The sequence below is a fragment of the Panthera pardus genome, unplaced genomic scaffold (assembly GCF_024362965.1).
Source record: "Panthera pardus isolate Hobbes unplaced genomic scaffold, ASM2436296v1 HiC_scaffold_3, whole genome shotgun sequence".
Taxonomy (NCBI): Eukaryota; Metazoa; Chordata; class Mammalia; order Carnivora; family Felidae; genus Panthera; species Panthera pardus.
In genome coordinates, this window is record NW_026526876.1 from 23,997,459 (window position 1) to 24,118,514 (window position 121,056).

The window sequence follows — 121,056 nt, forward strand, 5'->3', positions numbered from 1 at the left end:
ACTCAAAGTTCATCTCCTGGCCCACTGGCTTGGTGGCACGAAGGGCCATCTTCATCTTCAGAACACATCTGAGTAGACGCTGGTGTCTTCACACATCTATCACCGGGTGTGCTGAGAAAGACGTGCGACTCAGAACGGAACAATCTGTGTTTCCAGGATCGTAATTCCCAAATGATTATTTTTGGTATCGTGGCCAAACCACATAACATAAAACTCATCACCTTAGCCATGTTTAAGTGTGTAGTTCAGTAGTGTTAAGTCTATTTGCATTATTGTGAAACAGATCTCCAGAACTTCTTCATCTTGCAGAACTAAAACTTCATCCCCATCAAACAAGAGCAGCCCATTTTCCCCTTCCCCCAGGCCCTGCTAATCATCATCCTCCTTTCTGTTTCTATTAATTTATTGCTACTTTTGATACCTGATATAAGGACAATCATGTAGCATTTAGTTTTTCGTGACTGGCTTATTTCCCTTAGAGTAATGCCCTCAAAATTCATCCATGTTGTAACATGTGACAGGATGTCCTTCCTTTTAAAGGCTGGATAATATTCCACTGTATGTATATATCCCCCACGGTGTGTATTCCTTCTTCTGTTTGATGGACATTTGGGTTACTTCCACGTCTTGGCTATTATGGATAGTGTTGCTATGAACATGTGTGGGCAGATCTCTCTTAGAGACCCCTGCTTTCATTCTTTTCGATGTACACCCTGACATGGGTCCTGAGTTATATTTTGCTTCTTGTTTTCTTCTAGCAGGTGAAGCCTCACGTTAAATGATTGGAAATCGTTTCCCCTCCCACCTTCATGCATAGATATTGCTGAATTAGGCATACACTTTTATTTTGATTTTCTAAGACTTCGAAAAGCGTATTCTGGATGATAATTAGCATTTGTTCCTTTCTTTTTTTAAAAAACATTCACCAGTTTAAAGTGCCTTTTTTACATTTGCAGAATTACGTGTTATTCTGGATTGGGCTGCCAGAAGGTTCCATGTTCTTATTTTGGGTGGTGTGCAGTATGTCCCCTTACATCTCCATGAGCAGTGTCAGTGATTACAAAGTAAGAAAGGGGGTGGGGGGAACTGCGGGGACTTCAGAAATTGTGTTTTAAATGGTGTGTGTTCAAAATGTTTCCCTGTGAGGAAAACATATAAACATGCATTTAATTTAGATAGTATAGTTAAGCATTATTTCTATCAAGTCAGAAAGTTTAGTTCCAAAACACAAAGTATCTTTTACTTCAAAATTTCAGGAAAAATGCAATAATTTTACAGGGACTCAAATTAATTTAAACTTTCAAAGGGGATTATTATACGACTTTCGACTGCGTTATTTCCCAAGGAAAAGGAAGAAATCGTTGATATTCACGCTGAGGACCAGATTGAAGACTTACGTCCCCTTTCTACTGTGATAGACACAGATATCTCTTTGAGACCCTGCTTTCAATTCTTTTTGGTGTAGACCCTGAAGTGGGCCCTGAATTATATTTGACTTTATATTTTACAAAGATAAAATTTGTGGTTGTATTTGTATTTGTTCCTGTCTGTGATCCAAAGCAAAACAGTTAAATCAGATTTAGCCAATGGGCCAGATGAACTTTGAATCACCATCCCTATTCTGAGCCTGGAACTCCCAGAACATACTTGGGTAATGGGTATTGTCCTTCAGGTCACAGAACAATATCTCTCTTGAAGGAGGCCTATGCCTTGATCATTATGAGATCTGCTTTTCTATTCATTAGGCATGTGTTAAAGTGGGAATCTAACCTATAAAATAAAACATGTTTTTACAATGGCCGCCATTATGGAATTGGCTCTTTAGACCTCGGGTTCTAAACAGTATGTGCATAATTAAATTATTAGAAGATCTACAATAACTTGATTACATTTATCTTTAAAATCTCCCCCAGTGTGTTTGTTTTGGATTTGGATTTCAACTGAATCTGTGTATCTCCTGTTTTCTCATCAGAGGAGAATTAAGTCCCAGCTATGGATCTCTGGCCTCTACCCTTCTGCCTACTGGTGTGGGCAGGCACTGGTGGATATTAGCCTCTTCGTTTTTCTTCTCCTTTCAATGTATTTAATTTTCTACATCGCAAACATAACGAGCGTTTATATCACGAGTCGAATTGTGTTTGCTCTGGTAAGTGACACACCATATAGACAATATCTTATAAATTATAATGCTTGATATTTTCTATAAGGAAGACATACACATTTTCATTTTGTCATCAACTAAAACCAAAAAAAAAAAAAATTCAAAGTGCATGTGCAATAAGACATTTTAAAAGATTTGTAATTTCATTTTTCCCTCGGTTAATACTTCAGGGTTTGACCCTGATACTGTTTGTATTATCTTCAGGCTGTGATTACGCTTGGTTATGCAGCTTCGCTGGTCTTCTTGACGTATGTGATATCGTTTATTTTTCGCAAGAGGAGAAAAAATAGTGGCCTTTGGTCATTTTGCTTCTTTATCGTAAGTACACGTACAAACCTATTGATAGAGAGACTGTTATTTTTTAAACTTTCACTGTCACGTTAGATATGGTCACCTTTGCCTTGAGAAATGGGAAAAAAGTAATACCTTTCGATTACACTGTAGAAAGGAGAGGAAATGTTACATGTTTCTGAGTCAGTGACCTTCCTGAAGAAGTCACGTACAACCCTTTGACTAGCGTTTCTGGAGAACCTTACAGAAGACCGGAAGTGCAAGGTGCTACTATTGAGTTTATGGGTTCTTCAGAATACAGGGCTTCCTGGTGACATTAGAACAAAAAATGGCTTTGTACCATTTGTCAGCAGAAATGGACTGTACTGTCAAATGTCACAGTCCATTTCTATGGGCTTCAAGAAGGTATCCTTGAACCTCAGACGCTAATAATTTCCAAGATTGGAGATGTTTTTGTACCTACGCCAGAGAACTTATTGGTCAGTATGAATGAAAGATTACTGAATGCCCAAGATTGCTGAAAACGTGGACAGAATTTTGTCAGCCAAGTTCTAGGATTTCGAAGGGTATCATTTCTTTTTTTTTCTTTCTTTTTTTTTTTTTTTTATTTTTGACAGAGAGAGAGACAGAGCATGAGCGGGGGAGGGGCAGAGAGAGAGGGAGACACAGAATCTGAAACGGGCTCCGGGCTCTGAGCTGTCGGCACAGAGCCCGACGCGGGGCTCGAACTCACAGACCGAGAGATCACGACCTGAGCCGAAGTTGGACGCGCAGCCGCCTGAGCCACCCAGGTGCCCCCAAAGGGTATCAGTTCAACAGAATATGAAGGCTTTCCAGACTCGATACACCAGAATCTGCCAGAACAATAGCTCTCACTGCTTGGCTTAGGGAGCAGGGAAGATATAAATAATGAAAGTCTCGTGAAGGCAAATTTCCTTCAAAACATGGTAGAAGGCAAAATAGATTCCGCATTGTCATATAAATTCTTTTGCATAATTTTTCAGCTGTAAGTGAATAAATGAACGAATGAAGAAATTTGACTCTGCTCTTTCTAAGCAAAGTCATGCTAATGCAAATCACCTGTCCTATTAGGATTGTGGAATAACATGATGGTTAAGACATTCACACTGTGATATGAACCAACTAGTAAATAAAGGGCTACAGCAGATAATTGAACACGCAGCTCTAAAACAGTTTTTCAAATAGAAATATATTTACATATGATTGGGTGGCTTTTTCCTTTGCTGCCAACTATTTTTGAATTATTACAGAGTAAAATTAGATGAGGCAGTATTGCAGAGTCAAAGTAAATTTTGGAAAATAAGGATTTCTTTATCCAAGATGTAAAAAATATATATATACTCAAGTATTCCAGTATAATACAGGTTTATACTTTCTGATTATTTTCCCTTTTCCTTCCTCATCTGTATCTATTTCAGTGTGTTGGTCTCTAACATTTTATTTTTCTATCAGTGAAAAGAAGCTACATACTTATGGAATATTGGAACATCAGATTTTAAAAAAAAATTCATTATCTGGTATCATTCGCCTCATTTTATAGAGGAGGAAAAATGAGTCGCTTGTTTCCAGGTCACACACAAACTATTGGAGACTCAAGAATAAAATTGACGCCTCCAACCTCACACACATCATTACACATGTCACAAGGTATGAGGTAGCAGCAAGGTTGACAATATTTAAAGTCTGTTCTGATCAGCATCTTGATTTGGGCGTAACTCTTTGATTTGCCATGTACCGTCCATCTTCGCACAGACCTCAAGCTGTTTTGCAATACCTTTGTGCCTGGTACAAAGAACTTATCATTTTATTTGAAATATGTGTTGAGGCAACGTGTATTGCGAGAACCGATCTTGCACGACGCAGTTAGTATCCATTTAAACCACGCCAGGTCATTCATTATCACTCACAGATCATATATAGAAATGTATCGGACGATGGGCAGTGCAGCTGTCCTTTTGTGATCTTGGGTATATTTGCAAAGACAGTGTAGGCGAGGCCTCTCCATCACTGAGTGAAGCCACAGTCAGCTGTCAGTTTGTTTCTGGAGTCCAGTGGATTCTCATAGCCCACAGGGTGTGGTACCTCATGGGTATCTTAGGTCCCTGTCTAATAAGGAAGCACCTGTCAGCCCATGATGGTGCCCATGATGTCAGCCCAAGAAGGGAGGTAACCTCTCTTCTTTGCACACTGAGTCTTAGCTTATTGGTTGTAAAATGAGAAAATGTTTTTGAAATTTTGCCATCTAAAATGCTTATTGTGCTCTTACTGAACCCTTGATTACAACTTCTTTAGTTGTATTCCCAATTGTTTTTTATGTGTAGATTATCCATTCCCCCCAAACTCTAAATTCACTGAGTAGCCATTCAACATTCCCTTATGTAACCCACTAAACAGTATAGTTTTCTGACATAAAGACTTAGGCATCACACACACATAGGGTTTTGAAGTCCGACTTTGTCACTGACTGACTGTGTGGTCTTGGGGATGTTAGTTATGGTCTCCAAACCCTGGATTTCCCATACAAGGAAGGGATAGCAAGAATGACCACATTATGGTGTTGTGAGCATTAAAACAAACAACGCATGCCAAGTTCTTAATGCCTGGGGTTTGTGTGATATTCAGCGAATTTAATAGCTACAACTTTTACTATTTTTATGATAATTCTCACACTAATAAGATCCAGAAAAGGTTCAATATCGTGCTCAATACACACTGTGGACTAATAAACTGATCCTTAAAACAGAACAATGAAAAATCATCTTTATCCCTCATCCCACATTTACCAGGATTTTGAAAGCAAATAAGTCCATTGTAATCAAAATGCAGAGTCTCAAAATCAATCAGTGTAATCAAAATGCAGATAAAATTATCTGTTTGGAATGGGGCGTAAATGGAGCAGGAATGACATTGAGAAAGCATTAGTCTAGGTAGGAGGCAGTATGGACTTTTTAAAATAACTACCCACAGGGGGCCCTGGGTGGCTCAGTCGGTTAAGCATCAGACTTCAGCTCAGGTCGTGATCTCAAGACTCGTGAGTTTGCGCCCCGCGTCGGGCTCTGTGCTGACAGCTCGGAGCCTGGAGCCTGCTTCGGATTTGTGTCTTCCTCTCTCTCTGCCCCTCCCCCACTCACACTCTGTCTCTCTCTCCTTCAAAAATAAATACAACATTACAAAAACTTTTTTAAAGAAAAAAATAAAACAAAGTAACTACCCATATAGCTTCTCATCTTATGCAGGTTTTTATACATTCACAATATTGTTACCTTAGCTGTAAAAGGGTGATTTCTCTCTTTATCTTGTCTTAGACTGCACTTAATGCACTCTCAGGAAGTCTTTGCCTTAATCTCCAGGTTTTTATGTAAAATGTTTCTGTTGGGGAGCTCACAGTCACGTTCATTCTCATTAACTAAAACCCCTCCCTTCCCTTCTCCATCTGAAAGTGGTAAATCTGTATGTGGGGAAATTCTGATATAGATGATAACATTTACATTTTAAATATTTTCCCCAATATCAATGGACCGTCTATGTCTGACATGCAATATGTCTTCACTTGCCTTGTAGACTTCAACCATCATGTTTGACACCCTTATAATGAACCACTTCAACTTACCTGTCTTGATTTCCAGCATGATATTAATTCCCTCATCCACCATGGGTGAATTTCTAGCTTTTTTGGCAGAGGTAAGAAATATTAACCGTTAATAGGTCATTAATTTTGAATATGCAGCCTATTCAAGTGCTTTGCCCCAATTCCGTAAAGACAGAATGCAGGCTAGTGGTTTCCTGGGGTTGGGTTGGGTTGGGTTGGGAACGGGGTTTGATAGCAAATGCATATGAAGTATCTCTTTGGGGTGATGAAAATGTTACTAAGGTGAATTGTGGTGATGCTCTCCCAACTCTGTAAATTTACTGAAAATCCTTGAATTGTATACTTAAAATGGGTGAATTTCCTGGCATGAAAAGTTAACCTCAATAAAGTTTTGCCATATGCACTTTGCAAAACATAAGCATTGTCAAATGCTATTCAAATCTAATGCCAGACTGAAAACCGTTGCCTAGTTTAATAGGTATTCATTATCCATTGTGAGGATAAAACCATATACAGGGTCATTTATTCATTCGAAAATACACATTAACCAGTGGTCTGTGTTGGACCCTGTGCTGGTCTTTGGGAAACAGTATTCTGTGTCAGGTACTGTGCGGGTCATTGGGGACACCTGATGAGCAAGATAGCACAATTCATCCTTTCACCATTCACTTGGTGAAACAACTCAGTGCAAAAGGCTTGAAAGTTCCAAAAGAGAAGGGCAAAGTGCCAAGGGCAGGATACAAAGCACAGCTGACATGATCTAGAGAGTCAGATGATTCTTCCGGGGGAAGCAATGCTTCCACAGGATCCTGAAGAATGAGTCAGAATTAATTAGCAGGAGAAGGGGGCAGAAGGTAAGCATGTTCTGTGGAGGGAGGCAAAGGCACTGAAACAGGAAAGACCAGGAGGCATTAAAGAAAGTGGGATTCAAATGGAAAGAAGTGAATGAGGAGATAGATGTGCTGGGTAGCTCAGCCAGTAAGATGCTCTTTAGGGCCCCACATCATCCTGGATGATACTTCAAAGAAAGTAGGGAAAGCTGCCCTAACCCCTCATGTTCTTGGGGCCCCTGGGAAGCCCTCTGTCTGCATAAGCACTTTTCCATTGATTGAGGAACACCTAGAATTCTCAATTGGAAATCCCTTCCTTTGCTTAAAGCAATCCCCTAAAACATAAGCAGACCTGCCGAGTGAACCACACTAACTTATATCTGTCGTACGTTATTTAGGAGGAATGAGCTACTTTCTGAACGTACTGACTGATGATGGAAGAATAGCATGATGTGGCTAACTATTATGGTGGGAAAGTCACCATCAGGGTAGGAAGGGGCCCAGAAAAGGCTCTTGAGGGGCATTTGGGACAGATATTGTCAATCCCTATTATTTTTCACAAGGATCCTCTCTCTGTGATGCCTTCAGTAGACCTGAAGCAAATGTTAAAACAAAAGATTAAACAACAACAACAACAAAAGATTGGAAAAGAGAACAGACACAGGTCACCTGTTCACTGGGAGACAGCATTGAGTAGCAGTCCCCTCTCTTCCCTGCAGTGGAATATTTGTCACCAGTGCACACAGAGGACTCAAGCTTGATGCTTGCATTGAAAATATGCAATTTGTGGAATTTCATTTTATTGATTGGTTGGTTGGTTGATTTTTTGGAATTTCATTATTTAAATGCAAATCATAAAGCTGATGAATTTCCACTTAGCTCTTTTTCTTTTTGTCTTTGCAGAGAGCCCAGGCGTACCATTCAGACAATCAGGACCACCATTTTGATCTGAGTGGAGTTGATCTTCTAGTATGCCTAATAGTAAGAAGGCCTTTCTACCTCTTTACCTATTTTTTTTTTTTATAGTTACCATTTACTACAATATTTGGTTTTATCTGATGGGTACCAGCTTTGAAAGCCCTTTTGATACAGTCTCAGAATAAGATAATTCAGATATGAATCCAAATCATGAGTTAGTTTTTATATGCCTGAGCGGACTGGGTAAATCCAGAATTTAATAGAAAATTAACTTTTCATGTTTATTTATCCTTTTTATGCCACCTCCAAGTTTGAGAGAGCTTGTAAGAAACACAGGTTCAATGTAACTTAAGTCCTTTGAATTAGAGATAAAAAGGGCAACGTTGAATAATAAAAATGAAAGGGAAAGATGATTTTGTTGGTATGCTTGGGCTGAAGAAAGCTACTGTCTCTGGATACAACGTGTCATTACTTTTCCAGACATAGAAGCAAAACTGGACAGAAGTCCCTGCCCCTGTAGAGTTTATATTCTGGTTGAAGGAGCCAGATAATAAACTAAAATAAATAGTATATATTGTGTCCGATGGGTAGTCAGGAAAGGCCTGATTGAGAACTAAAGATTGGAGGTGGGGCAAGAAAGCAGGCTGTAGGGAGAGCTTGGGGAAGAGCATTCCTGTAATAGGGGCACGAGGGACCCTGGCTTGTCCCAGGGTAAGCAAGGAGGCCAGTGTGATTGTGGCAGAGTGACCAAGGAGAGAAGGGTACAAGAGAAGATCTCAGAGGTCACGGGGTAAAGTGCAAAGAGGACAGAAAGAGCTGACACAGAGCATTCTGGGTCACTCTAAGGACTACCTTTTCTTTGAGTAACTGAGGACTCATTGGAGGGTTTTAAGCAAAGCAATATGATTAGACTTATGTTTTAGTTTATTTTATTGTTTTCAAGTTTATTTGTTTTGAGAGAGACAGAGACAGTGTGAGTGGGAGAGGGGCAGAGAGCGAGGAAGAGAGAGAAAATCCCAAGCAGGCTCTGTGCTGCTAATGCAAAGTGCGATGCGGGGCTCGAACCCATAAACCTATGAGATCATGACCTGAGCTACAATCAAGAGGCAGATGCTTAACCGACTGAGCCACCCAGGCACCCTGTGTTTTTTTGTTTTTAAGTTTATTTATAGACTTATGTTGTAAAAGAGTAGTTCTAGTTATTGTGTTGAGCATAGATGTTGGGGGCAAGGGGAGGAGAAGGAGAAGGGGACCGGGGAGCAAGGTGTTGTAATATCACAATAAGAAATCATGGCGGCCTGGACCCTGGAGGGGAGCAGCACAGGCAGGAGTGAGAAGCAGTTGGGTTCCGGGTGATTTTGAAGGTAGGGCAGATAAACTCAGCTGACAGCCAGGATGTGGGTTGTGAGCAGAAAGGAGGCACAGAGCTGGATGGTCACCGGACAGCCGGCTTTCTCCCCGGACTTGTAAGAACGATTCGCCTGTATTTTACCTGAAGACAAAGGCCACCAATTTAATTCAGACCCTTAAATAATGTTTGTGAACTTATGCCAACGTGTAACCGCTGTTCTTTGCTCCTAGCCCTACTTTCAGACGCTGATACTGGTGTTTCTCCTGAGATGCATGGAAGCGAAATGGGGAAAGAAAATAACGCGAAGGGATCCTGTTTTCAGGTTGGGAGAAAACTTAATTTCGAACTTAGTATCACATTTGAACCTTCCTACGTAGCGGCTGCGCTACTGACCTGTTGGCGTGGGTTTATATTGACAACGTATGCAGCAGGCTGATTTTCACGATGGTTGCTGGATTGCTGACTTAACTGCCTGGAAACAGGACTCTCCGTCACTCATCGGCGGAGGGAAGTTTTCAGTTCCTCCGGAATTTAACGAGTACTCAGATATGCCAGTCTCTCCTCTCAGGTGATCACGTGTCCTTGAACAGAGGAGGTGGGATGGAGTTGGTTGAGGAATGTAGCCCAGAGTGTTTCATAACAGGGACCTTCTAGAAGAGCTCTAGGAAGGGCGGACAGTAAAAGATGCTGAAGCAAATGTCAGGTGTCCTTAAGTTGGGCTCAGAGTCAACAGAGAAGACGTAGGTGACCTGATTTTGAAAGCAGCAGCAGTTATTTGCCAGCACATTCGAACGGGTCAGAGATTCTAACTGGAAGACGGGCAACAACATGGAGGGCATGAAGGGAGCAATTCTGGCCACGGGGATGGGAGCTCTTGGGGAAAGCGGAAGCAGTGTATTCACAGGGCCATGATCATCATCACCAGTTTACTGAAAGAAAGGACAATGGCACGATCACAGAGCTCCCGACTGAAGGATATCATTCATAACGAAGAAACCTCTGTCCTACATTTCGTTTTGTCCACAGAATTTCCCCCCAAAGTAGAGGTGCTCAACCCAATCCAGAAGAACCTGGTGACGAGGATGAAGATGTGAAAGCAGAAAGAATAAGAACGGCAACTGCCCTGGCCACTTCACTCTCAGAGGAGGTAGAAAAGCAAGTGACAAAGTGGATGTTAACGGCCCTATATTCAAGAGTTATCGAGAATAGAGGGCGATATGCTGGTTTTCATTGTGAAAGTTTGGAGTTCAGTGCCTTTTTAAAAAAAAAAAAAAATTTTTTTTTAAACGTTTATTTATTTTTGAGACAGAGAGAAACAGAGCATGATTTAAAAAAAAAAAAAATTTTTTTTTAAACGTTTATTTATTTTTGAGACAGAGAGAAACAGAGCATGAGCAGGGGAGGGTCAGAGAGAGAGGGAGACACAGAATCTGAAACAGGCTCCAGGCTCTGAGCTGTCAGCACAGAGCCCGACGCGGGGCTCGAACTCACAGACCGTGAGATCCTGACCTGAGCTGAAGTCGGCCGCTTAACCGACTGAGCCACCCAGGTGCCCCAGAGTTCAGTGCCTTTTCATAATTCTTAAATATGCAAGCGCTTCTTTGGGGTGTCCTCAAGGTGAAAGGAGAACATGGAATATAATGGTTTTATTCCACTGTAAAAAAAATTTTTTTAATGTTTATTTTTGAGCGAGAAAGAGACAGAACGCGAGTGGGGGAGGGGCACAGAGAGAGAGGGAGACAAGAATCAGAAGCAGGCTCCAGGCTCTGAGCTGTCAGCACAGAGTGCGACGCAGGGCTCGAACCCAGGAACCAGGAGATCATGACCTGAGCCAAAGTGGGACCCTCAACTGACTTAGCCGCCCAGGAGCCCCAGTTCTATTCCCCTTTTGAGAAAAATGGGCTTTGATAGGTAGAGCTATCATTTCAAAACTAAACATTTCCCAAGTTGGGGAATTTAGGTGAGATTCGTTTTAAAATGCTGAATAGGGATTAAGATTTAAAGGGTTACTCTTTTATCTGCTAGACAGATGTTATGACGTGCCTGTGAGCTTGGGCACTTCTGGGAAGGCAATGAGCCAGTTTCCACGAAGCTATCTGTGTTAATTTTAGAAGCAAGAAATATTATTGACATCAACGAATGCACATTACATTTGAAACAAGTGGTATTGATTTGATTACTGTCAATCTGAAATATACTTTGTTTTATGACATAGAGTAAGAAAGAGTCCAGCAGTGAGAACATAGGAACATAACATCTCTGAAGCTTAAGAGGAAAATCACACTGTCCTCTATTCCAGAAACCTGTCATAATTGCTAGCTGTCTCCACAAAGAGTATGCAGGGCAGAAGAAAAGTTGCTTCTCAAAGAGAAAGAAGAAAATAGCAGCAAGAAATATCTCCTTCTGTGTTAAAAAAGGTTTGGCAGAATCACTTAAGCTTATTCACCATTATTTTAAAAGTACCCCACTGAACATCTATGTTATAGGCACCATTGTACTTGCTGAAGCATTCATTCATTCATTCATTCATTCAACATATATTTTTTAAGCATGCCAGGGACTACTTTGGGTGCTGGAATATAATCATGAAAGAAATAGGCAAGTCCCTATCCTCATAGATTTTGCACCCTAAGAGAGGATCAAAAACAAAACTAACTTATCAAGAAAAGTGTCAGCACAAAAGCAATTTCTTTCATATATATATATATTTTAATGTTTATTTTGAGGGGGGAGGAAGGGGCAGAGAGAGAGGGAGATACAGAATCTGAAGCAGGCACCAGGCTCCAAGCTGTCATCCCAGAGCCCAACGCTGGGCTTGACCTCACGAACCATGAAGTCATGACCTGAGCCAAAGTCTGCCGCTTAACCGACCGAGCCACCCAGGCGCCCCAGCACATAGCAAGCAATTTCTATGTGGAGCATTCAGATACGTGAAATGGCACGAGCAGCTTGGGGCTACATTCACTTAGGGTTAGGGAAGACCTTTCTAGAGCAGTAACGTTTAAGCCAAGACCTGGGTGATAAGAAGGTGTCAGTTATGCGAGCAGGAAGAGGTAAGAGCACCCAGGGAGAGAGAACATCACGGGCAGGGACTCAGACCTGGGGTTGCCTTTGGAGTGGTCGAGGCACGGAGAGACTAGTGATGCAGCCGCAGACGGGAGAGAGGAAGTCCCAGTCGGGAGCAGGGCCAGACTAGGTGCCACTCTGCGAAATACAGCCACGGGTTGAGATTTTTATACCAAATTAGTAGAATGCCACCAGAGAGGTTTTAGCCAGCTTTTGGTTAGCACTTAAGCGTCGCAAAAAAATCGCACGTTGGCTATTATTGGCTTGTAAATATGGGTGCCAGACAAGTTAAGGGGCTCTTATATCAGTTCAGATGAAAGACAATGGTGGCTTGGATGCAGGTGGGGGAATTCGGGATGGACAAAAATGTCCCTGCCTTTCCAAGTTTAGGGATCACTCAACCATGGACTCAGAACATCTGGTGCCTACTACCGAAAAGCACCTGGCACATTTTTCCCTGAAAAAAGTAATCTGGAAGACAAAAGACTTATTGACATCAAACCCACAAGCTTTTCACTATTATTTCATATAATTATAGGAGTTAAAGGACATGGTTTGGTGACATGAATTGCATGTATGTGATCAATTTCAAAATAGTGCCGTGCGTGGAGTTTGTGATGACTCACTTCCCAGATTGATAATCAGTGGTTCTCTTTCAGGTGAGATTTTGGGATTGCTAGGACCTAACGGTGCCGGTAAAAGTTCATCTATTAGAATGATTTCTGGGATCGCAAAGCCCACAGCTGGAGAGGTAGTAAAGAATGGAAGAATGATTTTTTATTCCCAAACTATAAATTTCGTGATAAATGCAGGCTGTATCTTCGTGAGACTCTACTTTTAGCAGCTTCGATGATTTTCTAGAAGAAATGTATGAACCGATGTCTATTGTATTCATTTTTTTAGCTTTTTAATTTTTGTCTATTTATTTATCTTTTTAATTAAGCCCTTTTTTATTGAAGCGCAGTTAACAGTGTTAAATTAGTTTCAGGTATACAATATAATGATTTCAGTATCTCTATCATTTGCAACAGCGTGGTTGGGCGTAGAGGGTATACTGTGAAATGAGTGAAATAAGTCAGACAGAGAAAGACAAAGGCTTTATGATTTCAATCTGATAATAGTCTGTCGATGCTCAAAAACTTGCGGTATTTTTTAGCTTTGTGTCGGTGTCTTGGGGAATCGTGAGATGAGAGAAAAGGCTGCATGTGGGTCTAAAACCGGTTTACTTTCTCAGGTGGAGCTGAGAGGCTGGGGTCATCAGGGAGACAGCATTGTGGGCTTCCTGGGGTACTGTCCTCAGGAGAACGTGCTGTGGCCCTGCCTGACAGTGAGGGAACATCTGGAGGTGTTCACTGCCATCAAAGGGCTGAGGAAAGGGGACGCCACTGGTGCCATCTCACGGTAAAATGAGGTCGTCTGGTTCCTTTCGGTCCCCAGGCAGGGAGGGAGGCTGTACCACTGATGCTGAATTCACTAATAAAGAATGGAGAGGAGAAGCGACGCCTCCCCCTTTTCAGAGAGTGTCAGTGGTAGGGCAGGGTTGGAGGGCGGGAGCTGTTTCCCGCATCCCTGATTGAGGGATCTTTAAAAAACACAAAAATGCATATAATGATGGACGGTGTTAAATGAATGAATGATCACGAATAAGCATCCGTTTCAGTTCCAAGTTCGAAATTCTGGTTACCCTCCAGGACTTTTTACGAGATGAAAAGCCTTCCATGTTCCAAAACGAACTGTTCTTCTCTCCGATCGTTCGAGTTTCAGAAGAACAGTGCCAGGCTTCCCTCCAAAAGCTATTACTTTTCTGTGGGATCACATTTTCCAAACATCCTCTTTTGCGCTGATATTCTCATCCTTTTCCCATCAGGCTGGTGGATACTTTCACCCTGCGCGAACAGCTAAATGTGCCGGTGCAGAAATTGACGGCAGGAGCCACTCGAAAGGTATGTGTGATGTGTGATGTTCCTCTGAGGGCCGGTATGATGGAAGCAGCGAAATGAGGTGCCTCTCTGCTTTTCAGTTGTGTTTCGTGCTGAGCATCCTGGGAAATTCACCTATCCTGCTTCTGGATGAACCATCGACGGGCATGGATCCAGGAGGGCAGCAGCAAATGTGGTGAGCATTATCATAACCCTCAGAGCCAGGAGTATAACCTTTATGCAAAAGTTGTGTTTTTAAACTGATCTCGGGACACCAAATCCACTCATTTCTAATCTAGTGGAGATAATCCGTATAATTGGGAAAATAAATATTTAACACATAGATTCTCTGATGTATCATCTTCATGTGGTATTCACATTAAAAAAAGAAAAAAACCCTTGGGGCGCCTGGGTGGCTCAGTCGGTGAAGCGTCTGACTTCGGCTCAGGTCATGATCTGGTGGTTTGTGAGCTCGAGTCCCACGTCGGGCTCTGTGCTGACTGCTCAGAGCCCGGAGACTGCTTTGGATTCTTGTCTCCCTCTCTCTCTGCCCCTCCCCTGCTCATACTCTGTCTCTCTGTGTCTCTCAAAAATAAATAAATGTTAAAAAATACTTAACCAGAATACCGTTGGCATACCTAAAAACATTAAATATTAATATCAAAGCGTTAAAAATATTAAACACTTCGTATTATCAGAAACCTAATCGATATTCACATTTCTGCTTTTTTAATTAGAAACTTGGCTGATAAAAACGATTCCTAAACTGTATTTTCTTTCTACAATTCTCCCTCCATTTCTCTCTTTTTTTCTACCCTTTTTTTAATGATAATTTTTTGATGTGCTTCAGGCAGATGATCCAGGCAGCCATTAAAAACACAGAGAAGGGGGCCCTACTGACCACCCATTACCTGGCTGAAGCAGAGGCCATTTGTGACCGCGTCGCCATCATGGTGTCTGGAAGGCTGAGGTGGGTGTGTTTCTGGAGTCTGTGCTTGACCCTCAGAACAAGATTCCCCACAGGAAGGGCGAAATCGCTGTGAGCGCCTAGAGTTCTTTCCTTCAGTTCGCTCAGGGATGCCCCTTTCCCTCCATCTGAAATTTAAAAATAACGTAAGAGTGGCTCAGTCAGTTGAGAGTCTGACTTCAGCTCAGGTCATGATCTCACCGTTCGTGGGTTCGAGCTCCGTATTGGGCTCTGCGCTGACGGCTGGGAGCCTGCTTGGGATTCTCTCTACCACTCTCTCTGCCCCTCTCTCTCAAAAATAAATATTAAAAAAAAAAAAGGAATAATGTAAGAAATTTAAGGAGTAACATTTTTTCCAACATGTTTTCCTTCTTGCCCATAGGTGCATCGGCTCCATCCAACACCTGAAAAACAAACTTGGCAAGGATTACGTTCTAGAACTGAAAGTGAAGGAATCGTCCCAAGTGACTTGGGTGCAAGCTGAGATTCTGAAGCTCTTCCCACAGGCTGCACAGCAAGAAAGGTGAAGGAGCTTCTGACTATGGAAAAACCTGTTGGCATTACCCACTCAAGTCGTTTCTTTTCTGCTCTGTGAGAACTTCAGGATGATTTGACTTCATAATAATAGTTAGGGACCTCAAAAACCGATTTACAGACTCCTCCAGATTGTAAGAGGTTGGAGAGCCACCCAGGAAGCTGTGTCCCCTAGGAAGGCTTGAGGACACCTTGCATGAGCCTCCTCAGCCATCCAGGGCTGGCCCCAACCCAGAACAGGACTTGGAAAAATTGGGGGAAAGGAACTTCTCCTGCATGGAACCCACACGGGACCACGGTTGGCCCCATGCGCCTTCCACAGACCTCCCTGAAAATATTTAAAAGATGTAAATATTTACAGTTTAAAAGATGTAACGTATTTAGGGTGAATTCCCCTCTAGGAAACAAACAGCAGTCGAGATCATCAAACATTCTCCCTCTAATGAGTTTTCATGCCTCAAAATGGAGAACAGAAAGGCGCGTGTGTGGACCTGTACGTCCGCGTGTGTTTGTGTATGCCTGCCGGTTGGTGGGGGATGATGCGAGGAGGCGGGACAAGAACTGAATTTGGAACTCCTTGGAGAGAGGAGCACACCAAAGAAGCAGGGATAGCAACTGCTATTTCCATTTTAGCCCAACATGAATATAACGGAACTCTCTAAGGCTGTGCCAGGGCAAGTAACCCAGTCCTGTTTTCCAGCCTCTTGGAAAGAGTTGGAACCAGTTCCTCTTGGAACCAGTTGGTGTTACAACTCCAAGAAGCGATTTTGATCTAGGTGGGATGGCCATGGGTGGCAAGGCTGGAAGAGGAAGGGCTGGGCTGAAAGGGGCCGGGCCTGGAGGTGTGAGCAGCTCTAGGGCCAGCTGGGGGCATCAGACAGCCATTTGAGGATGAGCTGAGACTAGACACGAAGTCATGCAGCTGGAAGTAGCAAGTGGAAACAAGACGCCACGAATCCAAATCCATTCCGGCTCTTCCTGTCCTCAGAGCTCAGGGAAGTTTATAGTTAAAGCCTTTTGAACTTTCCCTAGTCGGTCCCTCTCTCTGAACCTCACATCCCCCTTCCCTTAGATTTCTAGTGACAAAGATGAAATATTAAGTTAATTAATTAAAACCTAATTAAAAATTTTTTTAATGTTTATTTATTTGTGAGAGACAGAGACAGAGCAGGAGCAGGGAAGGAGCAGTGAGAGAGGGAGACACAGAATCCGAAGCAGGCTCCAGGCTCTGAGCTGTCAGCACAGAGCCCGACGCGGGGCTTGAACTCACGAACGGCAAGATCGTGACCTGAGCCCAAGTCGGCGCTTAACCGACAGAGCCACCCAGGCGCCCCTAATTGCAACCTAATTTAAACTAAGCAAAGGGATCAGTTCAGATGCCCATGTTCAACAACAATAACAGAAAGGTTTACATACACTGAGCATACATGCAGATAAGCTGCATTATTTCTAGGAGAATTCGCTCCAACAGCCAGCCACCAAAGACCTTTTAAGGATTTTCCATCGGTCATGTTATTTGTTCTATACATAAGCCATACGTTAACTGGCATTATTTTTATTTTCTTCAGAGGAAACTGATGTCAATATCAGTATTTATTTTGATGGTCATCTTCTCCCCTTGAAACTCAACGTCAAATATGACATTTTTCGTATTCCCAGGTGTTCGTCCTTCTTGGCCTATAAGATACCTTTGGCGGATGTGTACCCTCTATCTCAGACCTTTCACAAATTAGAGGCAGGTAAGAGGTATCCTTGTAAAATAAAATTTTGGAAGAATCTGTTCAGACTTAGGTAATAATTTCGTGGTAGTTAATTGTGTAATATGTGTAATATATTTTTCTTTTGTTTAAGTTTATTTTGAGAGAGAGAGAGAGAGCGCGCGCGAGCATGAGCAGGGGGGGGGCAGAAAGAGGGGGAGAGAGAGAATCCCAAGCAGGCTCTGCACTGTCAGGCTGGAGCCTGACACAAGCCTCCCATCCCACCCACCATAAGATCATGTGACCTGAGCGGAAAACCTTGCCCCCATCCATCAGGAGGCCTGCCTCTGTGCCTGTGTGTTCTGCCTTCCTGTCACAGTGAATGAACCGTCCGTGTCTCTTGCTCAGTTTGTCCCCTGCATTGTGCATGGCTCCTCTTGCCACTGGAAATTCTCTGTTCTTCCTCTTCATTGGCTTTCAGCAGACTGTCATGGAGTAATTTCTCACACAGCACAGTGGTGAAAACCCCCAACTCCTGTGCCAGCCCCTCTACCTTGGTAAAGCCACTGGATCTCTGCAGGTCTAAGATGACCCATCTCTAAATGAGGGGTAAGGGAGCCCGGGAGGCTCAGTCGGTTGAGCGTGGGGCTTCAGCTCAGGCCACAATCTCCCGGTGCATGAGTTCGAAACCCCCATCGGGTTCTCAGCTGTCAGCGCCCAGAGCCTGCTTCAGATCCTCTGTCTCCCTCAGTCTGCCCCTCCCCTGCTCTCTCTCTCTCTCTCTCTTTCTAAAAAAAATAAATAAACATTTAAAAAATTAGAAATGAGAGGTAATATCAGTGCCCACCTGGCAGGGTCATTGGGAAGATTAAATGAGTTCGTTTGTCAAGTGCCTAGACCTGTACCTGGCCCATCGCGTTTGAGAGAATACGAATCCCAGGTTTATTCCCTCCGCTCTGGACACCCTGACTTCCCAGTACTTCCTAAATGCTACCAGACTTGCACACTCCTGCCTCAGGACTTTGCACTTGCTGATTCTGCTTCGTGAAATTCTGTTTCCTAACTACCCACCTTGCTTTCTCACTTCTTTCAAGTTTCTGCTCAGTTCTTACCTGGTAACTATGGCCAGCCCCAGCCATCCTGTAAAAAAAAGAGTGCTTGGCACTTCCTGTTTCCTTTACCTGATTTATTTTTTCTCCCTAGTAGTAGTCATCATTTATTATATATTTAAGTCCCTATTTATTTAAGGCCCATACTCCTGCCCTTAGAGCGCAGGGGTTTTGTTTTCGCCCCTCCTTTGCCTATGGTACCAAGGGTGGCTCACACACAGAAGATTCTCACTGGGTGAGTAGTGAACTGTGAACGCTTGAATATGTAAATTCGATGACCAGTCTCACGAGGATTTCCCGGTGGGGATGCCCAGCATAGAGCTTGGTACAGCAGATAAACTGGCTGAAGACAGTGACACAGAAGTATTGGGTCCTTTCAAAGTGGAAGGGATGGGACTGAAATTTTCCTTCTGTGTAAGAATGTACCAATCAATTATGTAGTTCCTCAAGGAATTTATATGTCTCCCAAGACATATATACTAAGTAATAAACCACATCAAAATGTAATATGAGAAAACTCTACTATCAAGATTCATTTAATTTGCATTTGTAAAAATTTATTTATTGTCAAGTTAGCTAACATACAGTGTAGTCTTGGCTTCAGGAGTAGATTCCCGTGATTCATCGCTTACGTACAACACCCAGGGCTCATCCCAACAAGTGCCCTCCTCGATGCCCATCTCCCTTTTCCCCATCCCTCTAATCCCCCACCCCCATAACCCTCAGTTTGTTCTCTGTATTTAAGAGTCTTAATTTGCATTTATATTAACACTATGACTTTTCGTGATTCCATTCTTTCACCAAGCGTTTTTTTTTCAGCTTTATGTTCTATTTATTTTAATTGTGTGTATTTTTATTTTGTATGCCTTTGAAAAAATTCTTAGTAATAAATTGTAAGCATCTGCTATTCGTCTTTTTTTTTACCCCCCCCCCCCCAGTGAAACATAAATTTAACCTGGAAGAATACAGCCTCTCCCAGTGCACATTGGAAAAGGTGGGTCAGCTTTGATGGTTTTGTATCATTCCTGTAAATTTCACACGCTAGTACCATTTATATTTCTTATTAATTTGGAAGACAATAAACAACTTGATATTCTTTTTCCTTCTGCTATGTCTCCTTTTTAGGTATTTTTAGAACTTTCTAAGGAACAGGAGCTGGGGAATTTTGAAGAAGAAATTGATACAACCATGAGATGGGAACTCCTCTCTCCTTCAGACGACTCTTAAAAGCTCAAACCTATTAATCCTTTGTGTCATATAAGCTTATGTTATATGTTATAATTGGCAGTATGTATAATTTTAAAAATCATTAACATCAATATCAGGTATGTTTTGTATGTTTAGTTAATAAATGAATAAATTTCAAGATCATTCTTCCTCTTAAATTTAGGAATGATAGAAAATCTGGGATAAAGCCAATACAAAGTATTGATAAAGTTACTTAAAGACCAGGTACCAGGTATTGTGAAAATATGATCACAAATTTGGAATTTTTTTGAAGTATAACTTCAAACATGGCATATAACATTGAAATATGACATTTACTAAAAAATTCCCTTGCTGAAATATGTGCTACACGCCCATTTGGAATGCACGAGGTTTATGGGTTTGCTGTAAAACACAAGTAAAACCCAAGAGTCTTCCTCTGAAAACTTTTCAGAAATTGTTTTGAAATTCACAGAGTGAGGAGTCCCTTGGACTCACAAATGAACAAGCACGTACATCGGAGAAGCAGTTCAAACATACTTTTTGAAAATAGGGGCATCACAGCATTTGTTCAGATTTTAAAATTTTTGAGTATGTTATTTTGTGATTATGGGAGGTGTTGATTTATCACCAGCTCATTAGCAGTTTTCTGTGTACAGTTGATCCTTGAACAACATGGGGATTAGGGATGCCAAACCCCTATGTAGTCAAAAATCTGCATATAACTTTTGACTCCCCTAAAACTTAACCACTAATAACCTACTGTTGACTGGAAGCCTTCCCAATACCAGAAACACATATTTTGTATGTCATGTTTTATATGCTGTGTTCTTGCAATAAGTAAGCTAGAGAAAAGACAATGTTATAAGAAAATCATAAGGAAAAAATACATATTCTGTACTGTATGATAAAAAATCCATATGTAAGTAAGCCTGCACAGTTAAAACCCATGCAGTTCAAGGGCCAACTGTATTTTCTGCTATTTTAAACTCACTTCCCTCTTACATATGTATATGTACATGTGTTTCTATCTGTATACACACATACATGTATCATTTTTATTACTAAATTTTAAAAAATATGTGTGTGCTTTACACGTAATTTTATTTTTTTTCCTTAAGCAATAGTTATTTCATTTTGAATATCACCAGAAAATTTTTTGGGTACCAAGCAGTATTCTTGATGTCCTTTTTTTTTTTTTTTTTGGTGATATGTTATATAACTTAAAACAAATTGTGATACTCATTGAAGAACATTTGCATAATGGAGAAAAATATAGAAATGGAATAAAATTGAATAAAAGAATCACCACACTTTCTCCACACCAAAAAAAAAAAAAAAAAAAAAATCAACTTCTTTCTTTAGTGAACTCTTTTACAGGGGTGGAATCATTATAGTATACATAACTTCTTAATTAAACATATACGCATATTTGCTGATAAAACATTGGAATTGTTTTAATTTACTTTTAAACTTATGGTGGAGTTCTAGCTTTCTATGTTTGCATTTTATTTTGTGTTAATTATTTGCATTCTTTGTTCATTTACTTTTGTACTTTAATCTTTTTCATATCCATTTTGTAAACTTTCATACAATTAAATATTTATCTGCATATATTACATACATCAAAATTATATCTGGAACATTATATTTCTAAATCCATGATAAATGATCGTACTGTTTATTCAGGATCCTTCGCACCCTGTAAAGACAAATTCATATCATAATGACAGTTGCATTTAAATTCTTTCTAAAACTCAGGCAATAAATTCTCCTGTCTTGCTCAGATGTACAAGACCACAACATACATAACCATTCACGTAATGAATGATATGATGAAATCTTTGCTTCTATTCATTATAAGTTATAAATGTTCTTAAGTGTTGTAGAAATACGTTTACAAAGTACTGAATAACCAATATCAGATGATGTATGAATATTTTAAAAGATTAAACTGGACATGATTTGCTAAAACCATCATAATATGCTTGTTTTTGAAAACTTGGGTTTTTATTAGGAATATGTTCAAAAGCAGATACATGGGTATGAAAATGGAAGGAGATCAGAATAAAACAAAAGGGATTTTTTACAAATTTTTTTAAAAACTTTTTAAACATTTATTTATTTTTGAGAGGCAGAGAGAGGCAAAGCATGAGCAGGGGAGGAGGAGAGAGAGAGAGAGAGATAGAATCTGAAGCAGGCTCCAGGCTCCGAGCTGATTGTTAGCACAGAGCCCGACACGGGGCTCGAACTCACAAACTGCAAGACCATGACCTGAGCTGAAGTCGGACGCTCAACCGACTGAGCCACCCAGGCTCCCCTAAAAGGAACTTTTTTTTAAAAGGAAAAATAGTTGTATCATCTCGAACTCTATTGTAGACAGGTCTTGTGCTGGTTTTGTTCTTTATTTTCCTACTATACCCTTTCCAGGGGAGGCTGACCGCTGCGGACTGTATCACCAATTCCCGCTTTCATGGTTGGCTTCCAATTGGGTCTGACCAATCCAATAGGAAAGAGCAACAATAGATGCAAAGGTGGAAAAGGAGAGAGATCAGAGGATCTCTTCCCTCTTGCCCTCGTTTTCATTCCAGATGTCAAGCAGTAGATGTATCCTTCCATGCCCATAGCTTTTGCCCTCTGCCAGTTACATGCACCTGCTTCTGACCCCTTTAATACTATTGACCCCAGGAACGTCCTATTCTCACCTAATCTTCACTCAGCCTCCAACAATTCATCAAATTACCATTTAAGGTGTTTGTTCCTACCAGTTCTTGGCTAATCTTCACTCAGCCTCCAACAATTCACCAAATTACCATTTAAGGTGCTTGTTCCTACCAGTTCTGGGCTCTACTGGCTTCTGCTTCAGGTAAGCTGATCTTGGCTACAATTCTCTATATTTACTTGCAAAAAAAAATAAGAATAAGTTTACATATAGAATGTCTCGGCTCCCAGTTCCTTCTAACATTTGGCCTTGGACCCCAGTTCCTGACACAGAGCTCCTAAGACCCTTGGAATTTCTTGGATGATAGAAGTATCTTTTGTTCCAATAAGATAACTCTGGTGGGCTGTAAGATCAGCACTGGTCACCAGAAAGACCAAACCGTGATTAGAAGCTTGGTATTTTCAGCCCTACCCCTATTCTCCAGAGGTGGGAGAAGGGTTAGAAATTGACTTAATAGTCAATCACACCTATCTGATGAAGCCTCCATAAAAATCCCAAAAATATAGGATTCAGGGAGCTTCCAAGCTGGTGAACACATCAATGTGCTGGGAAGGTGGTGGGTGCATCCTAGTTCCTGGGTGACTGAGGCTTCTGAGCTTGGAACCCTTCCAGAAGTTACCCCATGTATCTCTTCATCTGGTTATTCATCTGAATCCTTCATCATACAATTTATTATATAATCAACCAGTAAACATAAGTAAGTGTTCCCCTGAGGTCTTTTATTTAAAAAAATTTTTTTACACATACTTATTTTTGAGAAACAGAGTGAGACAAAGCGTGAGCGGGGGAGGGGCAGAGAGAAAAGGAGACCCAGAATCTGAAGCAGGCTCCAGGTTCCAAGCTGTCAGCACAGAGCCTGATGTGGGTCTCGAACCCACAAACTGTGAGATCATGACCTGAACCGAAGTCGGATGCTGAACCGACTGAGCCACCCAGGCACGCCCCCCCCCCCCCCACTGGAGGTCTTTGAACTGTGTTAGCTTGTCAAACCCAAGGATGGGGTCATGGGAACCCCATTTAGAGCTGGAAGGCCAGAATCAGAGAAGGCTACATGGGACTCGGGGAAGTCTTGTGAGACAGGGCTGTTAACTCATGGGATCTGACACTACAGACAGATCGTGTCAGCACTAAATCAAATTGTAGGACCCCCAGCTGCTGTTGGAGAATTGGTCAGTACGGGGGGAAAAATCCCCACACATTTGGTGGCAAGAAGTGAAGTATGAAAGCAAAAGAAAACACGAAAAAAACAAACAAACCTGCTTTTCCCAGACATTTGGTATCAGTGAAATGGAATTTGCTAGAACAGCTCTGCCACATATGGAAACATGGTTTGGAAAGGGAAAGAAAGAAGGGCAGGGATGAGGAACCCTGGTCCCTGAATGGCTACCTAGGCACTTGTGGTATAAAACTGTAACGGCTCTTTGATCAGTTACTAAGGGTAAAAGTTACCAGTGGAATTAGAGATGAGAGTAGACCCAAGGAAATGCAAAATAACGAGCATGCTAAATACGCAACCTCTTGGTTATCATTATCTGTAACAGCTAAAATGAGAGAGAGTTCTGAGTTGGAACTTGATGCTGGACCAAGTTCAAATTTGGATCAGCCTGAGCTTTGGCCACTAGCCTCAAAGCTGCCCACAGAGGGGGAAATTATGCCAGGAAACTACCTCTAAGCCCTCTGATCACCAAAAAGGTAGTCAGTGTGGTGGAGAGCAAAACCAGAAAACTACTAAAGCCGGGGGATATGGTGTGGAGGAGATGTCTCATTTCGTGGATCAAATTATCATCTTCCTGAGGAACGTTTCCTAAACTGGACTGCAGGGATAACTAATTTGGGGGCTATGTCTTTGGTTTCGAATGGTGCAGAGTGGAGGAGCATGTTTGGTTTGATACAGGACCTGTAGTCCACCATTGAACAACCCCGGATGGTTATATGTGATTCAGACACGCGGAAGGTTATTCCTGAGGAATCGATTCCTAGGAGACTGGATAAAAGCCACCATGAGGTGTGCTTACCTGAGACGGAGGGCTGCCCGATTCCCCCTCCAATTGCCAAGTGGAACACTTCAGATGAAGCGGCGAATGTGCTTTGTGGGCAAGCCACGTGGGATTGGCTTTATGGTGACTAGGATATTCACCCACTAAATATGCCCGTTACCAGGTTATGGTAAATGCTGTGATTAAGGGTGCCCCTTGTCACATGGGCATCCCATGTGACACTACTCTTGCAAAATCAAATGGTCTCAGAAGTTTTATCAGTTTTGCTCTCTCAGCTGCCCCATTTGGATCTTACCGATACCAAGGTCACCAAAGGAATTACAAAAGAAATGGGAGAGACAGAAAGGAGAATCAAGGGACTCCACCCAGCAGTGTGGACGTCTTAGATGGTTATTGAAAAGGGGGATGAATGTGGTGGACATAGTGTTGAAACAAAGACGTTGATGCAGCATTATGGAAGCTTGTGTGGACCAGTGAGACTCCCCATGGGTCCCCAACATTAGAAGGCCCCCAGACAAGTTCTCTCCATTTACCCCACTTGGAAGGAATTCAAAAGCCAGGCGGCAAAGATTATGTGAGAAACGCCACCCAGAATCGCCTGGGGTATTGGGTCAGCAGATTAATCCAAGTAAATATTGGAGAGGCCAGAGTCTTCTGGCCAAGTCTGGTGGGGACCCAAGGCCACCCACACATGTATGGATAAAATGGCCAGGGAGCTGAAGGGGAGGAGAAGAAACCTTTTCTGGGACTCCTTAACACAGGAGCCAATGCATTGTGATTTGAAATCTCTGGGTAATGCCTTCACAGCAGCTTAATTTAGATCAGGAAGATACAGAAATTAAAAGGTGGATGGGATTAAGGTGAAAGTTTAGAGGAAAATTGGGATTTTTGAGCAAACTTTTTGTGAGGTGGCTGGTTCCCCTCTACTTGAATGTATCACTGGGGTGGCTATTACGTCCAACTAGCAATTACTTCCCCTACCTAATATTGTAAACAGAAGGCATGACAGTCCCCCTTGGGCACAGTAAATGGAAACCACTAGAATTTCTCGGGCCCACACAGGTGGTTAATTTAAAACAATGCAGAATACCTGGTGGGCAAAGGGATTACCTCTTTAATTAATGACATGTTAGCAGCTGGAGCACAGGTATCAATGAATTCTCTGTATAATAGCCCTGTGTGGCCTGTGGAAAAGTCTTTATAGCTCATGGAGACCAACAGTGGACCACTGAGGCTTAAATAAAGATGTACTGTCCAATACATCGGCAGTTCCAGACATGGCTTCAACCACCCACAAAACACAACAGGTATCCCGGGATTTTTTTTTTTTCCAAATGTTTTCTTCTCTAGCTCAGTCTTGGAAGACAGCCAACCATAGTTCATTTTCCCATGGGAAGGATCCCAGTTCACGTTTACTGTGTCATCACGGGTCATCTGAACTCAGCAGCTCACTGCCATGACTTGGTCGGAAGGGATTCGGACCTGATACAGGTCTCCAGGGTAAAAATACACCGTCTTGGTGATGTGATAGTATTGGAAACTGAAGAGAAGCCTTGGGACTGATTCGAATGCAATGGTGACACACAGACGCAACCAAAACTGGTTAATCAATCCAGCGAAGGTCCAAGGACCTGCCCTGATTATAAAATTCTTAGGAATAACCTGGGCAGGAGCCCCATGGAATGCTCAACAAGTGACTGTTTCTTCCCACTCTTAGGACCAAACAAGAAGCCCAGTGTTTGGTGCTTTATTTGGATTTGGGGGAATGCGTATTTCACATCTAAGAATATTGCCAGCTCCTTGAATGAAAGCCATATTTGCGCGGGGACCTAAATACAAGCATGACATATCTGAATTGTAAAAAGTGGTAGGTCTCTCCTAGGATTCCAGATCTCAAGGCTGTGGTTTGCCCTGAAGCCTCAATCTCCGATGGGTCCAGGAAACATCACTGATTTTCAGTTTGTTTGGCTTTTTCTTATTGTTAGAAGCCAGATGACTTCAAAAGTGTTTGACCTGTCAGAGGTAAAGAAACTTAATTTTAAATCTTAGCAGTTTAAATCTTAAAATTTAAATTTGAAGACCCACCTCAGGCTAGTGGCTGCCATATTGGATAATGTGTTTTTAAAATTAGTCCGGATTTCTGGCCTCATCCTAAATGATAAGATTTCAAGGGAACTGAGTTCTGATCATCCCTCTCTCTTCTTCCATATAATTGCTGCCTCATATTTTAGTCCCTGTTGTGACTAACATGTCCCTCCCACCCCAAACACGAGTTAATCTTTGTCGTCATTACTTTGCACAATCATATTTATTTAGTTTATCAATATAATTATTAGTTTTCAACATCCAACTACTCCCTTGTGTGTTCAGTCTTTTTCTCCTTGAGGGGTGTTTATTAGTTCCTTCAGAGATATGTATAAAAGAGAAATCTCAGGGGCGCCTGGGGGGCTCAGTCGGTTAAGCATCTGACCAGCTCAGGTCATGATCTTGTGGTTCACGAGTTCAAGCCCCACCTTTGGCTCTGTGCTGACAGCTCAGAGACTGGAGCCTGCTTTGGATTCTGTGTCTCTTTCTCTCTCTGGCCCTCCCCCACTCACCCTCTGTCTCTCTCTCTCTCTCTCAAAAATAAGTATTAAAAAAAAATAAAAATAAAACAAATTAAAATTTAAAAAAACCACAATCTCAGATTTTGTTTAAAGATATGACGTTTTATCCTTACACGTGAATTATATTTTAGCTGGCTTTTTCAATCAGCCTTTGCTAAACCACCTAAAATTTAACTGGCTTAAAATAACAATCTTATTTTAGCTCTGTTTTCCTGTCTCATTTCTGGCATCCGGGTGTTTATTTTCGTTTGAATTTGATCTCTATTCTTGTTATATTTTATTCATGCATTTTAAGTCTTTGTTGAGGGAACAAACACATCAGCATCACCCAACTATTGGTAGAAATCTTGTGATGGTCTTTTAAAATTATACCATGTGCTATATTGATGCAAATGATCAATTAAAAGGTAGCTGGTCCAACATTTCCTCCAGCTTTTTAAGTGTTACACTAAGCAAACCAGGAAACTTGCAAAAGTACTCCAGGGGCCGGTTTAGAAGAGTAACAATTGTGCGTTGTAAATACTTTTAGGTAACAGAACAGATTTTTGGTTGAAGTTCTTACCGACTATTTTTTACAAAAAGGCTGAGCACCTGACCTTCTTACATAATAGTAAATAACTTCTGGATATTTGGATGTAATCACATATCTAAATCTATATACATGAAAGACTTGTAGCCAAAAATGTTGTGGTTTGAGGCTTGGATCTTTCTAATCTGTAAGAGAGAAGGAGACCAGATTCCCCCGGCTCCATTCAGGCATTCTGCACTGAGACTGGCATCCACCATTACTAACACACCCCCTTTTCACATCCTCCCCTGAGATACTCCCCCACTGTCGACAAAGTCAAGGAGAAAATCAATGGCAATATTGCTCAGTTCTTTCAAACCAAATGAGCTGTGTGCAGCTCTGAGTGATGTACTTATAATTGATGATTATGTCCAAAAACCCCCGGATGTAACAGGCTTATGTAAAATAAAACAAAAGAGGTGGGCGGGGGGGGGGGGGGAAGAAACCTGTGTAGACCCAACGACTTTATAAATTCAAAATTGGTGAATATAAATAAAAACAGGAAGTCGTATTTAATTATACAGTAAGCAAATTACCTTTTGTGAAAAGAATGACATCGCAAAAATGTTACAAAATTCAACACTTTTTGTATTGCTATTTTTGTCACTGAGACACTAGCACGGTCGCTCGTGTCCTGAGTTTGAATAACTCATCTTGTTCAGTAACGAAGTTTTTTCTTTCTTGCTCATGTTAAGCATCTTCAAGTCTTTAGGTAATTCATGACTTAGTCAGTTTCAGTAGCCATCGATAACCTTTATCGATCCACCAATGATTTTAGTCATTGGTAAACAACTTTCGAAAATACGCTATTTGGGGCCGTCAGTTCAGAGGCAAACTTCACAGGCTTTCCTTCTGTTTTAAGGAGTCCTACCAACCTCTGCAGAGCTCTCAGCATGACTTGAAAATTGCTAACATGCCTAAGGAAGACGTCTTCCATTCTTTTGACAGTGATGTCAAAACTCCTAACACCATCCTCAGTGGCCAAGCACATCTGTCAGTCTGTTCTTAGAATTCGCTTTCCACTTCGCAGAAAAAAAACCTCAAGTCTGAGTCTCATCGGGTTCTGACCCAGGCTCTCCTTTTCTACCTCCCACCAAGAAAAAGCAATGCTCCCTCTGTTACTTGATTTCTCCTGGATTTTTAGCATTTCCATTTTTCCTTTCCCCTCCAAAATACCATCTTTTAAAGATACCTACTCTTGGCCCAGACAATTCATTTTGGCTACCCCCCAACCAATGGCCTTTCTTTCATAACCAGGCTTCTAGAAAGAATCCCTGAGAGTTTCGTTTTGTTTTTGCTTCCCTATCTCACATCAATATTCTACATCTGAAACTCAAAATATATGTATTGAGCAACTTTCATGTTTTAGGCTCTCTGATATGAACCATGGTGAGGATTCCACAGTACCCCTAAGATTTTTACAGTCTATGGTGGGAGAGAGATGAGTATAATTAAAGTACTAAGAGGTACATATTACCAAGCCCTGGGAACATCTGAGAAGGGCATCTATCTTTTTTTTTTTTTTTTTAATTTTTTTTTTTAACATTTATTTATTTTTGAGACAGAGAGAGACAGAGCATGAACGGGGGAGGGGCAGAGAGAGAGGGAGACACAGAATCAGAAGCAGGCTCCAGGCTCTGAGCCATCAGCCCAGAGCCCGACGCGGGGCTCGAACTCACGGACGGTGAGATCGTGACCTGAGCTGAAGTCGGACGCTTAACCGACTGAGCCACCCAGGCGCCCCAGAAGGGCATCTATCTAATCCACATGTAGGACGGTCAGAAAGGTTCCTCCAGGAGGAGGCCAGACCCAAGACCTGAAGGACAAGTAAGAATTAGACAGATAATTATCAATTATTACTTATAATTGTCAGGCCTTATAATTAACTTTATAAGGTTATTATGGGAAGATCAGTTGAGAGGAGGAGTTAATTCCAGGAGAGCAAATAAAGGTAAATGAGAATACAGTGCATGAATTCATTAAAAAAAAAAAAAAAAAAAAAAATCACGTATGGGGCACCTGCGTGGCTCTGTCGGTTAAGCGTCCGACTTCACTCTGGTCGTGATCTCGCAGTTTGTGAGTTTGAGCCCCACATCAGGCTCTGCACTAACTTCTCAGAGCCTCAAGCCTGCTTCAGATTCTGAGTCTCTCTCTCTCTCTGCCCCTCCCCTGCTTGCACTCTGTGTCTCTCTCTCTCAAAAAATAAATAACCATGTAAAAAAATTTTTTTCAAAGATCATGTCTAAATTATGACTGGAGTTGGAGTGAGGGTTAAGGCACAGGCAGGCTGGAGAGAGGAGCACTGACCGATGATAAAAGCCTTGTGTATTTTTGCGAAGAAGCCAGTGAAGGCATGGATGGGAGTGACATAATAAAAATTGTATGTTGGAGTGATGTACGTGGTATGAAAATGGATGACTTTCCAGTTTTAAGACAGTAGATGGGCCAAAGATAAGACAAAGACAATAGATCTCAAATACCCAACAAACTTCCAGAAAAAAAAAAAAAAAAGAATGGAAAGGCTAAAAGGGAAGCAGTATTGGGCCAAAATATTAGCTGAAAATTTCCCAGAACGTAAACAAAACAAAAACACAAGTTCTTTGATTACAAGTGACCACAGAGTGCCACGTAGGACCAAGAACCAAAACCAAAACCTACACCTAAGCACATCTGCATGAAACTTCATATACTTCTGACTAAAGAGAGAATCCTAACATATCCTAGTAGGAACAACAAAATAAATGAATGAGCATCAGAGTTCTAGAAGCATTCTTTTTTTTACATGTTTATTTTCTTTTATTGAGAGAGAGGGAGAGAGAATCCCAAGCAGGTTCCGCACTGTCAGTGCGGATCCTGACGTGGGGCTCCCCGCCACGAACCGTGAGATCGTGGCCTGAGCCGAAACCAAGAGACAGACGTTTAGCCAACTGAGCTACCCAGGCGCCCCCACAGTTATATAAGCATTCTTATCAGCAAAACTAGATGTGAGAAGGCAATAACATGGTTTTGTGTTGGTTTGGGTTTTTTTGCATTTTTAATTTTATTTATTTATTTATTTTATATTTTTATTTTTTGGTTTCAGGAGTAGAACTCCGTGATTCATCACTTACATACAACACCCAGGGCTCAGCACAACAAGTGCCCTCCTTAACACCTTAGCCCACCTCCCACTCACCTCCCTCCATCAACCCATAGTTCTCTATCAAGAGTCTCTTACAGTTTGGTTCTTTCTCTTCTCTTACCGCCCACCTTCCCAAATGTTCATCTGTTTTGTTTCTTAAGTACTACATATGAATGAAATCGTATGGTATTTGTCTTTCTCTGATTGACTTATTTTGCTTAGTACAATACATTCTAGCTCCGTCCACATCATTTCAAATGACAAGATTTCATTCTTTTTTGATGGCATTCTTTTTGATGTGTGTGTGTGTATGTATATATGCATATAATGGAACGTATATACGTATATTTACACACACACCACATATGTATATAAACACACCACATCTTCTTTATACACTCACCAGTGGATGGACATCTGGGCCCTCTCCATAGTTTGGCTATTGTTGATAATGTTGCTACAAAAATTGGGGTGCACGTACCCCTTCAAATCTATATTTTGTGTCCTTTGGATAAATAGTGAAATTACTGGAACATAGGGTAGTTCTATTTTTAATTTTTTGAGGAACTTTCATACTGTTCTCCAGAGTGGCTGTACAAGTTTGCATTTCCACCAACAGTTCAAGGTTCCTTTTTCTCCACATCCTCTCCAACATCTGTTGTTTCTTGTGTTGTTACTTTGAGCCATTCTGACAGGGGTGAGGTGGTTTTTTCATCGTGGGTTTGATTTATATTTCCCTAATGAGGAGTGATGTTGAGTATCTTTGCATATGTCTGTTAGCCATCTGGATAACTTCTTTGGAAAAGTGTCTATTCATGTCTTCTGCTCATTTCTTAACTGGGTTGTATGGGTTTTGGGTGTTGGGTTTGATAAGTTCTTTATAGATGTTGGACACTAACCCTTTGTCAGATATGTCCTTTGCAAATATCTTCTCCCATTATGTAGGCTGTCTTTTCATTTTGTTGATTGTTTCCTTCGCAGTGCAGAAGCTTTTTATCTTGATGAAGTCCCAGTAGTTCATATTTGCTTTCATTTCCCTTGCCTTCATCATTGTGTGTAGTAAGAAGTTGTCCCGGCCAAGGTCAAAGAGGTTGCCGCTTGTGTTCTCCTCTAGGATTTTGATGGTTTCTTGTCTCACCTTCAGGTGTTTCATCCATTTTGAATTTATCTTTGTGTATGGTGTAAGAAAGTGGTCCAATCTCATTGCATGCCGCTCTCCAGTTTTCCCAACACCATTTATTGAAGAGCCTATCTTTTTTCCATCGGATATTCTTTCCTGCTTTGTCAAAGGGGAGTTGACAAACTTGTATTCTGTTCCATTGATCTATGTGTCTGGTTTTGTGCTAGCATCATACAGTCTTGATGACTACAGCTCTGTAATACAGCTTGAAATCTGGAATAGTGATGTCTCCAGTTTTGTGTTTCTTTTTCAGAATTGCTTTGGCTATTTGGGGTCTTTTGTGATTCCATGTGAATTTTAGGGTTGTTTGTCCAAACTCGCCAAAAATGCTAGTTTGATAGGATGGCATTGAATGTGTAGTTTGCTTTGGGTAAAATAGATATTCTAACATGTTTATTCTTTCAATCCATGAGCGTGGAATGCTTTTCCCTTTTTGTGTCCTCTTAAATTTCTTTCATAAGTGTTCTATAGTTTTCAGAGCATAGGTCTTTTACTTCTTTAGTTAGGTTTATTCCTAGGGATCTTACTGGTTTTGGTGCAATTGCAAATGAGATCGATTCCTTGATTTCTTTTTCTGTGGCTTCATTATTGGTGTATCGACATTGTATTGGTTGTACAGATTTCTGCACATTGATTTTTATACCCTGTGACTTTGCTGAATTAGCAATTTTTTGGTGGAATCTTTCAGATTTTCTACATAGAGTATGATGTCCACTGCAAATAGTGGAAGTTTGACTTCTTCCTTGATGATTTGGATGCCTTTTACTTCTTTTTGTTGTCTGATTGCTGAGGCTAAGACTTCCAGTACTATGTTAAATATAAATAGTGAGCGTGGACATCCTTCTCTTGTTCCTGACCATAGGGGAAACGCTCTCCGTTTTTTCACATTGAGGATATTAGCTGTGGCTTTTCCATATATGTCCTTTATGATGTTGAGGAATGTTCCATCTATCCCTACTTTGTTGAGGGTTTTTATCAAGAATGGATGTTGGGGCTCCTGGGTGGCTCAGTCGGTTAAGCATCTGACTTTGGCTCAGGGCATGATCTTATGGTTCGTGGGGCTCTGTGCTGAGAGCTCAGAGTCTGGATCCTGCTTCAGATACTGTGTCTCCCTCTCTCTCTGCCCCTCCCCCCACTTGTGTTCTATCTCTCTCTCAAAAATAAACATTAAACATTTTTTATACAAATATATTTTTAAATTTTTTTAATGTTTATTTGTTTTTGAGAGAGAGAATGCAAGTGGGGGAGGGGTAGAAAGAGAGGGAGACACAGAATCTGAAGCAGGTTCCAGGCTCTGAGCTGTCAGCACAGAGCCCGCCATGGAGCTTGAACTCACAAGCCATGAGATCATGACCTGAGCCAAAGTCGGACGCTTAACCGACTAAGACACCCAGGTACCCCTATAAAAAGAATAGATGTTGTATTTTTTTTTTTTTTTTGTCAAATGCTTTTTCTGCATCTCCAGGATCCTATGGTTCTTATCCTTTCTTTTTTAATGTGGTGTATCACACTGATTGATTCGTGGACATTGAACCAGGCTTGCAGCCCAGGAATAAATCCCACTTGATCATGGTGAGTAATTCTTTTAATGTGTTGTTGAATTTGATTTGCTAATATCTTGTTGCGAATTTTTGCGTCCATGCTCATCAGGTATATTGACCTGTAATTCTCCTTTTTAGTGGGGTCTGTGTCTGGTTTTGGAGTCAAGGTAATGCTGGATTCATAGAATCAGTTTGGAAGTTTTCCTTCTATTTCTATTTTTTGGGACAGTTTGAGAAGAATAGGTATTAACTCTTCTCTAAAAGTCTGGTAGAGGATGAGCACTGGGTGTTGTATGGAAACCATTTTGACAATAAATTTCATATATTGAAAAAATAAATAAATAAATAAATAAATAAATAAATAATAAAAGTCTGGTAGAATTCCCCTGGGAAGCCATTTGGCTCGGGACTCTTGTTTGTTGGGAGATTTTTTTTTTACTTTATTTATTTATTTTGAGAGAGAAAGAGGGAGTGCTCACACAAGTGGGGGAGAGGCAGAGAGAGAGGGAGAGAACGAGAATCCCAAGCAAGCTCTGTGCTGTCAGTGCAGAGTCTAACACAGGGCTTGATTCCCAAAACTGTGGGATCATGACCTAAGCCAAAATCAAGAGTTGGATGTTTAACCAACTGAGCCATCTAGGCACCCCTGTTGGGAAATTTTTGATTACTGATTGAATTTCTTTGCTGGTTATGGGTATGGTCAAATTTCCTATTTCTTCCTGTTTCGGTTTTGGTAGTTTGTGAGTTTCTGGGCCTTTGTCCATTTCTTCTAGACTTCCCAGTTTGTTGGCATATAATTTTTCATAGTATTCTCTTATAATTGTTTTACTGTGGTGTTGGTTGTGATCCCTCCTCTTTCGTTCATGATTTCATCTATTTGGGTCCTTTCTCTTTTCTTTTTAATAAGTCTGGCTAGGGGTTTATCAATTTTGTTAATTCTTTCAAAGAACCAAGTCTTAGTTTTGTTGATCTATTCTACTGGGGTTTTAGTTGGTTTCCATATCATTTATTTCTACTGTCATCTTTATTATTTCCCCACTTCTGATGGCTTTACACTTTATTTGCTGTTTATTTTCTAGCTCCTTTAGGTGTAAGGCTAGGTTGTGTATTTGGGAATTTTCTTGCTTCTTGAGATAGGCCTGAATTGCAATATTCTCCCCTCTTAGGACTGCCTTTGCTGTATCCCAAAGGTTTTAGACTGTCGTGTTTTCATTTTCATTTGTTTCCATGTATTTTTTAAAATTTCTTCTTTAACTTATTGTTAACCCATTCATTCCTTAGTAGGATGTTCCTTAACCTCCATGTATTTGAAGGTTTTCCAAATTTCTTTCTTGTGGATGACTTCAAGTTTCATAGTGTTGTGATCTGAAAATGTGCATGTATGATCTCGATCTTTTTGTACTTGTTGAAGGCTGATTTGTGACCCAGCATGTGATCTATTCTGGAGAACGTTCCATGTGCACTTGAACAGAATATATATTCTGGTGCTTTAGGATGAAATGTTCTGAATATATCTGTTAAGTCCATCTGGTTCATTGTGTCATTCAAAGCCATTGTTTCCTTGTTGATTTTCTGCTTAGATGGTCTGTCCATTGTTGTAAGTGGGGTGTTAAAGTACCTTACTATTATTGTATTATTATTAATGAGCTTCTTTACATTTGTTATTATTGATTTATATATTTGGGTGCTCCACATTGGGGGCCTATATATTTATAATTGTTAGATCTTCTTGATGGATAGACCACTTGATTATGTTATAATGCCCTTCTTCATCTCTTGTTACAGTCTTTGGTTTAAAATCTAGTTTGTCTTGGGGCACCTGGGTGGCTCAGTTGGTTAAGCTTCTGACTTTGGCTTAGGTAATGATCTCACAGTTCATGAGTTCGAGCCCCACATGGGGTTCAGTGCTGACAGCTCAGAGCCTGGAGCCTTCTTTGGCTTCTGTGTCTCCCACTCATACTCTGTCTTTCTCTCTCTCAAAAATAAATAAACATTAAAAAAATAAATAAATAAAATAAAATCTACTTTGTCTGATATACATATGGCTACTGCAGCTTTCTTTTGATGTCCATTGGCATGATAGATGGTTCTCCATCCCCTCACTTTCAATCTGCAGGTGACTTTATGTCTAAAATGAGTCCCTTGTAGGCAGCATATAGATAAATCTTGTTTTTATATCCATTCTGATACCCTATGTCTTTTGACTGGAACATTTAGTCCATTTATATTCAGAGTAATTATTGGTAGATATGAATTTACTGCCATTGTGTTACCTGTAGAGTTGGTGATTCTGGTGATGCTTTCTGGTCCTTTTTAGTCTTTGTTGCTTTTGTTCTTTTTTTGTCTTCTCCACTCAAAGAGCCCCCCTTAAAATTTCTTGTAGGGCTGGTTTAGTGGTCATGAACTCCTTTAGTTTTTGTTTCTCTGGGAAACTCTATCTCTCCTTCTATTTTGAATGACAGCCTTGATGGATAGAGTATTTCCTATTCAGCACGTTGAATATATCCTGCCACTCCTTTCTGGCCTGCCAAGTTTCTATGGACAGATTGGGTGCAAACCTAATCTGTCTTCCCTTGTAGGTTAAGGACTTTTTTCCCTTGCTGCCTTCAGAATTCATTCCTTGTTTGTGTATTTTGTGAATTTGACTGATATGTCTTGGCAATGGCCAGCTTTTGTTGAACTTAATGGGAGTTCTCTGTGTTTCTTAGATTTTGATGTCTGTGTCCTTCCCCAGATCAGGGAAATTTTCAGCTATAATTTGTTCACATAAATCTTCTGCCCTATTTTCTCTGTCTTCATCTTCTGGGACTCCTATGATATGAATGTTATTATGTTTTAATAAATCGCTGAGTTCCCTAAGCCTGCCTTCATGATCCCTGAACTTTGTTTTCCTCTTCTTTTCAGCTTCTTTATTTTCCATAATTTTATCCTCTATATTTAGCTGACTCGCCCCTCTGCCTCATCCGTCCTTATGTTTATGGCCTCCATTTGTGTTTGCCTTTCGGTTACAGCATTTTCAATTTTGGCCTGACTTTTAGTTCTTTTATCTCTGCAGGAAAGGATTCTCTGGTGACTTCTATGCTTTTTTCAAGTTCAGCTAGTATCCTTATAATCATTGTTTTAAATTCTAGTTCAGACATTTACTTTTATCTGTGTTGATTAAATCCCTGGCCATTATTTCTTCCTGTTCTTTCTTTGGAGATGAATTCCTCCAGCTTATCATTTTAGAGGAAGAAAACAGCAACAACAACAATGAAAATAATGATAATAATCATAATAGAATGAAATAAAAATTTAAAAATTTAAAAAAATCAAATAAAAGAAGCGAGATCCTGGGTGTGTTTTGGTCTGCTTGTTAACAGAAGCTTGATAACAAAAAGAGAGAGAGAGAAAGAGAGAGAGAAAAGAAAAAGAGTGGGAAAAGTTTTTAAAGAATAAGAAATAATAAATGATAAAATAAAATTTTAAAAAATTAAAAAAGTTTTGCTCTTTCTGTGTCCAAGAAACAAAAGAAAAGAAAAACAACAATAAAAACAAAAGCAACAACAAAAACGAACAAAAACAAAACAAAAAAACAAATAAAGCTAGATCCAGTTTCTCCTAGAACTGAAAGTTTGCAGCACTCTATGATCAGTAGACTAAGTGCATGGAAGGGATTTGCTGGTCTTCTGGGGAAGGGGCCTGCTGCTCTAATTCTCAGGTGGACTTGCCTTAGTGGAGGTGAGCTTGGAGGGCACAGGGGTGTAGGGCTTGGTACAGTGGCTCCATTCTCCACTTGATGGTGGAATTTAGCTCACCAGGGTCAATCAGTGTTGGTGGGCAACTGGTGAAAATGACTTCACCCCACTCTCCAGAGCAGGAAGTTTGCGCCCTCATGCGTACATGATCAGTCACCCCTTCTATGTCCCCTGTTTCTGTCTCTCTCTGTTTGTGTCTGAGCTGTCTGTCTAACAAGCAGCATCTCCCTCCAGAGTTTCATCACAGGCATGGTTATGTTTCAGTACACCCCATTTGAGAAACCCCTGCAGCTCAGACCCGTAGTGATCTTCTGGGGGAGGGTGTCATCATGCTGTGGCCGGCTTCTCCCAGGAAATGGTCATGCCACCATGCAGTGGCAGCAGCTCAGAGTTTATGGTAAATCACAACACACAGCCAGAGCCAGAGTTTGCTGCCCTCAGCTGGAGTCTTTGTGTGGGTAGGGTGGCTTGATGGTTGGGGCCTGCTGGGTCTTTGGCTCACAGAGAGGCCATATGACCTCTACCGGGGTGTGCTTTCTTTCACAAGCTGGATGAGCTACTCTGTCTCCCCTCTTTATTTCTCCTCCCTGCGAAAATGGCTCCCTCCCCTCTGTGGCATCCCGTCTCTTCTCTCTCCAATTGACCTCTCCACACCATGTCCCTGCCGCCTTCTCTCCCTCAAATTATGCAGATTGTTCCATTAATCCTCAGATAGATTTCCTAGGTGTTCAAAACGGTTTGATGTTGGTCTAGCTGAGTTCGAGAGACGAGACAGGCCCAGGGTCCCCTTACTACTCTGCCATCTGAACTCCTCCTCGTAACATCTTATTTTTAAAATAAATGATTTAAGACATTTTCAGTCTTAGTCAAAAACAAAGGCATAAGCAAACAAACAAACAAAAATCCAGAATGGCAGAGCAACAGAAATACAGGCAGAAAAAACGAATGAACTTATTAGTCAATTTACAAATGGCCAGAGATTGTATTAAAATATGCTTGACGTCACAAGTAACCTAAGAGATGTACGGTAAGTCATTAAGGTGGTATTATTTTTTTTATCAATCAGATTAGTAATTTTTAAAAATGACTATAATTTCCAGGGTAAGATGTGTGAAATAGACAGAGGGGATTAAGAGTACATTTACCTTGATGAGCACTGAGTAATATACAGAATCGTCACATCACCATATTGTACACCTGAAACTAATATAACACTGTATGCTAATTATACTTGAATAAAAAAATACCCATAAGTTCCAGTTTTGCCAAGGCTCTGGAGAGTATAATAGCTAGCATTTTACTGAGTGCTCACTCAACGCTAGATGCTGTACAAAATACTTTACGTGTGTTGTTTCCTTTAATCCCTACTCTACCCCCAAATTCTAAAGTTTCAAATCCTAAAAGACTCTTTTGCATAGTAGCGTACTCTCTGTCTCTTACAGGTGAGTCACTTGCTCGGCATTGCACAGCTGGTAAGGAGTAGAGCTCAGGTTTCAAGGTCAGATATGCTGGCAGACTTATTATCCATATGGGGTGGAGCATAGGCACAGAAATAGCAGGTCGTCGGGGGGAAGACAGTTAGAGACTTAGGTTGATTTTTTTCCCTTGCCAGAGTAAGGTAGGTTCACGTATGTTTGTCAGCATTTAAGGGTGATCACTAGTAGAATAAAAGACTAGAAACTTCTTACCTGGGGCTTTCCACATGAGACGAGAAAAGGACAAGTGGAACCTAAGAAAGGGAACAGAGCACAAACGTGATCAGTGTAGACATGGGGAAACAGGAAAACCACAGGAAAGCTTAATTTGGAGACTGCATAGTGAGATGACTGGATAAAATGACTTGGTTATCCCAGGGATTTACATCTCTCACAGAAAGTAGAAGATTCGCAGACCAGTGAAAAGAAAAATAAAATTCTACTGCTCCAAGAGACATCCTGTAGACAGATAAGAGAATTAGGAAAAAATATATCTGAGAAATGCAAATGGAAGTAATCATCGAGGGCAGGAATATATCACACAAAGGATGTTTCAAGGCAAAGAAGAGAGAGCACAAAACAGAACCAAGTTTGTTTCTTATATTTAAAAAAAGACAGAAAGTTTTGGAGAGTATTTGCCAAAACTCAAATACAGCCATGCAGCTGGGTCCAAGGAAGGACAAAAAACAACAGCAAAGTCCCTGGGAATCAAGCAGATGTTCTCAGCTTCTCTCTCTCTCCGTCTCTCTCTCTTTCTGGATGCTGGGTGGCTCCACTCTTCATTCTTTGCAAATCGGGGTGTTTTTTTTCTTGCTTTTGCACACAGTGTTGAGGGCTATTATACACAAGTCCATGGCGCTATAATCAGCCAGGAAAGAATTCAAATAGAATGCTTTACACCACGTGAAATCTATAAAGTTTCTGGCACTGGAGAATATTGTTGCCAAATATACAAAGCAAAAGGCAAGGCGAGTTGTAAAATGTGTGCATCTAAGGTGAGAATCATTTTTTTTAATATAATTTATCGTCAAATTGATTTCCATACAACACCCAGTGCTCATCCCAACAGGTGCCCTCCTCCATGCCCCTCACCCACTTTCCCCTCGCCCCCATCCCCCATCAACCCTCAGTTTGTTCTCACTATTTAAGAGTCTTTTATGGTGGGGTGCCCGGGTGGCTTAGTTGGTTGAGTGTCTGACTTCGGCTCAGGTCACGATCTCATGGTTTATGAGTTCGAGCCCCGGGTCGGGCTGTGTGCTGACAACTCAGAGCCTGGAGCCTGTTTCGGATTCTGTGTGTGTGTCTCTCTCTCTGCCCCTCCCCCACTCACACTCTGTCTCTCTCTCAAAAATGAATAAACGTTAGAAAAAATTTTTTTTAAAAAAGAGTCTCTTATGGTTTGCCTCCTTCCCTCTCTGTAACATTTCCCCCCCCTCCCCCTCCCCCATGGTCTTCTGTTAAGTTTCTCAGGATCCACACATGAGTGAAAACATATGGTATCTGTCTTTCTCTGCCTGACTTCTTTCACTTAGCCTAACACTCTCCAGTTCCATCCACGTTGCTACAAATGGCCAGATTTCAGATAAAGAAGATGTGGTTTATGTACACAATGGAATACTACTTGACAATGAGATTCATTGAATGAACACACACACACACACACACACACACACACACACACACAAATGAGACATCAGAGCACTTGTTATTTAAGCCACAGACTGGAGATGGTCCGAGCTTTTACCCAGGATCTGCTACTCGCCAACTGTGTGCATTTGGGTACATTATTTAAACTCTCTGGCCTTCATTTTTCTCATCTGTAAAATAGCACCTACCTGAGGAGACTATTATGTGATTGTGTTCATATTTAAGTGTGCCCTGCGTATTGTAGGTGCCATAGGTGGCTGCTTAGTAATTACCTTTTGCATAAAATCGGTGCCATTCCATCTTCCAAATGCCAATGGCATGATTTGGTTTTAATCGCCGGCTGATCCTAAAGCTTATTTAGAAGAGTAAAGACGTAGGGTTAATCAAGAACATGTTGAAAAGAAGATTAATGAGGGTGCTGTTGCTCTGTTATAGAGGTAGAGAGATTACGACGTGGCCACATTAAAGGAAGAAACCAAGATTCTAAAGGAAAAAAATAGTGTCTGAAGGACAGTGGGAGGTACGGGCTCCCACTTATGGAATGAATAAGTCACAGGGATGAGAGGGACAGTATAGGGAATAAAGTCAATGGTATTATAAGAGCGTTGTACGGACAGATGCAGCTACATTGTGATGACCACAGCATAACAGATAGACTTATTGAATCGCTATGTTGTGCACTGGAAACCAATGCAACATTGTGTGTGAACTATACTTCAACTAAAAAAGGGGAAGGAAGGAAGGAAGAAAGGGAGGGAGGGAGGGAAGAAGGAAGAAAGAGAGGAAGAAAGAAAGAGAGGAAGAAAGAGAGTCCAGAAGCCAACAAGTTTTTTCTTAGAAAAAAGTTACTTGAGAAACATTTCCTAGGGGTGCCTGGGTGGCACAGTTGGTTAAATGTTCAACTCTCGGTCTCAGCTCAGGTCACGATCTCACAGTTGGTGAGTTCGAGCCCCACATCGAGCTCGGCGCTGACAGTGCGGAACCCGCTTGGGATTCTCTCTCTCCCTCTCTCTCTGCGCCTCCCCTGCTTGTGCGTGCTTTCTCTCTCTCTGTCTCAAAATAAATAAATAAACTTAAAAAAGAAAGAAATGCATTTCCTAAATGATACTGTCTGTTTACAAAATGCTGGTGAGGTTATTGAAAGTGATAATTTTGCATCTTCTACAGAAGACAGCAGGCTTGCAGAAACACTCAGCAAGTTTTTTTTTTTTTTACTTCCATAGTCTCATGCATTAATGAGTTCGATCTGCGTCTATTTGGCTGGCTGAACAACCTCTGGACCCACAATTAGCAAAAGAGTACACATGATTGCATAAACATTAAGGCATGGGAAGTAGGTGAGGAAGATTTCATGTGATTATCGTGGACAATGGGACGCAGACGAGCCCATTCAGTTTAAGAACTGCGCGCACAGCACATTGTTTCTCCTTCAGTTGTGTATTCAGAAAGCAATCACAGTGCAGAAGCACCCAACGGACTTAAGGACTGCAAGCAGACAGAGTGTGGTCCTTTTTCACTTTTCTTCTTCAGCCAAAAATAGACTCCGTGCGTTACAAGGAGTTTCGGAATTGCCTTGTCTTCAACCTAAATGAAACGCTCAAAAAAGATAGAATGGCGCCTCTTACCTGTTAAAAATGTTTCTTGAAAACTATGGAGGGGAGCCTGGGCGGCTCTGTGGGTTAAGTGTCCGACTTCAGCTCAGGTCACGATCTCACGTTTGGTGAGTTCAAGCCCCGCACCGGGCTCCCTGCTGTCAGCACAGAGCCTGCTTGGGATCCTCTGTCCCCTTCTCTCTCTGCCCCTCCCCAACTCGTTCTCTTTTTCTCTCTCTCTCCCCCCCCCCCTCAAAAATAAATAAGCATTAGAAGAAAAGAAAAATATGGAAAACAGGACATACTAAAAGCCAGCAGGTGGTTACAGAGAAAGGGGTTTGTTTGCTGGGACTTACAGAAATAGCAAGCTTGTAGATCATGAGAATTGCAGGTGTTTTTATAGGATGTGCTCAAAGGATTTTCCTATTTTGCCCTCCCAGGAAGATGCTGTAGATGGCTGGCACGCAGCTGGGATGCAGATAAAAGTTCATTGTTTTACCCTGAAAAAATTACATCGCTTCACAGCCATCTTTCCGTATCTCGGTTTTAAGAGCTAAATTTCAGTGGAAGATTTTGAGTTGCTTTCTGACCGGATTGTATACTTACAGCTATCATTTTTTAAAACCTTTTCTTTTTCAACCTCTCCCGGCTCTGCTTTTCTCCGAACTGTCTCTTTACTTGCGTTTCTTTAAAAAGACTGTGCTGGGGGCCAGCTCTCCCATTAGGGCTTTGTATGAAAAAGCTAATTGAGAAAGACTAGATTCTCTTTGGTCTGATAGTTCCTAATGTTTTGATATGTCCAGCCAGCCATCTGCAACTACAAACTCCCTGCTGAGGAGCTGGCTGGGAGACAAAGAAATGGAAAACTGCGGAGAAGTCACCATGTGATGTGAGCAGAGAGTTTTTGGCAGGCTGGCTGAATTAAGACCATAATCCTTTTCGGAAATCATTCTAAAACGGAACTATTCACAATAAACATGAAATTAAAAGCATGATGTAGTAGTGACCCAAAAGGAATGTGAATTCTTCTCCAGGACATGCAGAGACATGTGGATGAACCGTTTCTAGATTCTTGCCCCAGCTTTCCTGAGAGTAAGTTAATCTCTAAAATTGTGATTGTTTTGCATATAAAACTATAACTTACGACTTCGAATAGGGAATGCCAAACATTTGGATGAAAACTATTCAAGGCAGTAAGTTATTTGTTGTTTTGATTTTCCCCCAATCAGCTGAGTGTTTTCTATTGTATGGCTAAATAACCCGTTGGGGAACTAAGTGGTTTTGTTTTTTTTTTTCATTTTTACCCTATGACTAAAGCATGTTTGGACAAATAGCATATATTATCTAAAAGGTATTAGACGGATTGAAAGGAATCACTTTCTGTCATTTCTTTGCAAATATGGGCTGCTTCCCAAGTTATTAGAATTACTTACTCTTTTTTGTTTGTTTTCAGTTTTACTGCCAGAGGATTTGTAAACATGGAGGGGGGGGGGACACACGATTTTCTGAGTGAGTTTTTAATTGTTTTATTGCCAGAGGATTTATAAGCATGGGGGGGAGCACATGATTTTCTGAGTGGGTTTTGAATTGTTTTAGCTGGCTGCGGATTTTCAAGAAAACTTAGGGCAACATTTTCATTGACCTTGTTTATATACTACATCTATAGGAGTCTTGATCTAATTTGTTGTGCAATGTACTTATTTTCTGAATATGAGGAATTCTTTCTGGCAGGAGGTGACTGGCTTTTTACAGAGCCACATTATTATTTCTAGATCACACAACTTCCGATTCGGAGCAATGTAAGCTAGTTAGATGTTTCGTGCTACTGTGGTGAATAGTAATTTTTTCCCCCCTGACATTTACATCAGGATGTGTAGTGGGAAAAAAAAAATCAGTCTTAACAGTCCGAAGGGAATACCCACAATCATGACAATTAGGTCATGTTAATTTCTTGTATTCATCAATATTTTCTAGCACATGCATTGCTAAAGAAAGAAAGAAAAGTAGGCATGTAGGCGATGTATTTAACCCTCTCAGATACCATGGCTTACCGAGGTACTGGTCTCTTAATTGGTGACATCGTAGTGTCATTTCAGTTGGGATCTCCAGGCCGTCACAGCCTGCTCTGGTGGTGCTATCTATGGTCAAGAACTCATCCACATAGCTTCTGGATTCCTTTGATAATTTTTGGACAGTTTTTGAACATAAATTCACGCCCTCATTTGTTCCACAAACAACTCTTTGTGTCCTAAAGCCCTCGCCTCTGTCTTGTTCTCGGTTTTCACGCTCTCAGACTCCCTTTTGTGCTCCGTGTATTAATTTTCATTGCTGCTGTAACAGAGGACCATGAACTTTGTGGTGGGAAACAAAACAGATTTATCATCTTACAGTTTGAGAGGTGAGAAGTGTGATGTGAGTCTCACCGGATGAAAATCAAGCTGCTGGCAGGGGGGCCTTCCATTCTGCAGAGCTATTCTGTTTTCTTGCCTCCTACGGCTTCCAGAGGCTGCCGTATTCCTCAGCTCATGCCCACCTTCCTCCATCTTCAAAGCCAGCAACAGGTTGAGTCCTTTTAATATCACCTCATCTGACGGCCTTTTTTACCTCCCTTTTCCACTTTTCAGGACGCTTGTGATTACTTGGGTCCACCCAGATCATCCAGGATCATCTCTCTGATTTTAAGTCAGTTGATTAGCAACCTCACTCCCATCCATTACCTTAATTCTCCTTTGCGGTATAATGTAATATATTCACAAGTTCCAGGATTAGAAGGGAACCATTATTCTGCCTACCACGTTCCTCTTCAATTATTCCGTGACTTTCAGACTGAAAGAGCAGATTCACAATACTCTTTACAATACACAATGATTAGGTTTTATCTCTGGCAATGCCTCCCGAGGCTGCCTTGAATAAGTGATCTTCCCATTTGAGTTACCTCCTAAATACCAGTAGGGACCAGAATATTTGTGTCTTTGCTCTCACCCCATGGATAAGATCAGCATTAGGCCATGAATCTAGTAGCCAGAAACAACCTCATTACTCATATGATGGAAGAGACAATACAACTCTATGGTTTCCATCCCTTTTCAATATAGAGCCAAAGGAAAGGAGAACACGACCACCCCGAAAAGCCAGATCTTATTGGCCAATCAACCTTGTGCTCTAAGCTTTGTGCCAAGGCTCAAGCCACTACCCTTGGACCATTTCCTGGACCAACTCCCACTCCTAGAATGTTGGGTTCTATTAAGTAAGGTTATGCTTCATGGTTTCTTTATGAACTAAGATAATTCATGAGCATTCATGCTTTACAAGTCTCAGAGAAATTTTGTTATTCTTCCTGATGGGAAAATAATGAGATAGACCTCTTGTAATTCAATTATGTAACTCATTCTGGTAGATATACTAGTAATTCTTGGGCTCCACTAAGACGACCATACAGTTACATCATACTACCACTACCACACTGAGTGTTATATCTAGAATCTGCTGCCTTCACTAGGTTTGAAAGAGATCATTTAATGGCTGTTGAGCAGATATGTCCTGAATTATTGTTATATAGGTTCTATGTATATGAAGTCCTCTGCAAACAATTCTATAGAGTTGCTGATAACTTGGCCTACCTATTGGAAACCAACAGCCTGGCTGACTGGTAGACCTGTGCGTAAGCCTGAAGGCTAGTCCTCTCTCCCTGTGAGCCTAAGCCCTTGTGCGGATTACCCCCAAGGCCAAGGTTGAGCCCATAAATAGGAGGAAATGGAGGACTTCCACTGACAACAGCAGAGTGCCTACATGGGTGCCTACAAATAGGTGTATGTTGCCTCTGATAATATACTATTAGAATGAGCTTCCAACTCAAGGAACTCCAACTACAAATTTATCTGATTCATGTGTCCATTGTCTGCTCACCCCTTATCCCTATTTCAACCTCCCACCTATCCACTTGTACGCATGGGGAAGTAAGAGAACATCATGAATCTGAAAATTATTTTAGGTGCTTCTTTTCTACTGGCAATAAAATGGGTCCCACCACATTGCAAGAATCAACTTTGTCTGTAATGACACCATACACACCCCTTTACCAAACAGACCTTACCACGATAACTATAACTTTCTGTCCATACCTTTCCACCAAGGAGCACTTTCACACCACCGGGTTCAACTCTGACAAGGTCTCAGAAATCTAGACAGCATGAGAAGGCACAGAACTTCAAACATTCTCTCTACTGTTCAGGACCTTTTTTACCTCTTTCACTTTTTTTTTTTTTTTTTTCCTGAGAAAATCCAATGTGACTGTAGGGTGAAGAAAAATTGGTTAGGCTATTTTTATTCTTCGCATTTTAGACTCTTTTAGATTCTACTTTTTGCATCCCACATGTACATCATCTAAGGTTTGATTTTTTCCTCCTCATCTCTGCAAATACCCTTTACCGTGGACACACCTTGTCTCCCCACCCACACTCAGATTGTTTTTCTTGACAATTCAGTTCGTCAAAGTCTTCTTGAGTCTGTTGGTTTTTGTTCATGCCATGGGACTGTGGTTCTCATTTTGTTTGGGTTATTGTTGTTTCTATCACTGGTGTAAAGATATTCCACATTCTTCTGTATCCCGGCTGTGGACTTGAAGAAAACAACAATACTGTATTCGTGCAGATTCTCATCACCTTCCTTGACTTCCCACGAGGTGAAACCAGCTGCCATGCTTCTGCCATGGCTTTTCACCCTACGGGTCATTTCAAGGGAAAGAATACTGTGTGGGTTTCAGGGATCTCTTAATAATTTAGATTCAGTTAACTTTGTCAATTAATTTTTGATTAATAAGCACATTATGGTACTCCTTTGTGTATATTTCTTAATTTGAAGCAAAATTTAATAATTTGGTGGGGGAGTATCTGTGGTTTGGGGTTAAATCATTCTAGTTTTATTGCAAATAAATATTTCATCAGTGTTCTTTGTTTTTGTCCCTTTGGGTAGATTTTTCAAAGGAAAGAGAGCAAATCATTTTCTCACTTCCACTTGGAACATATCAGGCTGGTTTCTGTTCCATTATACATTGTTGACTCATTCCTTCCTGAATGACCACACCTCTATGCTGTCAACTTGATTCCAACTTTCCCCTCTATCCTTTAATTTTAAAAAATCATTATTTTTTGATATTTTCTGTCATTGTATTTGGTACTTGGAGAGCTTTTTTGGGAAATACACATCTTTCCACTACCTTGAAAAATTAATTTCCATTGGACTTTTCACAATGTTATTTTCTTCAATGTATTTTTCTTGCAACTGTGTTTTCTTCTTTTTGGGTATCTCTTTACCAAATACTTTACTTTGGATCCTTTGTTTGTTTGTTTGTTTGTTTCTACTTCATGTAGTTTTATCTCTCTCATTGTTTCTAAGTGAGTTTTAATTTTCTTTGAAAAATTTTTCTCTGTATCATAGGAGATTTTATATTCTTTACTGACTTCGATGGGAATTTTAAGTAGGATTATTGGCTTTTCATTTCTTCTTACCTTTCTCCTTGAATTTAACTATAGTTCATTACATGGAAGATTTAAAACCTTGTCTTCTGTTTATTGTAATAAAGCTGTCTTTTTAAAAAAATCGTATATTTTCTCTGCCTTTTGCAGAGATTACTCTGAGAGTAATCGATCTTTCCTTATGTTCCAGCATTTGGGGGTTCCTGATAATTACTACACAGAGCAAAACCCATGGATAAGTAGTCTGAGTGGATCCCTCCTAGAGCTCCTTACCACCTGTCTGGTGAAATGTGGGAAATTCCCTAGATGAATTTCTTTAAAAAAAAAATTTTTTTAATGTTTATTTATTTTTGAGAGAGACAGAGAAAGACAGAGCACAAGTGGGGGAGGGGTAGAGAGAGGGGAGACACAGAATCTGAAGCAGGCTCCAGGCTCTGAGTCATCAGCACAGAGTCCCACGCAGGGCTTGAACTCTCCAACTGCGAGATCATGACCTGAGCCGAAGTTGGACGCTTAACGGACTGAGCCACCAAGCGACCCCCTAGATGAATTTTGACAACAGCATGGCACACTGGTTAAGAGTGAGGTCTCCAGAAGTTGGTTTTCCGGAATAAAGCTCTGATTCTGCTGTCCATCATTCGCTGTGTTTGGCCACTCAGCCTCCGAGTGCCTCATTTCCCTCATCTTTAATATGGGGAGACTAATAGGATCTGCGTCAAAGGTTTATCATGGGGATTAAAATAATTGACACGCTAATTAGCTTCAACTTCCCCTTGTATGTTTTTAGCTTTCTGGCTCCCTTTTCTATACCTGCAGTTGAGAACAGCTGTTACAATGGTTTTTTTGGTTTGATTGCACAACGTTTCCTATAGCAGACCTTCACACTTACTTACTTTACTTTCTTATTTCAAAATAAACAGGGCAGAATGAGCAAGAGGCACATAAGCGTGGGTCAGCAAACGTGCGCCCTTCTCTGCAAGAACTTTCTTAAAAAATGGAGGATGAAAAGAGAGACCTTGTTGGTATGCTTCAGCATCTTCTCATGTTTCAAAGAGGAAACTGGGAGTTTTCTGGGTGGTACACACTTTATCTTCATTATTTAATGTTTCATACACACACACACACACACACATATGTGTGTGTGTGTGTGTGTGTGTGTGTGTGTGTGTGTATATATATATATATATATATACTTTTTAACTGTGTGTGCACTTTTTAACTGTGTGTGTGTGTGTGTGTGTGTGTATATATATATATATATATATATATATATATATATATATATATATATACTTTTAACTACCAGGCTGGATTTCTTTGTTCAAATTCTGGACTTTGCTATTACTTTAACTGAGAGTCCTTTAAATATATTATTAGTGGATTTCCTACTGGAGGCATTCTTTAAATAACTGATGTTCAGAAGCTTCCTGAAAAATAAAGCCACATCCATACATTGCAGAGATCATACTTCTTAACATCTGAACTCATTTGAAACTCATGAAGGAATAGGTATAAAAGCTCAGGGTCAAAGTCAAAGAAAGAGGTAAATTTAATCCAAAATTAATGCAACAAATAATCCACAATTTAAAAAACCCAACAACTCAAAGGAGACATTGTAGCACTTCCTACACAAGTGCGCTTTGGACACAGACAACATCAACTGCAAAGAAATAATGGGTATATAAAGAAACAGGACAAGAAAGTGGCATTTGGAACTTTTGCTCTATTAAGAGAGTATTTTCTTCCAGTGAGAATGATCAGATGGGCTTTGTATAGAAAATTAAGTAAACTGAGAAAAACATAATAAAAAAATTAAATCACCCATTAAATATCCATAGTTCGAGGGTTAATCTATTAACATTTGATTTTATGAACATTGTGTGTGTGTGTGTGTGTGTGTATGTGTGTGTGTGTGTGTGTTGTTTCAACAAGTATGTATTGAAAGCTTAGATTGGCAGTAAATAAAGCATACAAAAATCCCCGCGTGGAGTAAAGATTACATAAGTCTAAATATAAAAGTTGGATTCTACTTTATACAGGTGTTTTACTTCCAACCTTTTAACTGTTTTTCACATAAGCATTGTGTCTATCAATTGATCCATCTAGACAGATGCATTTGGTGTAGGTATAGACAACACATATACTAAAAGAAGATCAGGGGTGCCTGGGTAGCTCAGTCGGTTAAGCATCCGACTCCTGGTTCCAGCGCAGGTCATGATCTTGTGGTTTCGGGAGTTCAAACCCTACATTGGGCTCTGCGATGGCAGCACGGAGCCTGCTTGGGATTCTGTCTCCCTCTCTCTCTACCCCTCCCCGACTCGTGCTGTCTCTGTCTCTCTCAAAATGGATGGGTACACTTAAGGAATTTTTTAAAATAAGATCAGATGGTAAGATATATACCTCTTTTAATGCCCATGTGTTGAGAATTGAAAGGAAATAGTGAAGTGTGCTCTTAATGCCAGACTGCAAATGCATTCTGCTGCGTTTCCCATTTCGGAATGTTGTCACAAAGACAAAGGTTTTTAACATTCTTTTTATGAACGGTTTTTTAGGACTATCTTCTTCCACATGCAGGGTGGCAGCAGATAAAAATATGACCTTCCTCCTGTTGATGGAAGCTGGTAACCTATTTCATAACATATGACACTTCTTTATCATTGACGCTCGGGTTTCAACATGACCATAAGCCCTTAGGCCATTCATGAAGCAATCCAACCTCTAACACTCACATGAAAGTGTGATTAAATGTAGATTCTCAGTGATAATTGGGACCCGATGCCATAACTCTGCCTTGATGCATGGATGCGCATATTTCAAAATATGCAGAGTAAAAGACAAAAGAAAATTGAGACACTTGGAAACTGGGAGAGAAAACTGGTCAAAGCTACACAGAAAATTAAGTGTTTTAAGTTGTTCGTGGATGACTTATCTGTGGTTGAACAGCTATTGATTTGCTTTATTTTTCTCTCATTGCTGTGTAGGAATGGTTTTTCTCATTTCTTCTAGTATTGTTTGCATACCGACTTTCCTCCAATTTACATCAAGTTAATGACTTTCCTCAATTGCCCGCAATGGATCTGGGACGTGTAGATCATTTTAACGATTCTAATTATGTGATTGCGTTCGCACCCGAATCCAAAACAACCCAGGAGATCATGAACAAAGTGGCTTCGGCCCCATTCATGAAAGGTATGTTCTTCTGCAGTTCTTTGCCAAACACACCCCTTTATGTTGGGATTAACTTTTATCCTCATTAGAGTCCGTATCAAAACGAGACAGTCCAGTATTATTCAAATGTATATTAGTGAGAAGATTCTGGAAATGTGGGACAGCACATGGTTTTTAAATCTCTTCAAATACATAAAAAATATATATATTCCGAAGCCGTTATATATGGAAAGTGAGATATACCAAATAAGTACTTATGGAATAGTCTCTTTCTCTCACCTCCGTGTCCTGGTAGCCCAGGAGTCCCAGCTCTGGCAGAAAGGAGATGCAGAGGTCTTGGACGGGATATTTACAGGGTGAAGAATATTGTCACCCCAGATAGAAGCCTACGAGGAAGAAAAGGTTCTGTCAGAAAGGCTCAGTAGTCAACTGGAAGAGACTCCCCCCGGTCAAACCCAGCATTCTGAGCTCCAACGGGAATAAAAAATGCAATGATTTCAATCACATCCAATGTATACATGAAATCCAGGCTTTCGTAACATATTAAAAGGAAAAAATGTTGCTTTGGGAGGATGGTACGAAATCAGCTCCTATTATGAAAATCTGCGTATAAAGGGAAAATACCAGCGTTTATCCTATATGAAGTGTATTATTGGATAATCAAACAGATGATGGAAAGTACTGTTCCATAAACATTTTCCACTAGTAAAAAACATATGATGGGAATATAATATCACCATTTTGAAAGGGCCATTGAATCATTGGATCTAGGCACTGAGCGCCCATGGCTGCTAATATCTCAAATAAACAACAACAACAACAACAACAACAACAAAACCAACCAGATATTCAGAAATCATGACACTCTGAAGAAAGAATACACACCACTTATAGTCTTGATGAAAGTATTGGACCTGAGTCTGATAAGCTTCTGGAATGCAGCTGCCAGATTGCAGGAAATCACGTGATTTAAGTGGCCTGGGTTTGGTCAGTAACAGTCATTAATTTACATTATATCTTTGGAATAAACAAATTATCTTGAGAAAACATTCTCCAAATTTAATAACTTTACACTCTCTTTGGAAGTTTGGCCACAGGGACACCATTGTCAAACGAAATTATATATTGTAATTATAGCATGTATTTCCACTTTGGATAAATCTGTGTATATGTGAGCGGTGGTGCTACTGTTCCAAATTCATTGTGTTTTAAGCCATTGTTTTAAAAGTGTTTTTGCAGGGAAAGTGTGATCTATTTGCGATCAAAGTGATTGCCACATACCTCCGGTTTTATCTAGATTTTAGACCCCCACCCCCAGTACGACTGTCTTATTTAGGACCAGCACAGCCTTTAGTGAATAAAGAATTTTCACCTAAAATAACTTAAGCATAACTGAATATGGAATGCTGTCTTTGGACCACGTAGAAATCTTCTTACTTATTAGCTATCTCCTTCTTTCATATGACTCTTTCTTTCATATGACAGGAAGAACAATCATGGGGTGGCCGGATGAGAACAGCATGGAAGAATTGGACTTAAACTACTCAATAGATGCAGTGAGAGTCATCTTCAATGATACCTTCTCATACCATTTAAAATTTTTCTGGGGAAGTAGAATCCCCAAGATAAAGGAACACAGAGACCATTCAGGTAACTTTCCTGCTAGAAATTTTTTGTTGTTGTTATTACGTCATTAGTCACTAGAGGTCGCATGTGATAGCTGAACTCTGTGCCCAGCATGTACTTTTCATTTCTGAACATAAATGAGATTCATTCTTCCCATTATTATTGTTAAAGCTTATTTATTTATTTTGAGAGAGAGATCATGTGGGAAGGGTAGAGAGAGAAGGAGAGAGAGCGAGAGAGAGAGAGAGAGAAAGAGAGAATCCTAAGCAGGCTCCACACTATCAGTACGAACTACAAACCGTGAGATCATGACCTGATCCAAAATCAAGAGTTGGCTGCTTCACCGACTGAGCTGCTGAGGCGCCCCAAGATTCATCCTTTTTTAAAAAATTTTTTAACGTTTATTTATTTGTGAGAGAAGAGAAACAGAGCATGAGTGGGGGAGGGGCAGAGAAGGAGGAAGTCACAGAATCCCAAGCAGGCTCCAGGCTCTGAGTCGTCAACACAGAGCCCAACACGGAGCTCAAACCCACGAACTGTGAGATCATGACCTGAGCCCTAGTTGGACGCTTAACCCACTGAGCCACTGAGACACCCCAAGTTTCATTCTTATTAAATAAAGCCTATGTTTCTAGGTATGTTGTTTTATTAAGAAATTGTATTTGCTATTATTATTCCTATGTTACTGCTAAATATAACCTGAAAGAGAGATTCTTGTTCAGTGAATACCAAATGTTTTAAAAAAAAAAAAAAAAAGTCAGCACTTTCTTAGCACAAGCAAACAGAAGAGCAAAACTCAACAAAACATTCTTGGCTAATTGAGAGAATGACATTGTAAATGGTGGTGTTCTTCTTTCACCAAAGCTCACTGTCAAGTAACAGAAGGAAAAACCACATGTGAAGGTTCAATGTTCTGGGAGAAAGGCTTTGTAGCTTTTCAGGCCGCCATTAACGCTGCTATCATTGAAGTGAGTATTAAGTTAAAGTAGGCTCATCGTGCTGTAAGTTAACTTTTGATGCATGGTGCTGTAATGGGTTGTCCTATCTTATCATTGAATTTATCCACTTAATTTATTTGGCACAATGCACTCAACAGCTGCTGTATTTAAGCCATGACACTAAGCCCTGAGGATCAGGAAATAAGTACAATACAGGCACTTTTCTCCAGGGATGCTGGGTAGTGAGGGGATAGAAATATGGATATGGAGTCGTCATAAGAGATTAGGTTCTATCAATTGTGGAATTATAAATGCTGTGCAAGGCAAACAACGAAGCAGGAGATACTCTGATGAGAAATGTCAGCGGAGATGACTAACAGAGGTGACATTTCAGTGGTGACTTTGAGCAAAAATAGAATTGTGTCCCTTAAAGATGGTAAATAGACATGCTCTAAGGAGTCAGGACAAAACTTGGAGAGATCCAGGAACTACAAGGGGCCAGATCACGAATGAGCATGGATATTTAAACGTGGAATGCACACAGTTTCTTATAACTGAGAGACAACGTGCAAGGTTATAATTAGCTCGATGATAACAATTTGTTCACTGATACCTTCCCTTAGATCACAACAAATCACTCAGTGATGGGAGAGCTGATGTCAATTACTGGCATAAATATGAAGATACTGCCTTTTGTTGCCCAAGCAGGAATTGCGACTGATTTTTTCATATTCTTCTGCATTATTTCTTTTTCTGCCTTCATTTACTATGTATCAGTCAATGTTACACAAGAAAGGCAATACATTAAGTCATTGATGACAATGATGGGCCTTCGAGAGTCAGCATTCTGGTAAGTTACATGGTAAGTTAAGTGCAATCTATCACGCAACCTAAATAAACACAGCAAGCTAGCCAATTGGACTCCCTATACAGTATCCTATTTAAACTTGATTCTTCCAGAAAGCAGTGCATTATAAATGAATGGAATAGATTCAAGCAAGTTTGGTAAATGAAACTTTTCCTACTTCTTTGAATTAAAGAAAGCCTGATTCCATAGATGTCTGCTGATACCCGGGTCACTATGCAATAGAAATGATGGCTCTCAGTCCCTAGTTGCCATACGTGAGTGAACCCAAATGTGTAAGAACTTGAGGTTTCTAATGTGTGAACCTAGATGTGTAAGAACTTGAGGTTTCTAATGTTTGATGAAATATACATTTCAGAGGTCTCGTTAGATGGGATGGTTGATATCACCCCTGCGTTGAATGAACCAACACTGATGACACTGAATGAACAAGCCCATTAAGCTCTTTAAGCACAGAGATTTCTGAGTGGAGGAAGTTAGAACTGAGGCCTGGGTGGCAGGAAATCACGGGTCTTCTCCTTCTGAGCGTTACCACCCTGAGCAAGCTACTTAATCTCTTTAAACCTCAGTGTTCTTTTCTGTGAAATATTGGTCGTAGCATCTATTTCCGTTGGCTGTGAGGATTACAGAAGGGAATGTATTTGAAGTGCTTTGCATTGAGCTTAACAAAAAGTCAACTGAATATTAGGTGGCACTTGATAGAAATTTGGGAAGGATCACAGTCTGAGAGGGCAGTAGATGTAAGTGAAGAAACCAAGGAGTGAATCCCCAGTGAACAACAACAAATTTTTAACGAGTTTCGCCAAGGGGTGTATTTGAGATACAGAATAGTAAAAGCATGAGTTCTGGACTGAAAAAAGTCATGGTTTGAATTTGCTTTTTTTGCACACTGATGTTATTCTCAATAGTAAACAAGATTTGTAGAATATACAGAATAGATCTAGACATATGCCGTGTAGTCTTTAAAAGAATGTCAGGCACTATTCAGTTGAGTAAGAAAATCCCGCATATTTTTTCTTTTTTTTTTTAATTTCAATTTTAGTTAACATACAATATGCAATATTGTATGTGCAATATGAGTTTCAGGAGTGGAATTTAGTGATTCATCACTTACATGTAACCCCCAGGGCTCATCCAACAAGTGCCCTACTTAATGCCCATCTCCCATCTAGCCCATCCCCCACCCACCTCCCTCTGTCAACCCTTAGTTTGTTCTCTATTGTTAAGAGTCTCTTGTGGTTTGTTTCCTTCCCTCTTTTCCCCTCTTTCCCATATGTTCATCTGTTTTGTGTCTTATATTCCACACATGAGTGAAATCATATGGTATTTGTCTTTCTCTGACTGACTTATTTTGCTTAGCATAATACATTCTAGCTCTATCCACATCATTGCAAATGGAAAGATTTCTTTTTTTTATTTAAATTCAAGTTAGTTAACATATAGTATAGCATTGCTTTCCAGAGTAGAATTCAGTGATTCATCCCTTACACGTAACACCCAGGGCTCATCCCAACAAGTGCCCTCCTCAATGCCCATCACCCATTTTGCCCATCCCCCGACCCAACACCCCTCCAGCAACCCTCAGTTTGTTCTCTGTATTTACAAGTCCGTTATGATTCGCCTCCCTCTCTCCTTTTATCTTATTTTATGTTTCCTTACCTTCCCCTATGTTCATCTGTTTTGTTTCTCAAAGTCTACATATGGGTAAAATCATATGATATTTGTCTTCCTCTGACTGACTTATGTCGCTTCGCATAATACACTCTAGTTCCATCCATGTTGTTGCAAATGGCAAAATTTCATTCTTTTTGACCACTGAGTAATATTCCTATATATGTATATTCATATATATATATACATATATATATATGTATGTATATATACATATATATATATACACACACACACACACCACATCTTCTTTATCCATTCATCAGTCGATGGACATTTGGGCTCTTTCCGTAATTTGGCTATTGTTGATAATGCTTTTACAAGTACATGCCCCTTCAAATCAGCATTTTTGTATCCTTTGGATAAATAGCGAGTAGTGCAATTGCTGGGTTGTGGATTAGTTCTATTTTCAATTTTTTGAGGAACTCCCGTACTGTGTGGCAGAGTGCATTCCCACCAACGGTGCAGAAGTGTTCCCCTTTCTCCAGATCCTCACCAAAACCCGTTGTTTCTTGTGTTGTTAATTTTAGCCACTCTGATCAGTGTCAGGTGGTATCTCATCGTGGTGTTGACTTGTACCTCCCTGGGGATGAGTGATGTTGAGCGTCTTTTCATGTATCTGTTCTCTGGAAAAGTGTCTATTCATGTCTTTTGCCCATTTCTTAACTGAAGACCCCACGTTTTAATGCTGCCAATTGATACCAATTCTATTTATTTATTTCCTCCAGAAATGTTTAAGTGAGTACAAAAGTGGAGAAAATGGATTGCTGGTTGGGTCTAGAATGGGAGTTTTGTCTGGTGTCTCTCTTTTTGTACGAAAATTGTGTAACTCAATACTGAAGGAAACTTTGCTCACTGTGTTTTTAAAAGAATAGAAGGGGCACTTGGGAGGCTCAGTAGGTTAAGCGTCCAACTCTTGGTTTCAGCTCAGGTCATGATCTCACAGCTTCATGGGTTTAAGTCCCACATCAGACTCTATGCTGGTGGCACAGAGCCTGCTTGGGGTTCTCTCAGTCTCCCTCTGCCCCTCCCCTACTCACTCTGTCTCTGTCTCTCTCAAAATTATAAACAAACCTAAAAAAAAGAATAGGGGCACCTGGGTGGCTCAGTTGGTTAAGCATACGACTTTGGCTTGGGTCATGATCTTGTGGTCTGTGAGTTCAAGCCCCATGTCGGGCTCTGTGCTGACAGCTCAGACCTTGGAGCCTGCTTCAGATTCTATGTCTCCCTCTCTCTCTCTCTCTCTCTGCCCCTCCCCCACTCATGCTCTGTCTCTCTCTTTCAAAAATAAATACACATTAAAAAATTTAAAAAAAATAGAAATCTACAGTCAGAGAAAAGCAAACAATATGCTAAAAAGAAGAGAGAAACCAAATAAATCCAATTAGGAAGGGGGTAAAAAAAAATCAGGACTTTTCCCCCATAGGAAAAGGCTGTGACGTTGATAGCAAGAAAAATGTATTTTCATATCCATCTATGTTTCTGCATCTATCTATGTCCTATGCGTGTGTGACTATCTGTATCTATATCTAGTCATCGATATCAAGGGTTAACAAACCATGGCCCCTTAATGTACCATCTGCAAGCTAGGAATGGCTTCTACGAAAATGCCTTAAAAAATCAAAAGAACAAAAATATTTTATGGTACACAAAAGTTTATATGAAATTCAGATGTCAGTGTCTACACATTGTCTGCACGTTGTCCGTGCTGTTTCGGTCCTGCAAAAGCAGACCTGAGTAGCTCTAAGAGACCGTATGGTCTGAAAAGCCTAAGAGATTTACTACCTGGCTCTTCAGGGGAAAAGTTTGCTGAAACCTGCTTCATCACCTGCTTTTTTGTCCACGGGGTTTACATTTTACTGAAAGAGGAAGTCCAGAATCTATACATCATCATGGCGGTCTTCCCAGAAAACGTCTCCCAATTAACCTCATTATATCATCCAGTCCGTCTCTTTCTTCTTTTGCAATTAGCTACCCATTTTACCTGTTTACTTGTTCATTGTCTACCTTCCCCGGTCGCCTATGACCTTTGGGAACAGAGAAGTTTTCTACTGTACTAGCTGTTGTATTCCCTTAACTCTTGATTTACGGTAAGCTTCCCAAATCATCTGCAGAGTACGTGAATGAATAAAGTGACAAAGTAGCAGCCCTCTGAACTGATGCTAAGTTTCTGTGCTAGGCTCTGCTGGGGGTTGATGTATGGTGGTTTCATCTTCATTGTGGCCACTTTGATGGCTCTTATTGTAACATCCGCCCAAGTCGTCGTCCAGACTGGCTTCGTGGTGATCTTCACTCTCTTTCTCCTCTATGGCCTGTCTTTGGTGAGTTGGTGAATTTAATATCTCTCTCTCTCTCTCTCTCTCTCTCTCTCTCTCTCTCTCTCTCCTCTCCTTCTCTTTGAGAGAGTCATTTCCCTCTGATTCTGATCACACTTGTTTCTGTTCACGGTATTTGAATCTTTGCATGGGACAGTGTCGGGGCGGTGGGGGAAGGCGGGGAGGAGGAATGGATATCACATACTTTTGTATTATGAATTTTTTTTATTATGCTGGTGATGATTCTCAGAGAATTACATACTACCTGAACTTTTTCTCTCCTCTCAGATAACTTTAGCTTTCCTGATGAGCGTGTTGATAAAGAAACCTTTCCTTACGGGTTTGGTTGTCTTTCTCCTCACTGTCTTTTGGGGGAGTCTGGGATTCACTGCATTGTACAGAGATCTTCCTGCATTTTTGGAATGGACCTTATGTCTTCTTAGCCCTTTCGCTTTCACTGTTGGGATGGCCCAGGTAAGAGTTAATGTAGCTATTTCATTTTTTTTTGTTTTTTACAAACATTAAAATAATTCTCTCTGAGGAATTCATGCTGCGTGTTCTAAGCATCAAAATTTCCATCCACTTCCAGATACATCTAAGAAATGGGACAGGTTTTATTTTTCTCTCTCAGCATAAGTGGCTTGGTTTTAAGTCGCTAAATATAGACTGATCCTGTATTATGGATGTGGTCCAGCTTGTACTTTTCATGGGCTGTCCCAGTGGACATTTAACTGACTTAATGCTCAGGAAACATGACCTTTAATATTATCGCAAGTATTTGACAACAGGAATTCAGTAGAAATAAATTTTTCTTTCTAATTGGCCTGATGTATACGAAACTGAACCTCTTCTCAGCAAATCTGATTCCAGGTGTGACGTCATAACCGTAAAATGCTACGTGTATCTCACGATAATAAGAAAAACTTTCTTCTGTCTTCTGCCCAACTACTGAAGTGCTTTTCGCTCCTCCGTGTTTCTATTTTCAGACGGTGTCCCCTGCCTAGAACGCCTCCTTTGTCCACATCCTACACCTGAAGGAATTCTATAGGCAGCCAGCCTCTCCTTTGAGTTTTTACTTCTCAGAGGACTTGCCTACTTCTGCCCATGGATCTCTAAGCCTTTAGTACCTCCTTCCACTGACTTCCCAAATTGCTTTTTAGTTAGATGGTTTCATTGCTATGTCTTCCAATAGATTAGAGCTCTGTAAAGACAGGAAATATGTTTATCTTTTCAATCCCAGTGTTTAGCAGAAACAAGACAAAAATAACTCTTAATACTCTATTTCCCCTTTTAAAATTCAATGGGTGTATCTTTTTTCCAGCTTATACATTTGGACTATGACGTGAATTCTAACGTCCATCTGGATTCTTCAGACAACCCGTACCTAATAATAGCGACTCTATTCATGCTGCTTTTTGATGCTCTTCTCTATTTGGCCTTGACGTTGTATTTTGACAAAATTTTGCCCAGTAAGTAGTAACATAATTGTAATTCAATGCAATTTCACTCAGTGCGTTTCTTTAAAATATCTCTCTACCACATGTCGGATAGCAATTATCCAGCATCGTTTTCAAAATTTCTAAAATGAGCCCAGAGGTATTCCGCGCTTTGTTTAGAGAATTGCTTTCTAAGATCTTGTTCTACCACAACACTTCAGATTGTTTTTGTCTAAAAAGAGAGATTCGTGGGATGCCTGGGTGGCTCAGTCGGTTAAGCCTCCGACTCCTGATTTCAGCTCAGGTCATGATCTCATAGTTTGCGAGATCGATCTCTATGTGGGGCTCTGTGCTCAGCATGGAGCCTGTTTAAAGTTACCTCAATTTTCTCTCTCCCCCTGCGCCTCTGCCCTACTCATGCGCTCGCTCGCTCTCTCTCTCAAATAAAAATAAAATAAAAAGAGACGCTTATAAGAAATTAAGGATAATTATCCTCTTAGTGCTTGTATCAGAGCAAGATGGAAAAGCTAGTGCTTGCTAGTGGGTTTAAGGGTGTCTAAATGCTTCCCAAAGCAGCTGCCTTGATAAGCTGTCCCACGGCAACTCATCCTTAAAGCGGTGACTGATCCGATATGCAATTGCCTCCTGTTCGCGCAGGTGAATACGGACATCGACGTTCTCCTTGGTTTTTCCTGAAATCCTCTTTTTGGTTTCTACACCAGCGGGCTGATCATGTGGCCCTTGAGAACGAAACAGATTCAGACTCTTCACCTAATGACTCGTTTGAGCCAGTGTCTCCAGAATTCCATGGAAAAGAAGCCATCAGGTAATAAACACATTACGTGAAAGTGCACATGGGAAACAGGTCAGGGAACAGAGACCTAGGAGGAAAAACACAGATGTGACGGATTTTCCCAGGGGCCTCTTTGGGTCCACCACGCATGCATCCAGGCTGCTGTACTTACAAAAGGCCACACTCATTGTCAGAAGCAACGTTGTCACCATTTGCACTTACTGCTATCTTATGCAGAACGACAAATATCAGTGAATAAATAACCTTCATGTTTCCATTTGTCTCTTTTTGCTTTTTTTTTTTCTCTTCGTTGCGCTGTTCTCTCTCTTTCTGTGCTTCCTCGCTTTATAACAGACACTGTCATCGTGTCCCTTGTTATGCTTATCTCCTTTTTCTCTGACACACTTGGTGTCTCCCCTCCTTGCTTCCTGATTAATAAGATGAAAAGGAAGAGGCAGATGATGCAGAAAAGGGGAGTCAGGCATCCAGAGACATGGGAAGAAAACCCAAGTTAGGGTATCACAGCATGAACGTCCTCCCTTCTGAGATGATGTCCGTGTTTTATTCAATGCTGCTTGCTGTATTTCCAAACAACTAGAAATCCCTCAATTCCCCGGGTCTCTGCTCAAAATTTGTTCACCGTGCCATTTGCTGTTGTCTCCTCAGTAAATCCTTTCCGGCCACCTGGGCCTGTGTGAGGGAAAGAGCCCCCAGATTTTCTCACAGCCCCAAAGACTTGATTTCTCAATCCTCTATCTACTTCTACAACGTCCTTAAGACATTCTCTTCTTTTTTCCAGAATAAGAAATCTTAAAAAAGAATATAGAAAAGGAAACCACGAAAAAGTAGAGGCCTTGAAAGGTAATACACTAACCTCATATTTGACAAGGCTGTTTGATCTGGTGACCACGCCTCACTGTTGCATTGTCTTCGTGGGGGTCCCAAATACCACTACTCTCCTCCATTTGAACACATCATGTTTCCTTCCAAGCAAGTTAAAAACCGTATAGCAATTTTAGGGGCACCTGGGTGGCTCGGTCAGTGAAGCGTCCGACTTCAGCTCAGGTCACGATCTCGCGGTTTGTGAGTTCGAGCCCCGTGTCGGGCTCTGTGCTGACAGCTCAGAGCCTGGAGCCTGCTTCGGATTCTGTGTCTCCCCCTCTCTTTCTGCCCCTCCCCTGCTTGTACCCTGTCTCTGTCTCTCCAAAATAAGTCAATAAACGTTTAAAAAAATATATAACAGTTTTAGAAAGTCAAGGTGTGCCATAGATACCTTAGGGGTTTGAAAGATGTATGACTATGTCATGATACGCTTTACTTTCACCTCATCCCCTCCCTAGCCCTAGTATATGATCTTTATTTTTTTTTTCAATTTTTTAAACATTTATTTATTTTTGAGAGAGACAGAGTATGAGCAGGGGAGGGGCAGAAAGAGGGAGACAGAGGATCTGAAGTAAGCTCTGCACTATAAGCACAGAGCCTGATGTGGGGCTTGAACCCATGACCATGAGATCACGACCTGAGTCGAAGTCAAGAGTCAGCCGCTTAACTGACTGAGCCACCCAGGTGCCCCAGGAGATGCCATTTTAAAGGGAAGAATTTGGGGATGAATTTTATTTTGAATACTGCTAGCCAAATATGCACATGCTATAAGAAATTATAAAAATTTTGGAGAATGTAAGGTTAATATGTAGCTCTGAGTGGGATTTTTTTTTTTGTAATAATGCCAGGTCTGGTATTTGACATATACGAAGGCCAGATCACTGCCCTCCTTGGTCACAGTGGAGCCGGGAAAACGACCCTGTTGAATATGCTCAGTGGACTGTCGGCCCCAACGTCAGGTGAGACACAATTATGGGCAAGAACGTGGGCAAACGAATGAACGGTGCATTTCATTAGCTAATGCGTTTTGCTGGTTCATTTCAATAGTTCGTAAATGAGTTTCAATAGTTCGTAAAAGAGAAAAGGAAAGTCTTTGTGGTGTAAATATTTCAAGATAAATAGCTTTATATTTACTAATTGGCATTCCGACTGGCTCAAGTGAATTTTGAGCGTTACATTTTTAGTCAACAGTGTAGTCCTTATAGGGAAATGTGCATATAAGACTCTAGTGAGGGGCGCCTGGGTGCCTCCGTCAGTTAAGCATCCGACTCTTGATTTCGGCTCAGGTCATGATCCCAGAGCCATGACATGGAGCCCCATGATGTCATCAGGCTCTGTGCTGAGCGTGGAGACTGCTTCAGATTCTTTCTCCCTCCGCCCCCGCCCCCCAAAAATAAATAGAAGATTCTAGAGATTGTTTTCCACTTGTTTTTCACTTTAAAACATCTTAAATGAACGTGTTGTCCTGATGCTAACTGTCAAGTGTTATCCTCACGCTAACCGTCAACCTTTCTACTTCTAGGTTCAGTCACCATCTATAATCACAGCCTTTCGGAAATGGCGGACTCGGAAACCATCAGCAAGCTCACTGGAGTCTGTCCACAAACCAACGTACAATTTGGCTTCCTCACCGTGAGAGAAAATCTCAGGCTTTTTGCCAAAATAAAAGGGATTCAACCACATGAAGTGGAACAAGAGGTAGAGGGACATATTCGATGTCACACAGCCATGAACACGAAATTGTTTATCTAGAAAACTCTAGATGTATACGTGTTATTCCTACACAGTTCATCATCTAAATGGCAAAAGGCCCTTAGCGACGAACAGCAAAACGATAGTGGTGTTTTTTTGTTTTGGTTTTTTGGGTTTTTTGCTGCTGTTTTGTTTTAATTTTTATTTATTTTTGAGAGAGAGAGAGAGAACACGAGCAGGGGTCAGGGAGAGAGAGAGGGAGACACAGAATCCAAAGCAGGCTCCAGGCTCTGAACTGTCCGCCCTGAGCCTGACGTGGGGCTCGGGCTCAGAACCGCGAGATCATGATCTGAGCTGAAGTCAGACACTTAACCAACTGAGCCACCCAGGCACCCCAATAGCGTTTCAAAACAAACATGTTGGGTTTTAAACTAAACATCCTTTTTTTCTTTCCTTCTTTCTTTTTCTCTTTCTTTCTTTCTTTCATTCTTTCCTTCTTTCCTTCTTTCTTTCCTTCTATCTTTCTCTTTCTTTTCTTTCTTTCTTTCCTTCCTTTCTTCCTTCCTTCCTCCTTTCCTTCCTTCTTTCTTTCCTTCTTTCTTTCCTTCCTTCCTTCCTTCTTTTTCTCTTTCTTTCTTTCTTTCTTTCTTTCTTTCTTTCTCTTTCCTTCTTTCTTTTTTTCTTCTTTCTTTCTTTCTTTCTTTTTCTTTCCTTCTTTCTTTTTTTCTTCTTTCTTTCTTTCTTTCCTTCCTTCTTTTTCTTCTTTCTTTCTTTCCTTCTTTCTCTTTCTTTTTTCTTTCCTTCTTTTTTTCTTCTTTCTTTCTTTCTTTTTCTTTCTTTCTTTCTTTCTTTCTTTCTTTCTTTCTTTCTTTCCTTCCTTCTTTTTCTTCTTTCTTTCCTTCTTTCTCTTTCTTTCTTTTTTCTTCTTTCTTTCTTTCCTTCCTTCTTTTTCTTCTTTCTTTCCTTCTTTCTTTCATTCTTTTGTTTCTTCCTTCCTTCTTACTCTTCTTTCTTTCTTTCTTTCTTTCTCTCTCATTAGGTACAACAAGTTTTAAGGGACTTGGAGATGGAAAATATTCAAGACATTCTTGCTCAAAATTTAAGTGGTGGACAAAAAAGGAAACTAACTTTTGGGATTGCCATTTTAGGAAACCCTCAGGTAAGTGGGGCCAAAACTACTGGTGAATGAGATTGAGGAGTCTGGAACTATTGTATTCAATTGGACTGAATTTGCAAATGATAAATGCAAGAGAACTGTTCAAATGGAAAATTACGGACTAAGGTATTTCTCCCAAATACATTTACACGTCTATTCTTTTTTTAAAAATGTTGCCTGAAAGGGGAAAATGATTTACATTTCTCTATGGTGCAGGTTTTACTATTGGACGAGCCAACTGCCGGATCAGATCCTTTGTCAAGGCACCGCGTATGGAACCTTCTAAAAGAGAGGAAATCTGATAGAGTCATTCTCTTCAGTACCCAGTTTATGGATGAGGCTGACATCCTGGCTGGTAATTCTTTTTTTTTTTTTTTTTTAGATTCCCCATATAAGTGAGATCATATGGTATTTTTCTTTTTCTGTCTCTGACTTATTTCACTTAGCCTAATGCCCTCAAGTTCCATTCATGTCATTTCATGGTGGTTCTTGGTTTTCTTTCATGTATCTTAGTGGGAAATTAGGGAGGATGTGCACGGTATGTGTAGATAAATTCCAACACAACTGCCTTGCGTGTGACTGTCATGAACCAAGACAGGAGACTTGCTGTCACCCTTCTGAGCATCTACATCTCCATGCACCTTGTCCCATAGATGGATTCTGATCCTGTTGCAAAATAACTCATCGGTTGTAAATATATAGCATGCTCTTAAAAATATCTTCTGTTTTATTCAGTAGGAATGTCAGGTGGCTTGAAACAGAGCCTCTCATCGTGTGATAACTTTTCTAGAGAGATTAGAGAATAAACTAATGTATCATTTTAGTTACTGGAGGATAAAGAAACTGGCTTACCTATGACTAGAATTAGAATGCAAGTATCTGAGTGGATCGTGCTCCTAAAATACACTATCTATTGATGGATCTGTTCTTTGATAAACAATGAGAGAATTACCTTGTAATGCAATTTCTTGTTTTTATTTTCTGCTTAGACAGGAAGGTATTTATATCCAACGGGAGGCTGAAGTGTGCAGGCTCTTCCCTGTTCCTGAAGAAAAAATGGGGCATCGGCTACCATTTAAGGTACAGCCTGTGTTGCTGGGGACATGTTGGAACATGTCGGGGGCAGGAGATCTCAGTATCGGTAGGTTAGAAAAGGCTACAAAATTATGAAGACCATTTCAAGAGAGCTGTGTTAGAATGACCCCACAACTGACCGTTCTTAGCAAGAATGAAGCAACAGGTAGGATCGTAGACACGGATATAAGGATGAGTGAGCTAAGTTTAAACAAAATTTTTGGAAAGTGTTTTCACAACATATCACTCGCAAAGAGAAATTTAGTGACATTCCAGGCCTTCCTGATCATTTTCCAATGCTTACTTTTGTTCGCTGTGACAATCTCAGTAGTCTCCTCTCTGTTCTCCTTGACTTCATCTTCCCCCTCATTCATTTCTATCTCCTTCTCTTCCTGATAATAATTAGTATGCTTATTTAGTAATGTCTATCACTTGGCTGTATTCTGCATTCTTGCTGAGATAACTTATGTATGAAATAGTCATATAATCATATTTAATCCCTCAGATAACTGTAAGAAGATGGCATTATTAGCCTCTGACATGTCAGAGAGTTTTGATAATCTGCCCAGTCTCACATCATTTATAAGTGGCAGAATCTTTGGACCAAGATTCTAGGTGTGGCGTGAATCTCTTCCTATACTTCCCACTAAAAATACTAATATTTCTTAAAGCATAATTTAAATCACTTCATCCTCAGTGGTTAGATGTGGTTAAATTCCCTCCATTATTTAGTCTGAGTGTTTAACCTGTTCAAATCTACTATTCCATCATGATTGCTTAGTATGATCCAACGGAATCAGTACTTTCCAACTAAAATGAACCACTTGTGGGGCACCTGGATGGCTCAGTCAGTTAAGTGTCCAACTCTTGATCTCAGCTCAAGTCTTGATCTCGAGGTTGTGAGTTTAAGCCCCGCATTGGGCTCCGTGCTGGGCATGAAGCCTACTTAAAAAAATAAAATAAAATAAAATGAATCACTCGCTGTTTTCTAAGTATGTTCCATAGTTTTGTTGTCTTCTCTCCGCTTAAAGTGGGATGTCTGTTTGACATGTCCTCCTGCGACCCATTTTAACCAAGTTCACATCTTATCCATTCTTTTATTTATTTACTTAGAGAGAGAGAGCGCACTTACAGGAGGAGCGGAGTGAGGGAGAGACAGAATCCCAAGCAGGCTCTGCACTGTAAGGAGCCCGATGCAGGGCCTGAACTCATGAACTACGAGATCGTGACCTAAGCCCAAATGGAGTTGGATGCTTAACCGAGTGAGCCACCCAGGTGCCCCCCAATCTTGAAGGTCTTTTCTGAATATTTTCTCCTTAATAAGTATTCTCTTTTCTGGAGCTCTGAAAACACTATTTTGAATTGTCGCCTTAGACAATTTACTTAACTTCTTTGATCCTCAGTAATTTCATTGACGTAATAGTGGTAATAATACCCACATTGCAATTAAGACTAAAAATATTGAATGAATGAATACCTGACAAGGTGCCAAGTGCTTAACTGACTTAGCTCAACTTCCCTCACTCACTTCTTCTATAATTTGGTGCTTTATATTACTGTTATGTTCCTAACTCCTCTAGGGAATGTACTGTATTCTTTCTGTTTGGGATCCTGGATAGCATATCACATAAGGGCCTTGTAAACACAGAATAGTTTTAATTAAAATGGGTTTTTCAGGTTTATGTCATCAAAGTCAACTGTGATGCCCTCACCATTCGATAGCCTCAGGAAATTTCAATGGGTGTGACTAAAAATGGTGTTTCTAAAATCCAATGATGGGGCGCCTGGGTGGCTTAGTCCCATAAGCATCTGACTTCAGCTTGGGTCATGATCTCAAGGTTCATGGGTTCGAGCCCCATGTCGGGTTCTGTGCTGACAGCTCAGAGCCTGGAGCCTGCTTCGGATTCTGTGTCTCTCTCTGGCCCTCCCTCGCTCGCACTGTTTCTCTCTCTCTCTCTCTCTCTCAAAAATAAATAAAACATTAAAAAAATTTTAATATGTAAAATCCAATGATTCATGAAGAGCTTTATATGTTCTCACCACAAAGGCAGATCACCTTTGACTTGAGTAAGTTTTGGACCCAAAAAAAAAAAATATTAGATAACATATATTGAGGGTTTACTTGGTGCAAGGTTTGGTATGATCACACGCATGCTTTATTTTATTCTGTCTTTCGAGATTCTTTGAGAACTGACTATTGGAAAACTGCATGGAATTTTGATGGAAATTTGGAAACTTGATGCTGGAAGACATTAAGCCTGAGTTCTGGAATGTATATCAGTGGGACATAGGACCATGTTCTTAATGACCGTACCACACCACCTCTGTCTTTGTTTTCACCATGTTCGTGGTTTTTGCAAAACCCTTTTATTGCAAAGGGAAAATTCAAAACTGAGCTTGTGGGTAGATGGAGACCAAATCGGGCATTTCTTCCACTTCACCCCAGCCTACATCTAGCTGATATATCTCTTGCCTCCAAATAATAACCCTTGAGTTATTATCCCTACACCAGTGCCTCTAGATTATACAGTTTGGACTATATCATTGTGGACTCTATCTGGACTACATATTTTTAAGTCTTGCTTATTCCATGATCCTAGATACATGTACATTTGTGTCTCATAAATATTAAGGAAGTGGCAAACACGCTACAGTTGTTTGTAGAGATGGTGGTGGATAAAAAATGGCTTTAACACACTCTTTTTAAATGTCAGTTTGCACCTGAATGAAATGTGCGATCCGGACAGGATAACATCACTTGTTAAGCAGCACATCCCTGAGGCCAAATTAACAGCACAAAGTGAAGAAAAGCTTGTATATATTTTGCCCTTGGAAAGGACAAACAAATTTCCAGGTAACAGAACGGAGACACCGCGGGATGGTTTTCAATGATGTTACTAACAATAACAGCGGCATTCAGAATGATGGCTGACATCTTTATGCTTGCTAAGTGCATGGAACTGTGCATTAATCATTTAATATCCCCCAAAGTCCCAGCTAGTATTAGCCCCTGATATCCCCAGATCACTTATTAGTAAACTGAGCCCAAAGATACTCAATATGCTTCAAGTGGAAGTATGTGCAGTTAAGGGGGGCAGGAGAACATCAAGGTAAAATTAAGAATATTCAGGACATTTGTTTCAGGAATGAATGAGAGAGTGTGGTCTGGACAAGGAGAGGTCTGTGAAAAGAGGGCAGAGTACTGAACGGGGCCTAAGGGAATAGCATGCCAAATGCAGATAGATGGTTTTATGATCAACATCGTGACATAATGTTATAATCTCGGTAAATGAATAGTAATGATGATCCACCAGTGTGTTGCCAAACATTCTAAATTCACCACTTTGCTGCAAGTACAAAAGCCCGGAAGCTCATTGCTGTTCCCACTTTTCTACCTGGTCTCCCAATATGCTTTCATTTGCCAAGAATTTTGAGGTAGATTGCATTTCTTTAAGTGTAACCATAAATATGTGTGTACTTGGACTTCAAGGAATTTGCCAACTTTTAATGGAAGATACTGGCTCCATTGCTACCTGCTTGAATCAATACGCCTGCATCAATAATCATGGCTAATATAGAAATATAGCATCAGACAGTGGAGTGCAGTGGTTGAAAGCTGGAATTCCAGAGCCAGACTGGGGAGATTCAAATCGCAGCAAGGCTGTTCCTAGCTCTGTTATCCTGGACAGGTTATATCACTCTTCTGTACCTCAGTTTCCTTACTTGTAAAAAGGGGATAATGATGGTATGAGCTTTATAGTTCCTCAATTATGAGGATTAAATGATTAATACACTTAAATTGATTATTAAAATATTAAATATAAACACAGACCTGGAAAAACACCTGACATGGAACGTATGGTAGTTCACAGCATCTAAGACAGCTTCAGCTATAGGAGGTGCTGCCAAGAAAGACACGGAAGGAAACAATGCTGCCACAGATGACCATAGGGGAAGGGAAGGAAAAATAAGATGAAAACAGAGAAGGAGGCAAACCATAAGAGACTCTTAAATACAGAGAACAGACTGAGGGTTGATGGCGGTAGGGGGTAGAGGGATAGGGTATACGGGAGATGGGCATTGAGGAGGACACTTGTTGGGATGAGCAGTTGGTGTTATATACGTAAGTGATGAATCATGGGAATCCAGTCCTGAAGCCAAGACTACACTGTTTGTTAGTTAACCTGAGAATAAATTTAAATCAATCAATCAATCAATCAATCAATAAAATGACACACCAGCATTTCCTGATGCATGCTCATTCCAAATATGTTGAGAAAAGATGAAATGTATTTATCTTAGAATCAGTGAAGTAACTGTACTCTTGGACACATACACCACGTCTTGGATACATGTATGCTTGTGAAAACAGAAATCTTTATGAAACCCACGAACCCAAGCATTCCATGATTACGTTTTAAATGCATTTCAAAGGAGGGGTGCACAATTTAGAAAAAGGCTGAAAAAGAACCAACCCTTAGAACTCATTGGAAATCATGACTACATCTGTATTTTTTATTTATCTAACACAGCGTTGAGATAGAAACCTTTCATTTCTCCCAATATTTGAATTATCTTTCATTCTACTTCCAACCTTCCTGAACTACCCAAAAATTATTCCCAGTATCTTTAAAAAAAAAAAAAAGTAACCTTCAAAATCCCTAAAAAGACCTACCTTCTTTGAGAACTCTGTGTAATCTTCATATCATGGTCAGATGCTGGAAAAGAGAGAGAGAGAGAGTGAATGCAAAGTTATATACATTGTTTTCCCTTTAATTTATATATATTTTTAAACTAAGGATGGATGCATAGCACCTAATTATTTCTATAAACATTAGTTCTTTTGCATGTGTTATTAAACTGCCTACCAGTTATTCCTAACAGCATTCTTCTCTCAGCTTTGGGGATAATATTCCTGAATTAATGGGGTTTTAAGATTGAACATTTCCTGCCTTAGTTCAGGCTGTTGTAACACATACCATAGACTGGGTGGCTTACAAACAACAGACACTTATTTTTCAGAGCTCTGTAGGCTGGGAGGTGTCAGATTTGGGTTCCAGTACAGTTGGGTTCAATGAGATACCTCTTGGGGGTTGCAAAGTACTGACTTCACCTTGTATTCCCACATGGCAGGGAGCAGGGAGGGGAAGCCAGCTTTCTTGTGACTCTTTCAAAGGCACTAATCTCATTTATGATTATACACCTCCTAATACCATCACACTGGAGGGTAGGGTTTCAACATATGGATCTGTGGGAGGGACACAAGCATTCAGTCCATTTATTAAACTCCCCATAATCAAACAGAATTAATTTTTTAAAAAAGAGAGTAAACAAAACATAAGATTTTTTTAAAGAACACTGCATATGTAGTTTTCTAATGAAACACAGATGTTTACAATTTTATACTCAAGACTCAGAAACACATTGTAGTTTAGGTTATTTTAGAAATAAGAGAATGTCTGTACCATAGCTTTGTTTCTTATGAATGCTGTTGGCCTATCACACGTTTTCTATTGTTGAAAAATACAGCTATTACCAATCTCATTTCACATTATGTTCTTTTGATGTATTTTTGTGCTTACTTTTAGATCTTTACAGGGATCTTGATAGATGCTCTAATCAGGGCATTGAGGATTATGGTGTTTCCATGACAACGTTGAATGAGGTATTCTTGAAATTAGAAGGGAAATCAGCTATTGGTGAATCAGGTAAAAAAGCAAAACAAAAAGAAGCTTTCATTTTGTCTTTCTGTAGACTACCCTATCTTGAAAATACACTTTGAATGATGAGGTTGTATGCTTTTGGAGCTGCTCTGATTCAGTCTGGTCTTGGGTAAACTTAAAGCAGAGAAGAGAGGTATCTCTTCTGTCTCCTTCTTCTCTCAGTGCTGGCCCCCATTCTTGAGTTCCTGATTTTTGTACCACATGTCTTACTAAGGGTATAGCAAGGCACAAGACTAGATCCTCATGGAGCAGACAATAACTATGTAATATAAGTGCCCCAGAGAAAAGAAAATTAGAATTGAATGTTGACAGTTACTTTTCTCGTATCAATTCGAGGATATTATTCCAACGTCTTCAGCTTCCATCGTTGCTGTTGAAAGGTTTGCTGTCAGAATAATTGTCATTCCTTGGAAAGTCGTCTCTACTTAATCTAAGGCAATTCCTTATTTCTGGTTTATGTGTCATCCTACTTGGCGTACTCTTTACTAGCTTCTTTTATTTTTTTTCATTTTCTATGTTTTAATTGATTGAGCGGGTTTTTAAAATTACCTCTTTCTCGGGGACCCTTGGGGGGGGCTCAGTCGGTGAAGCCTCAGACTCTTGATTTCAGCTCAGGTCACGATCTCATGGTTATGAGATCAAGCCCTGCGTGGGGTCCAGGCTGACAGCATGGAGCCTGCTTGGGATTCTCTCTCTCTCCCTCTCTCTCTGCCCCTCCTCTCCTCCCACATGCATGCTCTCTCTCTCTCTCAAAAATAAATAAACTTAAAAAAACAAAAATCAGGACGCCTGGGTGGCTCAGTCAGTTAAACATCTGACTTTAGACTTCAGCTCAGGTCATGATCTCACGGTTCATGTGTTCGAGCTCTGCTATGAGCTCAGAACCCACTTGGGATTCTCTGTCTCCCTCTCTCTCTGCCCCCTACTCTCTCTCTGTCAAAATAAATAAATAAACTTAAAAAAACACCTCTTTTTCCCTTTTATCCACTTTTGAAGTTATATACTTATGGTTATACTTAACTTTTAATAGACATATATTGTTGCTTTCTAAAAGTCTAGAGTAGATCAGTTGCTCTAGGCTTGTCTTCCAAAAGAGGTCACTTCGGTTTTTAATTTTCAATCATGACTACTAAAAAAAGTATTGTCTCTACCAATTTCGTATTTTTGGGGCTGGGGGGGCGGTGCCTGGAGAGGGTTCTATATATACCAGGTTTCCCACCTCAGTCAGAAATACTAAATAGCTTATCTTTTTGCAATGAGTAGATTTTTCCAGGCTAAATATGGATTTCTTTTCATTGATTTCCTTAGAATGAACAAAGTCCTTTAAAGCTGTAGACACAAAGCTTTTTTAAAAGAAAATACAAGGGGTGCCTGGGTAGCTCATTTGGTTAAGCATCCGACTTCAGCTTAGGTCATGATCTCACTGTTCGTGAGTTTGAGCCCCATGTCCGGCTTTGTGCTGACAGCTCAGAGCCTGGAGCCTGCTGTGGATTCTGTGTCTCCCTCTCTCTCTGTTCCTCCCCCACTCCCATTCTGTCTCTCCCTCAAAAATAAATAAAGATTACAAAAAGAAATTTTTTTTTAAATAAAATACAAGATTTCTTTTATTATGTCATTAGTTTTCCTTCTTGTATTATACCTTATTTATTTACTTACTTATTTTGCTTTGTTTCCTTTAATAGTTGCTCTAGGGGTGCCTGGGTGTCTCAGTCCATTAAGCGTCGGGCTTTGGCTCAGGGTACGATCTCGCAGTTCGTGAGTTCAAGCCCCACGTTAGGCTCTGTGCTGATAGTTCAGAGCCTGGAGACTGCTTCGGATTCTGTGTCCCCCCCCTCTCTCTCTCTGCCCCTCCTTTACTCACACTCTGTGTCTCTTTCTCTCTCTCTCTCTCTCTCTCTCTCTCAAAAGTAAATAAACATTTTAAAAAAAATTTTTTTAAGTTGCTCTAGAAATGGCATGAATTAGGTTATTCACATCTTTGCCCAAGATTTCTACTCTGACACCATTTGGTGAAAAGATACGGTCATAGAGACACATAAGTAAAGCGCATCTAAGCTGACGCAGCATAAATTCCTGATTTTGTGTTTTATAGATACTGGAATTTGGGGAGAGTTACAAGGTCCTAGGACGAAAGACACCGGGAGCCTTGTTGAGCTAGAGCAAGCGTTGTCCTCCTTTAACGAGACAAAGAAATTAATCAGTGGCGTGGCTCTCTGGAGGCAGCAGCTCTGTGCCATAGCAAAAGTTCGCCTCCTGAAGTTAAAGAGTGAAAAAAAAACTCTGTTGACCATGTGAGTACCTGAGGGTTTCAGATATGTTTGGTCCGTGCTCTGAGCCCTTGCTTACGGTCTTTCGCAACACAGAAAGCAATTTCTAATTGCTTTGGTGGGTATGTAATTAAACCAGGTTAACCGATTGGGGGGTTTCTGTTAATTTCACACAGAACCTGCTCTCCCCAAAGGGTTGAAATAGTGTTTCAGAAGCGTGGCAGTTAGCACGTAGGTCCCATCCTCCAGACTTGCCTCTTGACCCAAGGAGCCCTGTGCCAGCCTGTGTCTTCGCCCCAGCTTCATGCTGCTGTCTGGAACCCGCTTGATTTTCCTATAGCTTCGGGCTCTTTGCTGAGTAATAGGTCCTTGCAAAAACCCTACTCTCCAGGCGGGACTCATTCAGAGAAAAAAACATTTGTTAGCACCTCTGCCTAACACGCTATGTTTGCATATCTGCCACACTTATCAAAATAAATCAGGCGTGAGATTTGGGTCTGGGGGGGTGATTAGACGTACACTAAAAACCACGCTACAAGATTAGGCAATATCGGCAAGCAGAGTGTTCAGTATGAGAAAGATGATGCTCCAATATGAGCATCGGAAAAGAACAATTTTCTACGGGGGAGAAATTGAATTTGGTGTAGGAGAACGTAACGGTTAGTTAAGGGAAGAAAGAAGGATGGAAATTCAGGCAGAGGGGGCAGTACTGAGTCTGGAGCCACCTGAAAGGTCAAAAGGTCGATTGGTATCGAGTTAAGTGAATTACAACATAAAGTACACAGAAAAGTAAAAATAACTTTGATGCTATATTACATACAGCTGAAGAGCTGGGCTTTGTGAATAATGAGGAAATACTGACATTTTAGTTTTTATTTGGAAAGGTGATTGACATCATTAGCACAGATTGCCAGGAAACCTAATTGGGCAACAGCACAAAATGGTTTGGAAATAGAAGACTCTGGAGACAAGAAAAACAGTCATTGAGGACAATATTGAAAGAGGTCAGGAAGGAGATAATTAAGGTCCAGACTCGAAAGGGGGAAGAGAAAATGTTTCTAGGCATGTAACAATGACGATACGATAGACATTTTCTTGTTTCTTTTTTTTTTACGATAGACATTTTCAACCATTCAGAAAAGGGACTTTACCAGAGACAAATGAACAGAAAATGATTGGTCCTTGGAACTTGGGTTTATGAGAAAATGTTGTAATTGGGAACAGGAGGGGGAAAAAGTTCAGAGTGTAGTGATACGTCTGGGCGTTGGTGATTTGCCAGCAACGGTGGTCCAGAAAAAGGGAGAAATGCAAGAGGGAAACAGAGGCAAGAAGTGGGAACTGGAGAGAGATTTAAGAGTCCTACTCAGCCAGGGGCGCCTGGGTGACTCAGTCACTTGAATGACAAACTTTGGCTCAGGTTGTGATCTCATGGTTCTTGAGTTCGAGCTCCCATGGAACTCTTCGCCATCAACGAGCCCACTTCAGATCCTCTGTCCCCCTCTCTCTGCCCCTCCTCCTCTTGAGGTCTCTCTCAAAAATAAATAAGAGTCCTACTCAGCCAACATCATGAGCTTGAATGACATTTCCAAAAGCGGGGGAGGCTGGGGGGAGGCATTTAGAGAGAGAGAAAGACCAAGCATAAATATGTAGAAGCCATTTCATTTTAGAAAGAAGAAACGGGGAGGAGGTGGGAAGCATGATTCATTTGTTTGGTTAGTGTCTATAATGTATTTCTATTATAATACCCATTATCTACTCAAACTGAAAAGTCTACAAAGGTCGCTATAGGTGAATTTTTTTCTTCTGCGTTCTCCTCCATGTAGATTGTTGCTTTTTGGCATCAGCTTTTGCCCTCAGCTTTTGGAACATCTATTCTATGAGTTATATCAAAAGAGTTATTCTTGGGGACTGGCTCCTAATATGTACTTCCTCTCCCCGGGACAACCACCGCAAGTTCCTCTGACCCCCCTACTGGTCATCAATAAAACAGGTAAACATGGGGCTCAAATGTAACTTTTCCGCGTCGCTCCTGTTGAAGGATTCCCCGGGCAGCATAAACCATGAGGGGAAAAATAAAGTCTTGTATGTTTTAGAAAACACATATGAGGCCAAACAAGAAATTAATTTAAAAAGTGAAAAACTCAAGATTGGGGAGTTTCTTTTAGAAACACGTTTTGCGAGGTTACTTAAATCCTAAAGTGTATCACATCAAGCAACAAAAAGGGTGGTTGGTAGGTCACTGACTGATCTCTGAAGTCTTTCCATAACATTTTTTAAGTGTTATGCATTCTTGGGGTCTGGGGGAAAAAATCTGTTCTAAATTTCTAAGAACACAGAAGATCTTTAAGGATTATGATGTTAATTTTGAGTAGTATTTCTACATGAACAGAAATTATATGTCAATAGCTAGACTCTAGGTAAAGTAATCTTGTCATACTTTCAATATGAGAATGGATTTGGGTATCACAACATCAATTCTGCCTTTCTAAGGAAATCCTTAGATGGTCGTCATGGTATGCTTTGGGTGACATCATTTAGTTTAGTCTTGTTTTGTTTTGTTCTTTTTTTTAAATATTACTTGACCATTGTTTGACTTCACTTTGGCTTCTTTTGATTTTTACCTTCATGGTAGGGTCGAGCATTGATAACTTCGTACATTCACTGAGGCAACAGAACATAGCTTTGGAAGTGGATGCCTTTGGAACTAGAAATGGCCCAAACGAGCCATCATACAATGGTGCTATCACTGTGTCAGGTGACGACAAGGTATGTTGGGCTCTGATCTCACCAAAGATGGGGGATGAATGCCATTTGAATAACACCTAACAACTGACATACAAGGCCAATTTAACACAAACAGGTGGGATATCTCTTATTTTTAGAGGAGAAGCTGTACTATAAATATTTACACAGCAACATATAATGAAATGCTATTTGATTTCATTCTTTATTAAATTGTATGCACTATTATTAATAATGAGTTTAAATCTTACCTACTGTGCTCCATTCGAATCACTAATTTAAATTGTATTCTCAATTGGATTTCAACTCAAATGTCATTTTGATGAATCCTCTAATAATAAATCTGATTAATATCTATTATGAACTTCAGTTTTGTTACCAAAAAAAAATCAGTGCTCAATTTTTTACAGTAGGCTTTTGTATATTTTTATGGGAAAAAATCTCAAGTCTTACCTGCTGAACTCTACACAAATGGGTCAAATCTTCAGATAAGTATTTATGCTCAACTATCTGATATTAAAAAAAAAATGCCTTAGTTTCCTGCAACTTGTGGTTCATGAATCAGCATCAGCGGATCACTTAAGAGCTGGTTAGAAATGCATACTCTGAGACCCCATTCCACACCTACTGGATATCTGCACGTTAATAAAATCTGCAGGGGATTAGTATGCTCATTAAAGTTTGAGAAGGACCGCCTTATTTGGCAATATTTAAGAGTGGTGTATTTCATATAAAAGTTGAACTTTCTATGGGGCGCCTGGGTGGCTCAGTCCGTTAAGCGTCCGACTTCAGCTCAGGTCATGATCTCACCGTTTGTGAGTTGAAGCCCCACATTGGGCTCTGTGCTGACAGCTCAGAGCCTGGAACCTGCTTCGGATTCTGCGTCTCCCTCTCTCTCTGTCCCTCCCCTGCTTGTGCTCTCTCTCTCTTTCTCTCTCTCTCTCAAAACTAAATAACCATTAAAAAAATTTTTTTTTAGTTGAAATTTCTGGCTACTCTTGAAAAAACCCTTCATGTGCTAATTCTGGCAGTCTGCATTTGGAATTGCGAAACAGTTGCCCAGTTTAGACTTGGACTTCATTCGTCTGTTACTCTTTCTCCACACGACTTCACTTATGTGTATTATCTGCCTAGACCCCATGGGAGTTTGGGGAGAGATCCTTGTAGTAAACAAATGAAAAAAGACGAAAAGACAATGTTATATGTATAAATCACGGCACGTAAGTCTCACAAAGCCTGACCATTGGCAACTTGTCAGAGTTAATTTTCAGAAATAATTTCCATGCCAATAATAAAGTTAAAAATTACCTTCAGGGCACCTGGCTGGCTCAGTCGGTTAAGTGTCAGACTTTGGTTCAGGTCATGATCTCAGAGTCCACGAATGTGAGCCCCGCATAAGGCTCTCTGCTGTCAATACAAAGCCTGCTTCGGATCCTTTGTCCCCCTCTCTCTCTGTCTGCCCCTCTCCCATTCACTCTCCCTGTCTGTCTCAAAATAAATAACAAATAAACTTAAAAACATATTTAGTAGAAATTACCTCCGATCAAACTAGTCCTTAGTACGTCTTAATCAAGTTAGTTACCAGTGTGCTCAGAAAAACAATTTTTAAAAAATGGCATTCTTAATATCAATAAACATTGCTTTAAGTAATTAGATAAGATGCACGTCACATAATTTATTTATGATTGCAAAACTGCATGCCCAAATAATAATTTACTTATTTTTTTTGCCAGAGTTTTAAAAAATGTGTGTATATTTTTGAGAGAGAGAGAGAGTGTGTGCATACAAGTGGGGGAGGGGCAGAGAGAGGGGAACAGAGGACCCAAAGCGGACCCCCCTCCCCCCGCACTGATAGCAGAGAACCCGATGTTGGGCTCGAACTCATGAACTGAGAGATCATGACCCGAGCTGAAGTTGGATGCTCAACTGACTGAGCGACCCAGGCGCCCCTCGTATATTCTTTTTATCTGGGGGAGAAGTAATTATGTTATGTATATGTATACATATGTCCTATGTTTTTTTTAAAGATAGATACAGATACAGATGTAACTTTTTTTTTTACCTTATGTTTTCCCCCAGTTTTATTAAGATATGCTTGATATACAGCACTGTATCAGTTTAAGGTATACAACATAATGGCTTGACTGACATACTCGGTGAAATGATTTTAAAACGTCATTTTAAAAGAGATTTTACATGCGACGTTCCCACCGCAGGATCCGTAGTTGTGAAAACCTACGCTTTCATAACGATAGCCGCCTGCCTTCTACCTCCAAGTATTCACCCGTTCGTAATTTATAAAATGAATGTGTCGCATTTGGAAAGAAAGCCTAATGTCACGTTAAAGACACGCTGTTCTGTGGACTTTTATGGTGACGTTGCTAAAAATCACCAGAGGGATTTTGTGTTGTGAGAGTTGAGGCATCAACAGCCACCTGGCTGATGCCGTGGCCAGTAGAGAGCAAAGATGTCCCTCGTGGTATATCAGGAATTAATCAGATAATATGAGGAATGGTGACGTTAATCACTTCCGGTGCCTTGGCTTTCTCGTGTTGTCAATACGTCAAATGATTTTCTACCATATCCCTTCGCTAAATTTTGTGTTTGCTTCCTGAGGACTTAGAATGCATGTTTGTTATATCGTAGGGTCACAGATTCTCGATAGCATGTAACACCAAAAGGCTGAACTGCTTTCCTGTCCTCATGGATATCATCAGCAATGGGCTGCTTGGGATCTTTAATTCTTCGGAGCGCATTCAGACCGACAGAAGTACTTATTTTGAAGTAAGTATAATATTATCTCATTTACCTTGAGCCCTAAGAAGTTTTCAAGAAGACCCTTGAATATGCTGACATAATATGTTTGTTTGTTTGTCTGTTTTTATAATGTTTATTTATTGATTTTCAGAGGGAGAGAGAGAGAGAGAAAGAGAGAGAGAGAGAGAGAGAGAGAACCCCAAGCAGGCTCTCAGCTGTCAGCACAGGGAACGCAATCTCACAATCTGAGATCATGACATGAGCCAAAATCAGAGTCAGATGCTTAACCAACTGAGCCACCCACGTGCCCCAATATCATGTTAATTTTTGTGAATTTGTCCTTGAATATGTGTATGTTTTAATTTTTTTTTTTTTTTTTTAGTGTTTTAGTTATTCTTGAGAGAGAGAGAGAGAGCGCACACACATGCACAAGCAGGGGAGGGCAGAGAGAGAGGGAGACACAGAATCTGAAGCAGGCTCCAGGCTCCGAACTGTCAGCACAGAGCCCGATGCGGGGCTCGAACTGACGAACCGTGAGACCATGACCTGAGCCAAAGTCGGACGCTTAACCGACTGAGCCACCCAGGCACCCTGAATGCATGTATGTTTTAAATACGTATAGTTTACGTTTCTGCGTTCATGCATACACACACATATATGCAGACACACACTATCTAGCAATGATTATGTAACATTGCAACCTGAATTGGGTGGCTTAGAGTCAATGGAACAGCAGAAAATATAATTAATTGGGAGAAGGAAATGACGGCCTCTCCTCTTAGATCTGTCACCACCTGTCACATCTGTGGTAATGGGACTTCATTGAAACAGCCAGTCTTAAAGGCCAGACTCTGTGGACTTTGTAACAACTCGACTTCCATAGGCTTTGGGTCAGCAATCCACAGAAAAATACAGATAAAAATTTCATCACAAGTTTTCTTGAGAAGTGAATAAGGCAATGCAAGCAGCAGGTTCAGTTGACCGAGTTATTGTAAAGACCAATAATAAGCACATAAACATAGAAAACCACAGGCACTCAGTAAATTGTGCTTATTAACACAACTACTCTTAATATTATTTTTCTGGGGAGTGCACCAAGTTTCCATTAAAGAACGTTCAGCTTTGACTAGATCAGAGGCCGGGCTGAATTAAAACTAGAAGCAGTTCTTGTGTAAAATCTAATCTCCTGGGGGGCGCCTGGTGGCTCAGTCAGTTAAGCGTCCAGCTCTTGATTTCAGCTCAGGTCAGGATCTCACAGTTGGTGAGTTCGAGCCCCACGTCAGGCTCTGCACCGTCACCATGGGAATTCTCTCTCTCCCTCTCTCTTTGCTTCCCCCCTGCTTGTGCATGCTCTCTCTCTCTCTCAAAATAAATAAATAAACTTATAAAGAATAAATAAAAATTAAAAAAATAAAATATAATTTTCCAGGTCTGCTGACATCCTGAGTCAGAATCTCCACAGTGGGGGGGGTGGTGTGCGGATCTAATACCCCGCCATGTTGAATCTCCCTTCACCTTCTTGATATGATACCTTGGGAATACTCTGTAGTTTCCTGGTCGCTCTTTGTTAGTAAGAATGATTCCAGTGCTGTCCAAAGCTTCAATGTCCTTTCCAATTCAAACACCATGGGGTCACTTTGTTGACCTAATGGATGTGGACTGGCGTGGGTGAGCTGCGGTGGACTTTGGCCTTTATTTTCTCCTTTTATTGTTTAACATCTTGGAGTAGAAAGGAGAGAGTTGATCTTGCTCTGGACACCCTGCCCCCCCCCCCCCTTTCTGCTCCCTTCTGAGTAAAATGTTGCTGGCGCTGGAAGCCACGAGGAAGGATGGAGAGATTAAGACAGAAAGAAATGGTGCCGTGGAGACATCGCTTCCTTCTCTAGCTGCATCTGCCACTGGTAGCTTCTACATATGTTGTCACCACAGCCTTGGTGACCTGTGTGATTGTCTCCGGTAGTGCTTGGCTTTGACCCCCGTCCCTTCTGTAGATGAAGATGTGCTCGATGTTGCCGAGCAGAATTTCCCTTCAGCCGCTGCCGAGATGTCCTCACTGCCAAGCTCTCTCCAGTTTCCCTTGTTCATTGTTTGATGTGCCCATCATGCAGGTAGTTTAACAACTTCCACCTCTGCTGTAACCTGTGCCTCTTCAGAAAGAGCTCTGAGGACTGTTGAGTGCCTCTTGCACGCTGTTGGAAAGCTATAGAGATTTGGGGTGTGATGAGGGCTGCCCCACGTTCCTCATAAGCACTTTACGGCATCGTTTTCTCCAACCACATCACAAGAGTCTTTCCTCCTGAAATCTCTTGAGAAGAAACAACTGTCTCCCTGTTCACAGGATGTCATAGACTTTGGGTCTAGAATTTCTTGTCTTGCTAGACAAGAAAGCGGGATGCAGGATTAAAATATGAGAGCTGGCTAATGTCCAGGAGAAGACAAGAGCCCCGATTAAGGGGCCTTGCTCCATTTTTATTAGGATCATGCTTACAAACATGGTGATGGACGGGCACAAAGAGACAATAAATCTGTGAACACTAACTGGTGGGTGTGAGGGAAAGGGGGTTTGGAAGATACACGGTGTTAGGCGTTTGGGTCAATACAAAACAAAATCCTGCCGCCGGGCAGATGGTTGTTAACAGCAGACAGGAGGCACCATGTCTGTTTATCTTAGCCAGCCTAGGGGATAAGACAGATAAAGCAGGTAACCTCAGGGTCAACAAGGTACCTTTCTTTTGCTAATTAGCTCTGGGCAGCTTCACCAGGCAGAGCCAATAGCCCTATTTACCTGTTTACCCGATTTGGTCCTTTCTTCCAGTGAAAGCAGCTTTCTGCTATGGTACTAAATTGCGGGGTGTATCCGTCCAGAATCCCTAATCTTCTTTACCTCATATACCCTTGCATTGGGGTCTTTGCCCCGCCTTCTCGATACCTATTTACTTAATCTTGTTTACCCAAACTTGGGTGTGAGCATCCTGTGGCTTTGTAATTCTTTATGCCTTGTGAACCCATCCACGTGGGGCTCAGAGAATTCCTAAACTTATTCCCCACAACAGGAGGCTCCAGGTTAACCTCAGATACTTAGAACATTTACCGTGTGATTTACATGTATTATCATATTTCAATGTCCTAATAAGACTTTTAAGATGGACAGTATTATCATTATTATATTACACATCTAAGGAAACTGCCACATAAAGAAGTGATGATATGTTTCCTTGGCTATTATGTTTGAAGAGGCTAGTGAATAATCTGGATAGGCAAGAGGAGAGCACTCCCAAGAATGAACAGATAACCCGCCCTGAGTTCCTGCCTTTACAAAGATGCCTTAACTACAAAGTATTTGCTACCCACCAGCCCAGCTGACCTCGAGTTCATGGTTGATAAATTCTCTTTGGGCATCCCCTGCTGATTTCCCCACCCAGCTTCTGGCATTCTCCTACAGTTCTGCAAGCCCATCCCCCTTGGATCTAAAGCACAGAGCTCGACGTTCCCGAGTGTTCTTAACCAGCCACTCCTGCATGTCCTCAACTGACCAAGTGACCCAGTGACGTCCGGTGTCCCTGGGGGTCCCTCCAGGCTGAGCCCCTACCAAACTCTGACTTTGGTGGGGTATGATCTCACATGGACATAGCATGTCGTTTACAAACCAAGTTGTGAGGAAGGAGGCTGGCTGTTTAGACTAATTGCGATTTTTCCATTCCCAAAGATCTCCCAGATCTGGAAAATCTACAAGGGTGACCACAGGGAAAGATATGAAATGGGTCCTTGGTGTCTTCTCTACCGTGTCCGGGGCTGAATCTCTGCATAAGCATCTTGAGCAGTTTTTATGTGCTCAGAAGGGCACTGAGGTTTAGGAGGGGCTAAGAGGAGAGGGAAGTAACACATGATACCTGACCTCAGATGACGTGCTGTGTAGTGAGACAACCAATCCCATATTAAACTAAGGCTTCTAGCAAAGCGCAAGGCCCTCCTTACCCTGCGTAGGATTTTTAATTGTTTAAATTCACTGCCCGTATGTAGAGGTGTGCTGGCCATTCTTCTCCCAGCCCCACCACCTATTTCCTCAAGAAATCTATATCTGCCAGGTCCCTGAAGGCATATGAACTTGCCACTTCCACACCTCGTTGCGCTAAAGGAACGATTCTTTGCAAATGTTGGACTGAACTGATTTGGCCCCAGTTGCTGAGCATAGCGAGATAGCTCTTCCACTGAAAGCACACCCACTCTGATGTCTATTAAAACATCGGCTAAATGTTGCCATCATGATGAGGTCAGAGGCACAGAGGCTTTGTGCCTGCCTCACGAGTTATTAACTGTGGGACCTTAGCCAACGGGTACAACTCCGTGGAGTTTGCTTCTTCCCCAGTTAAGCAGGATACATGTTCAAAATGCCCAGGTTCCTGCACCACGGGATTGAAAGAGTGTGGGTGAGAAGTTGCAAATGGGACCTTGGGAAGTGCTCTGGGGGGTTCGACCAGTTCACTTATTTGAATGGTTTAGTTAAGTACAGATGAACCATACATCCAGCCGCCATTAGCTCATGTGTTCTGCACGATTTCAGGAGCACGTGTCTTATGACCACGAGTACCTGAGTAACGCCTTCTTCTGGATCCCTGTCGCCGCCTGCTTTACTCCTTACATTGCAATGAGCAGCATCAGCGACTATAAAGTAAGAAGAGTTAACAAAGTCCTTATGTGTTCCTGTTACTCACAGACCCCTTCTCCACTATGATCGTTCCATTTACACGGAGGTGGTGAGCCCAGTTTGCGTGCTTGCAACAATGAATCGCCAGGCATTTTAAGAAAAGGTTGACAAGGGGCGCCTGGGTGGCTCAGTCGGTTAAGGGTCCGACTTCGGCTCAGGTCACGATCTCGCGGTCCGTGAGTCCGAGCCCCGCATCAGGCTCTGTGCTGACAGCTCAGAGCCCGGAGCCTGTTTCAGATTCTGTGTCTCCCTCTCTCTGGCCCCCTCCCTGTTCATGCTCTGTCTCTCCCTGTCTCAAAAATAAATAAAACGTTAAAAAAAAAATTAGAAAAAAAAAAAAAGAAAAGGTTGACAAATATGAAGCAAAGGTTACTTCTCTTAAACAAATTTGGGACCTCAGGAAGCTTGGGAGGTACCATCAGCTAACAGGGAACGGCAGCCTTCATCTGGTTCATCACTGAGGTTGTTATGGATGACCACAACCTTCTGACATCATCACAATGCCCCACTCAGGGATGGTTTTCACTTTCAGAAACTTCACCAAGTTACTCAAAGTCCTAACCAACTCAGCACAGCACTTTGCCTTATTGTTGGAAAAGATGGCCCCTTTAAAGGTTCATTCGAGCTTCCTTCCGTTGGAACATACTTGTACTAAACATTTTTTTTTTTAAGATATTCATCTAAAATTCAAATTTAATTGGCAGTCCCATGGTATTGATACGGCTTTCTCCTTAACCTCCACAGCCGGCCAATGGCGATGTCACGGAATTTGCTTCTGAAATATGTTTAGAATCTTTCCACATTCCCCCACCCTCTCCTTCAACACCCTAGTCAGAGCCACTAACATCTCTCTCCTGAACGAGCACATCAGCCTCCCGCTGTTCACTGTGTGTGGATCCTCGTTAGTCTTCGTATCCACTCTCCACACCGTGTGACAGAGCAATTAGTTAAAAACACACATCTGGCCACATTGATTACCTGCCTAAGTCCCCTCTGTAGTTTCTTGCCAAACCGAAGGCTAAGAATGAAACCCTTGCTGCCTAGCTTGAAAAGCCACGCATGGTCTGGACCCGGATGTCTCTCTCCATTTTGAGATGACATCACTGTCACCCTGATGACTATGTCTAGCCTGCTGGCTTCTCTCCAGTTTCCTGAGAGCATCACCTCTACCCACGCAAGTCTTCTCTCCTATTCTCTCTGCCTGCCATGCTCCCTACCAGTCACCTGTATCACTCCCACTCACTGCTTAGATCCTAACTCGGGTCCTTCTCAAGAGAACCCTCTCTGACAGATACACTAATTACAATTCACCTCCCTTCTTTTTTAAAAAAATTTTTGAATGCTTATTTATTTTTTAGAGAGATGGAACGTGAGTGGGAGAGGGGCAGAGAGAGGGGGAGACACAGAATCCAAAGCAGGCTCCGGGCTCTGAGCTGTCATCACAGAGCCCAATGCGGGGCTCAAACTCTCGAACTGTGAAATCATGACCTGAACCGAAGTCAGACACTTAGCCAACTGAGCCCCCCAGGTGCCCCCAATTCATCTCCCTCCTAAAGGCTCTCATGTGATCCTTATCTTAACTCTTTTAATTTTACTTCTTAAATTTTATTTTATTTTATTTTATTTTATTTTATTTATTTGAGAGAGAGCGGGAGAGGGACAGGGAAAGAGAGAGAGAGAGAGAAAGATTGAAATTCCAAAGCAGGTTCTGTGCCCAGTGCAGAACCCAATGCAAGGCTCCATCCCATGAACCTGGGATCATGACCTGAGTCGAAATCAAGAGTCAAACGCTCAACCGACTGAGCCACTCAGGCAACCCACTTCTTAAATTTTAATGTGAACAATTTTGATTATGTAGCTTTTGCTACATTTATTTGCATGTTGCTTTTATCTACCTTCCTCACTGCAACTCAAACTCCCCAAGAACCCCATGACCAACACAAAGTCAGGCACATGGTGTGCTCAGTAAACAAACACATCAACGAACAGAAAACGTCCAGCTCTCTAACACGCCCTCACTATTATTCTCTCTCCTGCTTTTTTTCTGGGTACATTCCCCTTTCCGGAATATTTGTCTCCATTCCAACTGTTTTCCTAACGAATGTCTTTACATAGACTCAATGTTAGATTTAAAATTTTTTATTACTTTTGTGCTTCACTGTTAGGAACATTCAAGTAACATTTTAAGCCTTGTGTTAAGACAGTCACTGCAACAATGTAGCTTATAGTGGGTCACAATATCAAAATCAACTTCCTCGTTTTCCTATGTAATAGCGAACGATGTGGTTTACTTCAAGGCAATAAATCAAGACCATTTTTATGTTATTAATTTTAGCAGACGTCTTCTTATGCCAACCTAAAGAGCGTGTAATGAAATTGACTTGTTAGAAGAGCATTCCTTGGACCTAAAATAAAATGCCAATTATAAATGGACTGTTCACATCCAGCATAAATTTTAAGAGTCTTACGGGAAATTGCAAGCCTACATCTTTTGAATCTGTGTACAATTTGTGTTCTCGCAAAAGGAAGGGTAGGGGCGCCTGGGTGGCGCAGTCGGTTAAGCGTCCGACTTCAGCCAGGTCACGATCTCGCGGTCCGTGAGTTCGAGCCCCGCGTCAGGCTCTGGGCTGATGGCTCGGAGCCTGGAGCCTGTTTCCGATTCTGTGTCTCCCTCTCTCTCTGCCCCTCCCCCGTTCATGCTCTGTCTCTCTCTGTCCCAAAAATAAATAAAAAACGTTGAAAAAATAAAATAAAATAAATAAATAAAATTAAAAAAAAAAAAAAAAAAAGGAAGGGTAGCATTGCAAAGAAAAGAACAGGAATTTTCTCACTGAGGCAATGCCCAGTCATGTGGTGGTGGAGCATGAGCTGGTTATGTGAGTGCATTTCTCTCTTGGACGGTGACGTCACCATACGGTCCGGAGCACCACTGATCCCCCTGACAGAGGAGTATGGCAAGTGACCGTGTCAGTTACTAAATCGGTGTGATATACGAAAGGGACACGGGACAAAAGTGAATGATTTTGTGACCACGTATTTGCAATTTCTCAACTGTTCAGCAGTTTTGATGATGCCTCCTTTCCTTTACCAGAGCAAAGCTCACTCCCAGCTCCGGATTTCAGGCCTCTACCCTTCTGCTTACTGGTTTGGCCAGGCACTGGTGGATATTTCGCTCTACTTCTTAATCCTCCTTCTCATGCAAATAATGGATTACGTGTTCAGCCCAGATGAGATTATATTTGTAATTCAAAACCTGTTAGTTCAGGTAAGTGGTAAAAGTTATGAGATACTTTTATTAGACTGCATTTCATGAATGCCGTAACATGATTAATCTTAAACTAAAGAAATTCACGTTACCTTTCCTATAGCATGGTTTGGAAAGGTGAGGCTTAAGGCTGACTACTTTCCTGGAGAGTAGTTATGTTATCCAACCTTAACATTTCTGTTTTCAGATCTTGTGTAGTATTGGATATGTCTCTTCCCTGGTTTTCTTGACATACGTGATTTCATTCATTTTTCGCAATGGGAGGAAAAATAGTGGCGTCTGGTCATTTTTCTTCTTAATTGTAAGTACGCATTCAGTACACATCATTTTATTTTTAAATCATTTTTAAATAATTTTAAGAATATATGTCTTAAAGGCAAAATCAACAGGGCGGGGGGAGGGGGGGAGAATATCAAACTAAAAAAGCTCCTGCACAGAAAACCAAACAATCAACAAAATGATAGGGCAATGTATGGAATGGGGGAAATATTTACAAGCCATAGATCTAGTAAGGGGTTAATATCCGAGCTATGTAAGGAACCTAAATAACTCAATAGCAAAGTAAGCATCACCGTCATCATCCGATTTTAAAATGGGTAAGGGACATAGACATTTTTCTAAAGAACGCATCCAAATAGCTAACAGGTACGTGAAAATAAGCTTAATGTGACTAATCATCAGGGAAATGCAAGTCAAAACCACACTGAGCCATCACCTCCCACCTGTTAAAAAGGCTATCATCAAAAAGAGAAAAGATAAGAAATGCTGGCAAGGATATGGAGAAAAGAGAATCCTTTACACTGTTACTGGGAATGTAAATTGGTGCAGCCACCGTGGAAAACAGTATGGAGTTTCCTCAGAAATTAAAAAAAAATACAAGTACTATATGATCCAGCAATTCTGCTTCTGGGTATTTATTCGAAAGAAATGAAATCACTATCTCTTAGAGATACGTGCACCCCATGTGTATTGTAGCATTATTCACAATAGCCGAGACGTGGAAACAACCTAATTATCCACTGACAGACGAATAGCTACAGAAAATGTCGTATATACATACCATGGAATATTATTCAGCCATAATAATCCTGCTACTTGCAGGATTAACCTTGGGGAGATTAGGCTAAGTGAAATAAGTCAGACAGGAAGAGACAAATAGTGTATGATTTCACATATATCTGGAACCTAAAAAACCAACCTCATAGAAAAAGAGAAATGAATGATGGTTACCAGGGGCTGTGGGTGAGGGAAATAGGGAGATATTGGTCAAAGGGTACAAATTTCGTTATCAGATGAGTAAGTTCTGGGGATCTGATTTACAGCATGATGATTATAGTTAACAAGGCTGTACCATTTACTTGGAAGTTGCTAAGAGAGTAGCTCTTAAATCTGCTCATTGTCACAACAAAATGGTAACTGTGTGAAGTTCGGGATGTGGTAACCAACCTTATTTTGGTAATCATTTCACAATATATATGTGTGTCAAATCATCCCATTGTACATCTTAAACTTACACAATGTTATATGTCAATAATATCTCAATAAAGCTGGTGGAAGAGAGATGAACCATTTAAGGATGAAATTAATCCAACCAAGAAATAAGCTAAAATAAAGAATTTAAGAAAATAAGAAATGCTATAAAAGCACTGGTCGGGACCACTGAATTCTGTTAAACATCCATGAAGATTGCATAGCTTTGGGAATCATGGTTATAACATATTTATATTTTCTTTTTTTTTTCTTTTTCTTTTTTTAATTATTTTTTTTAACGTTTATTTAGAGACAGAGAGAGACAGAGCATGAACGGGGGGAGGGGCAGAGAGAGAGGGAGACACAGAATCGGAAGCAGGCTCCAGGCTCTGAGCCATCAGCCCAGAGCCCGACGCGGGGCTCAAACTCACGGACCGCGAGATCGTGACCTGAGCTGAAGTCGGACGCTTAACCGACTGAGCCACCCAGGCGCCCCAAACATATTTATATTTTAAAAATCCACAAAGTGTAATAGTTCCTTTTATAAAGCGAGCATAACTTTAACAACAAATCCTAAGAAAGAGCAAAAAAAAAAAAAAAAAAAAAATCAAATTAGCCTGGAGAATCAAGGACAGTTCCCTAAACAAAAACATGACAAAGAAAACCCAGAAGGAATTTAAAAGAAGAGGAAAAGCAGGCCAGTGATTTATTTCAGATTGTGATGATGGTTCAGTATGAGCAGCTATCAAACCAGCAGAGGAAAACAGCATGAATTAAGAAAACACCATACAATTCCTTTAAAAATGCCCAGTAAAAAGTATAAACACTGGAAGGACAAATTACTAAAAACCAAACTAAAAACAAAAAACATAGTAAGCTTATACAGCTGTTTGCTTAATATCAGCAATAAAACAAAGACACCTGCAGGAATCAATTGTAGCACCCTGTGTCAGTGAGGAGGCATAAAATACACACGGATTCATGGTTTATAAGAAAATAGAGTGTCGCCATCGTTTTGAAAAATTATCTGTTAGTAACTGTTGAAAATTCGAATTCACATAAATGTTAACCTGCATTTACACTTCTCAGAATCTCAGAATGTTTCCTTGAAGACGGTGAGTGTCGATCTACAAGGGTTTGTGTAGACCATCATTTACACGGGCAGAGACATGGAAACAACATACTTTCTGAAGGCAAAACCGTGGAATCCTTGCACATCCAGTCAAGGAAATACTGTGCAGCTATGAAGGTGAAATAGCTGGTGTGCCTAAACCCAGACAGGTGTCTATGACCTGCTGTGAAATGGAAAAAAAATCCAGAGTAATGTGTAAGAAATAGCCCTTTTGTCAGAATCCGAATTTCAGCAAGGATTCCAGCTGATTTGTGCACGCGCTGAATTTGAGAAGCCCTGTTGTGTCTTACAAATGTCAGTCACTCCAATACAGAATCGTGACACAATCTCGTGTCACAAAGAAAAAAAGAAAGCAAACATGGTGGCAGTATGGCCTTAGGAGGCAAAAGTTGAAAACGGGAACCTTTGTGAGATGAATTCTCACTCTCTCGGAAAACATCCTAGAATTCAGATTCTTTCACGTTAGTGAAATTAGGCTGCACTTTATTTTTTAGATCACCATCTTCTCAATAGTTGCTACGGACCTAAATGAATATGGATTTCTAGGGCTATTTCTCTGCACCATATTAATACCACCTTTCACACTGATTGGCTCTCTATTCATTTTCTCCGAGGTAAGTAATTTCACACCTGCCATAGGGTCATGAAATGTGTGGCCATTGGAGATAGCTTAGAATATTGTAAAAATGTAGGTGGAGTCCTTATCTGTACCATATTTGAAGCCTCTGTCTTTGGAGAGATCATTCTCTTATAGGCAAGGGTCATGTTAGTCAATAAGGAAGTTCTGCCTTGGTTCATGAAGGTCAAAGGCAACTCCACAGTAGTGGAATGTTATAATTCTCATGATAACCCTCTCTCCTGGGAACAAATGACCCTAGTGGGAGGCTAATGAGATGTGCTTTTTCTGTTCATTTTAGACATATTAGGTTTAAGGTTGCTAATAGGCATGCAGTGGGAAATATGTAGCCGGTAGGATGTTGGAGTCTGAAATTCAGCATGTGGTTACTGAGATTCATTAGCATATAAGTGATATCTAAAGCCATGGGGCCAGATTATATAACCTCCTGAGTCAGTATAAAAACTGGGCCAAGGGTTTGGCCTTGAACTCCAAAATTTAAAGATTGGGAAGAGGAAGAGTCAGCAAGTCAGGTTGAGAAGGAGCCCATGAGGTAGGAGAAAAAAATGGGGGACCGTTGTGTGCCAGAATCTCTTCTCAGAAACCCTCCTTAAACACTAAAAGCATCCGTACACTGGGTTGTGTGCCAGATGGCAATAAAGAATGTTTCAGGAAGGAGGGAGTGATTCAGCCATTAACACAGAGGTCTTAAAAGTTGACAACCGAGAAGAGACCGCTGGATTTGACTACATGGAAGCCATTGGTGATATTTACAAGATAGAACTCAACGGAGGTTGAACACAAAACCCAACAAGAGGAAGCTTAGTCGATAATGTGAAATGAGGAAGGGGTACAGGGCCTAGAGACAGCGACTTCTGGTTTTGCTGAAAAGAATAACAGGGAGATGGAAAATAGTTGAATGAGGAGAATAGTAAGCAATCATTTCAGAAAGTAGTCAGTAGCACTGACAGGAAGTACTAAAAGAGTCCTTGCCCTACTTTTCAAGTGAAGTCAGCAAAGTTGATGCCTTTGTTGTTGTTGGTTTGTTGTTGTTGTTTTATCACAGCCTCCTCCTCGGATGCAGTTCAGGGCAGGTGGCATTGGATTCAGTCAGGGTTAGTGTTTTGCCGCGTGAGTCCGACAAAGAAAAGGATAAAGGAGCAGCAGTTCTGTATAAGGAGGAATTGTAACAACAGACCAGGGAATGACGCAGTTAAGGAAATTAGGAGGTTTGTGGACAGTGAGAAAGGGGTTGGGTCGGTGGGTTGGAGGGTCACCAACTCCAAATCACGGAATAAGGCTAGTAGAGCAAGGAAGCTGAAAAAATAAAACATGATAGACAGGGCAAAGATTAGGGGGTCTGAAGTTGATTTGGGATGTGGTCCAGTTATTGAAAGTGGGTGACCAAGGCACGTGGGAGAGCAAGATCATCTGAAAGAACGCCAGGGTCCTGGCAAACTGTTCAATGAGAAAAAAAAAAGTCATCTTTTCTAGACGGTGGATGGCGGTGACGGTGGATGGCGGTGGTAGAGATTCACTATCTTAGCTTAACATTTTCAGAAAAAGGTCCTGGGAAACACAGCTCAAGAAACAAAATTGGCTCTTTACTCTTTATTTACTAAAGATTTGGGGGATGTTTCAAAATGTATTGTGACTCTCATGAAAATCATGCACTTAAGTATTATGCCTGTGTATTATGTATGCACATAAAATTGTTGTGTATTGTAAATCTAATGACAACCATGGAAAACTCCAGGCGAATAGCTTTTGTCTTTAGCATGAGGGGTTGTCAGGACTATTCTCAGAGCCGGTGGAGCAAGGGACAGAGCAACATAATGGTTCCAGGGCCGTTGGACAAGAAGAGACAGAAGGAAAGCAGATGTAGAGAGCAAGGCAGGTGAAATTAGGGGAGAGGGTTTGTCTTAAGATGAATCCTGCCCATGGCTTTGATGGGTCAGGACAAATCCTGCTGACGCAGTGTATAGAAGCGTCTGAGCTTAGAGCCAAGCACAGGATAACAGGACACTGAGTGACCTTGAAACCAAGGAAGACACATTACGCAGAAATTGACTTTTACCTGATGCACAAGAGAAAACTCTGGCAAGGTCATTTAATGGACATTCGTTTATCTTAGATGAGATGAGATTCAAGAACAGATAGAGGTTCATCTAAACATGCCTTGCCTCATTTTGCAGATTTCTCCCGACTCCACGGATTATTTAGGAGCTTCAGAACATCAGATTGGATTTCTGGCCCTGCTAATAGTAAGAATACATTTCCATTTAAATGTTTTTGCATGAGAGGGACACATTTGGATGCTTAGCATTGAGTTAAAAAGTTTGATATTGGCCCTTAAAAGTCCAGCATTTTAGGCGTCTGAAACAACACCACACACACACACACACACACACACACACACACACGCATGCACGCACACGTGGGCTTTAAAATCTGGACCATATGTGTGTAAAAATCATCTGACACTGAGTATGAAGTCCAAGTTCGCGATGGCACGAATAGCCTAGTACCAACTTACTACTATCTGGTCTGTTGTGGTTTCTCTGAAAAGTAGTGAAGTTAGCTCTGAGAGTTTCATTGGGCATTAGATTCTCTTTCAAACTTGTGAAAATGTTATCAGACCTACCTTTGTACATATGCTCAAACTCCTTAAACAAATTCCAGCGCTGAAATTGTTGTTTTTATGGCGATTTCTAATACTAATTGTCTTTTTCTCCCCTTAGCCTTACCTTCACTTTTGCATTTTTGTTTTTGTTCTCCGGTGTCTGGAAATGAAGTTCAGGAAGAAATTAATGAGAAAAGATCCTGTGTTCAGGTTGAGAAAATTCAAAGAAAATTTCATGTTTTATTTTAATACTCATTGCGGAAAACATTTTAATATGCCTAAGTTGATTACGTAAAAATTACTGCACGGGATTGTTTTCTAGGAATTGTGTACTATACAAAATTATTATAATTCATGCTATTTTAATGAGCTTGCTACAGTGAGAGAAGCCACATTAGCACACATAAGACGCCAAAAAATTAAGGAATACCGTAATTTCACTTACATACTAGAAGAAAGTTATATATGAGAGGTCAAATCTCGAAAATAATGGCTAAGTGTAGCCAATCCAGGAAGATAGAATAGTCTGAGCAAAAGAACAAAAGTTGATATAAACACCACCTTCCTATAGATTTGAGAAGGCAGCTGGAAAGAACTTTACATTTGTGTCAAATGATAATAGAAAATTAAGTTGAAGCTAAATTTTGGAGGGTTTTGGAATAGAGAAGCATAGAGGAGATTTTGCAGATTGCATAACGGGAAACCGAGACCGGTGTGGTTTGGAAACTTCGCCTAACTTACAAAATATGCATCAAGTTCAAGTGCGAAGTAGGTGTTAGGGCAGGAGTATGACAAGATGACAGCCATGATTTAGGAAATCTGTTTACAGCAGTAATTTGTAACAGTATGAAGGAGGGAGCTGAGAATCCACAGTCCTCAGTGGTGGGGATGATGAAGCAAAGAATTGAATTGAATTGAATTGAATTGAATTGAATTGAATTGGTAACAATCAGGAATGGGGGATTCTGACCTATTCCTACGAAAAGACAGTGCTCACTTACTGGTGATTCTGTGCCCTGGATTTTCTGGGATGCATCCCTGATTCCAACTGTTTTAATCCACAGTTCTTGCAAGGTCTTCAGAATTCCATCCATGTCAAAATTACAGTTGCTAGGTGCCTTTTTCGTGCAAATGGTGGCCCCAAATCTTTTGCCAGAGAGTATGTACTATTTTATTATTTTTTAAAAAAGCCACAACTGACGAGGAAAATTAAACCTAGGCAGAAAGCAAGGATGATGTAAGAGTAGCCTCAGTTGCCTCATTGATGGAAACCAGGCTGTTTGCAAGGCAGACAGTAGAGAGCAGAAAAATGGAGCCTGCGTTGTACTCAGAGTTCATCTATTCAAATGGTCGAGCAGTCTGCAGAATGTTCACTATTTTTGCGACAAGCTTTTCAACTGGAAACCTGTTATTAACAGACTGTTTTGGTTTTAGAATTTCTCCAAGAGGCAGCGATATTTGTCCAAACCCTGAAGAACCCGAAGGGGAGGATAAAGATGTTCAGGTGGAAAGGATGAGAACCACAAATGCAGTGACGGTTGCCGATGTCGAAGAGGTCGAGCCACTACACATCTTCATCCAAGAAAGGGGGCTACTTCCCCATCTCAGTCTTTTGAGAAACACTTTGAGGTTCTTTCATCGTCACCCACGTAGCTCAATACTTGACATCAGTGACTAAGCAGTGCCCACAACGATGAGAGAACAAGGGAAATACACACACGTGCTCGTGGACACAGATTTGTTAATTTAGTTTTCAGGGTCGCAGTTTGGGGAAGCGAAGCTAAACATTACAAAACCTAAGTCAGACTTTGTGAGTTTTGTGAGCTGAGTAAAGCTTGCTGCAAGACGAGACGGTGTATCCGGGGCGTATGTGTGTTTGTGTGCATGTGTGTACGTGTGTGTGTGTCTTAACAGCCCTGTTGGGTGGGTGGATGTGTCTATTCCTATTTCCAGAGGAAGGGCGAGGACAGATCATGCGATACGGTGCAAATGTTATCTCCTACAGGGCGACAGCCTGGGAGGGCTCACTTGAAAATGGCAGTTTCTGGGGAAAGGACCTGTCTGAGTCATGACTCTGCACAGGGAAAAATGTGGCTGGAGGGAGTGTGGAACACTCCCTCATTTCAAGGTGAGAAGAAAGGCCCGTTGTTACTTGACTGTCTCTGCAGAAACCGGTCATCATTGCGAGCTGTCTGCGGAAGGAGTATGCGGGCAAGAAGAGGAACTGTTTTGCCAAGAGGAAGAAAAAAGTGGCCATAAGAAATGTCTCCTTCTGTGTTAAAAAAGGTTGGAGAAAGCAGTTTCAACTGTTTGCAGAGCTAGCTTGATCTCTGGAGATGAGTTCTTTGGGAGGGAATAATAGTTCCTGAATATGGGGCCCTCTGTTGATGATTCTACAAAGCAGCCAGCTCGTCAGCAGGCACAGGCACATCCATCCTGCTTAGAAGCCTCAGTGATGATATAACAGTGGGTTTTTTTTTCTTTGCCTAAGAAGACAGCTATGTCTGTTCTATTAAAACAGGCAAATAGACAAAAAAGCGTAACAGCGGGAGAAACAAACAAAAAACAATAAAACTCCAAAAAACAAAAACAAAAAGAGGCAGTCTTTCTATTAAGAAGGCTGGGGTAGCTTTTAAAGTAATATCATTTATTTCATCCAGGGATTGTGGACAGGAGGGAACTCACGGGGGCCCAGCAGTACATTGTGCATTCAAGCAAACAACACATTTTGGACAAGGGCCCCTTAAATGCAACAGACTCTGGGATCAAAATTTGTTTCAATTCCAGCTCGGCATCTTATTGGCTCTACGACCATGGGCAGCTTACATATCCCTCCTGAGTTTCTTTGCCATAAAAGGAAGCCAATAACAAAGCTAGGTGTGTGTGGGAGGGAAGAGGGGGATAGGTGAGATACTATATTCGTGCACTTGACACAGAGCTTGACACATCGTGAGCCCTCCAGTGGTATTTGTCTTTGTTTGTGCTGTAATTATTTGAAGCAATAACTCTGAGCCCACCTGTCTCTTTCAGGTGAAGTCATAGGGTTCTTAGGACACAATGGAGCTGGTAAAAGTACAACTATTAAGATGATAACTGGAGACACAAATCCAACCTCAGGGCAGGTCAGTAAACACACAGAAATCTGGTCATTAACGCCGCCTAAAACAAGCATTAACTAATGAACACCGATGACAATCTTAAAAACACGTAAAGGATCCTTTCTTATTAATCCATTGATTGATGCCTTGAATGAAGAGAACTAAGTAAAAATTTCTCTCCTTAATTCCAAAAATAGTTAGGTGCTGAACAAGGGCTACATAGTATCTCTAATATCCTTTTTATCGAATGAAAGATAGCGACACTAAAAGGAAATGTTTGGGTAAGTAAAGCTGAACACTAGCTTTATTCGTGGTCAAATGATTTGGGGTGTTTTGGTTTTGGTTTTGGTTTTGGTTTTGGTTTTGGTTTTGGTTTTTTTTTTTACTTGTGTATCCTGAGGACTTGTTGAATTGAATTGCCAAGATCCAGGGCCCAGGGAGCAATCATGAAGAGAGGTTGTGCAGTGGTGTGGTTTGCCACAGAGGTTTCCAAGTTGTCTTTCCATTTCTACGCTTGCCTCACACGGCCGCCGAAGCAGTCCTGAAAAGATGCAGATGAGATCATGTCTCTATCCTACTTAGCATCCTTCAGGTAGATTTGACCCCAAATCTTGGGGCGCCTGGGTGGCTCAGTCGGTGGAACGTCCGACTCTTGATTTCGTCTCAGGTCATGATCCCAGAGTTGTGGGATCGAGCCCTCCATGCTGAGCGTGGAGCCTGCTTGGGATTCTCTCTCCCTCTTCCCCTCTCCTGCTCTCTCCCCGCTTCTCAAAAAATTAAATGTAAATAAATAAATAAATAGGAAGATCCAAAATCTTTACTATGACCAAAAAAGGCCCTGCAAGATCTGGGCTCAGCTCACCCCTTACTCAGATTGGCCTTTGGTCACCTTCCCTCTCTAGGATCTTTGGGTTTATGTTTCCATTGGCAAAGAGTGCTCTTCCTTCGGCTTTGCATAGACTTGGTTACCTCCTTCTTGCGACCTTAAAATTCACCTCCCCAAAAGGACTTTCCCCGACTACACTCGTAGCTACGATGGATCTTCGCTTTTTATTCTTTATCACATTTATTGCCTTGAAAGCAGCAAGCGGGGGCTAGAATTCATCCCCATATGTGCTGACGTGCTTTTATTTCCCATTTCTCTCTCTAGATTGAAAGTTCTGTGAGCCCACATTAACTAGTTGTCTCCTCTTTTGTACTGGGGAGAGAGAATATAGCATCAAGGTCAAGGGCTTGGATTCTGAAGGCAGATCCCAGCTTTAACCCCCGGTTTACCTTGTGTGACCTTCTGCCCAGGTTTTTAAATCGATGCACACATTAGTTTTCTCCTATGTGAAACAGGGATGATAAAACTAATATCTGAGTCAAATACAGTTTTTCTAAGGGTAAAGTGATTCAAAACACATAAGATGCTCAGATTCTGGCACCTAGTAAGCCCTGGTACACACGACCTGTTAATGCGATCATATGGCACAGTGACTAGCTCATAAAAATAAAAAAGTGCTATGTATCGGTATTTATGGGTTCCTGTGGGCCAGACTAGTGCCCAGGACTTTTCGTTTATTACCTTAGTACAGGATTTCTCAAGCCTGGCACTGGTAACGTTTTGGACTAGACGATTTTTATTGTGAGGGACTGTCCTCTGCCTTGTAGGATATCGAGCAGCCTCCCCAACCTGTATGCACTCGATCCCAGCAGCACCCAAGTGTAACAACCAAAAACAGCTGCAGACATTACCAGATGTCCTCTGGAAGGAGGATTGCCCCTAATTGAGGATCACTGCCTTATTTTACGACAAACTTGTGAAACAGATCCTATAATTATAGCTAATTTGACATTGGGGAAATAGAATCCTCGATGAGTATCAAATCCTTTGAATGTTTGGATCAGTGAAGGAAGTCAAGCAACGGACAACCAAGTAAGCGACCCTGAACCCAATCAAGGTAATGGACTTGGTAATAAAGTCTAAACTACAGTAGAGGGATACGACAATGGGGGATATCTTCCTTTTGATTTCTGGCGTTATTACCATCTTTTTCCTAGAGCTAAGTGATCCCTTATTTACTTTTGCCCTCTTGGCTGCCATGGGTGTGAGAGAAGGGCATCCCTGAAATATGCCCTCACGTGCACATACACAGGTATACACAATTTTGGACTGAATGTGAGAATGAACTTTCTGTGCAGGTGGTGTTGAAAGGGAGTGGTGAAGGAGCCTCCCTCGGGTTCCTGGGGTACTGTCCTCAGGAGAACGTGCTCTGGCCCAACCTGTCAGTGAGGGAACACCTGGAGGTGTTTGCCGCCATCAGAGGGCTGAAGAAGGGGGACGCCACTGTCATCATCACACGGTACATGGGGGAAGACACGCCCGTTCACTCCTGGAGGGATGTGGTAGGAATGACGTTGACCCAGAATTAAGGAAGGATTAAGATTCAGATCCGAACTGATGACTCCATTCTTGTGGGAGAAGACTTTGTCACCAAGAAGCCAGTCCAGTGTTGTCTTCTCACACATTAAGCTGGAGAGAAAATTTTCATATTATTCTCCTTTTAAAATATAATTTATTGTCAAGTTGGTTTCCATACAACACCCGGTGCTCATCCCAACAAGCGCCCTCCTCCATGCCCATCACCCACTTTCCCCTCTCCCCCAGCCCCCATCAATCCTCAGTTTGTTCTCTGTATTTAAGAGTCTCTTATGGTTTGCCTCATATTATTCTTAATATGGAAAGAAGTCATTGAAAATATGTATTTGACCGCCAAGAAAGGTTCATGAAGTATCCTAGGTAGTTTCGATTTTATGATCACTCAGAATACTTTTTTTTTAAAAAAACTTTTTTTAAGTTTATTTATTTATTTTGAGAGAGAGAGAGAGAGAGAAAGAGAGAGAGCATGAGCAGAGGAGGGGCAGAGAAAGAGGGAGAAAGACTCCCAAGCAGTCTCCATGCTGTCAGCACAGAGCCTGATGTGGGACTCGATCTCACAGCCGTGAGATCATGACCTGAGCTGAAACCGAGAGTCAGATGTTTAACCGACTGCACCACCCAGGCGCCCTGATCACTCAGAATACTCTTTTTTAAATGTCTCTTAATATAGTGGTTGCTCTGATTTGCCTATTCGTCTACGTATATTCCCCATCGTGTGGCGGTAATATGGATTGACTTGCTCCTCTTCCTTCAGGTTGGCGGATGTGCTCAAGCTTCGGGACCAGCTGAAGCTGCCCGTGAGGACCTTATCCGAGGGAATAAAGAGGAAGGTAAGAGGGGGGGCTCAGCGTTCCTCTGCACACCCCACATGTCGGCCCCAGACACGCTGTTCCTCTCGTTCCAGCTGTGCTTTGCGCTGAGCATCCTGGGAAACCCATCCGTGGTGCTTCTGGACGAGCCGTCCACGGGGATGGACCCCGAGGGGCAGCAGCACATGTGGTGAGGAGGTGTCATGAGTAACCCTAAGTGAATTTATTAATCCTATAACAACTGACCTTCACAATCGTTGTTTATAAGGTGAAAGACACCGCATTATCAGATAATGCAATACTAAAGGGGGAAGGATCTAATGTCTTATCACAGCCAGTTTTTATTCAGGAGAAAAAGATCATTCTAACACCTTAATACTCAGTGAATTTCATTTTCCTGGTAGGTCTTCTGGGTATGCGTGGCCCTTTTTATACTCAACCAAACCCACCTATTATTATTCAGGCTTGATTTCTGCAGCATCACCTGATACACAGTTCTTATGGAGGAAAAAAAAAAAAATCCCAAGTCCTTAGGAATATTCTAAGATCATTCAGCCCCAGCCATGCTCTGAATGATATACTCTACCCAATAGTTTGGTTATTTACACGACTGTTGTCCCTCCGAAACTCCTTGCTAATCTGAATTCACTAGTTGCTTCGTGGGTGCCAATGGAGGTGCGTTTACAAGTCTTTTCGTCTTGCCCTGAGCGTTTCCACTAGGTAACGTGCCCCTTGACCTAACTTTAGGCAGGTGATCCGGGCCACCTTTAGGAACACGGAGAGAGGCGCCCTCCTGACCACGCATTACATGGCAGAAGCTGAGGCCGTGTGTGACCGCGTGGCCATCATGGTGTCTGGAAGGCTGAGGTGGGTGGCCGGCCACACCCACACTTGGTCTCCAGTGGGACCTGAGCAAAGCACATTTCCCTGCACCGGGTTATCCCCATACAGGGGCGGGAGTGGCTGCCTGCTCCCCCTCTGCATGGCTCTGGCCTCCCGAGGCTGAAATTCACCGGCAATAGATTCACCTTCTTCTCCTGCGTGACTTTGTCTTCCTCCAACCTCCAGATGTATTGGTTCCATACAACATCTGAAAAGCAAATTTGGCAAAGATTATCTGCTAGAGATGAAGGTGAAGACGCCCACCCAAGTGAAGCCCCTCCACTGTGAAATTCTGAGGCTTTTCCCCCAGGCTGCTCGGCAGGAAAGGTAAACATAGGTGTTAGTTTGTTTCATCGTTTTGTTTTTCCATTCTCTATTTCTATATGTTGTGTTTTTTTATTATGGCGAAGAGAAACAAAAGCTTTACTTGAGCTTTTATTTATTTATTTATTTTTAACTCTATGGTCATTGCGAGTACTTTAATTATTAGAGAAAGGTCCAATTCCAAAGGATACCCCAGCAAAGAAATAAGAGAACAATGTGCTGATTTGGAAGCTGACTGTTGTAAGGGAATTCACATATGTTCCTGGTGGTTCTGTCACGTGCCGGGTCCCAATGCACGCGAGGACCTAGGTCATCGTGATCCTTTCTAGAGGGTAAAACCATCCCCATTAAATGCATTAGTGTACAAAGCCCATGCCCAGTACTAGACATCAGTCAAAGCTCGGTGAGTGGTGGCTCTTAGCATTTTTGTTATTATCAGTAATGGCATTTGAGGCTCAGGTAGGTGAGATAATGCCAAATCCTAACGGTGGAGCCTGGAGGTGAACGAAGTCCTTTTTACTTAAATGTGGATTCTCTTCTCATGAAGAGGGATGATACGTAATCCTGCTCCTTCCCTTCTTGAGGTGTAGATGCTGCCGGTTTCCTCCTTTCTGTCTCCCAATCCCCCCCAAGAGGAAAAGGGACCCTTATTGTAAGAGCCGCCTCATGCTTCTGCTTTAGTAAAGTGACTTCTTGTTGATTAAAGAGCAGCCACATGATGGCTGCGTCCACCTGCAGATGCACACAAAATTGGGGATGACATTGTTGCTGCCTTTTCCACATGCGTTCGTCCATGGTTATCTTCTTGAAACCTGAATCTCAACCTCACTCTCTCTTTCTCACAGGTACTCCTCACTGATGGTCTATAGGTTGCCTGTTGAGGATGTGCGACCCTTATCACAGGCTTTCTTCAAATTGGAGATAGGTAAGAGTGACTATTGAGAGATAGGACTCGGGAAAACAGAGAAATTCAAATCTCGTGTAAGACCAGCATAGAGTTACACGGACATGAAATCATACTGTCATACCATAAATAAAGGATTAAGACTTTTCATCCAGTGGTTCTCACCCACGAGTGATCTGGTAATGTCTGTGGATATCTTTGGCTGTCACAACCGGGGGTGGAGTTGAAGGGTGTGACTGGTAGGTCACCCCCAGGTCAAGGCCAGGGCTGATGTTAAACATCCTGTAATGCACACAGGTCAGCCCCTCCCATTGCAAAGAGTGATCGCACTGAGATACCATTAGTGCCAAGGTTGAGAAATCCCCTCCTAATTGAATGAGGCTCTAGAGGGAAGAGATCGTTGGCATCTGGGGCTGGAGTGTCCACAAATTCTTACAAAAAAATAAAAACAAACAATATATGATTGCTTTTGTCTGTAGGTACTCTTAAACAGCACTGGATGTTGATAAGGAGGTTCCTCTCTGTTGATATGGGCTAAGCCATAATTCTTTTCTAGACTCTTGGATGGTGATCTTTATATACTGTTTTGATCTACCATGGGCTCGGTATTTGCCTATCATGCCAGTGTACGAAATCTGATAAAAAGCTGAACGCCCTCCCCTTCTTCTTGATCTGTGCTTTCTTGTCCCCTGACCATCATTAGAAGCCCCAGGATTCTAGTTCTTAGAGAAATGTTTCTCCTTGACACAAGGTTAGGATTGCCCCAGATAGCTTTTCTCTTCACTTTCTCCTTCTGCCGGTCACCCTTGCTCTAGGGTCTATGTATCCATTTTCACAGTGGGCCATTTTGGCCTAGTGATCAATTTTGCATCATTCCAGCGGGAGGGAATCCCACAGCAGACTCAAACCAACATGAAGTGTTTCATAACCAATTAGGGGCAGGGAGGGGGATGTTCCAGGAACGCCGCCTCCCTGGAGTACAATGGAGCCTTTTCTTAAGAGCCTTCTAATGTTTCTGCTTTTAAAAATGTTCCCTCCCACCTCGAGTTCCTTCTGCCGTGTTTAGTTTGCTAACAGTAAAGTTCTCACTTGGAGGAAAAACCCAACTTTTTATCACAGTTTCCCGCTCCCCTGTGTCATGGAAACGTAAGTTAGCATTTTTTTTCTCTCCGAATGTTAAGTTACACACAGTCACATTCTCAGCTGCAGTACATGTATTCAATGAGGTGGGCCCGATAGTGCGCAAGCACAACGCATGCCCATGACCATTCCTCTGTCGTGCTACACACACTCATTCTCCCATGCCATCAGATCACTCTGGGGTTTTGCAGACTGCAATACTCCAGCCTCCCATGCCCACTCCAGGTCGGAGCTGCTTAATATTTGGAGACCCGAAGCTAGGGAGGCAGGATGGTTGGTCTTAACTCCCTTCTTATACTTTTCCCTCCTCTGCTCGTAAGCTGATGTTTTAAGCCTCTCCAGTGTGGAGTGTAAGGGGAGGGAAGAAGAAAGAATATGACAGCAATGCTCGATTAGATTAAGCTTTGCTTAATCTAAGTCCCTTTGAGCTGTACAAAGGTACCAGGGCCTCCTGTGCAGAGATGATCAATCACTGGTCCTTTCACGGGGTGCCTTTGTGAGTTCCTTCAAGACTCCCTCTCCCCTCCCGTCTGCCACCTCTGACTACAGCTTCCATTCTGGAGTGGGCGATGCCTTCTCCTCTTGGTCTCTGCGTGTCTTGCAGCCTCCGGGCCACTTCTTGGTACCCCCTTACCCTTCCAAGAGGTCTCTTGGGGTACCCCCCATGGGATGCACCACCTTTGCCTCTCCACACTCTGAAAGTGCAGGGCCATCACCGTCCACAATCCTTTACATGTTCCCAGACATGAGTCAAGGACCCAACCCCACGTGCCCAGACTGCAAGCTGATCCTACCGCATTCTCTGTCCACATCCGGTAACTGTCCACAGGAAACCTTTGCTTTCTAGTCTTACCTCTCTGTTCATTATTTTCTTCCTTTTACGTGTCTGCTCGTTTAAGGTCTTAATCACAGTCTACACGGATAACAGTAGGTAAAAAAAAAAAAAAGGGAATTAGACAAAGTTTGGCCTATGAAGGGACCATTTGCAAAGGGGCAAGGCTCAGCGTAAGTACCCAAGGCTAGAAACGGGAAAAATGTTGCCATTCTTAGGTCCGAAGAGACTAAGAGAGGGAGCAGTGGCTGGAATCCAGGAGTAGAATCATGTAGAATTTCCACCTTGTGGGAAGCAGGGACTTTCAATCACGGCGCAAAGTTGATGTGAGGGAGGGAGTGAAGGAAGGAATAAAGGCCTTGAGCCCCCCTCTCCTCTGTCCCTCCTCATGAACTGCCACTGGTGGAAAACACCAGAAAAAGCCTCTTAAGTCAGCCTGTGGAACAAAGATCAGAGTAAAGAAGAGGGAAGGTGGACATAGAGGGGCACATGCTGGTGTTCTAGCCCAAAGGGAACCATCTCTTAGCTTACCCTGCATAGGTGACCTGGAGCCCCTTACGTTGTGTTCCAGTCTTGTGTGGCCCTGCCCAAACTCTAAGACAACGGGAGAGTATTTCCAGCTTGTTACAAGACCATAGGGTGAATCTGCCTCTCCGTGTTCAGTATACGTGCTTCCGAAGCAAGCACGTGCCTTTCCATATTAATCCGAGAATATCTATTACCTTATATTTTAGATTTTAAAATCTATTTGCATGTACATTTTTGTACATAGCTTGGTAAAACTCTCCAGATAAAAAGGATGTGAACTCCTCATGTGCACCCATCTTTCTGCAGTTAAACAGAGCTTCGACCTGGAGGAGTACAGCCTCTCGCAGTCCACCCTGGAGCAGGTGCGTCCGTTTTAGGGACTTTGTTCCATCCGTGGGACAGAAGTGTACAAGCTGTGCCCGTGCTTTGCACTCGCTTGGAGCTGCGGGAGGCAGCGTGACCTCCCCGTCTCTTCATTTCTCGCCCCTCTCAGGTGTTCCTGGAGCTCTCCAAGGAGCAGGAGCTGGATGACTTTGACGAAGAACTTGACCCCTCAGTTAGATGGAAGCTCCTCCCCCAGGAGGACCCTTGACGCGCCAAACACCCTATGTTTCTCTTTAAGCTTCTGCCTCGTTTGAAAGAGAATATTTTATATCATTAATATATCTTATCTCAGACATGATATAAAATGCTTTTGAAACTCATGCCACCATTTTTCTCAATAATATTACATATAGTGGGACTAAGGAGCCAAGTCAGTGAGAACAGTCGTGAAACCAGACCACGCGGCTTCTATACCAGCAACGAAATCCCACATTTCATAGGGTAGTCAATTAAAAATGCATTTATTATAGAATGTTTGGGTTTCTGAGGATGAGACAGAGATAGTTTTATTTTCTGTCTTCAAACATCAAAATACTGACTATCTTCTTATCCTTTTGAATGCAGTACATAAGTACAAAGTAAGACCTAATCCTGATTTTGGGGGAAAGGGAGGCAGTGATTATTCAACAGCACAGTATTTGCTTTAAAAAAAAAATTTTATTTAAATTCCAGTTAGTTAAACATACAGTGTAATAGTAGTTTCAGGTGCACAATATAGTGATTCAACACTTGCATACGGCACCCGGTGTTTATCACAAGTATTCGCTTTTGGTAATTCAGTTGATTTGGGTTTTTGTTGTTGTTGTCGTTGTTGTTGGTTTTTAATACCTGCATTTTCCTTTTCTGTCATTTTTCCGATTTTCTATTGCACAGTCTATATTTTGTCTGTTGTGACCGTACAGGAAATTTGAAACCTATTAAGTAATTTCAGTAGGGATTTCAATAATCAAGTTGACGAAAGTTTAAAAATTACATGTCTTGCATACAATCTTGAAACATATTTCTGATTTTGCATTTTTTTTTTATGATGCAAGCGTCTATCCTCATGCAGATCTTAATTTCTCGTGTTGATGTACGTTACGACTTCTCTAACTGGTGACCCTGTAGACAGCTTAAAATCAATGCAATATACTTGTATACTCTTACTTGGGTGTTTTGTTGTTACTGTTACAATTATTGTTGCCAGCTGTTACCGTCTGAATTGTGTTTCCCCGAAATTCATATGCTAACGCTCTGAACTGTGTGACGGTATTTGGAGATGGGACCTTTAAGGAGATAATTAAGGTTCAGTGAGGTCATAAGATCGGGGCCTCAATCCAATAGCACTGGTATCTTTATAAGAAGGGGAAGAGACGCCATATCTCTGTGCACTCACAGGGAAAAGATTACATGAAGACACGGCGGGATGGCTGTTTGCAAGCCAAGAAGAAAGATGTCGCCGGAAACCACATTTCCTGGAAACTATCTTGGGAGTTAGCATTTGGAGATGAGCTGCTTACAGAACCATCTGGACTGCACAGGACCGAGCCATGAAACACACACCACATACTCTAAAACAAAACCAAAAAATGGAACCACTACAAAATACTTTCTGGTATTGTGCTACCAAGATTAATGAGTTTATCGGGTTGTTTGTTACAACAGATAGTCACTTATATGTTCACTAACACAGATCGTGCCAGGAAAGGGGTGGGGACAAAAACCTGGAGTAAATTTGATCAGGACACTGATGCAATTGCCAAAGACCTTGAACTCGTCTAAGCTGCGTGTCCCCAGTCTTTGCCTGGATCAAGATCCTGCAAGGGTGACCCCGTCTTGACTCTCAACCCATTTGGGCCACACCATCCTCAAAGTATAGCCAAACAACAGTAGCTTCCAACCCAAGATATGATGCCTTGGGATCAGTCTACCCTTCCCCATATTGTAAAACATCAGGAAGGATGACCTAACTTAGATGTTATATACAACAAAGTTATATTGAGTGAATGTTTGCAGTATTTGAAGTGGAAAGTAAGCATAATTTATTCCAAGGGCTTGATAAGTGAATCACTACAGGGATTGTGAATAATTAAAAAAAATTTTTTTTTAACATTTATTTATTTTTGAGAGACAGAGACAGAGTGTGAGCAGGGGAGGGGCAGAGGGAGAGGGAGACACAGAATCAGAAGCAGGCTCCGGGCTCCAAGCTGTTAGCACAGAGCCCGACATGGGGCTCGAACCCACAAACTATGGGATCATGACCTGAGCTGAAGCCAGACACTCAACTGACTGAGCTACCCAGGTGCCCCAGTAAATAATTTTAATGACATAGGGTTCATTTTTCTCATACTAGATGTGCGTTTCTCACATTTTATGCCAGATAATTCTTCGTTGGGGGGAGGGAGAACAGAGGGGCTGTCCTATGTATTATAGAATATTCTATGGCAATCCTGACCTCCACCCACTAGATGCCAGTAGCAGTCTTCACCTCAATATAACATTCAAAAACTTCTCCAGACGTGGCCCAGATCACCCCATCGCATTACAGTTGTAAGCCTTTAAACCAGCGGCTTGGTAATTTTACCATTTTGGAATGAAGTAAAAAATGAATGAAAAACAGTCTTTTTCATTTGGGGGATGTGGTTTCTTGCATTGAATACTCGGGACTAACCTGCAAAAATTGTTCTTTTTGCAGACATCTAGAAAATCAACATTAAAAATGGTCAGTAACACATTTTAAAATGTGTGGGCCTTGGTGTAGCTTCTGTTTGAAGTTCACGTCTCTTTGAACTTTTTAGAGAGCACAAGCTTCAGTGCTGTATTGCACAATGGTCTGTAAACTATTTCAGGGAGGGAAAATAAAGAACTCAGCACCCTGGTATGTCCTGAATCAGTGCAGCCTCTGAAAACACAAGCGTGGCAAAAAATACTGAAAACTAAATGAGATTTCTCTGGTGTATTTTAATTTATTTTTTTTAAGTTTATTTATTTTGAGAGAGAGAGACAGAGAGAGGAAGGGGCAGAGAGAGAGAGGGGGAGAGAGAATCCCAAGCAGGCTCCACACTGTCAGCACAGAGCCCAAAGCAGGGCTCGAACTCATGAACCATGAGATCATGACCTGAGCCGAAATTAAGAGTCGGATGCTTAACTGAGCCACTGAGGTGCCCCTGGTTTGGTGTATTTTTTAATATGCTTCCCCAGGTATAGATGGAAAGCCTTTCCTTTGGGTGGTATCTTGATAGGAAAGGTAAATTTTGAGGCAGACACATCACCATATATGGAAAAATATCCTTATTCAGCACTGACTCCTCGCCTGGGGTTTAAAAGCACATTTTAACCATCAGGGCAAATTAACAGTAAAATTCGGAGCTGAACATGACCTCAGAGATCCTACCATCATTTGCTTATTTTATAAACGTAGGAAGTGACAGATTACATGGCTTGCTTGTAGAGCATTCAGAGAATTTGATCGTTGGTTATCATAAATTTTTATAGACTTAACTTTTTGAAAATGCATGATAGGATGAAAACTCACTGTTTATATCACTAATTCTATATAATGGAATATAGGATTGTACCGGTAGGTTGAATTCTGGTTTGCAGCTCTTCTCTCACTAATGGACACCAACTATATTGTAACCTGTTTGGCTACAAGAAAATTCTTCTTTATGGATTACTTTGGATGTTCAGTCTCTTCTGCGTAGTTCGTGCTGATCTTGAACTACATTGCCCGGTTTTCACAAACTGACAAAACCGAGTGAAGAAGTTGAAAACCCTTGATACTGAACAAAATTTTAAGGTGGAACCCATTGACTTGTGATGTTGAGTTCAGAAAAGGATGGGCTGGAAAAGTGACAAAGACTGTCCCCAAAAAGAAGGAAAAAGTAAGCAAAAAAAATATTCCTGTCCCTTAAGGCAGATTTTCTATTGTCCTTCTCATCATTCATTTCCAGCTATTGGAACTCAGGTGCTATCTATCACTTTGCTTGATCACCTTGTTCTATATTTGCTTATTTTCTCACTATTTTCAAACCCTGTCCTAGAAATTCTCTAGGTCATTTATTTGGATGATCATAAGATAATGTATAGTTTCAAGGCCCGCCCATACTTTGACCTGCCTTCCACCCACCCCTTTCTTTATCATTTGAATCACATTCATTGGGCAGTTTTCCCTTACAGCCATGCTCTCCTAGCACACCCATTCTAAACTCCCAAACCTGGACCCATGAGCCATCTGGGAGACTGAGCACTGCCAGAGAAAATCAGTTACTTTGCTCACCAAATGCAAGAGAACAGTGTGTATACTCATTCCGCTTATGTCCCTCAACATACTGTAGACTCAATATTCTTGGGCATTCCAGACATGTAAGAAAATTGCATATTTTCATGTTGTTTTAGCGTTGAAAAAATAGACCCTAAAATCTTGTAAAAACTCCTCATGGGTACATGTTTCTCAACCAGGACTTTGATTAAAATTTGGATCTATTACTCGAATTTAAAATCTTTCTCAATACTCTAAGGTGCTCTATGTTCCTGATTAGAAGACTGATACCCTATATATATATATATATATATATTTTTTTTTTTTTGAGAGATAGAGAGAGAGGGTGCGGTGGGGGGGGGGGGGGGGGCAAAAGGAGAAGGAGAGAGAATCCGAAGCAGGCCCCATGTTCAGTGCAGAGCCTGATGTGGGGCTCAGTCTCATGACCATGAGATCATGACCTGAGCCAAAATCAAGAATTGGGCACTTTAACCGACTGAGCCACCCAGGCGCCCCAGAAGGCTGGTATTCTTAATGCCCAACTGAACACGTGCTACGTTTATGAACAGTAAGATAACGAAGAAATAGAAAATATGCCCCACTTCTACCCGAAGGAAGACCGAGACCATAGGGAATTTTAAGAACGCCTCTGGAGTCACATGCGCTGCAGGTCAACGCTGTTGCTGTGGTGTCATTACTCTACTGCCACGAGACACCTAAGACAGTCCACTCAAAGGCAGTAATTGAAACCGACTACAGATCAATACTTTCCGAAATACCAAAACATGTTATGAGAGGTTGTAGAAATGTTAAATTTCTATAAAAGCTTCTAAAGCATACTCTCACATCCTTTGCTATTTTGACCTTGAGTAGTATCGCCTAAGTGCATGACATACAGTGCTTGAGGATGGTGTCTATAGCAAAAAGCACCCCTCATCAAGGAAGATTATAAAGGAGCATATATGCCTTAGTCTGGCTCATATCATACCTTCATCCCCAGTCTTGCTACCAACCAAGACTCCAAAATAGTAAATAACATTTCTCCCCACATCCAGTTTCTCCTGCCCAAGCATGCTCAACTCGATTATCTTTAGTATGCCTTCCAGACTCAGATTATAATCACCCACTTTATAACCACGCCATTGTGATTCTCCCAGATGATCAAAGACAGGAAGCTTCAGGAGACAGATCAACAGGTCTTGGGTATTGAATCCAGCTAAAATGTGTCTAAATCTCCATTTCGGGGGGAGAATTCCCATTCCCTCAAGTATATCACGGCCTTCCCATGGCCACCGGTGACGGCCATTCACGCATCAATTCAGTTTCTGATTTTAACAAACCATCTCCTCTTGTGTATTATAAACAGAAAAGGTGGGACTCAAATTCCATGCAGCAATAGCACGGATGATGGTGATTGGAACTTCCACAAAGAGTTAAGGTATGTTGGAGTTGCTTTCTTGTACAACAAGATGACAAAGACAGTAAGTAATGTCAGGCTTTGATAGAACAAGTTACAGGTGTGAAGGAACATTCCAAAATGTCAGGATTAAACACTGAAGGAATGAGATGATTCATTACCAAAATGTTCCTAAGATTTTTCTTGTCGAAGAAGGTTTCTGAGATGTTAAGATTTGGAAGATGTGGAAAGGTATATTAGGACAAGTTTGGCTGCGATATGGGATCAACCCAGAAGAGTAGAATGGCTCAAACAAACGAGATTATTCTTCCTCACGAAAGAATCCCAGGTGGCTATTTCTGGCCCACGGATATCTCTGCTCCAGCGGTGATTTCAAGAAGCAGACGCGCCCACCTGTTGGCTCAGTCATCTGCTGTGGTATCCAGGAAAACAAGGTGAATTGGGCAAACCCCATTCATAAAAGGTTGACTCAAAACTGTCCTGGGTGGATTTTTCCTTTGTTGTGGAAAAAGCTGCCACGGTTTTTGGATTTTAAACTGCTTGTGGCATCTATGTTTAAAACACGGGATTATTTTCCTTTAAGCTCTAGATGATTGTTCTCAGAAAGATACCATCGCTTGCCTGGCACCTGAATTCTCTTAAAAATGTTCTTCAGGATAAGGCACAATAAGAAAAACACAGAGCCCAGCGGGAAAGATAGCCTTTGTTATACTTTGTTTCTTAAGAAAAGCTTCCTTCAGCTGTTTTTAATTTTTGCGTTTAAAAAAAAATTTTTTTTAACGTTTATTTTTGAGAGAGAGAGACAGAGCGTGAGCAGGGGACAGGCAGAGAGAGAGAGAGGGAGACACAGAATCCAAAGCAGGTTCCAGGCTCTAAGCTGTCAGCACAGAGTTCAACGCAGGGCTCGAACTCATGGACCGTGAGACCATGACCTGAGCCAAAGTCAGAGGCACAACTGACTGAGCCACCCAGGTGCCCCTACTTTGGTGTTTTTAAAGTAGATTCTTCCCACCCGCCAATCAAGGAGCTTAGCTATGAGGTGAGAAAGCAAGGTTAATCTCCCTTTTTTAAACATAAAAATATTTTCAAAATTATGAATATTTATCATTTTGGAATAAAATATCATTAAACTCTAAAAGAATAAGAAATTTTATAAAAGTGGAAGTTTAGATGAGTTTTCCAAACTTTTTTAACAAGTGAGAACAATTATCTCGCACTATGTTTTCACGCAGGTGCGGGGAAAGCTCTGGGGGTTCAAAATCACCTCACCGGACAGTAATGAGGTTATGGGGCTTATAGACGATATAACCGAAGGCAGCTAGTGAAGACACAGAGTTAGTGCTAAGGACAAAGTGACTTAATTTCTAAAACACATATATGTTGTGTTTTTTCAGAGCACGTCCCTAAAAATCACCCCTTCGTACGATGTGCTTGTCATTTACAGACACTGGTCATTCTTGCCAGCTGCCTGCAAAGGAGCATACCGACCAGAACGATATTTTCCAGCACCGGAAGATATTTCTTGTCGCTTCCACTTTTGGCTAGAAATTTCCTCTGCGAGTTAAGGTCCTTGAACAAAGAGCTCCACGCTCTCAGAAGCTACTGCCATCTCTCACGTAACGTGCAAGCCTGTCACCGACTGTTTCTTTTCCAGGGAACACTGTCTCCTCGACTAGGGACCTAGTTACCGTCGACACCAAAACCACAAGCTTTCTTTTAAAAGAAACCATGGAAACCACAGCCTTTCGACTTCACTAACGCAATTGACTCCCTAATGGTCAGTACTGCCGTTAAAAAACTAAATTCAGTGGGTAAATGTGAAAGTCTAATTGGCCTTATTAAACAATTCATGAATTGGAATCATCGAACAAGTGGTGGGGGTGGGGGGAGGAGCCTTCTGCTGAGCTAAAAGAAAGCTTTCAAAGGCAGAGAGGGGACATCAAGAAAAGAAAGGAAAGAAGGAAGGAAGAAAAAAGCAAACAAAGGAATTTAGTAGCAAGGAATGCCTTGCTTAGGAGAGGCTGCCCTCTTAAGGAGAGGGGAAGGGGCCTGTCAGTAAATTTCCGAGCCCGGACCGAGAAATTCTACGTTGACTGCTTAAAGGTTACATTCCGGGCAAGTTGAAACTGCAGGTAGGTTACGGATTAAGTCTGGTTGACTGGGAGACAAACCATCAGAGACTCTTAAATACAGAGAACAAAATGAGGGTTGCTGGAGGGGAGGTGCGGGTGGGAGGGTGTGGGGGGAGGGATGAGCTAAATGGGGGATGGGCATTCGGGAGGGCACTTGTTGGGCTGAGCACTGGGTGTTGCGAGTAAGTGATGAATCCCTGAATTCTATTCCTGAAATCATGATTATGCTATATGTTAACTCACTTGGATTTAAATTTAAAAATTAATTAAGAGAAAAAGCCTGGTTTTCTGTACATGCCCTAAGGGGCACTATGTGGGGCCTGTGGTTTTCTTCTTAGCACTGTTCACGAGGAAATTGCCTTGAGGCCTTGGAGTACGTGCTGAAATGTTGACCAACCGTTACAAGAAGAAAGAGCCTATTTTGCTGACTTCTGCCTTCCTCCGTTCAACAAAGCTGGCTTTGCAAATGTGGCTGTCATTCCCCAAGTGTGCAAACTTGGGAAAGTAATCCTAACCCTGAGAGCTTCTGTCCCCGAATCTGTAAAGAAGGGATCATACAGGCGCCTGGGTGACTTAGTTTGTTAAGCATCTGACTCTTGATCTTGGGGTTGTGAGTCTGAGCCCCGCATTGGGCTCCATGCTGGGCATGAAGCCTACTTAAAATAAGTAGTAAATAAGGAAAGAAAGAAGGAGAGAAAGAGAGAGAAAAGAAGGAAGGATCGGAATCTTACCTCTCAGCTTGACAACTATATGAGATACTAACGGCATTTGCCACATACTGAGACTTGTAATCTTTAAATTATCAATATATTTTTTCCAGGAGAGCTTTTAGGGTTATTAGGAAAGAAAGAAAGAAACAAACAAACAAACAAAGAAACAAAGAAAGGGAGAGAGAGAGAGAGAGGAGATCATAATTACACCTCTCAGCTTGAGAACTAAATGAGATACTATATGTAAAGCACGTAACATAGCTCTTGCCACATACTGAGACTTCTAATCTTTCCATTATCATTAACATATTTTTTTCAAGTGAGCTTTTAGGGTTATTAGGACATAACAGAGCCAGTAAAAGCACATCCATTAGAATGTTAACTGGAGACACAAACCAAGTGCAGGACAGGTAGATGGATGAGATAAATAATATGTAATCTAACAACACCCAGGATAAGTTTATAAGATATGACACTCTAAAACAATGTTGCCACTCGGGCACCTGGGTGGCTCAGTCGGTTGAGCGTCTGACTTTGGCTCAGGTCATGATCTCACGGCTTGTGAGTTGGAGCCCGGCATCGGGCTCTGTACTGACAGCTCAGGGCCTGGAGCCTGCTTCGGATTCTGTGTCTCCCTCTTTCTCTGCCCCTCCCCCACTCTTTCTCTCTCTCCCTCTCTCTCCCTCTCCCTCCCTCTCTCTCTCTCTCTCTCTCAAAATAAATAAACATAAAAAGAAAAAAAGGCAATGAGGCCAAACCATCAGAAAGCTCAGGGTTGCCAGAGGGACAGAGATCACAGGACAGAGACAACATATTTTTCCCCTTGTTAAAAAACAAAATGCAAGGGTAAATTTGGAGATCTAATTGGCTTTACTGGGCAGCATCCCATCAGGTGGGAAGAGAGATACTCTTCTCACCTCTGGGGACAGTATCTGTGGTCGCTGTGACACCATTGTCTTCTCCAAACGGAGCACCCCAACTTTCTGGGCCATGTGGTCATTCACAGCGCTCCCCAGATTGACGCTGAGACCACTCTTGGCCTGGGACATGTGGCGGCACATTTCCGATCTGCTGGGCTCCTAGAGGGACCGTACCTGCACTTGCCTGTCTATTTTGTTAAACTCCAAGGATATTTCAACTCGATTAGGGGCAAGTTGTAATGGCTTTTGGGGGAAAAAAAAAAAAAAAAGCCCAAGTGGCATCTATCTGTTCCTTCGATAGCCATAGTGGTCTTTTATAAACTTATTTATTTATGTATTTATTTATTTTTTAATGTTTATTTTTGAGGAAAAATAGAGTGTGAGTGGGGGAGGGGGAGGGACAGAGGCAGGGAGACACAGAATCCGAAGCAGGCTCTGCACAGGGCCCGACGCGGGGCTCGAACTCACCAACCACGAGATCATGACCTAAGCCAAAGTCGGAGGCTCAACCGACTGAGCCACCCTCTCTGCAATCTTCCAACGCTTCCCTTTTCTAGGTGTCGTTTCCTCCCTTCCTTCCTTCTGGCTGCCGAGTCAGCTCTGCTAAGCACTGGCTCACGTGCGGGGACGGAAACCTTGGGGCTGTTTCCCCCCTTAGAGATCTCAAAAAGTGGGCACCACGCAAGCGTAACCAAGTGCCTTCCATCCCCCAGACCTAAGCAGACCTGTGTCTGTTAGCTAGAAGATGTGCTCATTACCGGGGTATGTGGGTGGCTCCGTTGGCTAAGCAAATCAGCATGCTCTTGATTTCGGCTCAGGGCACTATCTCACGGGTCCGTGGGCTCAAGCCCCGCGTCGGGCCCTGCACTGCACTGACAGTGTGGAGCCTGCTTAGGATTCTCTCTCTCCCTCTCTCTCTCTCTCCCCCACCTGCGCCCTCTCTGTCTCTCTCAAAATAAATAAACTTAAAAAAAAAAAAACAAATACATTAAAAACAGTAAACTTTGAAAGATGGGGTCAGTCGCCTCACCTCATTTAAGATTTGCCCGTATTTTCTGTGTCCTAAGGTGATGCAGTAAACCATCCAGATTTAAAATATACGAACTCCCAAAGCGTGCCCACCCTTCCACAGTTCAACGGAGCTTCAGCCTGGAGGAGTACGGCCTCTCGCAGCCCACCCTGGAGCAGGTGGGTCGGTCTTCGTGATTTCATTTATTTGCTTATTAATTTTTAAGCGTTTAGTTTTATTTCGGGGAGCGTGCACGCAGGGGAGGGGCAGAAAGAGAGGGTCAGAGGATCCGAGGCGAGCTCTGCACTGACTGTCTGAGAGCAGCGAACCCAACACGAGGCTCAGACTCACGAACCTCGAGATCGTGACCTGAGCCCAAGTTGAACGCTCAACTGACTGAGCCACCCACGTGCCCCAGGATTTGTGGTTTTATATCAGCCGTGAATATTAAAGTACCGTCTGTGAGTAGACACTGCACTCAGTCCAGAGCTACTGGAGGCCGTGTGGCCTCCTTCTATTCTATTCGTTTCCAGAAGAGGTTTTCTTGGACCTCTCCAAAGAGAAGGAACTGGATGATTTGGAGGAGGAACTTCAGCCCTCAGCCAAGTGCAAGCTTCTGCTGGAACAGCCCGGAAGCCTCAAATACCCTCTGTTTCTAAAAAAGAATTATGCTGTTTTAACTTACTGAAAATGTTTTGGAATGATAAAGCTGCAATATTATAATTATAATGTTATAAGTTCTCCGAGAAACACAGCATAGTTCTTCCTGTAGTGGAGAGGCAGAGCAAGGGCTGGGCAATGGCAGTGACCACGTGAACAGAGGCACATGGCTGAGCCCGCCCCAGGGTCACAGCCTCTGTGTTGTGTCTCTGCACATCATATTTTTCCTTTTTTTTTTTTTTAACTCAACATTATCTGTGAAATCGGCATGGCAATGGGTCACTTTTATTTGTTGTCGTGTGGTATTCCACTGTGTAAATACACCATAATTTATGTATCCGTTCAGGCTATTATGACTAAACCTGCTGTGAACATCCTTTTATAGGTCTTTCGATGGACGGCGGCACTCATTTCTGTGTATCTATGCCTACACTCCCAAGTGCCGGTCTTAGAGTAGGCACTTCCCTACCTGTAGTAGATACTATCAAACAGTTATGAAAAGTGGTCGTACAAGTTTACAGTCGTCTCAATAGTATGTGAGAATTCTGAGCCGCCCACATTGTCCTCGGTTTAATAACAGGCATTCTGGTGCATGTACATGATTTTAATTTACGTTTCCAGACGACTAGTGACGTTAAACATCTTTTCATACGTATTGGCCACTTGGAAGTTCTTTTGCTGGAATACCTATTGAGATCTTTTACCCATTAAACAAATCAAATTGTATGCTTTTCGTTTATTGACTGGTGGTATTTCACATATATTATTAATATGAGTCCTTTGCTGAATAGATAGATAGATCTACGGTGGAAGTACACAATGGATGTGTTCTCTTATTTTGTGATTTTTAGTTTCTCACTCTTCCTTTTCACAAATGGAATTTCATTTGTGGATAGTCCTGCTTTATTTTTTTTAATGTTTTATTTTTGAGAGACAGCGCAAGAAGGGGAGGGGCGGGGGGGGTGGGGACAGAGGATCCGAAGTGGGCTCTGTGCCGACACCAGCAAGCCCAACGCGGGGCTCGAACTCACAAACTGTGAGATCATGACCTGAGCCAGAGTCGGACGCTCAACTGACTGGGCCACCCGGGCACCCCTAAATGGTCCTGCTTGAAAAATACTTTGTTTTTCCCAAGGTTATGAAAATATTCCTCTGAATAAGTTTTAACTTTTCCTTTCTAAAAATTATGACTTCTAAGTCATTTTTCTCCATTTGTGAACTGCTAAGACAACAATGCTGAATGCCTATATTGATTGTGGACTTCCTTCTTTTTCCCACGCACAGAGGTAAAGCATTCTCTATTTCACCATGAAGAGCGATATTAGCTGTGTTTTTTTTTTTTTAAATCCTTCATCGTATTGAAAGATTCCCTTCTTTTCTTAATCCGCAGATAGTTTTTATTATGAATGCATAGGTAACGTTACGAAATGATTTTTTTCTTCTAGTGAAATAATCATTCATCACTAGTGGTTATGATGATTAATTAAATGGTTGGATTTTGGAATGCTAGCCAGACTTCTCGGACCAGTTCATGGCCAATTAAGCCATGGTCACCTGGATTTGATCTGGTAACATTTGGTTAGGACTTTGCATCCATGCTTATGAGGCATGTTGCTCTATCATTTTCATTTCTTGACATGCCCTTGTCCGACTTGGTATGCAAATAGTGCTGGCCTCCTAAAACACGTCGGAAACTTGGGTGGATCACACCAGGTCAGATGTCGGAAGGGACACTCAGACTCCTCACATAAGCTGTTAAAGGTAAAGGATATGCTAGATCAGAGAAAAGCATAGGCAAGCATTGGGCTCTGGAAATAGTGCCCTAGGCTTCTTTCTCAATCACATGGAATATGCTTCTTGGCCTGAAGATCCACCAAGATGTGTGCAAGAAATGTGACATCAGGGAAGTCTGGGAAAAAGTTTCCAGCAAGATGGTCTATGCCTCACTGCTCATGACGCCAAGCTATCTTCAGGAGTTGGGCCAAGAGACCCTGGCCCTCCCATCGGTCCGGATCATAATTCTCTCCTTTGTCTCCCACCATATCAGGTGACTCTGGCTTTGCAGGAACTGTAGATTCCTCCTTTGACTACTCATCAAGTATTTAAAAAGTCCCTGATGGCAGCATAAAGAGGAACCTTCACCGGTTCAGTTGCAGCTCTACAGGTTGGTGGAACATCTGTATCATCTACTCTCTTTAGTGTTCCGCTAAAATGTTAGCAATTACTCTATTCATTTCTTCCACTTTCAAGTCATTTTTAATTAAGCTTCTACACGGTCGACGGCCTCAGAAGGAGTCTTCCACTTCCTATGTATGACTGGCGTTGTACAATTCTTTTTTCATTATGCGTTATACAACCCCACATTTACCCTGGCTAATAAGCTGGGGATGGGGAGTCTGTCCCTTTATACAAATCTCTGCAAAAGCTGCTGCGACCTGACGGTCTGGTTGAGACCCTAACCTTCCCTTCCACTTGGGTGTATCTTTGACATTCGTGTGTAAAATCCGCTTCAGTAGAGGGTCCAAGGAGTTCCTTGGGGCCCCTGGGTGGCTCAGCTGGTTAAGCATCTGACTCTTGGTTTCAGCTCAGGTCATGATCTCACACTTCGGGGGACTGAGCTCTGCATCGGGCTCTGTGCTGAAGGCGCGGAGCCTGCTTGGGATTCTCTCTCCCTCCCTCTGTCTCTGCCTCTTCAGTGTTCATGCTCTCTTTCTCTAAATAAATAAATATAAATAAATAAACAAATAAATAAAAAGAGGGAGTTCCTTAAGATCGTTCACAGAACACCCTAACTCTTTGACCACATCTCCCCATGTTTGGGTAGTCTTGATTGTCCTCCAACCGCCTGCTACCTATATAATCTTTTTGGTGATCATTGATGGGACAGGGACCCAAGCCATCAAAACAGATTTCCCCCAAACTCCTTACGATGTTATGTCCCTTTCTTACAGACTGAATCGCCAGCCATAACATAGCAATTCTGGTGGCCCACAGTATTTCTTAGTTACTTTCATTTTTGGTGAATGAACCCAAAGCAGCCAGGGTACCATTTTTCTGGCTGACCTCAGCCAGAATTTCTTTTGTAATGTACTTGTAATTCATAGAGATATACCAACACCAAAACCCCAGATAAACTTTTCCTTTTGTCCATGGCTACGGTGCTTTAGCGACAACCCCCAGGGATGGTTACAAAACCCAGCTGGCAACGGTAGTTCTTCAACAGGTCTTTCTTCTGCAAACTTTTGTATTTGTCTCTCTCCCAAACAGAGCCACGGCCATTATTAAAACCGTGGAGCCAGAGAGACTTTAAAAAATCTTCTACCACGGTGCTAATTCCATAAATTGTATAGAGGCAGATAATTGAAAGGACTCACAAGACCCTTTGGGGTGTGTATTTCTGTAAGGTACAGCAGGAGAAAATAAAGGAGGGGCAGGGAAAGTATCGGGGGCCTGAGAAAATTCCAGAAGTAGATCCCCATCGTCCTTTTTCAATCACACAGGTAACTGTTTGTATTTGAATCATCAGCCACCAAGATAATGTGCAAGGAATACTCGTTCCAGGAAAGCCCAGGTAAAAGTAAACAGAGGCATGTGTACCCCCCCCGGTGATTTATCCAAACCAGGCTGTGTAACTGGTTAAATTAGAAGTAAACTATCAACGCAACATCGCTATACAATGAAGACAAGGTGGCCCCAGGTACTGGCAGGGGCGTTTCACACTTTAAGCGGCACATTGTAAATTACTAGCTGGCCCTTCTAGTGTTCTCTTGGCCAAGTGTCAGTAGTTAACTTCTTAGAAAAATTTTCCATCGAGACCTGGATGTGTCCCTCTTCTCCTCCAGGGAAAGGTTTGTGGTGATACATTCAACTCCTTACATTGTGAAAGAATGATTCAATTTGGAAAATATCTTCTTGCGTTACTTTGGGTAAGTGTGCGTGTGTGTGTTTTTTAAAGGATTTCTCATTTAATCCAAATTTTCAAATTTATTAAGATATGGTAGTTTATAACACCCCTGTTCCTTTTTTTTTTTTTAATGGAGTTTGTTTATTTGTTTTGAGAGAGAGACAGACAGTGCAAGTGGGTGAGGGGCAGAGAGAGGGAGAGAGAGAATCTCGAGCTGACTGGACACTGTCAGTGCAGAGCCCCATTCGGGGCTCGAACTCACGAACCGTGAGGTCATGACCTGAGCCAAAATGGAGAGTCAGATGCTTAACCAACTGAGCCATTGGGCGCCCCCTTGTTCCTTTTCTATATTGGCAGGATTGATAAAGAAACTTTCCTTTTCATTCCTGATAAGTAATTTGTCTCTTATTTTCTTAGTCGACCTAGTAGATTATAAAATTTTATTATTATTTTTCAAGAATCAAATGCTGACTTTGTCGGTCTTTCTCTTTGGGGCAACTAAACTTCTCTGTCAGGTTGAACTTACTGTTGTATTTCTGGCTTCTTAAGACTGAAGCTTCAATCACTGATTTTCAAACTTTTTCTTTTCTAATATATCCATTTAGAGCTACAAATTGCCCCCTAATCATTACTTAGGATATAGTCACAAGTGGATATAGTCACAAGTCTGATATGTTGTATTTTCATTATCATTGAGAAATAACGTTGGGGCACCTGGGAGGCTCAGTCAGTTAAACATCCAACTTCAGCTCAGGTCATGATCTCGCGGTTTGTGGGTTTGAGCCCCGCATCAGGCTATTTGCTGAGAGTTCAGAGCCTGGAGCCTGCCTCAGATTCTGTGTCTCCCTCTCTCTCTCTGCCCCTCCCCCACTTGTGCTCTGTCTCTGTCTCTCAAAAATAAATAAACATTAAAAAAAATTTTAAAGAAATAATGTTTTCTAATTTTTCATTTTGATATCTTTTTTAGTAACACTTTGATTTTTTTTTGGTACCATTTCTTATTTAGAATTGCATTACATTTGTGCAAACACATACATGTACATATACACATGTGCACACATTACTATTATATTTTAGAAAATATTTCATTTTAATCTATATTTTCTTTCAGGCCCCCCCAAATAATTAAGTTAGTTAGTGGTTTACATCTTTAAAAAAATTTTTTTTAATGTTTTTATTTTTGAGAGAGAGACAGAATGCGAGTGGGGCAGGGGCAGAGAGAGAGGGAGACACAGAATCTGAGGCAGGCTCCAGGCTCTGAGCTGTCAGCCCAGAGCCCCAAGCAGGGGTAGAACCCATGAACTGGGAGATCATGACCTGAGCCGAAGTCAGACACTCAACCAACTGAGCCACCCAGGAGCCTCAACATATTTTTAAATATTTATTTATTTAAAAGTTTCGGTTAATTAGTGAGATCTACTGTCCTCCTGTTGTGGCCTTATTAATTTTTACTTTTGTTTTTTTGGCTCTTTGATTTGGCTTTCTTTTTCGTTTGTTTTGTTGTTATTTTTTCTGACTTTCTGTGCTGGACATTAAATTTGTATTTTATTTTTTTTTTTTTTCATATAGGAATATTTGTTGGAGGGGGCTATCAGGAAGACCCCAGGGTTGGCCGCAGCAGTCAGAGGCTGCTCACCCCTCCCCTGTCCCTGGAACATAGGCCCCATCCACCAGAGCCATTTTGTTTTTGTTTTTTTGGTTTTTTGTTTTTTTTTTTATTATTATTTATTTTTTTTTTAATGTTTATTTTTTATTTATTTATTTTTTTAATATATGAAATTTACTGTCAAATTGGTTTCCATACAACACCCAGGGCTCATCCCAACAGGTGCCCTCCTCAATACCCATCACCCACCCTACCCTCCCTCCCACCCCCCATCAACCCTCAGTTTGTTCTCAGTTTTTAACAGTCTCTTATGCTTTGGCTCTCTCCCACTCTAACCTCTTTTTTTTTTTTTTTCCTTCCCCTCCCCCATGGGTTTCTATTAAGTTTCTCAGGATCCACATAAGAGTGAAACCATATGGTATCTGTCTTTCTCTGTATGGCTTATTTCACTTAGCATCACACTCTCCAGTTCCATCCACGTTGCTACAAAAGGCCATATTTCATTTTTTCTCATTGCCACGTAGTATTCCATTGTGTATATAAACCACAATTTCTTTATCCATTCATCAGTTGATGGACATTTAGGCTCTTTCCATAATTTGGCTATTGTTGAGAGTACTGCTATAAACATTGGGGTACAAGTGCCCCTATGCATCAGTACTCCTGTATCCCTTGGATAAATTCCTAGCAGTGCTATTGCTGGGTCATAGGGTAGGTCTATTTTTAATTTTCTGAGGAACCTCCACACTGCTTTCCAGAGCGGCTGCACCAATTTGCATTCCCACCAACAGTGCAAGAGGGTTCCCGTTTCTCCACATCCTCTCCAGCATCTATAGTCTCCTGATTTCTTCATTTTGGCCACTCTGACTGGCGTGAGGTGATATCTGAGTGTGGTTTTGA

General features: G+C 41.4%; 2 protein-coding genes and 1 long non-coding RNA gene across 8 annotated transcripts in view; all 3 read left to right on the plus strand.

The window, feature by feature from the left end:
- Positions 1 to 21,636, plus strand: part of ABCA6 (ATP binding cassette subfamily A member 6) — a 59,863-nt gene extending 38,227 nt beyond the window's left edge. For both annotated transcript variants that reach the window (XM_019466418.2, XM_019466417.2), the window contains 17 exons: positions 957 to 1,064; positions 1,973 to 2,146; positions 2,366 to 2,479; positions 6,035 to 6,154; positions 7,796 to 7,873; positions 9,392 to 9,483; positions 10,188 to 10,308; positions 11,461 to 11,578; positions 12,887 to 12,978; positions 13,462 to 13,628; positions 14,095 to 14,170; positions 14,248 to 14,342; positions 14,997 to 15,116; positions 15,496 to 15,636; positions 17,307 to 17,386; positions 19,392 to 19,447; positions 19,579 to 21,636. In XM_019466418.2, coding sequence (XP_019321963.2) covers positions 957 to 1,064; positions 1,973 to 2,146; positions 2,366 to 2,479; positions 6,035 to 6,154; positions 7,796 to 7,873; positions 9,392 to 9,483; positions 10,188 to 10,308; positions 11,461 to 11,578; positions 12,887 to 12,978; positions 13,462 to 13,628; positions 14,095 to 14,170; positions 14,248 to 14,342; positions 14,997 to 15,116; positions 15,496 to 15,636; positions 17,307 to 17,386; positions 19,392 to 19,447; positions 19,579 to 19,680 — 1,854 coding nt within the window. In that variant the 3' untranslated portion in view covers positions 19,681 to 21,636. The remainder of the gene's footprint in view (positions 1 to 956; positions 1,065 to 1,972; positions 2,147 to 2,365; positions 2,480 to 6,034; positions 6,155 to 7,795; positions 7,874 to 9,391; positions 9,484 to 10,187; positions 10,309 to 11,460; positions 11,579 to 12,886; positions 12,979 to 13,461; positions 13,629 to 14,094; positions 14,171 to 14,247; positions 14,343 to 14,996; positions 15,117 to 15,495; positions 15,637 to 17,306; positions 17,387 to 19,391; positions 19,448 to 19,578) is intronic.
- Positions 21,637 to 42,789: 21,153 nt separating this feature from the next.
- LOC109277031 (ATP-binding cassette sub-family A member 9) lies at positions 42,790 to 104,703 on the plus strand. Of its 4 annotated transcripts, none has more exons than XM_019466420.2 (39): positions 42,790 to 42,937; positions 48,240 to 48,341; positions 50,301 to 50,508; positions 51,973 to 52,137; positions 52,978 to 53,081; positions 53,675 to 53,901; positions 57,767 to 57,908; positions 58,191 to 58,376; positions 59,224 to 59,371; positions 59,996 to 60,164; positions 60,931 to 60,992; positions 61,862 to 61,972; positions 62,536 to 62,711; positions 63,745 to 63,864; positions 64,078 to 64,216; positions 64,851 to 64,941; positions 67,650 to 67,789; positions 70,524 to 70,643; positions 72,751 to 72,949; positions 74,749 to 74,915; positions 75,558 to 75,691; positions 78,314 to 78,451; positions 82,986 to 83,093; positions 86,221 to 86,394; positions 86,582 to 86,695; positions 89,491 to 89,610; positions 91,808 to 91,876; positions 92,354 to 92,445; positions 93,670 to 93,790; positions 94,404 to 94,521; positions 95,266 to 95,357; positions 97,518 to 97,678; positions 98,510 to 98,585; positions 98,660 to 98,754; positions 99,312 to 99,431; positions 99,633 to 99,773; positions 100,616 to 100,695; positions 103,481 to 103,536; positions 103,668 to 104,703. In XM_019466420.2, the coding sequence occupies exons 2-39, from the start codon at positions 48,246 to 48,248 to the stop codon at positions 103,764 to 103,766; spliced, it is 4,878 nt and encodes a 1,625-aa protein (XP_019321965.2). In that variant the 5' UTR covers positions 42,790 to 42,937; positions 48,240 to 48,245; the 3' UTR covers positions 103,767 to 104,703. The 4 variants fall into 4 exon arrangements, with proteins under 4 accessions (XP_019321965.2, XP_019321967.2, XP_019321966.2 ...); XM_019466422.2 differs by having other exon boundaries at positions 50,326 to 50,508; XM_019466421.2 differs by lacking the exon at positions 42,790 to 42,937 and adding an exon at positions 42,951 to 43,038.
- A 3,837-nt stretch (positions 104,704 to 108,540) lies between these two features.
- LOC128774253 (uncharacterized) lies at positions 108,541 to 120,223 on the plus strand. 2 transcript variants are annotated; one of them, XR_008418785.1, is made up of 5 exons: positions 108,541 to 109,236; positions 110,610 to 110,992; positions 114,045 to 114,165; positions 116,694 to 116,814; positions 120,120 to 120,223. It is a non-coding gene; the product is annotated as an uncharacterized LOC128774253 (long non-coding RNA). The 2 variants fall into 2 exon arrangements; XR_008418784.1 differs by lacking the exons at positions 108,541 to 109,236; positions 110,610 to 110,992 and adding an exon at positions 111,010 to 111,347.
- The last annotated feature ends 833 nt before the right edge of the window (positions 120,224 to 121,056 follow it).

Bases quoted from the DNA above. Each gene is read 5' to 3' on its own strand.
- LOC109277031 (XM_019466420.2), top strand. From the start codon at position 48,246: ATGAGCAAGAGGCACATAAGCGTGGGTCAGCAAACGTGCGCCCTTCTC. The intron at 89,611-91,807 runs GTAAGTAATTTC...CTCATTTTGCAG, and splicing joins CTCTATTCATTTTCTCCGAG to ATTTCTCCCGACTCCACGGA. The intron at 98,586-98,659 runs GTAAGAGGGGGG...CTCTCGTTCCAG, and splicing joins CCGAGGGAATAAAGAGGAAG to CTGTGCTTTGCGCTGAGCAT.